Raw genomic sequence first — 144,179 nt, 5'->3', positions numbered from 1 at the left:
TGAATCTACACTTGCAAGCTGTTGATTCATACAATATTGAGGTTTAATTAATCATTCAATGAGGGTATCCGCGATTGACAAATCCGCCAGATGGCAATACGTAGACGCGAGGTCCAAATGCTGCATGATTGGTTATTTTTGACATGACATTGACAGAAATGTCAAAATCCACCAATCATGCAGCATTTGGACCTCCCGTCTACGTATTGCCATCTGGCGGATTTTTCAATTGCGAAAACCCTCATTGTGCAAGAATTAATAGAGTTTAGATATCTACCTACATGTTTCACAGTAATGAATTTCAGGTTTCAAAAGCTATTAGGGGCCGTCCATAAATTACGTCATCGATTTTTTCAGATTTTAGACCCCCCCCCCCCTACAATCATTCTATCGTCATTTCTTAATGACCCCCCCCCCCCCCTTCTCCCAAAATTGACGTCATTACCAGTTTGACAAAATTAAAACACTTTGTTATAGAATCACCTTTTTTTTTAATAGAGTGATTCGTAAGGAAGGTTTATATGTATAATACATGTAAGTACCACGGGCGAAGCCGGGGCGGGCAGCTAGTATTATATGTAATACTAGCGGCCTCCTGCGACTTCGTACGCATGGATCCCGTTTTACCCCCTTCATCTACTTTACGCGGTTTAGATTTTTTCATACAAATGTTTTTTCCCGCTAACTCCCGTTCCCGAGGGAATTTAACAATATCCTGTTGTAACTAAGCTTTAAGTTTACTAAGGTACCTGCATGCCAAATTTCAAGCGTCTATCTTACGCGGTTTAGATTTTTTCATACAAATGTTTTTTCCCGCTAACTCCCTTTACCGTGGGAATTTTGCAATATCCTGTTGTAACTAAGCTTCAAGTTTACTAAGGTACCTGTATGCCAAATTTCAAGCGTCTATCTTAAGCGGTTTAGATTTTTCATACAAAATGATTTTCCCGTTAATTCCCGTTCCCGTGGGAATTCCTAAGTATACTATAACCTGCCCAGGAGTATGAAGAATAATTGTACCAAGTTTCGTTAAAATCCGTCGAGTAGTTTTTGTTTCTATAAGGAACATACCCCCCCCCCCTAATTTAGAATGACGTAATATATGGACGGCCCCTAGTAACTCTATTTACATGTAGTTGCGGTTTTGGCTCCAGCTCCGATTCAAATAACCAGAGTTATTGACGCTCTATTGATGACATTCAGTCTCTATTTCAGTATCGTTCGTTCGTTCGTTTCAGCCAAATGACGTCCACTGCTGGTATATTTTGATTAAATAAATAAACATTTATCCAAAATCTAGTATTTCTACTACATAGGCTATACTACATACTACTACATAGGTACATGAAAACAGATAGACTAGGTATCGCCCATATTCACAAACGATGCTTGCTTAAGTGAAGCAGCAAACCGAACGCACAGCGTTGAATAGAGCTCTGTGATTGGTTTCGAGTGTGTCACCCTTTGTGTCCACGAGCATTGTGAGACCTAATATTAATATTTGTGAATACGGGCGTAAATATGTTGCCAATAATGAAAGCCTGTGCGAAGTCTGGGCGGGTCAGTTAGGCTCTAAATATGTCGTCGAGCCAAACGTGTACAAGTATTACGAATTTAATCTCGCAGAAATGTGTTGTGGTACGAATAGCAGCCGTACGCTGTACGTCGTCCGTGACGCCCGGGAAAAATTTAAACCAATCTGGCGCAATCCGCACATGCATTCTTTATTAAAAATGTGAACACGCGTGTCTTGCGCGGAATAAAATAAATAAAAGGGATAAGGCATTGCGAAATTGACTTTTTAAGACTGTATTATTGTATTGTTTGAAATATGCATGAAATCCTAATTTCCAGCAGTACCGACGTCTTTGTTCTGTCGATACTTCCCAAAATATTATCTACAAGTTCGTGTGATCATGATTCTTTTAAAAAAATTGTCCTGTAAAAAAGTTTTTGCTATGGATCATTATTGGATTCAAATTATTTACATAATTTACATCGTATAATTTTACATTCATTTTGAACTTTAACACAGGGGTTCGAGGAAAATTCCATTCGGAGAGCAACTTTGAAATAAACTTGAATTATACAAGAAGAAGTGGATAGGTGTGGAATCGAAACAATGTATGCTTATTGCAAACTCGGGGGAATGCGCACCCGTTTCGCTCTTTATTGGTTGTATTACAAAGTAATAAGGTGCATGTAAGCAAACAACTTGTGTGTATACAGACAGACATAGCCTGTCAAGTAGTTGACACGTTCTTGGCAGTATATTGCAAGGCGGATGACGATGCTGCGAACTATCCCAAACAAGCGCAAGCGAAAGTGTCAACACAATATATGTATGTTACGGTTTATATTGGGAGACGTTTGGTGTAGATATCTGAAACATACACATTGGAGAAAGCTACTAGCAGATGAGAGCCTTTGCCATAGGGCCTAAAGTTAAAGAAAAGCTTGCAATTTAAAGTTAGGTTAAAATAGTTTTATACATAAATCTAATTAAATTAAAATAAGATTCTAAATTATTGAAGTACCTACCTACAAGGTTTATTTATATTTTCTGAAAAATTCTAAGGATTTTCAAATTATGTTTCAGAAATATAATTACAAAAGTACTGTTTTTCAAGCATGAAGCAAGCAAGAATTAATAAAAAACTCTAACAGTGTTGGGGCAAACTCAAACTTTTCACTAATCCCAACTAATCCCAACTAATATTATAAATGCGAAAGTAACTCTGTCTGTCTGTCTGTCTGTCTGTCTGTCTGTTACGCTTTCCCGCTTAAACCTCGCAACCGATTTGGATGAAATTTGGCATAGAGATAGTTTGAGTCCCGGGAAAGAACATAGGATAGTTTTTATCCCGGTTTTTGAAATAGTGACGCGCGCGATAAAGTTTTTCTGTGACAGACAAAATTCCACGCGGGCGAAGCCGCGGGCGGAAAGCTAGTCATTAATAAAATCCACGATATCGGTTCTCGGACGAACAGTTCATATCCTGAGGTATTGCACCCGAAGCAATTGGTATTTCATTGAACGGATAATACTTGTAACTGCAATATGAGTATTGGAGTAGAACAGTCACAGAGCAATAGCACGTTGCAGCGGGAAGTTTTCCAATCTAACTTCATGGTACATCAGGAATTGCTCGCTTCTTACGTGCGCTCTAAATGTGATTTTCGGTTCGCTATCTATGTCCTTAGGGTGGGCACAGACTTCGGGAGCCAACGCCTGCGAACCACATTCCTTAAAGCGTAAGGTAGACTACCTACGTTCATATTCGTGGCGAGGCATGTGCTACGCACTTGCGATACTCCGTACTCGTATGTCGCCAATGTCTTTACAAGCAAAGCACCTCAGAGTGAGCAGAGCGTACGAAGCTTGTAGACGTAGGGGCGGGCATTGTGTAGACATACATGGATGACAGATATTGGCTCCGTGCACGATTACAGCGCCAACTAGCGTCCACAACTTTGTGGGCTCTGTCACATTGACATTTAGGTCGTATATTTGTGAAAAAATATCGAAATGAAAAAATAATAAATATTTTCGACTAATAAATTGTTGTGATATCACGATTTGGGTGGAAAAAAGGTTTTGAAATCATTTTGGTCATTCAAATCAAATGAGGTAAGTCCTAAAAGTGTGTTTAATTTTGATTGTGTCAGGGTTTGTTTACTTCATTTATAGTTGTAGTTTTACAGTAAAACAAAAAGAAAAAGCTACTTTAACGGTTTCATTATATAACAGTAAATATAATTAAATGTTCCTGTATCGCTAGTAATAAATTAAATATCGTTTTCAGATCGAAATGAGTATTGTTTTGAAGACCGGGTTTGTGAGTGTTACAATATCAAATTCCAACCACAAACCGTATTTAAAGGAAAGTTGTTGGTATTGGCTGGACAAGTCCGAGATGTAGAAGAATTAGGAACAAAACAAGGGCAGAGTTCAATAATTCACGCTCTCATCATAAGGCAAACATCTGTGCACAACAACTACTGTGACTCATTTTTGTACTACCACGTTGTATAGTCTAGTTATTTCCAAATTGTAAACGGCTATTAAACCAGCCCTATCGAAATACAGTCCACTCTTTTATTTTAGTTCCCAGTAGGACCCTTTTCATGCGATTAATTAATGATATTAAAATGTATTATGTAGAATCGCTTTGCCATTGACAGATACATCTGATGACAGAGCTTACATTATTTCTACTTTTGACCACCATGAGCGCTGCGATAGATTATGTTACCCCCACCTAGTACTTCGCACCCAGCGAATAGACATACATAGCTGGCAGAGGCAAAGGTTTTACCACGTGCACATCAATCGGCGGCATTTATAGTGGTACAATACAATATGCCAACGTGTGTTTGCAAAGTCTGTATCTGCCTTTACATGAGCGTAGCACTGCAGCGAAGCGCTAGTTCATTTCGTAGCACTGAAAGTGTTTTTGGGCGTGATTTCGGTAATGAATACAACTTTCCCCGTAAACACCTTTTCGACTCTTTGAATGGCGGCGTCGCTGCCTAAAAGCCGTCCATATAATCTCAACGGTAAAAGGTGACTAGCAACTACTGTCACGCAGCGAGATTAAGGGATGGCGTTATTCAGTATGTCAGGCCAAAGCGAAATGTTCTGTATAAATAATCCGGAATAAAGCCTTCACACAAAATGGGCTACACGAGTGGGAGGAAGGAGAGATTTATCCTCTTGAATCTAATCTTGCGGATGGCGAAGAGAGCAGTTTCTACAAAAAAATCGTCTTAATTCTCCCGCTACAGTAGGTACATGGAAAAATTCCCTTCAGTCCTGAGGGAACTCATTTGGTTGAAATGAAGGGACGGTGACGCTTAAAGGGTCGTTCGAATAATAAACGATACATCTTTTAATCTTTGTTTCCATAATACAGACATATTGTCCGACTTCTGAAAGGGGCGGAAGAGGAACGGTCATTGTCTGGATACCTCATACATATACAGTGGTTTGGGATGTGACATCTATTTGTGTTAGTGGTGGCCGACTTGCTTTATTAATGTTTATAGCATGATCAAGCATCTTTATAACCTTTCACTTGGACAAATCATCTGGAGTGAATCGTCGTCTTGTCTTTTCTTCTAAGAATTTTCAGTCCAATTTTGCCATGTCACATGCCTATGATGACTTATAAAGTTCAATGTCCGGCTTGTGACCTTATTTGTTACACCACAAAAGTAATAGAAGTCAGAGAAGAACTCAATTTTGTAATGAAAACAGTTTGATTATCAAACTCAGTTAAATTTTATGTGTAGGACTGAAAATGGTTAGTGCTTGGCACGAATAACAATAGGGGTATAAGCCCAAAAATTAGATGTTATCTAAAGGATACTTGTAGAGATTGTTAAAGTTTGGGCCAATAATTAGAAATACTCCCGCGGATTAAGGTCCAATGAACGGATTTTTCCGTTTTTCTCAAGAGCTAATTAAGGAAGTTTCGGTATAAAAACGTTCCTTCTCGAAAATGCCTACACCTTTTGTTAAATTTACAGTGTTTTTTGCTCAATGTTAGACTTGGGTGCCCCAGGATAATACATAGGGCTTTTTTGAATGTAGGCAGACATTATATTATTAGGAAAGTTCTATCTTTTGTTTATCTATAAAGTATTTAACCGAATTGATTTTACAAGCTTTATATTGACTTCACTTGTTAGTATGTGTGGGACAAATCTTGCAACTGAATTTAAGACCAGTTCTCCTCAACCGATTAAGCTGAAATTTGGTATACTTATGTAAGTACGATGACAATGTAATGTTATGGTACCATTGAGCTGATCTGATGATGGAGTCAGGAGGTGGCTATAGGAACTCCTTAACGAAAAGGCGGAATCGCATCGAATTTGGGTTCGTTGGATTTGTCGTTTTGAGCACTTTAGTGCTAGATAATGTCCAGGGTCCTGATGATGGATGCGGAAGGTGGCCATAGGAACTCCTAAACGAAACGGTGGAAACTCATCGAGTTTGGGTTCGTTGGATTTGTCTTTTCGAGCAGTTTAGTGCTAGATGATGACCAGGGCCCAGAGATTGAGATACAACTAAAAAGTGTAAAATAAAATTATAATAAAAAAAAAACTTTTTTAAAAACAAGCCTTATTCTGAAATGCCGTTGTACTAAAACGAAAATCGACGGCATTTCAGAATAAAGCTTGTTTTTAAAAAAGATTTTTTTTTATTATATTTTTTTTAAATTTTTTAAGAATAGGTATGTCGATTGAGATATTTGGACACTCTTGGAGAAATTAATTCAAACAAACTTCTTGATTCAAGAGATTATCTTTTACAAAAACATCTTTAACGTGGACCAAAAAAATTTAAGCGAAGCGCTGCACGCAGGCCGCTACCAATCGATCAACAATGAAAGCATTGGGGGAGGCCTATGTTCAGCAGTGGACGTCCGAACGAAAAAACTTTATTTCAGCAATTCATATTTTTCAGGAGCTTAGACGTTATAAGTAGGATCCAAAACTATTTTGATTATAATTTTCAATGGAAACCCTCTATTGACCATATGGTCAATAGGAGGAACCATATATCAAAACGGTAAGGCTCAAATACCAATAGTGACTTGTAACTCAACACCAGGTACGATTGCGGTAAAATACCTGCCTTGTCCTGCATAAAAAAAAAAACTTCACAATTTGTATCCAAAACAAACCAATACAAATAAGAAAATGTTTTCACATGAACAGGCATCTTTTCACAATGACATTTGAAAGCCGGGATAAAGGATAAATAGGAAAGTGTTGTTAGATCCTTGTTGCACATCTGCCTGTCGTTCCCTGTTTGACGTTGACAGGTCGCAGACGCAGGGCCGACCCGTGTCCGTTTAAAAAATAAAGTTATTACAAAAATCCTTTTTCCGTATAGACGAAAAGGATACCTCTGTGCAGGTGATGGAGTGTGTTCTCGGCCATGATTGAATAGTTTTTGGTGAAACCTGTTGGGTAATGTTACTTAAAGATATTGTGGCTTTTAAAAGTACTTACTCACGCATATTTGATGATATAGATAGTGGAAAATAAATGATAGAAATTCTTCATGTAATGTACGTACAAGTATTCTAAACTCAAATATTAAAGAATGTACAGTGTAAATAGGCAAGGGTATAAATTACTTATTCGCACAGTGACTTACCGTTAGTTAGCTATAAGCCCTTTCTTGTAAATTGGGTATATTTTCTTCCTTTACGTATAAGATTTTCAAACCCGACTGTGCACATCTTGCAACGTATTTCAAGTTATTTACATTTTTAACCTCAATCTTGCTCTCGGTAAGTAACTTATTTGTTCACGAACTCCGTTGTGTGAACGGCCACTCTCATCCTTTACCTTTGTGATCTAGTTTCCTAAGTTAAGCCCGATTCTTATGGTGGGGTGATAGAGTTTAGAATCGAGTTGCAGGCAGCTGTTCCACAGACAGTACCTTAGTCGATTCAGCGTCGAGAGTCAGACTTATTTGGTCACGTAAGTCGGTCCGAACTCGCTCTTCGCGTAGTTTCTAATCTGCTATCAAACTAACTTTTTTATTACTTGGTAACAAGTAAACAACGCAGCGGGAAAATTTGTTCCCCGTACGTGGGTGGAAGGAGGTTATGCTGGATATTCAATTGACTTCACTATCTATTTTAGATTAAATCATGTTTCATATACTGAATTGGTTCTGCCCATCTCTGAAACGGTAAGTTATAACAGCAGATCCGTTGATATAAATAAATGTACACACACAGAAGCAGCATTAGCAGCCTACTACGCCTACGCCTATTCTCAATTAAAGTATGGAATTATACTCTGGGGAAACAGTACAGATTTCATTGACCTCTTTATCATGCAAAAAAAATGCATCAGAATAATAGCTCAAATAGACAATACGCAATCATGTAAACCCTACTTCATTAAATACAACCTACTTACCTTACCATCGATATATATTTATGATACATGTATATTTACTTACTAGCTGTGCCCGCGACTTCGTCCGCGTGGACTAATGACTTTGGGTAGGCACTTTTAATAATTTAGTCTAATTATTTTACAAAGGCCTATGTTCAGCAGTGGACGTCCTATGGCTGAAATGATGATGATGATGATGATTTTACAAATAGCTTTTGCCCGCGACTTCGTCCGTGTAGAAGTCGAAAAAGTTCTCATAGGATTTTTAAATGGTTTTTAACGTTATTATCTAAATGTTTGAATACTATTTGATCGTTTAAACACAGTAATGATTCAATTACATAAAATTTTAATGATACTTTTCACGGCTTCGCTCTCATGAATGTTAACGACCGTCAAAAGCACGTCGATAGATGGCGGTCACTAATTTAGACTTTGATTTGCTCGTTTAAACACAGTGAATTATTCAATTACATAAAATATNAAGTGTGCGTTACGATAATTGGAATTACAAAACTTGTACTCAAAATCGTGATAACGTGAAAAACAATATCGATTGTCTATGTTATTAACTACTGTTCCTTTTCGTTTCCTAATTTGTTAAGAATGTATGGTATAATATTTTGCCATAGTTTTTTTATAGGCTTGAAATTTATTGAAATCCAATTTAGTAACCCTGTGGTACAAATTATCGAACCGGTTGGCTAAATTGGACCGAAGCTCTGAACTCGTACTTTGTTGATTTGTGCTAAATATACAACAATCATGTTAATTAATACTTATGAAATAGTAAGTTGAATAATGTATCTTTTATTATATACCATGGACATTAGCAAAAACAAAAGAAAACTATGTGTAATATGGGATTGAAAAAAACTGGTCCAAATTAGCGGACTCTCCCTTATTTGACGGTTATTGATACGTCTAATTAATGCTAGTCAATTTACTCGTTAGTACATAGACGTAGGATTTCCTGTGAGTTCTAGAGTAATTCTATATAATACGTACCTACACGTATAATGCTCATAAATACGTTTAAACATTCAGTTAAATATAAATAACTGTGGGTTAAATCTAATGAATCAATTCGTAATGCATTTGAGAAGGCAAAAGTTGGCTTAAATGGTTTTGAATATTGTCAGTAATTTCTTGATTGAAGATTTGATTTTAAACACAGCGAAAAGTTGCCTCATTTTCGTTTATTTGCTATGATCAATTTAAATCAACAATCATTTACTCAGCCGATTTTGAGTAGGTATGTATTTCAAAAGTATGACTAGACATTATGATGATCTTATTGAACTCAGACCTTTAAACGTTTGGTTTTTTCTTAACAATGTCGAAATATTTGCAAATAAATGTCCCACACAAGATTGTCAAGTGCTTTTACGTACCCACATAATGTGTCTGTGGCGCAAAGCACAATTATCTGCGCCACAAAATCAATGTGTACTTAAGTGAGAACAAATAAGTAGGTACACGAAATATTTTGATAATGGGACCATAGTCTTCTAGAATAGAATAAAATATATCTATTTGTCTCAAATCAGGTTACAATTATTATAATAGCACAGTGTACAATACGAGTAAGTAGTGGTATGAAACAAAATGGTCTATGACGTAGTGATTGCAAGAGACGTACAAACCCTGCCATAGCCAAATATTAGGCCAATCAAAATGGCATCATAGCGTTGTCTACCTACTTCAAGTTATTTCCCTATTTGGCTGTTAGTTCAATGGGGTTTACGGTATTTCTTATGATCGCTGCATAAACGCACAATGAGCACTTATCTTTATATGGAATGTCGGCACCTTTGTGAATTTTCGCATTCTTATGCGAGTAGAAGTTATTATGTAGTTACTAAAATTGCACATCACCAATAATTCTTACTTAGTCTAATTGCGTAGAGGCTGTATGTATGATTCACTATAATTTTAATATAAATTACGGATAATATATTACTCGACTAACAAGATTATTTCTAAATAAGTCTTTTAAATAAAGACTTTTTTAAAATAGAATCATGTTTACTTTTTAACAAGTGATCGCCTACAACTTCGTTTATGTAAAGCTATCTTCTTTACAGAAATATTCTCCTGAAATACAGTTTTCACTAGTTTAGGAGTCAAGGCTTTAATATATCAGTGTATTTTAAATTTGCATTATTGTAGATGTTTCTATTTCTATGTTTTCACTTACTGAACAACATCGATTTCTAATTTTAACTTTGTAATTGTTTAGAGAGGCCTATTGTTCAGCAATAGACGTCTTTGTTACTGAAATGATGATGATGATGAATAATCGAATGTTTTTTTTTGTTGAGGTTGCGCTACGATAGGGACCTAGAGCTACCAGGAGGTTACTTTACCAAGTCGCAAAGGTGGTCAATTTTCAAGTGAAAAACTACGATTAAAATCGCTTTAAAACTTGTAAGCCAGCAACACCATGTAGGTAAATATTGTGCCAATATACTGAACGGCGAATTATTCAATATGTCGGTTTTAACGACTTTCTGTAGTTAATTTATCGATTCGATGCCTAATCATAAAGGCTATTACATTGTAAGCGCGCGCGCACATCTACTGACTGATTCTATACAGAAGGGGTGTCTCACTAGAATGCCTATATCTTCTAAGAGCTGAGGTCCGTATGCTAACCATGAGTTTACGTTAGGTGTGCTCGCTAGCGAATACGTCAAAAAATGACATTAAGGCTGAGTTGCACCACCAAACTTTGACCGTAACTATAGCGATAACTGGTGATTTTTGTATGGAGTTTGACAGATTTTTGACGTTTGTTGCAGTCAAAGTAAGATGGTGCAACCCAGCCTAAATGTATGACATACTTTTAAGTATACTTTCGAAGAAATAAATCTTCATAGATTTGTTTGACGTACTCGCTTGCGAGCACACCTAACGTAAACTCATGGTAAGCACACAGAGCTGTATTGTCGACTTGATTCGAGCCATAGACATCTGAAATGACTCGGTAGCGAATTAGACTGCCTTAACGCGCTCCCCAAAAAATGAAATCTATCTCACTAGAATGCCTGTATCTTCTATAGCCGAGGTCTGAGCTCTATTGACAACTTGAGTCATAGACATCTGACATGACTGGACAGTGGATTAGAATAACTAGATGTTATTTTCGGTCAAGCTGTAGATCCTGGGGCTACACAGGAGTTGCAGCGGTGGGAACGAGAGGCGGGAAAAGTCCCGTTGCCTGTTTTATTCTAGGGGAATGCCTGTTTCTACAACACATCTAATAAATAGTGGTAATAGGTGCTATTTTACAACAGAAACGTGGAGGCTATGCGCTGTTGGCTGTACGTCGAGGCATCTCAGTGAGTCATGGCCCAGAAAGCCGGCGCACGCCCATAGAAAGCTTTTAATAGCGTGGCAATTTTCAAGGTGCAATGATGAGGGCGAAATTAGACACGATGCAGATTATAATTTTAACTTAGCTATGCGAAAGTTATTATAAGAAAAAGAAGTTTATATGCTCGTATGTTTATTAGAGATAGTTACAAATTCCGGTCACATTAAACGGCTGTAAATTCTTAATTGAATATGCTTCAAAAATTTTTCAAATTTCGCTTCAGAAAGTCGTTTGAAAATAAAGTTTCGACACTAAATTAAAAATAAACAAAATATATTACTCATAATTAAAATCACAAAAACGAATCGCCTTTTTACAGGCAACAAATCCGTGCTCGAAACGTCACAGGCCAAATTAAAACTAATTTATGTTGATTGAATTCATAATAGAAAACTATCAACACACAATTTCGACCGCTGCTCATAAAATATGGACGAACCAATGTCCAACGTTCGATTTGTGATTAATCGATAAGCACTTTAAACTCACTCACAACACGCAAATAATGTTTTAATTCGAAACACTCTTTCGAAACCCGATAAAAAGTTTAAAAGATACATCGAAACTCGAAGCAAATAATGCTGGCTGATAACGTTAGCACGAATATTGTCCGGAACATCAAATTTTTGTGCCAACTCCATGCTGCACTCGACCTTATTTTAGTCGCACTAAAGAACAAAATTCCATGCGGGAGAGATTCGTGTCAGTCCTTACTTTTTTGAAAAAGGAATCATTCGGTAAGGCTTTCCATTAGCGGGCACGCGCCGATGTCGACAAACAAATGACATTTAAAAAGAACTCGATTTGAATTTGTTTGAAATTGGAACGTCTCGGCGGCCAATATAAATGATGTCTAGACTCGGAACGATAACGCAAGGAGGTTCGTTGCATTTGTAAATGTTGGGGGCTCGGTGACTGAGCGCCGAGCGGGGATTAGGGCAAGAGTTATTGCAACAGGTGATAGGTATATTTTTCATGCGGGCAGTAAACAATGGAAGGGTTAAGTACTTAAAAATACCTAATGCATTAATTTATTCATTGAAAAACAAATGGTTAAAGGTACATTTTCCAAAATAACTTTAGGCACATACGAGTATAAACGTTTTAATAAAATGAATGCGGCTGTATTAAGCAATTATCAATTTAGACGGAAGTATTATTATTGAACATAAAAAAGTCTTCTTTGAAGAGGTAAATCGAAATGTGCTTTAACAAAGTAAAGGCAAACATTGAGTTTTTGTTTGTATTTCAAAGTCTTGTTATCATCTGCATTATTGGTAACCACAAACTAACTATGGATGGTTTGGTGCAAATCAAACATCATCATGGGATATAGGGTTGGCACAATGAAAACTATAACTGTAAGCAATTCTATTGTCGTACGATTTTCAGCTAGCAAAAATTTTTCATACTGTGAATGTTTATTTCAGCCGATTGACTATCTTTTTACATATTTATTCAGTAGACAGGCACTGTATCTTTACGAAGAATCAATATTAGATTTATGTGGTCAGAGTAGTGTTTTTTAAAGCAAGAAGCGGCTCTTTTCTGTAAAAGTTGAGATAACCCTTTGTAGTCCTGGATCACCTCACAAATATTTGATTCTTCCAGGATTAGAACTCGTCATCATTAATTTATAACTAGATATGAAATAGCAATCGATATAATCCTCAACGCATAGACTCAAAACTCCATAAGTTTATTTATTAGTCATGCCATCCCTATTCCCAGAGCAAAGCAGTTGAAGCGATTTGGCGCGGAAACGTTTGCGGTGGCGGAAGTCGCGTGCGCAGCCCGACGCCAATCGTAATCGAACTCGATTGACAATCGATTCGTGAGCTACGAATAAGTGGACGATCCGAGAGTCGTTTTGAAATGAAAATGTAGAACATTTAAAAGTTACGTTCTATTGGTTCTATTCTTCACCAACAAAGATTGATAAAATGGACATAGCAAAAAATGTGGCTAGCTGGAATAACAGTGTACTAACCGGCCATTATGTGGTAGAACCGACCATAATGTCGGCTGAACTGCACCTTGAATGAAAACCATGTAAAACCATCATGGTTAATCTAGTGCAGGACACCTTGCTTCATGAAACGACGTCATCAAGAAGATAGTAGGCAGCGAGTATAATAGGTTGGACGTACGTCCAGCAGTGGACGACCATTGGCTGAAATGATATTAATCGCAATACCATTCGATCCTTAGTAAGTGGCGGTACTAGTACGGACCGCTTTTCTCCCCAAATCTATATTGAGTTACCCTCCTCCCATAACGCCCTAAATATTATAATTTTTAATTTATGTGGTTTTTCTAAGTTTAATGATTGCCGACAGCTTTGGATCAATCTGAAAAAAATATAATCAATCACAAAAACACCAAAAATTATTTCGATTTTGAGATCAGAAATAAAAAAGTGTTCTCTGAATTTAACAATTCATTTTCCTAATAAACTTACTTACCTTTAAAACAGTCAGTCATATGCAGCAGTGGTAGGGTTAATACTGGGACGTGTAAAAGTGCTTTTTAAAGTCTATTTGCAGAAATAAATGTGTTTTATGAGCTACGTGGAGTTAGTATGACTTGCGAAAAGTAGCTGGTAAGCAAGGTAGGATAAAATGACGCGTATTGAGTAAGACCTCTGTCCAGCAGTGAACTACTCTGGACTAACAATGATGATGACAATTCTTCAATATTGAGAAGATCAGAATAAAAGAAGATATCACGATTCAGAATTGCTAAAATCGAGTAGCAGTGGGCGGGGTACATTGCTTGAAGAGATGATGGCCGTTGGGCAGAAAAGTTCTCGAGTGGCGACCACGGGCTGGAAGACGTAGTGTGAGCAGGCCTCCTACAAGGTGGACCGATGATCTGGTAATGGTTGCTGGAAGAACCTGGATGCGGGCAACGCAGGACTGGTCGTTATAGATATCCTTAGAAGAGGCTTTTGTCCAGCAGTGGACGTCATTTGGCTGAAACGAGCGAACGAATCAGGATTTGTCAACAACTAAATCTAGATATTCTATGTGCAACTTTTATGGATGGATGGGCATTACACCATAGTGTTGTAGGCAATATCAGAGCTAGCATTAAGTAACCGCAGGGTTCTGCCCGGCCGTCCGAGACAATTACAGCGTTTACCTGCTGGTTACACAAAACAAACAGATCTCATTCTAACGCCTTGATTGCTCGGGTTCAGTGTTTTGAGCTTTAAGTTTGAATCAAGAGCTTTAGGGCTTTATTTCACCGGGACACCATGGCGGTGCAACCAGTCGCCGGCTACCAACAAAATGTATACAGCTCTATAGAGAGTTACTCACCTGGTATCCGTTTGGTTGCGCAAAGCTGTATACATTTTTGTTGGTAGCGGCGACTGGTTGCGCCGCCATGGTGTCCCGGTGAAATATAGCCCTTAGAGACGTACCTATAGGTGACCTAAACTTTTGAACGCAGCTTTGCTTCGCGTGAATTTAGTCTGTTACAGAAAGATATTAGTCGCGCGGCTGTCCCTTAAAGAAAAACAGAGCAAAACCTATACTGTTTTTTCCTGGGTTTTAAACTATCTATAAGCCTAATTTAAATACCAGTAATTGGTTTAAGCTTAATGTTTGTATGGCCAGGGGTTTTAACTGTGTACGAGTATTACGTCCGAGATGCGAACGCAGAAACGTCGGGACGTTAGCTCTTAATAACTTAGTTTATAGATGTTTCATTTCAAATCCTGCATATTTTTATTTAATATACGAACCTTTTCGTTTAGGAATGAGTATTGTGTACAGTAAGAAGTATTTCCTATAATAAAAACAAAAGTCTAAAGCCCAAGTTTCTTTCACCGCTTCTCGACGCAGCCGAATATGTTGTCGCAAAGGTAATCTATACTTAGAACGCCATAAATGCTCTAAAAAGGGCGTGCATACTAAACGAAATTTGAATAAGCAACGCGCCTATTCTAAGCTCGTGACATAGTTCCAAAACTGGCGGCTAATTGCTGCGGTTTAGAGTTCAAATTGCCGTGTCGTTACCGCGATTGCCTGCGGTCGCACTCGTTAGCGGTGATCGTGGATCACAGTCATTATAAAGCCTCGGCTCTGATTATATTGTGACAGGAAGGTTTTGTAGACTCTAATTTTGGATTTCCACAATTATACGAAGTTATTTTTACACGGTGATTATTAGAATTTTAAAGCTCTCGTGATCTTTAGAGAAGCGAGTTAGATCTTTCGATCTTAGGTTACAATATCAGGGTGGGATACACCTATTAAAATTACCTTTATAATCGTTCCAAGTTTAACTAAACTCAAGGAAGACTTGAAAATCCGAAAGGAAAAGCTTCTGAAATAAGTAGGTACGGAAATCCATCGCTCTATGAGTCATACTCGTATCAGTCGCTCAAGTTGGTTTATAAAGTGTCACGCCGACTTGTTGTCTCAGTTATGCATACAATAGAAGATAAATTCTATCTTACGGCTTACGGTGTGCGCCAAGATATAATAATGATTGTCAATTTTAGACGATAAATGTATAGGTATATCGTCAAAAATCCATAAAATGCCTTGATTAAACGATATAATATCGCGCATCCCAGGCTAGCTGGTATTCCAACAAGGATATGGGAAGAAAACTCATTAAAAGCGATCCTGCGCCACAGCCTGCCTTTTCCAGCAGCTAATATTACAATAAACAGTGTAATTACTAGAAAAATAACTAAAAAACCGGGCGCGTACGAAAGATCGTAAAATATTTTCTCCGAGTACGAAATTTATAGGACAGAAAATTAATCTAATGATGACAAGACTAACTAACTTGATCTCGTCATTACAGTTAGTGAGGATATCAAGAAAAAATGCCGAGTATTAGTTATTGGCTAATACATCAAACTATTTCAGGCCAATAACGGAGAAAATCTATTTTTTTATTTGCTGCCACAACCACACAAATCACTAATCCGATTGCAGAAAAAAGGGGAATGTGCTAATTTAGATAATGCACTGTCCTGACAGTTAAGATGGGTTGCACCATCTTACTTAACTTCAACAAACGTTAATCTGTCAACTCCAGACAAACAACATCGGTTATGGTATATTTTTAAGAATGTAAACCCTTGAAAGGAGGCTGACATTGTGACTGAGTTTCTTGCGCTGCTTTTTCTCAGCACTGGCCCATTTATTATCCTGAAGCAGTGGTAAGGTTAATACTGAAACGTGTAAAAGTGCTTTTTAAAAGCCTACTTGCAAAAATAAACGACTTTTATGAGTTTTTTTTGTTATAATTACGGTTAAAGTAAGGTGGTGAAACTCAGCCTTAGTGTTAGTTTTTTGGATCCTAATAGGTTGAAGTGGATTTTTAGCAATAAGTTTGCACGAATTGTGATATTTCAGCTTTTTAGGTGCTTACTCTAACTGCTATTTGGTCTGCACAATTAGGTACTACATATTTATCTATACATAGATAATCAAACTAGAAATACCTACTTACTCAGTAGTTTGATATACGATAATTAACGAATAAAACTGAATTAGTACAAACACTGGTTTAAAACCAATAAATTTTACAATCTATATCCGGAAAAAAATCATAATTGCGAAATTTCGGGGAATGATTTAATCCCAATCACCAAATTGATAGTAACGTAAATGCGCCTATTACCGCCAGTTTAAGCTGACTTTGGATAAACGTTAGAAAATTAGATATGGGGCATTCCACGCGAAGCGGGCAGGTAAAAAAAGTCGACGTTTCCGATTTCAGTAATATTTGAGTATGTTCTACCTATACATATTAATGATACGTGTACCAAATATTTTTGTAATATAATGACTAGTTTAAGAGTTATGGGTCTTCGAAGTTTTCGACAACCGGTTGGCATGCAGTACTTCAAAGCTGATTATGGAGTCATAAAATTATATATTAAAATAATTAAACCACGGGATTTATTACTTCATTTACCGTGCTTTTTAACTGTATTTTTGGAAACGAAAAAAAAATTATTTTTTTCTAAAAAAATGCAAATTAATTTTTTTTCCTCGATTTTCACAAAGTTCGACCCTTTCGATTTTTTTAATTTTTTTTATTTAAATAGCTAATACTGTGTAGAACATTCATGCCAACTTTCAAAGTGGGCGTGGAAGTGGATTCGGAGCTAGACTGAAAATACTGCCGAAGGGTGTCGTCCAGCGCCGCGCCGTCGCGCTGCCGCGCCTGAAGCCCGCCGCCTGTGCGCGTTTAGTGAAACTGACAAGCAAATAAAATCACTTTTGACGGAATGTTTTGTAGACTTTTAATAACACCAAGACATTTTTAATACCTATTAAATACTAATATGCGTTATAAAATAAAGTAGTAGTAGTAAATAAAGTTGCGTTTTTCCGTATCGTGAAAAATAAATTACATTACTCGTAACTGTGAATATTTCCTAACAAAAATAGAATGAGCTGTTATTTTTATACCTTTCGAGTTACAAAAGGCGATTATGTGGGAGGCAGACGGTCGTCAGTGCTTTCATCCTATTCCTATGAAATTAAGTGGCTCATAATATTTTTTAGATATAATGAATAATTTCATTCTATCTAGTCTTTTGAAAGGTCGTAAATTATTGGTAATTAGAAGATATTGTGGACCGGATTAATAGATCCACCAGTTAATTTAGGTCAGGACTAATACCCAGAACCGAACCGAACCGGCCGTGCCGCCCGGCATGTGCGGATACGCCATAACTAGGCTTGTGTAGTACATGTACTATCTACTAATAGGAAGCAATTCCTTTAATTAAGTGAACGAGAACGAAGTATTCCGTCTTGGTCGTTCAAATCGGTCTTTTAGTTCACTTTAGTACAGCCGATCACTAATGATAGGTGTGAACGAGACGTGAAATTGGTGACAGCCGCGCGCGAGCTAGATGGATTCGGCTCTGTGAGTGTGTAGCGAGTATTTTTCAATATTGGACCATAAATGCATATGAATAAAGACTTTTTTCGTTCAATCTACCTAATAGAATCAGTGTACTAAAATGTGCTAGTTAATAGTACTAGAAGACCGAACTAGTTCATTTGACCGATTTTCGGAGTTCGGAGCGATCCTTTCAGTGTCCGAGTAAGAATAAGCCTGGCCATAACGTATTTTTTAGTATTTAATAGGTACTAAAAATGTATTGGTGTTATTAAAAATCTAAAAAACATTTCGTCAAAAGTGATTTTATTTGCTTGTCAGTTTCACTAAACGCGCACAGGCGGCGGGCTTCAGGCGCGGCAGCGCGACGCGCGGCCGCTGGACTCCACCCTTCGGCAGTATTTTCAGTCTAGCTCCGAATCCACTTCCACGCGCGTGAAAGAGGAACAAACATCCAGACATCCAGACAAAAAGGTTACAGTGAGCCAACCATAAAAGATAGACATATGCTGTAGCGGACTTTTTTGTAGAACTTTTAAAGGGGAAAATCCTATCATACATAATTTATGCGAAACTTTAACCGTTTACGCAGCGTCAGCTCTCAAAAGGAAAAAAATCACTGATTTGAAACATTCTTCATTGGTGCTCCGCTCCTAGTGGTCTTAGCGTGATGATATATAGCCTAAAGCCTTCAGGGATTAACGGACTATCCAACACAAAAAGAATTTTTCAAATTGGTCCAGTAGTTCCTGAGATTAGCGCGTTCAACCAAATAAACAAACTGTGATTAATAAATTGCGCCACTACAAACCGTACCAACAGATGGCGCTGTTACGATCTTACTATGGCAAACTCCACCGCGCATACAATCCTGCATCGCGGTGACGAAGTTTTTTACCCTGCCCAGTATATATAGACAAACCAAGATTGTGTAAATTAAATGTTCTAACTCCTTATGGTGGTTGAGCGTCATGTTCCACAACTTCAGCTTTATAATATTATATATAAATATATAATATATAATATATAAATATATAATATATAATATATTAGTATAATATTAGTAATTAGTAATATTAGTATAGATAAGAATATTAATAATTTTACAAAAATCAAGGACACGCATAATAGAAATACCAGACATATTAAGGATAAACTTTACTTACCTCAATCAAGAATTAAAATGTTAAATACCAGCCCCTACTACATGTCAGTGAAACTATACAACAAACTTCCTGAACACATAAAAACCGAACCTAACATTAAACGCTTTTCTAAAGCTCTGAGACAATATTTAATACCTAAATGTTTCTACTCAATTAACGAATATCTAACAACTGACCACCGAAAATCTCTCTAGATACTTTAATTTGTAATCTGCTTTATTTGTTATTTTTTAGCATCGAAGTACCTATACAATTATGTCACTTCTCATAATATTATGTATAATGAATGTATATAGCCACCTACTCTGTTGCAATACCTCCTAGGTCACTAAGTCTTAAGCCCATGTGTATGTAATTTCCACCATTACAAAAATTGTCACTTAGTACGCAATAAAGATTTGAATTTGAAATTTGAAAACTATCATTACCTGTTTTCTCGACCGTTATTATTCGTCTTAGAAAAATACAGTTGGCAAAATATTTTTTACTATATTTTCGTAACTTTGTACTTTCGTAACGGAATTTTTTAGTTGATGTAAGTAAAGATACGTCTAGCTAGAGGAGAGGTCAGCTAAAACTTAGGATTAATGATACCTATGTATATCCCCTTCTTTCAGATAAAATAAAAATCCTCTTAGTGTAGGTACACAATTCGATTAAACAAACCTTTTTTATTTGGTAGCTTAATTACGAAATCAAATCTTAAGTTTTTCTCGCAAGTAAGTATTACTCGAAGCGGTGGCAGCTAAAGCGGCTGACGAAAATAGATTTGGTTTTATGATTTAAACTCTGACCGTGTATACCTGACGTTTAACATTTTAATCGCGAGTCGCGCTTGGGGAGCTGCGAAATTGTGAATCGAATCACGATCCGGACGTGAGAAAGTAATCAAAATTTATATTCTTTTCTTCAATCCCAGTGACATTACAAGTTATTTTAATAAAAATTCAATTCCAATATCCATTCGTTGATATTTCATCAGGATTAAAGGCACATTTCAGTCTTTGAACGCTTTCGTTTTCTATGAATTGTGAATTTAGATACAAATGGAAAAACCATTTGCAAATATATTTTTAAGACGGCAAATTGAAATTGCTATCAGACGTCGAGTCGAACGCACTATTTAGATGACGAGATTAAAATGAATGTCTCAGAACTCAACCGAATGGCTCCCTTCTATTTATAAGTAAATATTTGATATTTGTACTCGTAATATATTTACGTTTGAAGCGTTTTAACTCTTATAACATGGGTTTTGCTATCTCTTATAAAACACTTAGGAAAATTAATCTGCGACGTGGTTTCACATTTAGTTTATAGGTTACATGTTTCGTAGGGTAAGTGCGTTAGTTTTCGTCCAATTATCGGAGTTGCCAACTTTGTGATGCGAAATGAATATCTTAAAATACCCTTACTCATATGTATCATATGTCATTTTAGTCCTTATATAGTCTACTTTACGTTAATATTATATGACAATAAGTAAATACCACGGGTTTTTTTATAAAAAATATTTTATGCAAAAGAGGCGATTTCACTAGTTTTCGTCCAAAAAAATCAGTTTTCGTTCTAGTGTACGCTAGTTTTCGACCACTGTGTAGAAAAAAGGGTGCAGTTGAATTATTAACTTAAAACCAATTCTACAATACAGTAACTATGGATTGTGGTATATCATTTGAAAGGTAATTTTGTTAGCTTTCAAATGATATCAAAAAGATTTAAATAAGTTTCTTACCTAAATTTAGGAAAATATTGCAATAGGTCGAAGGACAAATGGACGAAAACTAATCTACAGGAATAGCTAATTTTGGTTTTCGTCCACCCCAGTGCTTGCTCATGACGTCATGGACGAAAACACAACAACGTTTAAAGCTGTTTTTTGTTTTCGTCCACATCTTTTTAACGGTTTTTATGGGTTTATCACTGTTAAAAAGTGGACGTAAACTAAAATGTTTAATGTAATAGCAATAAAGATCATATTGGAAGTAAAAACATTGTATTTTGTAGGTCCATTGAAGTAAAATGATTATTAAAAATATTAACTAGGTGTCAGGGTTTCCGTCCACGTGGACGAAAACCAAAATCTTGCAAAATTGTTATGCTAGTATTAGTCCACTTAATTATCTAAGATTTCTATACAAAAACTTTAATAAACCCTTAAAATAGTGTTTATTATGCTAATAATTATACATACGTGCCAAAAACATTACGTAAAGTAGCTAAAACAGTAATTAAACATATCATGAAAGTTCCCTACCGGCACGTTTTTTTTCTAACTTGACGACGTTTTCCATTCACCTGTGTGCAGCAGCAACTTCCGTAGATTTTTTTGGAGTTATTACTTGTCAAATTACATTTTCATGCAGGCAGAACTGTTACTTAGATATTATAGATTGTAACAAGTCCAAACTTGCACGGAAAGGTTTGTATTCTAATTTTCCGTATTTGTTTGTCAAATGGACGAAAACAGGAGCTGGACGGAAAACCGGCGCAATTACCCTATATCATATCTAAGAAAATTAAGTGAGATAGATCTCGGTAATGACATTTCTGTCTACTTTAATTTTTACAATTTATCATACTACGAATGGGGCTTTATGACAAAGCTTTAAACTGATATAGGGATAAGCTTAACAAGTATTAATTACGCTACAAAATTCATATTTATTTAATTTTATTTATTTATTTAAATGCACAACCACAGAATACAATTAAATAAAATTGCAATGAGATTTTATAAATAAGTAGTTTTCTAGCAATCATCAATACTATTGCGTAACCCAATTATAATATTTTGTTTATTTCAAAACTTATTATGTAACTTGAATTACCAAATCGTGCCTTACAGAGCAGTGCAAGTCAAAGCACAGCAATGTCCCCTTAAATCATACAAACCCCCAGCAAACGCAATTCGGATAAACATTCTTATCCTGATAGCGAAACTTATTCCAATTGCGTTTTCATACGGTCGTATCTCCAAAATATTGTTATGGCCACTGTTTGATATGCAATCAGCCATGTTGTTCTCATGAATAAAATTATGGTGCTCGTTGAAATGCTCGGCTGGCCCGTCGCCGGACTGCTATGGCCCTGCGGGGTACACTTACTTTCATTTTAACTTCCCAACGATGTGAAAATATTCCTGGGCGCGTTTATATGGCCGGCCGGAGAATTGCGGTTCAAACTGGAAGCTGAATTTAGTTGTTCTAAATCATTAGCACTGCTCACCTGAATAATGTATCCGCAACTTTTGTATGAAATTTCACGCTCGGTGTATAATGTTAACGTGTTATATTTTGAGTTGTTTTACTTACTGAGCGAGCTGAGTTCAGAGGTTAAAGAGTTTGACTTTGAGAAATCAGTTTCAAGATCCTATGTTTTAATGACTCTTCCTTTTAACTTGACTAGCGGCCGCCCGCGACTTCGTACGCGTGGATCCCGTTTTACCCCCTTCATCTATCTTACGCGGTTTAGATTTTTTCATACAAATGTTTTTTCCCACTTACTCCCGTTCCCGTGGGAATTTTGCAATATCCTGTTGTAACTAAGCTTTAAGTTTACTAAAGTACCTGCATGCCAAATTTCAAGCGTCTAACTTAAGCGGTTTAGATTTTTCCTACAAAACGATTTTCCCGCTAATTCCCGATCCCGTGGGAATTCCTAACTATACTATAACCTGCCCAGGAGAATGAAGAATAATTGTACCAAGTTTCGTTAAAACATAATACTGATAAATCTCGTCTAAGTTTATATTTAAAAAAATGAACTTTCTAGTATTTTAACAACAGAGGACAAACAAAAGTTTTAATTAATCAAAATTTATTTATCAAAATCTTTCAAAATACCTTTAAACTCTCTCTTTAAAAGTAGGTATCCCACAGTTAGTTACTAATTTGATCTCGCTTCTTCAAAATAGTTTACTTTTTAGAAATCCTATTAGCGAAGTGTCCGGTTACGAAGAACTTTCTGGCATTTGACGTTTCCAAGCTTTTGCTTCTTCAAAGCTTTTGCTGACTGTCGAGGTCGACCTTAATAATCAGACGTGTATAATGGCAAACGTCTCCACAAAAAAGACCAGTGTCACATTAATATTTTATAGATCATTTCATCCACGAAGACGCGCCCCACCATTCTTCCGCTAATGTTTGAGTGTTATCGGTACACGCTAAATTATCCATGAGTGCACACGCACACTACAATAATGACGCACGGATTGCTCGAATCATACTCCCCGCACCCCGCGCTTCCTTTGACCGAAAATTGGTGGGGCGCGTCTTCGTGGATGAAACGTGCTAAAAAGCCAGTGTTGCTTTAAGGATTACGGAATTTGAAAGTAATTTTAAAAACAGACTGATCAGAGCTTTTACAATTAAGACTTGATTTATTTGGTTGCGTAAAGTATTCACATTCGTCAATTAGTATTATGTCATTTTAATTCACATCTATACTTATAATAAATCTGTAGAGAGGTCAATTCTGTACATGAAATATATTTTCAAAATAACTATCAGGGGGTGATTAGTGATCGATACTGATGCCAAAAATGCAATCAGTAAAATTTTTGTCTGTCTGTCTGTCTGTCTGTCTGTCTGTCTGTCTGTCTGTATGTTCCTTATAGAAACAAAAACTACTCGACGGATTTTAACGAAACTTGGCACAATTATTCTTCATACTCCTGGGCAGGTTATAGGATACTTAGGAATTCCCACGGGAATGGGAATTAGCGGGAAAATCGTTTTGTATGAAAAATCTGAACCGCTTAAGTTAGACGCTTGAAATTCGGCATGCAGGTACCTTAGTAAACTTAAAGCTTAGTTACAACAGGATATTGCAAAATTCCCACGGGAACGGGAGTTAGCGGGAAAAAACATTTGTATGAAAAATCTAAACCGCTTAAGTTAGACGCTTGAAATTTGGCATGCAGGTACCTTAGTAAACTTGAAGCTTAGTTACAACAGGATATTGCAAAATTCCCACGGGAACGGGAGTTAGCGGAAAAAGACTTTTGTATGAAAAAATCTAAACCGCGTAAGATAGATGAAGGGGGTAAAACGGGATCCACGCGTACGAAGTCGCGGGCGGCCGCTAGTTTAATCTATGAATATGCCACTAATGACTTTCAATGTGTTCAAAATTAATCATATGTTTGGGACTTGAATTTGGATCTACATTTTGGTAATACCAAGTAATGATACGAATTAAAATCCAAATATTTAGCTCCAAGATGCCCGGGCAAACAGCCGCTAGCTTATTAGCTAAAATCTCATTTCTAACTTTATAAGCTCGTTAGTACTTCTCCTCGCGTTGGAACTCAATTATCTTGTGATTGCTTCTGTGCAACGTTTATTGCATAAAAGTTAACTGTTATTATTTCCAGGGCAGTGATAAACAGATATAACTACGGCTGAGCCGCTGGGACTTATACGTATAATGGCGTCGTTATGTGAGCCAGTGAGCAACGCTCCGTTTTACAAAATAACGCTCATAACTCGATTCCATTTCAGAGATTCTTAAACCAATTAAAAGTCTCAAACTATACTCCATAAAGCAATCATAACAATCTTGAATACGTTTTAGATTCGAGTAACGATGAAATCTAAAGTTATTGTCAAATCTATTAGTTAATGTTAAAGGATGGGGGCTTGCGTGATCGAATCAGAAATGAGGAGATCCGAACCAAAGTAACTGACATAGCTCGCAGAATTGCTAAAATCAAGTGACAGTGGGCGGGGCACATAGCTCGTAGAGACGATGGCCGTTGGGGCAGAAAAGTTCTCGAGTGGCGACCACGGGCTAGAAGACGTAGCGTGGGTAGGCCTCTCACTAGGTGGACTGACGATCTGGTGAAGGTCGTGGGAGGTGCCTGGATGCGAGCGGCGTAGGACCGTCTTTGTGGAAATCCTTGGGGGAGGCCTTTGTCCAGCAGTGGACGTCTTTCGGCTGAAACGAACGAACAAACGAACAAACGAAAGAATAAACCAGGGCTGTATATTTATAAATGTAGGTAAATAAATAAATATAAATCTTCAATATGAAATTTTGTCGCCCCTACATTGGAATATTTGTTAGAGAGCTAATTTGATTCTCAGTAAATTATTAAATTGCCTAAAAATCTATTGTTTATTAATTATTTCTACCAATAAGTTTTTAGCTTGTAAAAATATGAGCACATTCAAGATTTTATTCCCAGGGGCACATTTAGCCGACGTCGTTAAGCCGTTCCAGTGAGCGTCGCATATTCAGTAGGGTAAACTACCCGGTTGTCGGCATATACAAAGGATAGGTTTTTTCTCTGTGGATCTTGGTACTTTTGGAAAATTCAGGGTCAACTCTGCTCATTATTGGACAGCAAGATAGTATAGATAGCCTAGCTGTACTTTTTACAGATTATTAATAATGTTAATGCAATATTATTTCATTTTTTTATTTTAGATCATCATTACTTCAACCATTAGCCATTATTCTGTTAGTAAATAACAGAAATTACTTTGAAGGTATCTCTTACGTTTTGGTATAGTTTAATAAATAGAAGGACCTAATACGGTGTTTTTACCCTGTTAGGTAAAAAATAACAAATTCGTTGGTACATTACACAGCACAGCTCTGTCGTTGAGCTCGCCTGTTATATTATTCAAAGTGTAATATAACGTTGTGGAGAAATTAAAACATTTCCACTTCATGCACTGTTATGACTGTACTTTGTTTAAATGAAACGGGGCAAATATCTCTAGAGAATTACTAGGAAAAAGCTTAATATCTGAACATTGGATGTAGAAGCCTTTAAAATACCCTTTTTGCACAAAAGTTTTCCATAGGCCCTAGCAATACCACAGCATTTAAATATACCATTCCAAAGATAAATTACATAATTTCTAGGAATAATTAAGACGGCTTAATCTCCCAGTTGAAGTACTGTCGATTTCCACTAATTACAATAAGTTTATATTCAGTATTCTATTGTACCTTCCCTTTGTAATAGGTACCTTAAGTTCTAGAAACGGTTTCAAGGAATCGATTCGTTTGTAGATAGGACAAAAGACTTCCAATTCAAAAGTATGTTTTCTTAAAGAATCTCACTTAGGAATTCAACACTAAATTTCGATTTTTATTTTTAAGAACCAACATTCTTAATTTTGGATCAACATTAAGTTAAGAAAATTGTTGTAATTTAAAAGGATTTTCCGAACATTTTGGGCTCCTACGATTGTGTAAGTACTGATCTCCGATAAATCCACGATTTCACATTCACTGTTCAAACACCGGTGAAGTTTACAGCTAAAAATTGGGGCAGCATACGAAACGGAAAATAAAGCTTTTAAAAAAAACGAGAATGATAAAAATAAGCAATAAACACGGCTAAATGTGCGCGTCGCTATTCGAATTTAACACTCCCTTTTTCAATTCGGCAAAATCGTGCCGTGAACGGGGAATTCGCATCGCACTATCTACATCCTAATTTATTGGCACACTTGAACGAGCAAGAGTTCGATTGGTACAATAAATTTCAAATTTCATTATTTGAAGAGGAAGTCGCGAGTTGCCAATTGCGATTCAGTTTCTGAGCACGTCGCCATACTATTGGCGTGGGTATTGGAGCCACCTGGGTTCATACTGGGAGCATCTAGCCGTGCTTGCTTTCGATAAACCGCGTGTGAAATATCTGCGGTGTTGGGCCGCATTTCCTTATGAATGATACATGCCGCGCGGCCGGCATCGTTTGCAGCGGGCCCACATACATCAGCTGCCTCCTTCATGATCGAAGGACACGCCACCTACTTCCCTCGCTTTCGGTGATATTTTAAAGATATACCCTTATATGTAAGTTTGTATCGTTATGTAAATTCAGTAGATATGTAATTGTAAGCCCACATTTTGGTTTTAGCGTAAAATGGAATGAAACATTTCTAGACCAGCTTACTCGTAGGTATTATTCCTAGAACGCACGGCACATATAATATTGTTCTTGCGTCTAAATGATTGGGATAGGTCTCATATAATTTGCTTGGTATCCTTCCGTTTGGCCAAATTACTTTTCGCCAAATTTCACTTCGCAAACAACTTATCGCCAAAGTTTCAAATCCCAAATGAACTTTTAGCAACTGTACTTTTCGCAACTAATTCATTTGGTCAAATTATCATTTGGCCAAATTTTACTTGGCAAATGTTTATATAGCAAATGTTTTATGTTGCCAAATATTATATCCCAAATAATTTGTTTGGTCAAATTGACATTTCACATACTTACCCACCGTTACCCACAAATCAAAGCATAAGGCACATGATCATGGTTTTCACAATAATTTTATGTAAAACATTGCATAAAATAGTATGGTTGCAAAAAGTAGGTATTGCAGAAAATAGTAGGTTAGGTCAGGTTAGAACAGTGACCCTTAATGCGCGAAGGCGAGCGAAGCGTGCCGCGGCAGCGGCCGCCGAGCGCTAGAATCACCTCTATTGTTATTGAATCATTTGGAAATTTCGATACAAAGAATGAAATAAGGAAATTAATGTAGAACAAATTTTATATTAACTCCCCACTAAACTAAATAACAACCACAAGCTAATTTGTATACCATTCTATGCACCAATCAAATTATTTTGTAAATAGTTTATCGTGAAATATTTTTGCCTAATGAAACATTTGGCAAACCATACTTTGCCCAACAATAATTTGCTAAACAATAATATGCCAAAAAAAACATTTGAACAAATGAGAATTTGCCAAATGAAAATTTGCGAAACGTTGTTTGCGATGTGATAATTTGGGAAACGTTTTTTGGCCAAACATTAGTAATCCAATTTGCTTATTAATTTCATAACTCATGTTATGAAACCGATGTTATTAAGCATTTGGAATGATAAACGTTTATTTAGAGGTGATGGTCAGGTTTCAAATTTCATCTTACTTCACTAAAAAGTATCTATCGTTAGTTTCATTTGCACTAAGTTATATACATTTAAACTACTAAACTAACATATAAACTTTTGAATTCAAATAAAGTTCAAGACCACGAATGTAAAAGGAGCAATGTAAAGGATGTGTAAACGTTGAAAAATATTTCCAGCCGAAACAGGCGCTTTACCGTACAAGTTTACAAAATACGGGTACTCGTATTTACTATGCACACATCCCAGCCCCATCATAGTTTTAACCAGCTCTCTCTGTATAGTTATTGCATAATTCGTAAACTTCTCGGCGAAATCTGACTTGCACCGTCACTTGTGTTCATATAACTTACAACTGTGTGAATATTCACCGCTCTGGCTTCGAAGTATAGGGGAGACCGAGGAGAGTTGTAACATGGACTTAGTGAGAGTTTACATCAAACATCTTCGCTAACGAACGCGTAAAAATGACATTAAATGTACGATGGCTTGTACAGTACATGAACAGCGTCCCTACTTCCCTAGCGGATACTTTCAATAACTAAATTCTTTATAAAATTTTTGACGCACTCGCTAGCGACGACGACATTCAATGCAAACTCGCACGAAGCACACAGAAGTGAGTTGTCACAAAGCCGATTTCTCTGCGCCTATGACAGTATGCAAGCTGACGTTTTAACGCAAATTGTGGAATGTCGAAAGAGCAACGGATTCGCGAAGCTGCTAAGTTGGATATACAGTCATAGGTTTAGAGAAATTTACTTTGTTACAACCCACTTCAGTTACAACTCTCCTCGGTCTCCCCTACCCGGCGTTATTGCTCTAGGAATGTTATATTAGCCATGCTCTGACTTATTTATACACTGTAATTAGGCCGGTCTTAGTTTGCCAAGTTTCTCTGTCGCTATAAAGAAAGGCAATATAAGTATTTCACAAGTAATGTAAAAACTTGGGAATACTGAGATAAAACATTCATTTTTTCTGGAAACTATGAAAATTTAACCTTCAGACTATAATTGAAATTATGTAAAGTTGTTTATGTGGTTTGTTTATTTAATAAAGCACACTAATTAAACGTAATATGTGGTGCTCCGGGCTTATGGAATTCCTTGGGGTTGGTAAATTAAATGTCCCCAAATTTCACATTGTTTCATTTTGCGAGACACATGGGTAACGAAACTGTCAGGGTGTAGATGGAATTTTTAAGGTCCTTAAAAGCTTTAAATTACGTCATACTCTAACTTCGAAATAATTACACTGTTTCATTAAAATTTAAATATTGAATATTGTTTAGGTAACAAACTAACGAGCATTTTAAAGTGTTATTTATTTAGTAGTTACATGTCATGAAAAACTTCTTAAATTTTGACGAGAAATGCACAAGAATTTATTCCAAAATACCTATTGGTTAAAACAGGTTCAACCCCATTCAATAAATTTTATCAGTGAGGAAGTGAAATGGGAGTGTGAAATAAACACTGCAAGGATCAGATTCCGCTATCCCACCTGAGTCATATGTTTTTAGATAAAAGTGTCTTCTTTGCTTTTGCATGTAAAGCAAAGGATCCGTTTTAAAGCCACGTACTGCATTCTCCTATCCGCATAGGTACTTAAATAATGTTAACTACAAGATTACTTACGAACTATACTTTGAAAAGATTTAGGTACCCACTTAGGAAAAGTATTTTTTGGACTGGCCAAAATACTACGCAACTCAAGGAAAAAAAACCTACCTAATTGACTGTTAAATAATAATTTATTATTACTTAAGTAAACCACCCAAAGTTTAGAATAACTGTAAAGGTACCTATAACCTCAACAATAACTAAAATATAACCACGCTCACCACAACATTATCTGGAACTAAAATGGAACAAGGCTATCAGAAAACCTCAGCACCTCATTGGAAGTTTGCAGATGGCATCGGAGGGTGCCAATACTGGAATAACTAACAATGATATTCACGAACACAATACCAGATAATTCTGTGTTGCACCAATGAAGGGAAAAGCAGTAGACTTGCTTATATGTTGTGCAAAAATGCAGTCACCGCTTTAGTGCCAATCGTTCTGCCCAGACTCGTTTCCTTGGGTATCATGGGTACTAATGGTTGCGTCAAAGTGAAAGCTTTAATATACTGAAAAGCGCATTCAATATACTTACAACAAAGTCAGGTTAGGTACATCCACTATACCTTAATGAAGAATGGCTGGACCGACTTTATTGATCTCTGGTTTCGTCTCCAATCGAAAAACGAGCGAAAAAAATTCTGCCTGTTTTCGACAATAAAGTCGCTCCTTTGAATAAAATTATATTCATCGCTTGGCGTTAAAAACTTCTCGGGATCACCTTTTTCAAAATAAAGAGGAACTTGAGAAGTTTAACCTAATTTTCGGGCAATGCGGGCAATTCTTTTTATGCGGGCTTTCTGCATCTTGCTATCTAGCATAGTCGGTAAAAAGGCGACGGCGGAGCGTGGTCGTGACCGTATCTCAAATTAAATCTAGCCGACAAATCTTCGCGGATGAGTCGCGGCCGCTACCATCGGGCCTAATGTCAAATTGTTCCGCCGGAATAAAAGAAAATAACTTGTTGGTGTTGTGCTGTTTAATTTCGGGTTATTTCCCAAGTTTCGTGCTTTTTGGTAGAGTATTTCTTTGGTTGGGACGAGTACTTGCTTGTTTTATCAGTGGCGAGACAGTACTATGTGGTGATAAAGCTAAGTATATGACTTGAAGAAAATGACGTAGAATCAAAATGAGTGAATTACTTTTTGTTATTAGGACGAATTAACATATTTATGGTCTCTATTTATAGATATAAAAAGGTTTGTAAGGTTGTAACATGGATAGAGTTATTTGTAAAACGATTGATATCTACGAGTTGGTGCAGGTCCTTAAACTCATATAATTGATCGCACTTCACAGACACATTTTTATTTAGGTACTTACTTAGTAAGTAGGTGCTGGCAATTCCACTGCCGTGTATTCCAATTCACCTCCACTGCAGAGCGCCAATATCCTCATAGTTGCGGTTCAGTGTGGCAGGGAACATTGAAATTCAATTTTAGTCTTCTCAGGAACGTTGCTTTACCTCATATTGATCTTACAAAACTATTTTTGATGATGATATAAAATATAGTAATTTCCCAGTCAGAATAATCGTGATTACGAACTAGGTATAAAAGAATGAAACTTTTTTTCAGTATCATTATACCTACGTTGTGCTGAGGATTGCAAATTAAAATCTTACTGCTATTTTATAAATCGTTTCATCCACGAAGACGCGCCCCACCAATTTTTGGTCGAGGGAAGCGCGGGGTGCGTGAAGTTTGATCCGAGCAATCCGAGCGTCATTATTGTAGTGTGCGTGTGCACTCATGAATCATTTTAGCGTGTACCTACCGACAATACTAAAATTACTTATATTTACGTCGCCGCGACGTATTATATCGTTTACAATATGTAGTTATTTAGCAATCACCCTACAAAAGTATTGGCTATTCAATTTGAAAGCAAGCTTGCTTGCCTCTATTAAAAAACTGTCACTTGTTTGTTTGCCTTCCGAACAAAATAATAACAAAAGTTGTTTGTGTCAGTAGTACGGGCGGCTCATCTCTGCAAACGCTCGGTCCACAATTTGTTCGTGCAGCCTTAAAAATCCACATTTTATTGCCCCTCTCAGTCCTACTTGAACTCTGCCTGCGATGGGCCCGCAGAAAACTCGAGAACTTCCCTGTTGTAGGAAAATTACGACCTTGAAGCCCTACAACGAAAATGGTGCCTTGGAATTGAATAATTCTAATATGCTTTTTGGTGTCTGGCCCTATTCTTACGTTCAGCAAAAAAATATGTTATTTAGGATATTGAAATGTGATAGTGCATTATACCAAAGTAAGTATTAAAGTATAACATGGTAAGTAACCTAGGTACTGCTTATTGTCGGAAACCAGATGTTTTCAGCCAATTTGTCCAATAATGGAGGTAGGTCATTTCATTCAGTAATTGGTATTTTTGAGGCTGTGTAGCGTCCTGTGGCCGTAAGACACTTTATAAACCGTTTGGTTTTGCGACCCATACAGCTGGCTCACAGCTACAACTACTAGTTACATTTTGGTCTATGTTCATTACTATAGTTGTCTGTCGTAGTAGTTGTAGGATATTCACAGAGAAAGACTTAGCAAAAGCAACGATACACTTGCCAACTGGAAGTGTCTGAAGACGCCATGCTAGTTTACCTCGGCTTTTTTAAACTTTCAGTTTGTAGTACTGTGCAGCCAGCATAGTGTATGTTTAATTAGATAGTTTGTACCTTGGAATAATCTAACCAGGCTTTAATTAGACGAGAACTCAGCTGCGGAATTCTAAAGGTAAGGTAGTTATGCTTAACATTGCTTCACTACGCAGGGTAGGTTGTGTTCTGGTTACAGCATTCCTATTTCTTTATTAAATGCCTAGCACTCTGCTATTATTTGACCAAGAATTCCAGTTTCAGTATTTCAGTAATTTATACTTATTTCTTCCGAAAAGTAAATTATTACAAGAGACATTTCAAATGAAGTAGTGACGATTTCGGGAATATTAAACGTGTTTCATAAAAAAAATATATTATTACCATAGAGTGTTACAATGTGCCATCTTAAAACAAAAGGCGAGTAACTATAAAATACCCTTTGTATTTTATACTCGCCTTTTGTTTTTTTTACACTAATGAATGAGTCCCTCTGAGTGCTTTAAAAACTTATGCAATTAGGAGTAAGAACGCCCGTTTGAATAAAGCACGCATAGTCGGAAAACAAACAATGTAACACGTGCCCAAAAGAAGTTTATCTGCAGAAGCCTCTGAAACTTGTATAACAACAACTGGCTCTATACAATTGGGATTTCAATATCAATCACAAAATGCCCTTTGATGCTTCAGAACCGTCGATTTTCCTGAAGCTATTTGGTTAAATTCCGAAGTGAACATAATATTTCGAATTCAGAGGTCCGGCCCAAGTGTCGGGTCCCTTCGCACCCGCGATTCCTTCCGCATGGTTATTCGGGCTTTGGCAAAAATGGACGAAATGCTTGAGAAGTATGCTCTACATATTACACACATTTCATTGAACTGGTCCGAATCGTGTGGCCTGCATTTTATTAAGCTCAAGTCGAACGTGCAAAATATGTATGCACGGATGACGGCATGTCGACCGAACACGTGCATTTTATGTAGTTATTACAACTACTACTATACTTATGTATGACTTTAACATAACGTATAGCATTTTAATGCAGGTATGAAGCACAGAACTTCATTCTTCACTATTAAACAATGTAAATAAACCAAGTAAAGGTAGGCACTTAACAAGCTAGAACAAAATTAAAATTTTAATTATGAAAAGTGTTTCATTAACGTCTACATTGCCGTGGTCGTAATATGTCTAGCCGTTATAAAAGTTAATAACAATTATCATTACTATGGCTCGAAATAGCCGACGTTATGACAAAAGAAAGTCGATTTACGCAATAGCTACATTACAGAAATTAAACATCGTAATTTTATTGTTCATATTTCAGCTATTAGGTGATTAGGTTAAAAGGTAGAAAAATCTTTTGAAAATTATACATTTTCCTGTTATATTTAAAAGCTCGGTTGTTTATAAGTCGGCCATTGGTCGGATCTACTCAGTCCGCCGACTACATTAAACTGATTGCAGCAATTAGTGAATGGTGTAATTCTCGTTTTTCAACCGGCTCTTGTGCCTCCCTTCGGGGAAATTACTTGAGCCCAGGTCGCGGCGACTTTGCCGGATTAAATAAAATTGAAGAAAACGAATGAAATTGTTTTGGATTTTCCGCCATGATCAGTTTAGTTCGGTATTCATCTCAGATTGCGGCCTTAATTATAGTGAGTGGATTGCTAATCGCATTTATGTGGATTGCGAGGAATTTGCGAAGACTGTATCGCTCGATGCGGTAATAGGATTGCTTTCATTATAACGTTTACCACTAAGCGTGCTCATTGAAGACAACAGTAAACGTTTTGCTTGGCAATATCATTATTGAACTGTTTCTATAAAAGTATTTTGATCTTATAGAAACTTACTTATTTCATTTTTTCTTTTCTTCAGATAAATTTCCAGAAAGTAATGTAAACAGTTCTTAGAACCAAAACGAACAGTTATTCGAAAAAATCCCAAATGTGTGAGACAACTTAATATCTTTACTAAGGTCAGAAGGCTCAAGTGACTTGATTTTAAGTTACGCATATGCTGCGTACTGCTCGCGTATACTTTGTAGTGACTTAGGTCAATTGTCTTACTCCAAAATATACATCGCCAGTACGCATACGGACTAATCATGTATGTATTGTAATAAATAAGTGCGTGATTACAATTTAGACGCGAGTAGTTGCATGCTAGTCATTTTGACTTATTGACCTCTATTTCTTTTACATATTAATTCATATCTGCGTGTTTACTTTAAACATTGAATCATCTTTCACCCCGTGTCATTGTTTTGATAAAGGATTTTTTGGTGTTTCTTATTCTGCCATAGAAAATACAGTGTGAGTCACGTTAAAGTGTACATATGAAAATAGATGAAACTAGACCTATTTTTATCGACAAAAAAGTGGTCAAAAATTTTTTGAGATTTTTTTTTAATTTTTTATAGATTTTTTTCCTTTCAAGTACTTATTGTAAAGAAAACGTAATAACTTTTAAACTAAGAGGTATATTCTGATAAAATAAAAACAGTAATAATGCTAAATAACAGACGATACTAAAAAAATACATAAAATACTCAGAAAATGCCAAAAAATAATAAAAAACGATACTTTTTGAAAAAAATCTGCTTAAAAATTCGTGTTTTTTTGGTTATTTGATAAATTTCTCCAAAAAATGCCCCTATAAAAGGTGGTTTTTATTACTTTGAATTATTCTCTATCGTATTACCTTTGTTAAAGCCAAAAATCGAATGTCTCTATCCCTATCACAAAATTTGCTATGATCGTTTGAACTAAGCCTCTCCGGGCGCGCCATTCAACGCTTCGCTAACAACGAAACTGAAAATGGCTCTAGATTTGTAATTTTGATAAAGACAAGTTAGATTTCAAGTAAAAACAAAAGATTTCGAAGTAAAATAAGCATTTTAGTTAAAATTAAAATTGTCCCTACCTGTAGAGGAGAATAATGTTGTGGTAGGCCTTTGTTCAAACTATCATAGCAAATGTTGTGATAGGGATAGAGACATGCAATTTTTGGTTTTACAAAGGTAATACGATAGAGTATAATACAAAACAATAAAAACCACCTGCTATACGGGCATTTTTTGGAGAAATTTATCAAATAACCAAAAAAACACGAATTTTTAAGCAGATTTTTTTCAAAAAGTATAATTTTTTATTATTTGTTGGCAATTTTTGTGTATTTTATGTATTTTTTTAGTATCGCCTGTTATTTAGCATTATCACTGTTTTTATTTTATCAGGATATACCGCTTAGTTTAAAAGTTATTACGTTTTCTTTACAATACGTAATTGGAAGAAAAAAAATTGTATAAAAAATTAAAAAAAAATCTCAAAAAATTTTTGACCTCTTTTTTTGTCGATAAAAATAGGTCTAGTTTCATCTATTTTCATATGTACACTTTAACGTGACTCACACTGTATATTTGTTTTGGGGCTGATATTTCACCAATTCTCGTAGGTATGGAAATATGTCAAAATGATTTTGTTCTTAAAATAAAAGTTAATAAATAAAATAAATATCAGACATTTTACACTGCGCTTCTAGTCCCAAACTAAGCAAAGCTTGTACTATGGGTACTACACAACGGATATAATAAACATTACTTAAATAAAAATTTTTTTGTAAATACATACTTATTATGTACATAGAAAACACCCAGTCCAATACAAACAAATATATTCATGTACACCAATGTTTGTACTGTGCGGGAATCGAACCCGCTACCTCTGGAATAGTATGTCCGTTTCGAACCACTACACCAAACAGCCGACAATACAAACCTAGCATATAAAGTCTCGCATAATATTGTATTTAATGCACGTTGAACTTTCTTATCTCACTCTCTCTCATTTTAATTAAATTGTTATTTAATTTGAAATCTACATAATCAATTTAATTTCTAAAACCACTTACAATACAATAGTGTTAAAAATCTAGATTTATTATAGATTCAGTAAAATATATATCCATATTTTACTGAATTTCACTAAATCAATATCAACTAAACACACTCTAATCAAATGTACAGTGGTGTAGTAGAAACTAATCGAGTATAGTTTGGAAATGACTTTTTTTACTAAGCTCCTCCAAACTATACACGATCAGTACGCAAAATTCGTGTATAGTTTGGAGTCACAGATTTACAAACAGGCACTACAAAATATACACGAGCAGTTTCAGAACGGAAAGACGCGGCGTCCTCTGTCACCATTTTCATTCTGAATAGTTTACTTAAATACTTGCTACTACAGTTTAATTTTTAATTAGAAGTTTTCAGGTCAAGTTATCGGGGTATTTACAGTGGATAATAATAGAACAAACTTTTTAGGTTACATGTATGTCAACGCCACATAATGATAATTTATTGTCACGCGCGGCAGAAATCGACAGCACCATTATTTTCCAATCGGGAGTCTCTTTTGCTTCATAATCTATATATATAAAAGAAAGTCGTGTTAGTTACTTCGCTTATAACTCAAGAACGGCTGAACCGATTTAGCTGAAAATTGTCAGGGAGGTAGTTTAAAGCCAGGAGAAGGACATAGGATACTTTTTATCCCGTTCGAAATTAAAAAAAAGTCTGCTTATTTATTGCCATTAAGGCGGAACAAAGTTCGCCGGGTCAGCTAGTAAGGTTATAAATCACAACAAATATTTTTTTGATGACATCCAACGACGTTGTTTTACTATTTATTGTATGTTAGGTAATGTGACACCTTAATAAGGTTTAAAAGGTTTTGGTTGTGGGTTGTGGTCCAATTTGTTTGTTAAGGATAAATTTTAATAGGTGCTGTGTTATTTCAGGATTCAAAATTTTAGCCCTAATAAAGCCAGATTTTTCTCCATTTAGGTATTCATTTATTCAAGACTTATTACAAAGAAACTTTAATTAAAAAACGAAACTGAAGGAACGAAACTGTAGCACAAACATCCGACTATACCTTTTTATTCAGAACTTGTTCCTATTTCATCTTTTCTTAGATCAAAGTTGGTCGTTAAGGTAATAATGCAATGTTAATCAAAAACCATATCAAAGTAGTAACTATATCATTGCGATTTGGCACATTATCCGCACGGCCGTATGTTTCAAATTCTCAGTTTAGCAGTCCTCGGAAATAGGCACTATTCCAAAACGATATCACGTGAGCTCAAAGGCGACAGTAACGTGGTAAAATGATACATTTGCTGCGTGCTGTGTGCGGACAGCGTCGGCTTGTAGAGACGGCACATCAAGCGTAACACTGTTGCCTTTTCCGTAGTTGCTATATGAGCTATTTCGTAACAAACATGACGTATAGTTTGATATGCTCTCGACTGTACATACAGGGTGGGTCAAAAATGTTTGCAAATACAACGCTTGATTTCTCGAAAACAGTTCACGGTAGGGACGCGTGGGTGATGGCAAACTGTGCATAATTTCGAGAATTTTTAGTCACTCTGCAGCGCTGAAACAACTTCGTGTTTTTTGTGCCTTTTAAATACTAAAAACGCAAATTAATGTTTGTTTAATATTCGTTGTCAATCCCGTTTGCTTGAACTTCTAGACCCAAGCTTTGATTGAATAACATTTGAACACTCACTTACACGGTGCAATTCGCTGCCGCCGACATGCGTCGTACAGTTCCATAGAAATTATCGCTTTGGTAAATAAATACACAAAACACGCTGTTGTCCCGTGAAACACTCCACAGTGACTAAAATTCATGAAATTATGCGCAGTTTCCCATCATTCCCTAGTTCGAACCGTTTCCGAGAAATCAAGCGTTGCTATTTGCTTACATTTTAGCTCACCCTGTATATTATGAGCTGTTCCATAGTTTTGTGTTATGCGAGGGAAGCAATAAACAGACCGATTCATGCCTACAGCTCTACAGCTGTCAGATGTCATCGTCAACGAATTTTTCCCGTACCTATCCCAAACACTCAAGAGCCAGATTCCTGGGGCAAATTCGCTAGCAAACTTTGTTATTGGAGTGGGAAATGACGGGGCATCAATACTCGGCCCTTAGTGAATATTAACAGATTTGTCGAAATTAGTTTCATTGGAGTATCTACACGTATAGTGATTGTTCACGGGCTGAATAATTAATGTAAGTGCTCCATTAGATTGGGGATACTTAATGATTGTACTATTTTATTTTCAAATGGTGTGATGTCCTTATCTAGGTATTTTTTAAGATACTTGTTAGGTAGGTAGTTACATACTTAGCATTTTTTCTGCAATTTGTTAGTTAGATTTTTCTGCAAAATGTTATTTTAACTTTTTTGCTACTCAAATATGTTTTAATGAACTACGTAATCATTCAAATTCCCTGTCGAATTGATATTTAAGTAAATAAATCGCGGAAATATGTTCTCACCGTGTAAATGAAACAAACTTACACTATAAATAAGCCAACAAAAACCGACAACCCTTGATAGAGTGTGAACAGAACCTATAAACTCGCAGCCGTCAATATTTAAACTAATTCCCCCACAAGTTGGCTTGTTTTCATACTAATTTACATGTTACGTGCAACAGTGTCGAAAGTGGTGCAATCAAAACGCGAGCAAACACATACAGTCTCCTCCATAAATTACTGAATCGCTCATTGCTGCAGTAATTGCATACAAGCTCAGCCAGTGTAACGTAATATATGCGACGCGCTAGTATTATATTATGCTGGGACTATGTAAACACGAGGAGGAGTGTACTGAGTCATCATAAGACAATCTATTTTCATGTAATTTGAGGTATGATGTTTACGCGCTAAGTAATAAGTAACATAGCCATGCTTAATTTCCACACACGCTATGGTATATGCAGGTCGGTAACAGATTCTTATAGAGCGAATGAAAATAAGTAGGCCAGAATATTGTCAAGTCATCTAATCTAATGTACGAGTAGCTAACTAGTGATTTAATTTTGGGAGGAATCGTTAAAAGGTACATGAACCTAGGTTGATGCTGTTTTCAATATGATTTTGAGTGGAAAAAATATCATTTCCTGACACAATATAAATATTAAAATACAGGAATGGTAGTTAACTTATATTTTATCTTCACTAAACTATTGCCCTCACTATTAAACTACAAAGTATTCACAAAGCAGTTTTTCAGCAAGTGAAAGACCATGCGCCATGACCAAAGTGCTGGACGCAGGCCGCTACCAATCGATCAACGTGGAAAGCATTGGGGGAGGCCTATGTTCAGCAGTGGATGTCCTATGGCTGAAATGATGATGATGATGAAAGACCATAAGTTCTGGTCCAAGTTCAGGCTTTTTTCCTAGCTAAAGATGATGATAGAAAAACATAGTGATATGAGTCAGTCATCATGGATGGTAAGCACTGCGTTTCCTAAATACAAAGTAAACTATCTTTGTGATGTACCTAAGCAAAATAGACGTTGAAACCGATACACAATAACTGATATAACCGCATATCCTTTGTGCAGAAAGCATTTTCCGAGTAAACGGTCAGTTTGAACCGTGTTTTGGCAGTCTGGTAGGTACGAAGCTGTTATCGTGTTTCCGTAATGTTGAAAATTCGACATGTTTTGATTGAACCTTGAATTAACGCCCGTATTCAAACATTACTATGAGGTCTCACAGTGCGCGTGGACGCACAGGGTGACACACGAACCAATCACAGAGCTCTATCCAACGCTGTGCGTTCGAGTTGCTGCCTAACTTAAGCAAGCATCGTTTGTGAATACGGGCTTAAATTCATAACATTCTTAGGCCTGTCCCTCTAGTCTTTTAAGTTTTTAGTCACTTGAAGATAAGCAATCAGTTAAAATGTTCTTGCCTTTGGAATTAATCTTTCGAGTATTTAAGATCCGACTGACAGATATTGTATCATTTTGTATATAAATAAAGTGATCTTGACAAAATACATAGTTTCCGTGGTTCAAGGTACAGCGACTTGAGAAATTGGCGCTCCCATATCAAGTGTAACCTATGGTATTGTAAGAGCGGAGCGATATTTCTCGCTGGCCACAATAAACACGAAAATAAAAGTTAATAACGCTTACCTAGAGCAATAAAATATATTAATGCCAGTCCCTAGCAGGCTGCCACACTCGTATACACACACACACACATTGTAGTACAGTATTTACGACACCGAGCCTTTCTCGGCATTGTATCGCGCAACATTTATTTCAGTTAGGTGTGAGGGTATCTATACACGACCAAAAGGGTGTGATTTTGATTCATGACCGATAAAAAATCTCGCTTTTATTTTTTGTTTGTTAAAAATTTATGCGAAATCGTAAAAATAGGAACTCTAATAATATGAAAAACAGGAACTGCATTCGTGAGTTGACCGAGTACATATTCATTGTTTAATTTTCGATATGTATTGTAAGTTAACGATTTTAATTTAAAAACATCATGAAAAGTCATCGTGATACCTACTAGGAGGATTATTATTTAAGTTAAAATATAATTTTGATTGACTGTTGACTCCAAAATAAATTAGTTTAAAATTTAAGTAGGCGTAATTTGACATATCCAAGAACCTAACGTTATTTATAGCGTAATGAAAGTCGTTATTCATCAATTTAATTATAATTAGTAGCTATTTACGTACTTACTGTTAATGTAAACATTGCATGTGATGGTTAATTTGTGAGATTAATTAACTGAGTTACTTTCTAAACAGGCAAGGCGGAAGACTTTCCGCCGAACCATTTGCGTCAACTGCTAGCGGATGACCGTTGTAATTTGCGTCTTTTCCCCGGTGTTGCCAGTCAAACGTATACCCGAGATTAGGTTAGTATGCGATAAAATAAACATTTTACGACATTACACGGCCAAATTGCTACATAAAACGCAATTATCTCAAGAATAATACCGTCTCGGCCTCCGCAGTGAGCTGTTGGGCAGCTTTGTGACCACAGGGCTCCTTATTTCGTTACGCAGAAACACAAAAGGGTAAACCGGTTAAGTGCTTCAAGAATGTTACAAGCTGCTTGGGCTCGTGGGCGGATGCGACCTTTACTTTTAGTACCTACTTCAACCTAATTTTTGGATTGTGACATAAATGTAAACGTAAATAATTTATTATAAGATAGCTTACGGCTGTATCCTAATGTGGTTGGGCTTTGTTTTTATTTGAAGTTTCGTCGTAGATAAATAAGCCTTTTTTTGTGAAATCAGTTTTTTTATATTTCATCATTTCTGGATACCTTTATGAGTTAAAATGTCAACCTCAGGATCGTCTTTGAACTGAAACTTAATTACTCTTTTTATCATTTTCTTAAAAGGAATCCTAATATCATGGGGATTACTCTTTAAGATTTAATTTATTAATGAAAAGGGTTGACTTTTTCTTACGACTTACGACAGAGCTCCGTCCAGTGGCCTAATAAAAGAAGAATTAATAAAAACTCTGTCTGCAAAGCAAAAATGTTTCTGCTGAAATATGCAGTTCCAGATCAAAGTAATAAGGAAAATTGTCGCCTTTCTTCTTAAAATTTTCCTCAACTCAAAAGTATCTAACACAAATCGCTTCTTAACCGTAGAACACTTAAGTGTACAGTCAGAAGTATAAAATTTAAGGACTTAAGCATTGGGATTTCTTTGTGAAAAGTTTTTCAAGAAAAAAGGTTTGTATTTTGAAATAAACCTCGGGAAATTTTATGACTCGCATGATGACGGATTTGTTTGGTAACAAAAGGTATGATGGTGAGACATGAATGATATTTGAGAAGGCAATTTGTTCACATTTATTGTTCTTTTGATGGAATTGTTATTTCCTATATTTATGAAATGATTCAGTTCTTTTTAATGGAATAAAAAGAAAATGTGCAGCATGATGTACTTTCTTTAACTATGGCATGAAGTAGGTGTTTGAAAACTTTTGTTAAGAATTTTATGATCAGATCTGCGCTAAACGATTTCGTCAGCTCACTTAGCTCTCGTTTAAGGCGCATTAAACTCTTTACTATCCACTAAAACAGAGGAAAACCCTCGGGTTGCACTTAAAAATCGCATATCTCAAGCTTTTGTCCGTCTCAACAATAGGCAACTGAACCAGTTGGACGCTGGAAAAGAAACAATGGCATACAAATTTATAATGCAGTCTGGAAATGAATCACGTCATGCCTTGGTCCTCGGGGAGCTGCCTTGAATGAAAATGAACAACAATGCTGGTATAACATGGAGGCGAATGTAAAATATTTTTATATTGGATCCGTCACGGGATGAGGATCCGTCACATTGTATCCCGTTCAAGCCTTTCCGCTTCTTTGTTCATAATCTTGATTTATTCTGCTGTTGCTTGCGCGTTGTTAATGCGAGCTTTTTTACTCTTACAGACCATTTGTTGGAGTTATACCAGACTATTTGTTTAGATTTGATTTAATGTTTGTGAATCGTCTTTTAACTGTGAAAGATTTTACTGTTTGTTTATTTTTTGGTAGGTTTTTTCTCCAAACTGTACAGGAAATTATTATCATTCTTATATCTTGTTTGAACTAGGCTTACTGTTTTAATCTGAAGAGTTAATACTTTTTGATAACAACAATAATAAGAGATAAGATATAATACTCGTCTTTTTTTTTTGTTTTTGTATTTACGCATAAAAGGCAAAAAAAACCTTTTTACTACGAAAAACTAGTACGTTAGCTATTTTAATTCGTAAACAGACCAAGCTTAGCGATACAAATTCCACCTTAAATTTGGCAGTCCGAGGCCATTATTTCGCGGTGAACGTGTTAATTGGAACAAATAAAAGACGCGTCGACAGACAGAGCGTGAATACGTTAATTTTTGGGCCGACTGTACATTGGTGTGTTATTAATGCCGCGCCCATGAATAACGTACAGTCCGCGCAATGTTGCCAGCAAATGGGCCATATGTCAGGCTTAGTGGTGTAAACGCTCCAAATAATAACATGACGCTTTTGCATCGCGTTTTCGAAATTGCAAGTTATGTAATTGCACATCTATAAGTACGTTTTGTGTGTGCAATTTGCCTAATATTATGTTATGACATAGGCTAATGGCAAAATTAAGCTTCTCGATAAATATAGAGCTTTCATATTATGTACTCGTATAATGTAGAGAGCAATCACGGACCAATGTAATCAACGACCGTTTTATAAATTACATTTTGGAGAAAACTATTTTCTAATGTAAGAGTATGATCCTGTGTTTAAACATTAACAGAAGTGCCTGAATGTTTTCGACTTCTGACCATGTTCTGAATAGTCTTAACGTGGATATCATTTTAGCCATCACACTTCTGGAGTTCATTGTAGGTATGTGCCTAAGCATTTGCTTAATATTCTTCACATTTTTTCCCTGAAAGTAATAGCGTTGTTTGACACCACCCGCCATTATGTGTGAAATATTCCCGCGTGGCAACACTCGCAAGTTACAAGTGACAAATTTACAGCATAGCGTAGGATGTTCGTAATATGTGGGGCACGGTAACTGCTCTCGAGTACAAATATCTCGTTATGCCACGTTTGAGTGGCGCCGCGACCCGGCGAACAGCCTCCGCGCTGTAAACGTCTGTAGCGCATGACTTCGGTGATTTACTCCAATTTTATGTGTCGCCTCTCCCCCGGATTTATATTAAACTTATTTTATAGCACAACTTTACAACCCTGAAACATGTCACGACCCTTCGCCTTATCTCGTTCAGACACGCGTTTTACGGCAATTTAACAGTTATTCAGTTTCTATGAATTCTCGCGATATATTCATTTAAGCTCTTTTGACACACTCTTGAAGAAATGCGAGAGTGTTTTATGAAGATTTCACAGTTTGTGATGATAGGAGGTACGATTTTTGACAATAGGCTATTAACAGAATGATATACGTATATAAACCTAGTCACGTCTCACTCTAGTTGAGCCATCTCTAAGTTAGCCCTATAAATACTATAATACGAAAAAGTACGATCAAGTGGGGGCACACATTCATTGTAAAATCACACCTATTAAAACTGCATAAAATGCAACCATGTTTAGATTTTGTATGTATTTTCTCCTGCATATTATTATAGGTACCTACTCATATTTAAAATCTAAGGGAAAGCCGGCAATCTTTATAAAACCATTTTATGATGTTCCATATAGAATGTCCATTTTTATTTACAAAAAGCTCGCCTTATTTTATTGTCATCGCGTCAGTTAAATTCTCCATCATAAAGTCCACGCGCATGGCATTGACTACGCTTTGCTCGTAGCGTCGTAGCGTCGTAGCACCGTAGTAAATTCACTACTACGGATAATTATTATTACTTCTACGAAGTTCTTTTGGCGTTCGGGACTGGTGCTTATTAAGCATTACATGGAAAATATAATTAAAATAAAATCCCTTTTCTATGTACTGAATAACGTAAATAAGTACTCGTATCTTTGAAAACATTTTGTATTAATTATTCTGTAGCTAGGATAAAATCTTTCTTTTGTTCATAAAACTGATTATGGGTACATTTATTTTCGAAGTAGTCGTTCCAGTTAAAAAAATGTTTTATGTGAGTACAAAGAAATTTACGTACGAATGACATTCCTCACATAGTTTTGTGTAATATCGCAAACATCTTGACACATGTCTGTAACCAGCATTAAAATTAAAGGACAATGTTTTATATCTTCATACAGGAATCGAGACACACCTCATAGTTTTCTAATAAACATTAAATAATTTAAACAAATAACTTAAAACCTCTATTCCATAACCAGTCGACCATAGCCATGCTTTCATTCCGTTTCGGGTGACGTGTTCGGTGCTAAGAATACGCTTATTCAAAGAAAGAGGACAAACGCGAACAAGAGAGCCGAGAGGATCACGGGCGGAATCATTTTGCTTTACAACAATAGTAGGTTCCCGACATTTTATTATTGTTTGTTCTGGCCATTGTGCGAAAGTAATCAAGTGGAAAAAGCAAGGAGTTGTTGCTGCCGTTGACAGCGGGGCACTCGACTGTCGCAATAATTATTAATCCACAATTCCGCATCGTACAGGAAACGTGTCAATGCTCTTTCGTTATTAGTACTCTGTTTAAAATGAAAAAGAAGGTTTATAGGATCATTTCTTTAGTCATCTTTCTATCGATATTTGTATTAGGAACACGTGTAAATATCGACGCTGAAATGAATATTGAAAACTGGAGCTATAAAAAGCACACAATACGGTGTGAGTCACGTTAAAGTGTACATATTATGAAAATAGATGAAACTAGACCTATTTTTATCGACAAAAAAGAGGTCAAAAAATTTTGAGTTTTTTTATTTTTTTTATAGAATTTTTTTTCTTGCAATTACTTATTGTAAAAAAAAACGTAATAACTTTTAAACTAAGCAGTATATCCTGATAAAATAAAAACAGTAAGAATGCTTAATAACAGGTGATACTAAAAATACATAAAATACACAAAAAAAGCCAACAAATAATAAAAAATCATACTTTTTGAAAAAAATCTGCTTATAAATTCGTGTTTTTTTGGTTATTTGATAAAAATCTCCAAAAAATGCCCCTATAACAGGTGGTTTTTATTACTTTGTATTATTCTATATCGTATTATCTTTGTAAAACCAAAAATGGCATGTCTCTATCCCTATCACAACATTTGCTATGATCGTTTGAACAAATGCCTGCCACAACATTATTCTCCGCTACAGGTAGAGACAATTTTAATTTTAACTAAAATGCTTATTTTATTTCGAAATCTTTTGTTTTTATTTGAAATCTAACTTGTTTTTATCAAAATTACAAATCTAGAGCCATTTTCAGTTTAGCGAACAATCATTGCAAACGTTGTGATAGGGATAGAGACATGCGATTTTTGGTTTTACGAAAGTAATACCATAGAGAATAATACAAAGTAATAAAAACCACCGGTTATAGGGCCTTTTTTGGAGAAATTTATCAAATAACAAAAAAAAAACACGAATTAAAAGCAGATTTTTTTGAAAAAGTATCATTTTTTATTATTTTTTGGCCTTTTGTGTGTATTTTATGTATTTTTTTTTAGTATTGCCTGTTATTTAGCATTATTACTGTTTTTATTTTATCAGGATATTACCTATACACATAATGAAAAAAAATCTCAAAAAATTTTTGACCTCTTTTTTGTCGATATAATAGGTCTAGTTTAATCTATTTTCATATGTATACTTTAACGTGACTCACACTGTTTAAATTTTGCACACAACACTTTTTTGGCAACTTTCTGGTATCACCAAAGCGGAGAAGGGAGGATATATCTCCAGTCATCATTAAATAGCCAATCAGATTTAAGACCATGTAATGCATGCAATCTTAATAAAGTTAATAAGAAAATACTATGTCTCTATTTTCCTCATAAATTATATTCTTTGTCGACTAATAATTGTAATCATAGATAAATATCTACAGGAATTGTATCATAGATTATCACCATTAATTATACTGTAGGCAATTAATACGCCATACCGTTGCCCCCAATTTGAACGTACCAGTTTCATTTTAGTTAATTAATCCAATAGCCTATCCCTTTTAATTCTCCGGGGGTAGAAAGAGAAATATTGAAGTTAAATTAAGTTATGAGTGGCTGCACGAAACTGAGCCCAATATCTTTAACTTATTAGACTTCGTAATAACAAACCCGGCTCGTATTAAGCTTCAGCCAAACCAACGCGTGCAGATTGCGTCGGCGAGGCGATCACTACGCGTGCATAGGCCAATGACAGGGCGCGACTAATGATAGGACGCGCGACTACTGACAGGACGCGCAACTAATGATAGGACGCGCGACTAATGACAGGACGCGCTACTAATGACAGGACTTGCTACTAATGACAGGACGCGCTACTAATGATAGGACGTGCGACTAATGATAGGACGCGCGACTTATGACAGGTGGCGTTACTCATGACAGGACGCGCGACTAATGACAGGACGCGCGACTAATGACAGGACTTCCGACTAATGACAGGACGCGCTACTAATGACAGGACGCGCGACTAATGATAGTACGCGCGACTAATGACAGGACACGCAACTAATGACAGGACGCGCGACTAATGCCAGGACTTATGCACGCGCAGTGATCGCCATCGCCGACGCGATCTACTCGCGTTTGTTTGGCTGAAGCTTTAGCCGGTCGATTTTATCGGAAATTAAAACCGACAGCAATAATAAACGTTGCCGTGGAACCTACGTGACCAATACGTGTCGTCGCCGTATGTAGCTCACGTGCCGCGAGTTTGCTCGCGCCTAGCCGCGGTTTGAATTAAATTGAACCGTATTTATAGGCATCGAAGTTGGGGAGTTGCATTATAACAGTCATTGCATCGTGTCTGGGCTGTATTACATGAACTGATTTATAAAGTACTAGCTTTCCGCCCGCGGCTTCGCCCGCGTGGAATTTTGTCTGTCACAGAAAAACTTTATCGCGCACGTCACTGTTTCAAAAACTGGGATAAAAACTATCCTATGTCCTTTTTTGAGACTCAAACTATCTCTATACCAAATTTCATCCAAATCGGTTCAGTGGTTTAAGCGTGAAAGCGAGACAGACAGACAGACCGACAGACAGAGTTACTTTTGTATTTATAATATTAGTATAGATTAGAGGTATACTAGATATTTTCAATTTCAGATACTTACTTATCAACTAATTATTACCTTACTACTTTACAAAAACTAGTTATTTGATTTAATAAATCAAAAAATTATACTACACCAATTTCTGATCGATAAAATATCATCCACAATTTAAAGAAAAAGTACTAAGAGTATATAGAATTTACGTGACCAATACGTGTCGACGCCATATGTGGCTCACGTGCGGCGATTCGCAAATACTCGTAGGTACCTTCCACTCGGCTAGCCGTGGAACGAATCAATCCGGAGTTTATTTACTGAAAAATTGTATATTAATTATTAAGTATATTTACTTAATAATTTTGAAAACTTAATTTGTAACATTTTCGGTCACAGTAAGTGAAGTAAATAAACGAATTTGAATTTGAATACTACTGTCTAACATAATACCAATTTCGAGCAGAATCAAATGTATAGCTTTATGAACCAGCGGGTTTCTTATAACTGTATCTAAAAATCTAACCATATTGAGGATATACGTCATTGAAACCATTAGTCAACCTATGAAACCTCATTCATATTACCCGTTCAATAAATATCTTGGAAAATTGCAAGAGTAATAAACGTGGAAACTACGTGACCAATACGCGTCGCCGTATGTCGCTCACGTGCTGCGAGTTTGCTCGGCGTGGCTCGCGGTCGCTCGGTTGGCGCTATCGAATCAAGCCGAAGCGTATTTAAGCTTCAACCACACCAACGCGTGCAGATCGCCATCGCCGACGCGATTATGGCGCGAGCACAGGAAAATGACAGGTCGCGTGAACTGTCATGGGTCGCGCGACCTGTCATTGAAGCATTACAGTCATCGATATTGGACGGTAAGGGTATGTTGTTTCTATATTTTAAAATAAGCATTACAGTGCAGGAGATAATTGTGTAGGAATTTTACTGAACCAGAGATAGGCATTGAATCAACTGGTGGGCGTTTTTAAGTCGACGAAAGGTGATGATTTCGTCTTTCAAATCATAAAAAAGTTACATTGCTAATTTACATGAACATCGAGTTTAATATTAAAAGCGTGTTGGAATTTACATGTGTAAATTATCTAACCAAACCATCTGAAAGTTATCAACGAGCTTATACAATTTCTATGAAGATCCTTATTGGCTTTAACTGTAATCCCTAAATGGATGCAGGCGGTATTATTTTATGAATATTAAATGAAAATACGTTCGCGGCTGAAATATAAATCTTTATTGAAAAATAAATTATTCGCCGGGTCGTTATATTCAATTGAATTATAGATGAAAGGGCGGTCGGAGAACACACGGGTTGCTCTTGTCTCGAGAGTCTGCAAATATAACTTTCCGCAACTTGTTTGTCGAAGAAAGGGTCCCAATTGCACGAAGATATCGGTAATTTCGTAAAACTAAGTAACTTTGAGGTCTACATAATTAAAGGACATCGCAACGGCGTACGAGTCCATTCCCTTGGGAACTATGTAAAGTTTTAATTAAGCCCTTTTATCATACATCAGAGTGGACAGAGCGGACGCTCGGGTCGCGCGGGTTCCCCCAAATGAAAGGGTGCGATGACTATCGGCTGGCAACAGTTTCAATCACGTCAGAACTTAGCTCATTGGCTTACACATGCGACACACCCTTTGAAAACATTTTCATTCACGACCGTTATGTTTTCGTGTATCTTTGAATCTTATCACGGGGAAAACTGCTGAATAAGTAAAAGGACAGATTCTTAGTACCGGGTTCGTGCGGTAAAAGAGGTAAGATATTACTAAAGCTTTGCATATTTCTCGCGAATTAGAGAAAGAGAGTGTATGAAGGAAACATCAGTATAGTAAAATAGCGCTTTTCTTGGAAAACATTTATACTGTTAGACTAAATTTAAGTTGGAACAGTATTTTGTGTGGTTTAAACAAAGCCAAATTAATCAGTGAAGTTGTAATAACTTGAAAATGTTATGAATTTATAAGTAACTTTAGTAGGCTGAGAATTTAATAATTGATATTTTCAATATTTTCGGGCACCAATTTAACACTAGAAGTGCCGAAGATTACGACCCCCCTAAAAGCGCCGCTGGGACAATTTTGTCCCAGCATATATTTTGTAACATTTTTTAGTTTCAAGCCTGAACATTGTGGTTAAAACTATTTGTAGTATCCTTAAAAATGGTTTATCTATATCGTTAAATCAATATTATGTACTTATTTCTTTAAAAATATAAATGTATTCAATTTTAATTTTGAATTATTGAAAGACAGATATTTTTGGTTTCATATAAAAATTGTCACATATTACATGGTGTTATACTGTATTAAAATTATGAAATTACTACTTTAACTATTCATTATTATTTTTGAGGGAATAATAAATATCTTACAAATAATAGTGCACATTTTGCACAAAGTTTTTTTGTATGGTTTTTTTGTCTTCTGGTGTACTATGTGGTTAGGAATTTCTATGGGTATGGTTATTTTTCTGTTATCCGTACACACACTGTGAAGTTTTCTACCAGTTATAATGAAAAGTATACGTTTAATTAAAAAAAAATTATAAGTCACACATTTAAAAAAAATATCAAATCATACAATGTATGAACTGGCCCATGTCTAGAAGTCACCTTTCTACTAATATTATAAATGTAAAAGTTAATAAAGATTGATGAATTGAAGGATGGATGAACCAATGAACGGATAGGAAGGATGAATGGGTGGATATAAGCCTTGAACTTGAACTAAGTGAGTGTAGATTCATTGGTTAGATCGATTGATGTTTTTTCACTCTTTTACGCAAAAAATACTAAGCCGATCTTAATAAAACTTTGCAGTTTTATTGTTAATACTTCAGAATAACATAATATAGTCTATAATTTACAATAATATTCAGTTATTTGGTGAAATAACAACGATAAGTGTCAAGAAATTAGGTCTTTCTATGATAAACTTAATTTCTCACTAGGTGAAGTCACAGGCAAAAACTAGTACAATAAATTTACATTTCTGCATTGTGACGAGTCACCTAAACGTTCCTCACCTCTCTATTCTCGTAACTCCTCGAAACAAGGACTCTTCATCGAATTGTTGTTGCAAATACCAGGGTGGGACAAAAATGACCCAGTGGCGCTTCTAGGTAAAACCGATTTAAAAAAAAATTCTAGTAATGTTATATTATCAAAAACATTAAAAAATGATAATATGCAATAAATCAGGAAAAGTCAAAAAGTTTCATGGACTTTCGTTGAAAAATAAAAAAGTTAGAGACGATCAAACTCGCGAGTGGGACAAAAATGGGACGGCGGCCTTTCTAGTGTTAAAAGTTTCCCGTTTTGTTCGCACACAAAAGAGCAGAAATATTTTATTACTGAGGGTAAAGTACCAACACAATAAGCAATATCAAATTATGTTGTATGGAAAATAGTAGGTTTGTTGAATTTATCAGAAATTCATCCAGCGAAATCATGTTGACAGTGAGGTAGTACCATAATGGAAGTTGTATTACTTTCGCAATTCTTAATACAATTTTATTTAAGAAAAAACTAATAGTTTTTTAGCAAATCAAATTCCTAAACAATTATCCAGATTAGTAGGTACATAATACAGAAACATAAATCAACGCCAAGCAATTATTGGAAAAAATGTTTACAAATGCGCTCTTTAGGTAGAAATTCGCATCTCTCACTCTTTTGAGCTTTCAAGGGAAGCAAAAGGCGCTTTAATTCATTTCCTGTGAATAAATTGAATATAGATAAAAGATAAAGATGATTTAGCATCTACAAAGTTCATCTTTATGCCTAATGTATTCAGAAAGTAATGATTAATAGTAGATCTATTATTAAAGTTTAATCTTTTCAAAAGACCATTTTGGGTTATCAAAGAAAATTCATGATGATGACAACATTAGGCCTCCATAATCTATTTTGCAAGCGTGGGGAGTGTAGTGCAAAGCATCTTTATACCTATAGTAAATTAGAGAGGCTCGCACTTCTGCAATGGGAAGTAAATAATTAATTGATGAAATGATGATGATGAATTAACGGCCACGGTTTTGTATCACCAATCGGTTCTGTATGCTTATATGTATAAGAAAGCCTTTAAAGAAGGCCGGGTCTTATGTAACCAAACTCCTCAAATATTATATTTTTCAAAATTACTGAAGTGTTTTTTAGGCATTGGCAAAAGCTGGCGCCACACCGTACCTGCAGCTGCTTTCTTCTTAAAGCACTTCAAAACTGTAGTAAAGTACACCTACTATGGGTTGGAGTGTTGACTAAGTACTTACAAAGATTTCAACCCCGATTTCGCTTATATTAGATACTAAAACGAAATTTGGGTCAAAGGTCACTTTGTAGGGCCATTCATAAAACGTTAAGTTAATTTAGTTATCGATGGAAACATCGTTCGCTTACTTCAAAGAAGGATGGTCCTTTATTTCTTAGAATAACATAATTATTTTGTGAAAGTTGTTTTTCGGTAAGAAAGATGCAGCAATTTCGTTAACTTTCAGCTCTTATTAATGCCGATATAGTCTTTGTTATTAAAGAATACACCTCATATTGGCCTGATAAATAATCTGCATGTTAAATACGTGTGCTAGTGACATAATAGACTACAAGTAGGTACTTGTCTACAAATATTTTTCTATTGTTTGGAGGGCATGTCAAACTGTGCGCTATTGCGGCTACAGTTGTCACAAACACGACCGTATAAGTAGTTCCATTATTAACTATACCTATCTTATTTGTAAATGTCGCTCTTGGCATCAGTAGACGAATGTGGTCCTGGCGAATACGGTTAATAGCCATATTCAAGGTTGGCCTCTTGATCCGCTTACAAAACGAATTGGTTGCGAAATTGCTTTCTAAATTGGACTAGTTCGGCGGTAGACAATTTGGCAAGACATTTGTATTCTTGCGGAGAAAAATAGCATATACCTCGAACATCTGATAGCGGCTGTCGCGGCCGTCGGCGGCCTCCTCTTGGGCCCGGGCCAATCACTAGATCGAAATGAAATATTTCTTACCAATTTAGGGACTTAATGAAAAAAGACCTCCCCTTTTCTCATTTGGGACCGTCGTAGGTGGTATGAGCAGTTTTATTACCGTGTTCTGTTTGCTTTATCCTTAGGTTTCCTTTGTGAAATCTTAGAATAGAAATCTGACTTTAAAAGGCTCATCGAAATACGTTTCTTGTTTTGTGGATAGTATTGTATTGATCTCAATAGAGAATTGTACCATTGGAAATACCTCTTTATTTAATTTCAGTGTAATTACTATTAAAATAATTTATTGAACAAATAACTAAGAACAGAGACAGCTTAGCCCCAGATTCATTATATGGAAGACTTAAGAAGGAAACAAAAATCCTTGACGAATGAACTTAAGACAGGAAAATAAAATACTCGGAGGTCCTTTGTTATCCAAAAGTGATTTATGAAACAAAATGAAAAAACAAATCCGATTAGGTCACAACAATAAAATATGATTTTATACAAGAGCCTACGGCTTCTTGAAATGTTTTAATACAAAGGCACTTACCGCTTTGTTAACTTCGTATTAAATGGAAATAGAAATGTTTACTGTTTTCTTTCACTGTCTAGAAATTGGATGCCGCGGCAATTTGCTCCTCGTACTGTTTTTAAATGGGTATTTTATTGTCCGCTCTTTTATTTAAACTGAAATTACTCCTCATTCATTAGGAGGAGGACGCGGCGCACTCCATTTTTATTTCCCATTGTTGGTTTTCGAAATTAAGCCCCAGCAACAATTGCTTTGTTAATAAGGGCTTCGCGATTAATCTGCTTTATTTTTGCCCAAAACAGAACCTTATTGAACAGCGTTTTGAGTCTTCTTTATCATTTTAAATGTATTTACTGATTAAAAAGTAAAAGTAGATCAGAGCCTTCTTTTTGTTTTTTGGAAAGATTTTTTTCCCATTAGACTAATGGAGGACCGTTGAGTTTAGAAGAATTAAAACAACTATGTCCGCAACTTCGAGCCACGGCTACTTATCAACCAATAATTAAGAGGATAAAAAAGATAGGTACCTAGTTACATTATTTTCAAAATATAATTTAAATTTGTATCAGGAAATGAGAACATCGTCTTAAATTACCTTCGGGATGATGTCGTTTTATATTCAATAAGCACACGAAGGTAATCATGAATATCGCTTGGTTTACGGGGCATCATTTCCCCTTTGGCGAAATCTCAATTAATACGTAAAGGTGAACCGGAGAGCTTATCGGGCCCAGAGGATCGTTAACAAAGATTTTAAGGTGGCGACCTCGAATATTTAAAGTTGTTTACTCTTTCAGCGGCCTGTAATTTGTTAGGGGATCATATTTGAGCTCGTTTATATGAGAGCGTGAGCCATATTTGTTTGTTACTCTGCAACAATACAATGCTGCCATCTGTCAGGCTCAACTGGCGACATGCGACCGGGCGACATAAATTGCCCATCATTTATATTGATGAGTGACAGCGGGGCATTTTAATATGCTATAGGCATAGTACAACATTTCTGACTCTCGTGCGCCGATGAGAAATGCAGTGTGTCGCTTGATTAATAGATTTCGTCATCAGTATTTAAATCTATTTTTGCACGGCAACTGTTGCTTTTGAAGTGTTGTTAACGGTGACAAATTGGATCATTTTTCTTTATCATCCTCTAATTACTGATGTGTGTTGATTTATTTTCTGTAAGGAGGAATAGAAGCTGCGTTTGCACTTTTTCGTAGCTACGACGATGTGCTACGAAATGCTACGAGTGTCGTAGCGGCTTGCTTACGAAAACATAAGGTAATTAAAAAAATATTACAAAATAGGTATGTAACTTACTATGTTCAATTATAAGATAATATCGTCCTCGATGTATGATAATAACTGGCTCACTTTATAATGAACAACGGCACATCAAGGTAAACATAGTTGCAGCACGATGTAGTTACAATACCTGGTATATTTGCTACAAAAATATACTTACAATTTGATATAAATCATGTCTCTATTCATAGGTAGATACTTACAATTTTAATAAAGCATACAGGAGCGTCTGCTGCAGCATTAAGTAAACCATATTTAATTAAGCTAAAACAGAATTAATTAAAATTCTAGATTATGACTGAAGCAAGTGCTGCAAATCTAAATGTAACTGCTATGGAAATACAGCCGATGATGAAACTTTGCGAGCGTTCGAGACGAGAAGTTACATCAAACGAGTTACAGAAATTGGCGAAACTTGCCTAATCAAGTATTCGCATGATGAGAACATTGGCTGGTGTGCCGTGCGAGATGGATGCTATATTACACTAGGGTTGGGTTGCACCATCTTAATTTAACTGAGACAAACGTCAAATATCTGTCAAACTCCATACAAAAAGCACTGGTTATCGTTATAGTTACGGTCAAAGTTAGGTGGTGCAACTCAGCATAAGTTATGCAATTACCGAACTAAATTGTATGTACTATCTACTCGTAGTACCTATAAGTGAGAGTAAAATCATGCATTGGTTAACGGGATTTTTGCATTTATAAAGCTATACGAGCATGCCTAATTGATTTGACATTAGAAGACGTGTTTTAAACATTATTTCGTAGATTTTGGATATGTATTAATCGTCAACCAAATATAATTAGGGTTATTCACAAACCTATCGTGAGATACCACCGATAAAAATACGTATAACATAGGTACACACACATACCATACGCAACTGAATTTTGCCTTTTATTCGTCGTGTTTATCACCTTTTTATCACTAAACAAGTAATAGGATATGTCATAACATTGGGAAAATAAACAAAAACCAAGCTGTGACATAAAACTATTGCAAAATACGGAGCAAGAGTTACGAGTTAACACTTCCTCTTTACATAAAAATGAATACAAACCGTCAGCAGGTCTCGAGAGAAATCACGTAAGTGTTGCGATTTTTCGGTATCAAGCGAAATTTACTCCGGTGTAATTGGTTTGTTGGCCGAATTTGCACATGACAGGTGACGCAGGCGGGGGAACTTTAAAAAGATTGCTCCGACTCCGGATCCCATTTTGTTTAAAGTCCTAACATCGCCACCTGATTTTCGACTCTAAAACGGGGCCTTTAAGACTGAAATTGAACAAGCATGTCTCTTTCCATTTTAGTTTGATTAACAAAGTAGCTTGATCCTTCGTAAATAAAAAGGATAGTTAATTAAACAGCTGCTTACCTCTTAAAACTGATTTTTAGGTTCATCCAAGATTTTTCACAGTTTTAATCCGGATATTGCTAAGATTAAAACGTTTTTTGACAACCGCTATTAAACTGGTTAGCAACGAGTTTTATAAATGATTGAAGAGAGATTTTTGTAAAAGTTAAAGGGTGGGAGTTACTAGGAGGGAATTACGGACTGTGACGTCATGCGCAACAAGTTCAAACCAAGGTTAAACTTAAATTTTATAATTCGTTAAGGGATCAACAATGTTTTTTTGTATCGTACTAAATCAATATAAATTTTGCTTTTATACAGTACACTGATAAAAATAAAAAGTCTAATCGGATATTCGGAAACTCATAAGTATGGTATGAGCAATTGAAGTCCTTCATAGAGATGTAGGACTAGATACTGTGGTGCCTGAGCGTCTATTAACACATTAGTCTGCCCGCAACATCTTGATACTATCATAGATCGCGGCTATGTAAATTAAATCAATGTCTATATAAAGGGCGATAAGCCACCTTTGATTGCAAGGCCCGACACGCCATTCTGCCATAAAGCTGCAACTACGGAACTCAAATTTCAACGCAACTTTATTTTTATCGGAGGAAGTCGTTAGGCGCTATCTGGACCACCTCGCACGTATTAACATACATAATTATAGGTAGTTTAACAATTGGCGCTACGCCAACTCGATCCAACTTGTGTTATACGACTATTAAAGTTTTTAGGTTTCCGTTACGTTGGTAGGGGAAACAATGTTCTTTCGCCTAAATCTCTACGATTCCGGCGAAAAAGTTTTGAGAGATAAAAATAGATTTATTTCTATTATCGGTATTTTGGTGTCTATTGTAAGATATTCATATAGTGGGTAGGTTTAAACTTTGCTAACTTTGTTATTAGGCATTGGTAAAAAAATTGGTCTAAAATTTTATACGCAAGTTCATTGTCTTCGCTAAACGCTATTATTATGTTTCCATGGCATTTTCGTTATGATTTTTATAAATTTTCAACGCTTTTGACTTAGAATCTACTATTTTTAAAACGATTAGGTAAAATTTAATGTTATTATACTTAGGTACCTACTTGCTCGTAGGTATACTTTATACTAGTATCAACCCGTATCACTGTTCCTGGAACCGAGGATTGTACTCGATGAGAATAGAATCTTGTCTCAAGAGGTCTTGATGTCTGTGGATATCTGCTTAAGAGCCACTTGGCTCTACTAGTGCCTTAAACAGATATAGCGTATGTTTCATTCAAATATGTTTGGATTATAGTAGCTACTCGTAGGTATAGTTTTCCATGGCTTATTTATCATATACTTTAAGAGCTTTTTACCTTTCAGAAGTTAGTTATTGGGGAATAGAAGGTTTTGATTTCTTTGCTAAGAATTACAATAATTAAGACATATTTTTAATAAAAGCCATATTTAAACAGGCAGTACCTAATCCTTTTTGTTTGAGGCACTGAAACTCGAAACAGACTATGATTTATACTTATTCAAGTTTTCTTTTTTTCTCCGAAAGTATACTCAACTCAGCCCAATATAAGTTTCAGGTAGACTCAGATTCAATCATATGTTTGCAAAAAAGTTCGGTAATTTCAATTTCGAAGTTGTTTGTATACTCGAACTCACTTCGATTTGATTGTTTTATTGACATTCTTACTTAGTGTTTACTGTGGAAGGCCCAGATATAATGAATTTTTTGAGAGAAAAGTCTACTTTTGAACAAAATATGTATTGATGATTCTTAAACGAGCGAAATAAGAGAAATAATCACTACACTATATTATGCAATAAGTTATTGAGTATTATCGTGAGGTGTTTACTTAGGTACACCAATATATCTTGAGCAAATAATAGGCTGTGTTTTCATCAAAACAGTAGATTGAGTAATTTTCTCATGTCTAGCTCAAGAAAAACTAAATCAAACTTCATACGACGTACTATTCGTTGTATGTCATCCAAAGAGCAACGAAGAATTAATTAAAGAAAATAATAAAAAAAATCTTGAATTAAATCTTGATAGGTACCCCCAACTAATTTAAGTTTGATAGGCAGTTCGTAAGTATTAAGCACAACTTTCTGAAACCAATTTTGGGCCAAATAATTAAGAAGGTAACCTCACTTTTTCGACGACTTGACCTTTGCAGGGCAAAACAAAGCGACTGTATATTTCTCTTTATTGTCAAGCGCAAGGGCCGTGTGGCTGACACTTCGATTTACTACCGACCCTTGGTTTGATAAAAGTCCTTTTACAGGTCCACCCATTATTTAATAGTCCAAACTGGCTTATATTGAAAAATATCTGACCTAGATAGTATGACTTTCTCACTTTCGTTGAGCTGCAATAGTGGAATGTATACTGGCCACTTGCCCTTACTTTGGATGGATAAAAAAGATAGGTAAGCAACAAACTTTGATGTGAAATAGATATTTTATTTATTCTTCTTAGCATCTTTCCTATATCTCTTGACAAATAAACGCACCTGAAGTAATTTTTATGAATTATTTTATTTCAGTACTTAAAATGTCTTTAAAAATGCACGTTTATCTATATCCTAAGCTGCCTTTTAAAATTAAATGTTTTCTAAATCTATGGTTGACTGGCAGAATCCCTTCAGGCTAGTTATATTCAAGTGCATTAGATTGAATAAAAATACCGTTTCACGAACATGAAAGTTGACGTGCTCTTCATTATTTGGGGTACACTTTTTTCCCCAGGGCAATGAACAGAAGGTTTTACTCTAATATTTTCCCTAAATGAGATTATAAGCCAAAAAAGAATGTATTGTGGCATGCCAGTATAACAATAGCTTTATTTTTGCTTTCAACTAAACCACATCTGATTCCAAGAAAATTATTTCTGTTTAGCTACAGCGAATAAGATTCTCCAAATTTTTTGAAGGATTTCAACCGCCTCTGTGGTCTAGTGGTAAGACCACCTGCTTCAGACGCAGAGGTCCCGGGTTCGATTCCCAGTGGGGGCAGATTTTTCTGTTCGGTTTGGTTGGTGGTAGGGCTTGTTGTAAGTCCGCCTGGCCTAGCTACCACCATCTTACCTAAGTCTGTCGCCATAACAACAATGTTAACAACATTATTGTGTTCCGGCAGTTAGAGGTAAGATAGCCAGTTCCTCCGTGGTTGAGGATTCCGGGTGAAGCTCGCTTCCACCTTCGGCCTGATCGTCACTTACCATCAGGTGAGATACAGGCCAAGAGCTTCCTCGTTGTGGATAAAAAAAAAAAAAAAAAAAGATTTTCTCATTCAGTTCAATGTTGTGAAATAAAAGCCAAGCAAACACAAAAATGGCTATGTTTATAAGATTAATCTTTTAAATTGGGTCAAGAGTGAGTCGGACTCTCTCGCCTAGGGTTTTTTGTCCTCGCTAATTTAATTTCATCCACTCTCACACTCTCCAATATTCATTATTCTGGTTTCCTTAAGTAAAGACTTCAAAAATAGGTGCACAAAATGTTTTGTTAAAGATTTTTAATTTAGGAAATCATTATTCGGTTTTCAGAGATATTATAACATAGGCTTAGACGAATAGAAAGAAAGAAAGAAAAATTATTTATTTGACTTAAATTTAATAGTAAGTATTTACACGTTTTATTATCTAAATAAAATAACTGACACCTATATTATAAGAACCTTGGACCTGAACCCTAATTTTATGACGTACGAGTAGTTCTTAAGAAGCTGATTTCACATTTTATAAATAACATGTTCACTCCAAAATGAAATATTCGCGAGTGATTCACCTCAGCAATTGCCTGCGCTATTATTCGTACAGTGGCGTGGCTTTAGCAAAATACGGCATCTGTACCGCATAACGAGATAGAAAGAGAGAGAGATCTCACGAGATAAATAAAAGGATGGCCCGATTGCACCGTTACCCGAGTCGATTCGGAGAAAGAGAATTGATGCTAAATGTCCCTTTTTGTAACGTAACAAAGAGCCTGAAAAATAGCACGTCTGAGGGAAAGAGGGAAAGTAAATTCAGCAATTTATTGCTAAGGCCGGGTCCTATATTTGTTGCAAATGAAGACGGCAGAGGTGACGACATTCGGGTATCGCGCCCGAATGACCGTTCTGGGACGACCCGCCTCGTGGTTCCGTGGTTCTTCAGTTTTATTCTCATTGGCCGTGTGCGCGTCTATGTTTGGATATTGTGTGATATGTTCACAAATTTGGATATAGTGTGGAATTTTTCAGGTCTTATTTATTTCTTTGTTAAAAAGTATGGCACAAAGATCGTACAATTGACAATTAAATGACTAAATACCTTCCAGCATTCTTTATAATAAATTGAACATTGTAGTAATGTAGGTACAGTCAATAGCGTGTTTAAAGGTTAGGACAAATGCTGCTCTTTTGGGCACTTTTAAGACGACGGCTAGTTGTTAAACCCGACGTTATATTTGTTTACCATCCCTAAAAAAAGCGTTAATGTCTGTAAAAGCTTTAATAAACTCGCCAAAATAGAGACAATTTAGATCCAAAAGTCGTAAAAATATGTATTTCGTGTAGTCATGCTGAAAGTTTCAACAGTTTATGGTACGATAAACAAAGCCAACACACATTTGAGGGCAGTAAAATAAATTTTAATACGGCTTTGGTGACCATACAATCGTAACAAAACTGAAATAAATTTTTAGATAGGTGCGTTTATATAAACATTAATTTGAATTTCAAATAGGTAAAAACGGTGTTCAGCATTAACCAAGGTTCATGAATAATATTAATTTTTATAGCACTACTGGGAAATTTACAGAAAAATGGAGGACTCACAAAATTATTTCGGAGTTTTTACGTTTAGATTAGTTTGTCTTTTACTTTATGGAATTATATTAGCAGTCTCAAATTGTAGCAGAATGAAGAATTACAATGTTCAGTGTTCACTAGACTATAATAATTTATAAAGACAGTATAGCCTGACCAGGAACATAAAAACCCTGGCATAGAGGCGCGTCAATTGCATTTGATAGTGCAACACTGAGTACAGTCGTACCTGTGTTAAATTAATAGGATAACTTTATGTATTAGGATTCAGGATTACGGGCTAATTTGATATTTTCATGAATTAACGAAAAAATATTATTATAGGTAACCTGGTTTAAATAAATTAAATGAAAACATCAATCGAGCTAGTAGGATTTATTTTATTATTCATCAATAATCAAATTCATAACTTGAATATTCAACTGCAATGTCTGCTCATGAACGCTTCAAACTCGGTACTTCTTTCCCAATTCCATAAAATTCAACACTTAGAAAGTGACAAAAAACTTTAAAATAGGTAGTTGAAACAAACCACAGCTAATTTTCATAGTGGACTGTACTATACGATAAACATGTCAGTCAATTTGACACCCTTGTCGGAAAAATTATTCAATGAAAATATTGTCCGAACCCTTAGTATTTCTCTTCGACAAATACTTTAACACATTGTGAACCACTTTTCTTTCACGACTATGAAAAGATTTTAGCAATTTAATTCACAAAATCAATTGCGCACATTTAAAATAAAGTTTGTTTACACTTTGACAGCAATAGACTGACATGCAAGGTGACATGACAATGAAGTTTTCAGTTACTGTTGCCATTAAAAGAAATTAGTACCATTAGTTTCCCGCAACATGGCGAGGGTTTTTATGTTCCTGGTCAGGCTATAAAAGTGGTTTTGAAGTAATTTTAGAGGGCTATTAATATCGTTAAATTAGCTTCAAACTTGGGGCATAATACAAGATTAGCTTTTAATAAATTAACAAATGAAATTAAGCTTACAAATTCTAGATTTTTCTTTTGTCACAGATATGACTAATAATTTTCTATCACTAGATGTTATACTTGTAATTCTTTTAGAGAAAAATTAAAGGCTGAATTACCTTTAAGCCGTTCGGAAATCACTATTGTATAAGAATTTCTCATAATAATATAATGTTTTATATGTGACATCAAGATAAAACTATGGCATCTAATGCAGTTTCAATAAGTTTTATTATGCAGCAACAAAGTAAAGTCTGTCCTAGAGACTATACAAACCTGAAGTTTCTTTTCTAAAGCTAATTTAAGTTTACTGAACCTAATGACAGTATTGTTCTGGAGTAGGAGCAGTGTATGTACTAACGGAGAGTTTAGTATGCGCCTCGCGTTGTCTCCCATACATGCGGTCGAGTTTAGAGCTTGCATTGTACGATTTTCTTGCAATTTTCGTGAAGCTATCTTTTTTTCGTGTAGTTACCTAGCCTTTTAAAAGTGGTTTACTTGATTAGGAAAGACATGGACAAAGAAATAAATTTGTACCTACATCTTTGGACCTTTTGTGACGAGGAATTTGAATTGAATGTGATTTGCGAAAAACTTAAAGGCTATTGCGACACAAGCTATGCTTAGTTCTACCAGAAGCAAAAGTTATAAGAATACTCTGACATTGAGATTTGATTGGCAATAAACATGTTAATATCATTTATTATTATTTTAGCTTCAAAATGCATGATTAATAAATAAGAGTCCTATAAGGAAATAGCGTCATGTTTTTAACACTTCCTAATTTCTAAGTGAGTAGAAACTTGTAGTAGTACCTATAGATCTACATTGAATGAAAAAATGTGTGACTTACCACAGTTACCACCTACCCCGTTTTTCAATATGCTTCACCATGTTGATCTCCGAGCCCTGTTTGTTATTGCACTTGGTATGCGGGCCGCGGTCGCATGCATTCTCCAATGAATGCGGGCGGGTCGTGCGCGTATAATGCTTGCTTCCTTCATTGCCCTCGCCTTGTCGTCGTCAGGGGCAAGGATCCATGCACACAACACCAGGTGCGATTGCGGTCAAATACCTGCCTTGGATAGCATAAAAAAAAAAAAAAAAAAAAACTTGCAATCGGAACGCGCTGTGTACGGGAGGATATCGCAATCTATATAATATCGCGTACTTTTTCAAAAAGGCTTCACCACCACTCGTACTATGTTGATTTTGGAGTCCTGTTTGTTATTCCACTTGGTATGGTATATAATGATTGCTTCCTTCATTGCCCTCGTCTTGTGCACTCGTCGGCAAGTCAAGAGAACAGATGTAAGTACTGAAAAAAAGAATTTAACTTTAGGTGCCGTGGATATGTGTAGAGAGCTACTCGTATGTACGATTTAATCTATCTTGCACAGTTTGTGTAAAAGCTGAGATCAGAAGTAATTTGGTAGGTAGGTACGTAAAGATCATATTGATAAAATATTATAGTGAGTAACAGGCAGTTTTTGGTAGCGAGGCGTGTGATGATGCCTTTCAATATCATTATTTTAGTCTTTATTGTAGAAGGGAGATTACCTTATCTAATTTACCAGAGCCTACGCATAATGCTAGCCAGACGAGTATTTAACAGAACGAACTGTCCTTCAAAGTTGTGGACATACTTGTAAATAATAAAACTACCGGTTGGCGGGTCCGTAAAGTTCTATCGTGGCAGGTGATACAAGAGCACGGCCGTAGTATATACCTACCTACACGTACCAGACCGTAGTATACACCCACCTACACGTGCCAGCTCGTAGGTAGTTCACAATGCACGGTGCACTGATGCACTTCTCGTGTATCGGGTGGATGCCCGTTTGAAGGACGCACTCGGTCCGAACCAAATTAAACTTTTAGCCCCTTGAGCTATGGCGGGGCAGGGGTAAAAAGATGCTTTAGTATTTATTTATACATAGGTTAGGTACCTGTTTGTTATAAAATTGGGTAAGTATTTACACGCGCGTTGAATGTAACTTAAAGTGACGTTAAGTAGTCACTCTAAACTACTATTCAAAGCGTGTGTAACTTTTTATTAGTAACGGGATAAGTATTCATTCATGACTGTCTATGGTTGAAAGAAGATGTACAGAATACAAAGTGAAAATATGAACTTTACAAGCGTAAATTAAGTAATAATCATGTATGTCTTATTATTTTTATTCTACCTGTATCGTAATATAAGCTGTAGGTATGTTTTCCTAATAAAGAAAATAAATAAATGTCTACTGTATGTACTTAATAAAGTATAAAAACAGCCATTTAATTTCATTTTATCAAAGAGTAATATATTAAATTCTATTTTATTTCGGTGTTTCTGAATTTGAATTTTACTTGAGTTTGAGCAATGATCGTCAGATAACAGTATGAGCAGTCTACTTCAAAAGTAAATAAATTAAATGAAGCATAAATGACTTTTCAAAGTGCTCACTGATACGATGATTTCATTTGACATTAAACAAGCCAATTAAGTATAAATGTCGATTAAAATGATTGTTCCTACTCGTTCAGTAGTTATCATTTTGTAAATCTTCAGTGGTTCCATTGTTGAATGTGAATTTGATTACATAAAGTAGCGGTATTTTACCGCAAACGTAATGCGAATCTGATAACATTGCACTAATGAAACTGTATGGTGGAAAGATTGAATTTGAAAAACATTTTATAACATAAATAAACTCCATAAATAAATATACTTAGTTACAACACCAGATATAGTGTGCTATGTATTGGCTACACTTGTCTGATTGTTTAAGTAAGTGTCAACGTTATGAAAAGACCAGACGATCACGTGATTCAAAAGTGCCTTTCCTTGGCACAAAAAAGGGGAAGAGGAAAACCTCAAACTACTTCAATGACGAATATTCAAAAGGTCATGACCTTTAAGTATTGCTCTACGAACAAGACGTTCAAGATCATTATACAGTAGAATCCCGATTATCCGGATCAATTAAAACCAGGGGTGGTCCGGATAATTGAAAATCCGGATAATCGATTTCAAAGTAAAATCAAACAATAATTAACTTTTTACAACAGAAAGAATTTAAAAAAATCAAAATCAAAAGTATTTATTCAGTTTAGACCAGTAGAAGAAGAAGAAGTGTCAACACACATTTACTGGTTAATTATTATGACGTATCTATGACGTACATTACACTATTCTACTAAAACTTAAAAGACATTCTCGATTTTAACCCTAATGTTCTAAAACCTCCCATGTCACTGCATGGGAGGTACGAATTGGAAATCAATGAACCGTCGAATCCAGTTTAATATGAAAAGCTATTCATCTCTCGCACTCAGCTGAATAGCTTGCTTGCCGTTATTGACAAGTGCGTGCCCGACTATGGCGGCGGGAACTTTGCTCGATACAGGTTTTTGTTTGAGTTGTGACTTTATGCAAGAAATGGCTGCAGAGATGTCAAGTTTATGCTCACATATAGCTCATATAACATTCTCACGCATTCTTAAAAACAAATTAATTATACAAAACTATTTTTAAAATATTCTCACCATTTAAAAAAAACCTGCCTTGCAAGTTGCAACTTTTACCGCTCGGCTACCTAAAATAAATGCACGAACAAAATACGACACCAAAATACCACAGGGACTCAGCCTGAAAGTTTAAATAGCTAAAATATGGTATCTTTTTTATAAGAACTCAAATACATAGATAATATCTGTGAATCTAGGCATGTCAAGCACAATCATATGCTTTTATATCTTCTTCAGCTCTTCTACAGGTTAGCACGAACTGGAAATAAATGAACCGTCGAATTCCGTTTAATATGAAAACCTATTCAATTCATCCCTCGCACTCCGCTGAACGGTACTAAGAGCTAGTATTAGTTGCCGTTACTTACTGTGCGTGCTGCGACTATGTCGGAAACTTTCCTCGTTATAGGTTTTTGTTTGAGTTGTTCGAGTGTGAGAGACGCTGGCGAAAAGCGCAGGGATATGAAGTGCTTATAACATGCACTTGCTAATTAACGCTGTGAGATTAGTGGCGGTGAGTTTAAAAGTAGGAGTTAACAGGTTAAAATGAGAGTTTAGTTTGTTAGTAACCCACAGATTACCTCAAAATTGTGCTGATGCAAAAAGTTATTGGAGCTTTTTGTAATTTTTAGGAATTTAAGATTACTTTTGTTTATTTATCTTGAAAGTTACGTGAGGATATTGACTGTGTAAAAATACTGCACGGAAAAATACAGTAAACAATCCAAAGGCTGAAAACGAGACACTAATTAAAAGTTTACAAGTTTCATCATCGTATTTGACTCGAGAATTTTTCTCCGCGTAAAACTTGGGGAAGAAAAATAAAAATAATATGTCCCTGCTTTGTATATGAGCTTCATTTCTTACGTGGTACAAGGGGCTTATTACGTACTGAAGCTGCCTTATTATTCCACCTTGTTCCTTGTTCGTTCCCCATTCGTTTTATATATTGTTCCTTGAGGATATTTAAATACGCATATGCCATTGCATTTAAATTCTTATGAAAATAAATACGGGGTATTTAGGTAAGGGGAGTGTAAGTCAAATCCTCCATGCCTCTGATAAATTAAAGAGGGTTGTCCTTTTGCAGTAGAGTCGACTAAATGATCTGATTATGATGTATGGAATGTATACAGTATGACATTTAAATCGTTGGTATCCTTTTAAACTAAGACTACATGGGATTTGTCTCATATTCAGGGAATGTAATATGTCTTAGTTTAAAAGGATGCCAAGATTTAAATGACAACGTGTATAATATTAAATAGGTACCTACACAATTTTGTTATTTATAAAATTAGAGTTCATTCTAGTCATAATAATTTGAAACATAGTTCTTACCTATGTTCAATGTGCAATGTACATTGTGACTTCTTACGTTTGAATGTATTATTCAAATTTGAAACGGCAATCCTTCAGGTGCTAAAGGCCAAACTTGACAGCACGCTTATCCTTTTGATGTTATTATTATTTCACTTGGAAACGACGTCTGAATACTTTATTATTCCCCCATTCCCTTTGAGACATATTCATGATTTTGAAAATAATTAGCAACAAAAACGTAATGGTGGATGGCCGCCCCTTTTGCGGCGGTAATCGCCATAATTAAATGTCATATTATTCTGTCAAGGCGCCCCTTGACGCCGTCACGCGTTTGATACTCAAGGCGAACACTGAGGCAATTAGCCGCCTATAATTATAATGTTAATTACAGACAGTGCTGTTACTCATCTTGCTATTCAGACCGTTTTGTTGTTACGTAAACATTATTCGTCGTCTCGAGCTGGTAGGGATGGATGGTTTCCTTTATTATCGATAAAATTTAATTAGCTCACTACTAGTGTAAAATGTTACAAATAACTTCAAAACTTCTATTTGTTTCAAATAACTTCTGTGTTTCAGCCTCGCATAAAATGAAAATGGTCAATTTCAGTGTTAGCAATTTACAAAAATAAAGCTGAGTTGCACCATCGTACACTTTAACTTTAACAATCGTTGTTAAATATCTGTCAAACTCCATATTAGTATCAAATTAATCATTAAATGAAATTACATTCTGTATTGCAACAGCGATAACATCATTATAAACTGTAACGAGATTCATGAACTAAAATAACAAGCTCGAGAATACGCGTTTGTTCATTTTACATTTGAAAATCTAGGTACAGTTAATTTTAAAAATAATTGCAAGATAACATTGGTGTCGTCGTTTCAGCCGAAAGACGTCCACTGCTGGACAAAGGCCTCCCCCAAGGATTTCCACAAAGACCGGTCCTGCGCCGCTTGCATCATTGGTGTACAGATTTATTATAATGATACTAAAACTAATAATGTTGACAGTATTAATAATATTGAATCAAAACAATTAAGTCGATTTGAATATCGATGTTTTCGATTAGATGTTCGATATCAGTACTCGATTGGTTCGCTGCAATGCTCTATGAAAACCCCAATTAACGACTGCGAGTAGTATAACAGTGTAACTATTTACTTTGTTATAAGTAGACGCGAAATTTGCCACGGATGGATTATTGGGGATCAACAGTGAGAACTAACGAAGACATTTGAGTGCTCTAATTAGCGTTAAACGTCAACATTATAATGAATACAAAGCATTTATTAACGTAATTATGAGGTGTGTGGAAACGATAAACGGATTTGTGCTATTATTAGCTACTTTAATTTCAGAAAGCAGGTAATGGGTTATAAATATGTTTTAAGATTAAAGATGCGGCGAGGCGTAATGCGTGGCGCTGTGCTGGTCATTTCAAGATACTAGGGCTGAATTTCAGTGCTTTAGTTTTCCGTTTAGGTGCACCCACAAAATTAAATAACTAAATCATACCGCTAGTGGTTGCGTGAACTTTTGCTGTAGATATCATTAGACAAATATGTAGAACGTAGAAACTCGTATCAGGAAAAACGTAAATTGAGAGAGATTTCTCGAAAAATCAAACAATGAAAATAGCAGTGCCTCTAATCTTTTAAGGTTTTATTTTCGTCATCGTCGTTTCAGGCAAATAATAAATAATAATTTATTTCAGATATTAAAAATGCTTAAGTACCTACATTAAGGAGAAAATATTTAAAAGCCAAAAAACAGCCTAGTTCATAAAAATAAAACCTATTAAATTTTACACATGCAGCCGAACCCACTGCGTGATAAATGAACCGTCTACTCGACCAGCTACAACGCGCAGAATGTCGTTGGAGCTCCCACGCACACGGCCCAGCATAGAGGCTGCCCTTTTCCGAAGGATGGCATGGAAGCCATTAGTATGTGCTTCGACAAACATGCCTTCTTCGGCAAAAATGACGTCCACTGCTAAACAAAGGCCTTCCGCAACGACCAACGACCAGTGCTGTGCTGCCAGCATCCAGGCACTTTCCACAACCCTTAAATCCGGTCGTTAGAAATTAAGGTCATATTTTAAAAGCAGTTAATAATGTCGTTATGAATGGACATCGCATTTAATCTACTCACATTTGCCTAGAAACTTAATACTAATTACTAGTTAAGTACCCTTTTTCTGAGGCTGTATAGCTTATGACGTCGAGACACATAATACGGTCCGAGAATAGAGTGATCGAGGGCTGGGAGTGCCATTCTATATTGGATTAGGATCAACGCGCTTGGGTGCGACCACAGTATAGATTATAGTAAGTAAAGAAAGCATGCAAAGCACTCAAAATATACTTTCACGCAATATCCCTACGGAATGATTCAGTTTTTCAAATACGTACCGAAAGACAAATTTAAGCATCAGAATGATCAATTTTATAATATACTCCTTAAACATGCGGCTACTAAAACATAATGTTATTAAGATTTTAAAATGATTAAGGGATTGAAACTTAATATTATTGTAAATGGATTGGCTCCATAGTTCTGACGACAGCACGTTAGTTTTGTTTATGCTCTTGAAAACTTAATAATGCCAAAATCTTCATATCGGGTTACTCATTTCAATACCTACCTACACATCAAAAGTAATTGTTTGAGACAACATTTATTTTTATTTATAAGATCCAAAATTCATCAAAGAATCCATTTTAGGCTTGATTGTGCAAATATGAAAAAGAAAACTAACAGAGTTTATAAAAAATAACAAATGCCGTTAATATATGGCCCTAAGTTGAGTTACTGCTCATTTTTAATTTTGACTGTATCATGGTGCGGTACTACGGGGGCGCTCTACCTATCGATTAGCCAAACAAACACTATGTGCGACATCATAAAACCACGTCTATATTACGTGATATCTACGATACGCACCGCGCTAGTGGAAAACTTTTTTATTCTGACGTCGCATTTCTGACATTTTATGAATTCTTTTGTTTTTTGCGTTGCGGTGCGTGTTTTTTTTCTTTTGTTTCGTGGTTTTTGTTTTTCTGAATTAGAGGACAGCGGCCAGTTCTATTTACAAAGTAAATTGTTTCAATAAAATGGCCGCCTGATTTAGGTAAATACTATTTGTTTCGAATGAAAAATAGTTATTATTTTAAGATTTTATGATAGTTTAATGCCCGTTTTCATCATCAATCCCAAATTTTTAAGTGACCCCTATGATAACAAATAATATGAATTTTATATTCATATGGGTCACTTAAAAATTAGGGAATGATCGTAAAAACGGGCATAAATAATTTTTTCATTAAAATTTAAACATTTATTACCAGTATGATTTGTCTTTAATGTGAGATAACTTAATGTACATGCACAGCGTGTGGCTTGGACTGAAATATCGATGCTGGTTTATTGGCCACAATAAACCTGTCCGCAATAATAGATGGCACCCGAAAGAGCATCGCCAGCGGTCAGCAGTAAAGCAGGCTTAGAAACCGTATAACAAAGAAAACATTGCGGTTTGTCGTTTCAAATTCTACTACGCATGGCGTATTATTTTCAAAACTTTTTAAGTCCTACATATTCTTAATTCTAATTAATTAGATGTACTTATCAAATATTTAATACAGCATTAAAATAAAATAATAAACAAAGTTAATGTTAAATAAAATGTAGAAGCACATTTTATTTTTTCCTACTAAAGTTCCTTGGAAACCAACTTGACAGGAGCAATGCACAATGCAAGCGCCGTATTTAGAACGTGTCTGACTGATGATGGTTTAAAAATAATGAAATAAAAGTATCATTAGTAGTTAACTAATTTTTTCAGCTTTAAATAATAAAACTTGACTTTACTAAAATATCAACATCACCAAAAAACTGTGCCGTAAGTTTCAAGCACAATGGCCGCTTTGACATACACATAAATATGACGTAAACCTTTTTCAGTTGCAGTAAAAAACCGAAAAAACTTGACCTGAGCACGGACAGTGGTTTAAAACTGCAAAAATGCATGCAAGGTTACACAAAATTTTAACTCTACGTGGGCACAATGCGTCGAGGTTTCGTCCGGTTTGGATAAAACAAGCGCCAAATGCTTAACAAAAATCCTGACAATTTTAAACTCAATATTATTATAACTTCTTTGTAAATAAGGGTGATTACGCATTGAATTCGATCAACATTAATAGCATAAGTTTTTAATATACGTCATCGCTGGCGAGTGCGTTAATAAAAACTATGATGATTTTAATTCTTGAGAGTAACCTATAGTACTAGGGGCGCTATACTTCTGTAATGTCAAGTATTTTTTTACGCAGTTGCCAGCGAGCACATTAGGTAATAATATAAACGCATGATAAGCTTAAGCATACTGAATCTGAGAAGTGTTGATCCGAGTAGCGTTGTGATATTTGTTTGACCAACTAGATACGCACTGCTTGCACATCTTGATTCTTGAATAACTTAATTTAAAGTAAAATGTAGGTACCTATGTGTTTCTACCTATTTTGAGGGTAAACATTTCATCTCAATCCTGAAAGCGGCCGATTTGTCTCCCAGCTTTAATAAGTAAGTGCATATTGTATTACTTGATTTATGCTGCAACGTTAATCTCGCGGTAACTCGGCGGAGGACGTGGTGCATTGTAAATCACGCGCAGCCTTGTCGCGAAGCAACTTAAAATCTCGCACCTGCAACGTCACTGAAACACAATGTAAGGGTGAGCGTACATTTGGATAGGTTTGTCACGATCACGAACGGACTACGATCAACTCGGTGGTAACCAGCCGTAAATGTTTTGTAGTAAATGCTCGCAACTCTAACTAAAGTATATGGATAAGGAGGTATCAAAATATTGTCGAAGCTGATTAAACAGGTGATTTTTAAAGTGACAGAACTTCGTACCCGTAACTGAGCTACGTGTGCGACGAAATTATACCAGTGGTCGATAATTTTTTTGGAAGCGTTGTCACAAATGCAAAATATGTTGCCTAAAATTAAAACTGCATTTCACTAGCCTCTCGTAGGAACAGTATTTGTATTATTTTCGATTGAGTACAAAATGATGTTAAAACTAGAACAAAACAAATAGGAAAGTACCGCTTGTCATCCAATAAGAATTTTCATCAAAGTCTGACGATTACCATGAACATTCTTACATAGGCAATAGTAATAACACAAAGTACTTACGCAAAATGCTAGGGATTATTTATTACGGTTTGTATCGAGTACATTCGCGGCGCTCTCACTAATGAGAACGCACCCTAATGCGTCATGATGTATTGCGTCATTTATTAGACGCGCGACGCCTTGTAATCGTAGACTAGTTGATGATGTACGGTCAGGTGTAAGGGAACACCTCCAGGTATGGTCAACGTCATATTTACATTTAATAACAACCCTTATGTTTTCAGAAATAATTGTAGACTGGTTAATTTATACGGTCAGATGTAAGGGAATACCTCCAGGTATGGTCAGCGTCATATTTACATGACAACCCTTATGTTTTCAGGTATAATCGTAGACTAGTTAATGATCTACGGTCAGGTGTTTTCAGGAACTAGATCTAAAAAAAAATGTCTAATGTCTACTTTGGACGCTAACGGTACCCTTATAATACGTATCAAAAAGTATGAGCAGACAAGTTAGATTTAAGCATATAAGTAGGTACAATATTTATCACAAAATTCAAATTACTAACATCAACGTTGGTTAAGTCCCTGCATAAGTAGTTATATGCTATGTTTTGTTTAGTTTGTCAACAACTATTTTCTTTGTTGCCAAAATAGATACAACTGTAATTAAAGGTGAACTTAGTTATTAGTTTAGTATGTAATCGCTTTAGCCTACCTAGACAGAAAAGGTGTTACACTACACAGAGAGATGGTACAAAGTTACAATAATTCGCATAAATCACTCCACTTCAAAGCGTTCAAAACTGAAACTAGCTTAATTAAATTAGTTTTAATCAATGCGCAGGTAACTTGACGGAATAATAGCACTAAAATTCAATTTGAGCAATTCACATCCTCGGATGCATGCAAAATTGTTAATGCAGTACCATTTAATTAAAGTTGTGCAGCAGAACAATGAAGAAGACCGGAAACTTTTAATCAATAAATATGCTCTTCGTTAGTGTTGCGACAGGTGTTGCCTATCTATAGTCAAATATCGATAGAATTTAACTAATCAGTCGATAGAGAGCAGATAATTTAAGCAAACAAAAAGAAATCAATCCTTAAACAGTAGTAAATATTGATAAAGTTTTGTAGTATAAATTATTGCTAGGTAGTAAAACATAATTTGACTACCTTAAAATGGCGATAAAATTCACGACATTGATTGTATTACAGTCCTATCAACTTAAGCTGAGAATTGCATTTGTGTGAGTGATCGCCAAAAGTACCGTTAGTAAAACACATACAAATAAAATTAATGTTTTATTAAAAGGAAGTCTATAAAACACTTGCTACCAATTGGGCCGATGTAACGACACTTGACACATCCTTTTAAATAAATAAATAAATAAAAACAGGTCCTCGCTCAGCATATGCCAAGGCACGAAGTACCTCGACGCTGATATTCTGCGAGCACCGTTTATAGAGAGGGCGTCCAGCCAGCCTTATAAAATACAACAAAAAGACAAACTTTATAAAATTACAAAATAAAAACAGACTAAAAACTTTTCGTTCACACCTTTAAAATACGTATTCAATTTGCATAAAATTTCTTTCACTTGGCTGCTTAATGGATTTCGTACAGGAAATTCACTTACAGTAGGAGCCATTTCACTAATATTGAACCTTTGTACACAGTCTAGTGGCCAGTAAAGCAGCGGACAGCTCCAAACGAGGAATGCTAAGGGGCTTGATGGGTGCTACTCTACTTTTTGAAGTGAGCAAATAAACTTTGATTGACCCTGAATTATCGATTGAACGTATGTATATACATACTCCGTACGCTCGTTCTGAAGCGTCTGAAAAGACGTGAACTTCGTGCGTCACGGAGTTGTTTGTGAGTATCCAACGAGGTATTTTTAATTGATTAAGAAAGGGCAGTGTATTTGCAAAGGCTAACCATGATTTTTTTATTTCATGACAAACTTCCTCGTCCCATGTGCATTGTTTTATCCATAAACTTTGCATGATAATTTTAGCTTCAACGACACATGGACCTACAAGGCCTAAAGGGTCAAATATCTGACTAATAACTGAAAGTATGTGCCGTTTAGTTACTTTACTATTTAAATTAATATCAATAGAGAAAGACAAAAAATCTGTACTACAAATCCAATTTAATCCAAGTGTTTTAGAATTTGAATTTAAATCAATATCTGATAAATTTAATACTTCAGTTAATTCAGGGGAGGAAGGTGAAATTTGGTCAAGTATTTTTTGACTATTTGATTTGAATTTTCTAAGATGAAATTTGGCACTTTCTAACGTGGCTATGACGCCTTTGCAAATTCTTACCGTGTCCTCTATAGAAGATGAGCCTCCTAAATAGTCGTCGACGTAGAAGTCTCGCTTAATAGCCTGTTTCACGTCCTCGTCCTGAGCACTCGATGCTAAACTAACCAAACACTTGGTGGCTAAATAAGGGGCACATGCAGTACCAAAGCTAACTGTGTTAAGAGTGTAGGTTTTTAAGGGCTCCTTAACATCGGTGCGAAAAATTATTTGTTGAAGGGGACGTTGGGAAGGATCGAGTTCAATAGCCCTGTACATTTTCTCGATGTCGCCAGTTACGACATATTTATGCTGCCGAAAGCGAATAAGAATGGAAAAAAGATCTTCTTGTACAGTGGGACCAACCATTAAGATGCTATTAAGCGACAAACCGGAAGTAGTGGCGGCTGAAGCGTCGAAGACCGTTCGGAGCTTCGTGGTAGTGCTCGCCTCGCGAAGTACACCGTGATGCGGTAAAAAATATTGTTGACTCTGTTGAAGACAGCTAGCTGAAGGCTCCCTATTTTCAGTCATGTGATTCAAGCGCTCATATTCGAGCATAAAATCTAAGTACATGCCTTTAAATACGGGATCTCTACTGAACCTACGTTCTAAGGATAGAAAACGGCACTTTGCCTGTTGAAACGAATCGCCCAAGACTGAAGGGTCTTCCTTCAGCGGCATAGTCACAACGAAGCGACCGTCATCCTTGCGTTTGGTGTTTAAGAGGAAGCTTTTCTCACAGGCACGCTCTTCAGGGGATAAGGAGTGCTTGGCTGCTACAGTGTCTAATTCCCAGAAACGAGTTAAGTCTGGATTGGTTTGCTCGTTTAAAAAATTGCAAACGGGCGAAGGAGAAGAGTGTTTAAGACGGGCCACACGCCCAGACACTAACCAACCCAGTTTCGTTTCATATAACTTGGGTTGATCTTTACCCAAGTCAATATGATTATTGCCCAGAACGGACCAAAAGACTTCTGCCCCTACTAATATGTCTATGACAGATGGTATATTAAAGGTGGGGTCAGCAAGTTGAATTCCTTTGGGAATAGGAATGCTTTCTAAGTCTATGAAGGAAGACGGTAAACATTTGGTGATGTCAGGTAATATAAGACAATCTACAGTAAATTTAAAGTCGTCATGATTTGACATTATAGTAAGGCTGCAAGACTGTGTACACTGAGAAATATTTTTATTAATACCTGTCACCATGGAGTACGCATCGCGGCGCGACAGACCCAGCTTACCGCACAACGACTGCGTCACAATGTTCGCGGTACTTCCGTTGTCGAGCAGGAGGCGCGCGGAGTGCGCGGCGCCGCTGCCGTCCAACACCCGCACGATCGCTGTGGATAGTAATACATGCGCAGGAGTAGTAAACTGTGTAAGACCATTCGAATCATTAGCAAAATGATTTACATTGACTGGAATGGCGGTTATAGGAGTAGGTTCTGGCTCATGTAGATGCAAAAGTGTGTTGTGTCTCTTTTTACAGTACCGACAAGGGACTAGAGTGCATTTAATTTCATAATGACCAGGACGCAGACAATTAAGACACACTTTTGTCTCTTTGGCCTTTTTAATTCTCTCCTCAACTGAAAGGGACCTGAATGTTTCACAGTTAAATAAATAATGACTTTCATTGCAAAGAGAACATTTAAAAGACTTCTGATTATAATTATTTTGATTTGATTTTATGTTTTGATTATTATTTGATTTATTATTATTAGGATAAGTGCTATTTTTATTATTGTTTGTATTTTGTGTTAGAAAATAAGTATTTTGTTTGTATGAATTATTATTATGCATGTTACCTTTTTCTTGTATGGTCTCCAATAAGTCTGCTCTATTACTGAGAAATTGAATAAATATCTTTAAAGACGGAGAATCAGATAATGTGTTTCTATGCTCTTCCCAAACTCTGTAGGTAACACTATCTAACTTTTCAGAGATCATATGAATGACCAAAGTGTCCCAGTGCTGAGTGGGTTGATCCAAAGAAGCTAAGGCACGCAAGTTTTTATTAGTTACGTCTATAAGATGGCGAATAGATGTGAAAGATTCTTTTTGCATGCGTTCAATATTAAATAATGCTTGAACGTGGTTGTTCACTAACAATCGTTTATTATCGTATCTATTGCATAGCAACTTCCAAGCAGCTTCATAATTATCTGCTTTAAAATCTAAATTATCAATAATGAGCAAAGCGCTGCCTTTAAGAGAAGCGTGAAGATAATGTAATTTATTTATGTTATCCATATCTTGTCTAGAGTGTATTAAAGAAATAAAGGTGTCTCTAAACTTAAGCCAGTGCTNTTAACACGTTGAGTGCGAAACCAGGTCTATAGACCTTGTGTACGTCTCGCTTACCGTGCGGCTAAGAAAATTATAGTCTTCCTTGTCGTGCGAAAGGCATAACTTCAATTGGGTCCGGTGTAGGAAAGTGATGAATATATATCTATGATGTATTCTTAAAATAGAATGTAATGATGTACCTACCTTAATACCAGGTTTTTAGACCTGGTACCGCACGGAAGTAATAAAATGTCTTCACAATGCGAAACCAGGTCGAAGCACCTTGTACCCTGCGCACCTGGTACCGCACCCCACGCTAGCTTCGTGCAGCCAGTGTTGCCTCGCATTCGTAAGAAACGCACATGTTGACATGGCGTCAAGAGAAACAAACAAAACTGCAAATTGATTATAATTTAATTTGCTACACGATTTATTGCTAATTTAAGTAATGTTTTTCGTGACAAACATTTGAAGTTGTAACTAAACGTTATTAAATAATAAAATATGTTTTCTTTAAAATAGCTTATTTTACTATTCATGCACGTATGTCTTATTTGTAAAATATTTAGACTAAATTATTAAAACATCTTTGTTTGTTACTTTTTTTTAATTTTTATTAAAACTTAATTTAAACTATCGATATTTGTATTTCACATCTCTAAAATACCCACCAGACTTCCCTACTTCAGTGCGGCACAGGGTGCATAAGCCTTGTATTTTGAATATAGCTATAATTTTTATACTAAACAAGTTATTCACGAACGCCTTCAGGTGTATGTCAATAAATGCATTATTATTAATATTCAAAGAAAAAAAAACACAACATCTATTAACATGAAGCCAAAAATAAAATTAATATATCTTAAATATTACAAGGTCTTTAAGCCTTGTGCCGCCACAACGTAAGTTTTAATACCAGGTTTTCTGACCTTGTACCGAAGGAATGGAAAGTATTAGAAAGTTACTGCCGCAGCAAAGGTGTTAATGGATTTCGTACAGGAAATTCACTTACAGTAGGAGCCATTTCACTAATATTTGGAACACAATTACATAAAATTACACGTACCTATCTGCTACCAGTACCGGGGGTGAAGTGAAGTATGTGAGCGACAAGGAAGCGGTGCGTGGCGGACGCGCCGCGCTTCAGGCCGCTTGCTATAATAAACCACGCGCGGGACGCGCCGCGCTTCAAGCCGATTGCCACTCTAAACTATCGGTGTGCACTCACACAAATGCAATTCTCAGCTTAAGTTGAGAGGACTGTATAACGTTACCAAAAGGGCTAGGATGCGTGCCGTGATATACTTTATCGACGTCAAAATGTATTGGAAAAATCGATAAAATGGCATGATAACCGCTTATCGCGGCGCGCATTCTAGGCCTACAGATATTGATGATTTCAATGTTATCGTTACTAAGTATGCCTAATTGCCTATTGATAGGAAATGTTTATCGATAAAACTAGAAACGATTCTATCTATTACTTTCCAACACTACTTCTCGCTTCAACTCGATAAGTACAGTTTTTAGTTAAAATATAATCTGCATTTCTCATCCGCATTCATTAGTTACGATATGAATCAAGGGAAATATGGATGCCATTATTGTTTGTTAATTAATCGGGAGATCAAAGCTTTATTTATTCCTCGATCGGCCCATAGCCAATTTAAATGTAATTTACCCACGGGTTATGAATCTAGATTAAGATAAACCATAAAAAGAGGTTAACTGGATATGCCATAAATTGATATAGGTACGAGTACATAAAGTAGGTACTACTAAATAAGTGTCCTTTCAGAATCTCCAACTTTCTGATATGAATTGGTTTGACTATTCATTAAATGACATATAGACTTTTACAATGATTCAAAGAGTGGTCTTTCATCAGTAAATTGGCTCAATTTGATATTTGAACCAATCACATACCTATTTAAGTTTATTATTGAGTAAAAATACCTTCATTAAAGCCTTTTTTTGCTAAAAGTTTAAAATACAGTAACTATATTGGCTTTTCTTCTACTTTTATGAATATCAAAAGCTTATTATCAGCTTCAGTGAATTCTTTGTAAAATATTAACGGGGCAATCAGAAACAATATCCATTAGTAGTGACGCTCGCATGAGCGTATAATAGATGCTAAGCATTCCATTCTAATGAAATTATGATCTTTAGATTTTATATCATAATATTAGAAATAAATCTGCTAAAATACATCTTACGGCATCGTTATAAGGTTCGATGTTGAATCCACATGCACTGCGAATTTTTTTACAGGCTTTGTTGACCGTCCCCTCGTGTGTTTATGTAACTCAGCATTAATACCGCTTGAGGTACAGCCCAGTAAAACTAGTAAGCCCACTTCGCAAGAACGAAAGCAAGTCACAATAATATGTCTTAGGTAGGGTTTCTGACTTCTCGACCTATTTTTTTTCTCGAGTTTCGGGAATTCTCGAGGCGAAAGTCTCGAGTTTTCTCGGGTCTCGAGTCTTTAAATTAAAACTGTTGAAATAGGTTGAAATTTAATAAAAACACAGGTTTTTTAATCTAATATACCTACTTTAATGCACAACAATCAATATTAGAATTTAGTACCACTTATTTTGGTAAGAAAACAAACAAAAAACGAAATCTTCTTTCATAATTAATATTAACTAATAATTATAACTTAGTAATTAACTAAAGGAACAAAAGTCATAAACTAGCGTGTACTATAAGGATAACTAACAATAAAAATCTGGAGCTACAATTGAATCACTTGTTTTCCAAAGGACACAAGTCCAAATAGCAAAATTACGATAAATAGTTTTTTTTATAAACAAAAAAGCACTTTAATATTTTTTAAATTTCTTTAGGACAACGACTTGAATAAACTTTACGAGAAGGCACGAGTACCTAACCTAACAGACAGTTAGCAAAATTTTCGGTCTTTAAATCAGTCAGAGTTAAACATACATAATGAATAGGTAGGTAAACATTATTACTTAGTTTCGATTGAGATCATTAATTGCAAATCAAATCAGTTAAAAAAGGAAGACTAGGCCAGTCTAAAAGCAACGTTAACCTATTAAATAATTAAAAACTTACTTTTGTCTAAGAAAACAGGCTTTCAAGACTATTAAAGCTTCAAAATCGAAACTCGAGAATTCTCGAGCTCCGGTCATTTTTTTCTCGTCTCGAGTGAAGCCAAATTTCTCGAGTTTTCTCGAGTTCGAGAAGGCTCGAGCAGAAACCCTAGTCTTAGGCCCAGAACAGACGGTGAAACGCAACTGCAACGAAACTGCAAATGCTAGTTACTTTTGAGTTGCATCTAAGTTTCTGCCATAGCGTCTGTTGAGAGACCACACATGACGCGACCAGTTTGAAACTTTCAGTTTCAGTTTAATTAATCAGAAACATCAGAAAGTTGGAGTTTCGTTGCACTTGCGTTTCACCGTCTGTTCTGAGCCTTAGTTTCACTTTCAAACATTCTTAAAGTATCTCTGAAAGTTAGCCTGAAGAAGAAATGAGATACAGCAAGCTTACGGCCGATCATTATTTCAGCCACATTAGACATAGGCCATTGGCCATGTTCAGCAATGCCAATGATTTCAGTCAGGCCAATAATTTCCATATTTGTCGGTTGGCATCGGTTCACATTCAGCGTCTCCCTGAAACCTTTATGAGGTTATCTGTCCAACTTTGGGTGTGGGCGTCCCATGTTGCGCTTCCCAGTTGCTGCTGCCCTATCGGCAGTCAGTTCTGCATGCTATGTGTCCTGCCAATTGCCACTTCAGCTTGCTTATCAGTCGGGCTATCTTGCTATTACTGATTCGCCAATTTAAATGGGCTGTTTGTTACCTTTAAACTGCCGCTGGGGTGGCAGCATTGTTAGCGCGGCTAAGGTCGCGTCATGATTACAGTTTTGTAATAATCTCCCTGCTCGGATTAACCAGTTGTGGTATCTCACGATATTTATATTTTTAATTTCACGCCTCCCCGCGCATGAGGATTGTCTAAATTGTAATATTTTGGTAGCGCGCCAAACTTGTAGACAACGGCGGGCTTTCATAAGCGCTGTGTATTAATCCCATTATATTTTCGGAATTACGGTCTGGATATATTGAAAGCTGATATAAATTGAATTTGCATAATACCTATTAATATTTTCAGTTGTAATAAATCAAAGTAATCTTCTTTATTGGACGGAAACACATTTAGCATGAGCATTGACATTTCGTCTCAAAAAAGTGGGTGTTGCTTCAGAAGCAGGTAATGTTATGGGGCCTGATTTGTATTATTAATAATAATTATTATGTAAAACAAAAATGGCTAGTACACCTCATGTCTCCTAATATGTATAATTTACTATGTAGTAACAACATGCTAAATCGGAAAAAGTGTGGTTTTAGTGAACGTTGAAACTCCTTTTTTTTCCGACAGCAAAATTCCATTAGGTATACCAACGATCGAGGCTAGCCCAAATCCTACAAAAATTTACCTACTTTACACACCGAACACCGCAGTATCAACGGACGGCACATCAAGGTAAGCATAGAGCACCTTATGTGGTTGCAATAAGTTCGATTTTGCAACAGAACTGTATAGTCTGATTTTTTTTTATTAAATACAGGATGTCCCAAAAGTGAAATTGAGTCACACTGACACTGGAGCTGTGCCTAAGATGCATCGAACAAGCTTAATGTGTCTATAATTTTAGTTATAAATGTCCATGGAACAGTTTGATGAGTTTTGAAATAATGTGACTGATATTAATTATCTTTAAAAACGGACTTAATAGACTTTGTCAAAGCATCTTAAGCTCATCTACCTCTGTAGGCCTAGGATGCGCGATAAGCGGTTATCGCGCCATTTTATCGATTATACGCACACACATTTTGACGTCTAAAATTATCGTCATCAAGAGTATAGTTATCACGGCGCGCATCCAACCCGGCTATTTTGGGACACCCTGTATAATATTTCCTCTGTACTAACCTGAAACGAACTTAATTTAATAAAACATCTTTGAGTAGACAAATTGCTTTAAACTTGAGCTGTAAATCAACTCGCTCGGAAACAATAACGCGATAGTGAAATTAGCAGCCCCAGTTAAATTTCAGATTTACCTTGTTTCAATGGGATTGTGTTCTTAATCTTTCTGTCCGTAAGCGCTTTGTGGACTGAACTGAAAAGGATTCTTTCAGCACAATGTAATGCAGAAGCTTTATCTGTCTCTGCCGGAATCAACAATGGTGGTCATTTTGTTCTTAGGATTGTTATTAAATTAAGAAACTGGAAATTATGAAGACTTTTGTTGGATCAATTTATTTGTTACCTACTTCTTTCTTTTTCATCGTGTGGGTTGTAAGTAAGCGAAATGGTGTCATATTTAAATGATTTCGTCTTTTTGGTACATTACTCACGGTCCTATTTTTGTCATTATTGAGTTACAAAGTTGTAATAAGGATAAAAGTTCTATAAAAATGATTGTTTTCCTTATCAACCCGGTAGAGGTAGGCAAATTAACTTGTTGAAACCAGGCAACAATATAGCTTCTCAAAACAAAAAGAAAGCAACTTTATGTTTGTATATAGGGTCCTTCTAAATCAGCTACGTTCCGTTTAATGGGAGCATGTATACGTCACACTGAATACGTTCCCAAAGTTTGAGCCAAAAATTCAGGCTAGTTTCCGAGATAATTAAGGAAACAACTTCATTTCTTATCAACCCAATACAACACCCTGTTCAGCTGATTCACTACTACACTGACAAAAATCCGCACGCACACGAGCTTACGTAATGGCCGCCATTGCGCTTGTGCTGCCGTTGGGCCACTGGCCGCGAACACAAGAGTGCCGCCTGACGACGGACCGGACGCCACACAAGCTATTCTAGGGCTACTACTAGTTATTTAAGGAATTAAATTAAGCAGAAAATTAAAGTTTATTTATTTTTGGTAACATAAAAAAATCTTAAGAGCCCTTTCAGGATCATGGATTTTACTTACTTAATTTATTGTTTATTACAGATCAAAATGAAAAAAAGGAAGTCAAAAACGAAGAACATCAGATCGATGGCGACCAGAACTAAATACACACACGTCAGCTACCTCACTACGGTAAGTTATACTAGCGGCCGCCCGCGACTTTGTACGCGTGGATCCCGTTTTACTCCCTTAGGGGTAGAGTTTCGTAAAATTCTTTCTTAGCGGGTGCCTACGTCATAACATCTACCTGCATGCCAAATTTCAGCACGATCCGTCCAGTGGTTTGGGCTGTGCGTTGATAGATCACTATGTCAGTCAGTCAGTCACCTTTGAGTTATACAGGGTGTCCCGTAATTCAACGTCAAGCCGGAACTCGGTGTTGTGGCAAGTTATGCTGGTTATCAGTAAATATGAAAAAAAAACTAAGATGTGGCATTTTGTCAAAATAATAGGCATTTAAAAAAAATCAAAAAATTCTACTCCCGGTGACGGTCTTTTTACTCGTGTTGCCACAAATCTTCACTTTTTCCAAATTTTCTTTTGTTACGTAACCCTGAATAATGCTTCTCTAAATTGTTATCAAATTTACAAAACCAGCTGCTCCAGCTTGGATGAAAAAAATACATTATTCCCAAAAAAAATTTCAAAATAAAAATTTTGCCTAGTGAAAACTGACTGTACTGAAAAAAAATTGTACTACGCGAGTGTGGCAAGTGACGTCAATTTGGCGCATTTAGTAAGGATTCCAAAATGGTATAACACTTGGTAATTTCTTGCTGTAATTGTCGACAATTTTTGTTTTTATTTACCTTAGCTAAAATTATTTTATTGACAGTTGCCAGAAGACAGCCCGTACTGTGCAACGTGCGACATGCGCTTCTTAACCACCGAAGCGCTTCGGAAGCATGTATCCGTGTCTCCTTGCCACGGGCACCCGGCCGAGGAGCCGTTCAAGCCCGGCAAGCGAGCAAGACTTGACGAAAACGATGCTGAAAGTACGAAGAAGAAAAGCGTCACGTGTGAGCAGGTCAGTAGCAGGAGCCTTCGATGTCTAGTTAAAGCCCGGTCTGTGAGCAATACTCAATACTCAATATTTTATTGCATCCATTATGTACCTACTTAAAATTAGAACATTATGGGCACCGCAATTAGGAGAGAGGAGGACCACCCCAGATCAACCGAAAGATGTATCAGAAGTTAGAATTTGTAAGTTAGCACGTAGAATTTTGTCCAATGACCCCAAGCTACCCATCCTTATCGCTCGCGCGTAATTATATTGCTGTCGCGACTGTGCGACGGGCGCCCGCAGTGAGTGTGCGAGCGCGACAGCAACATAATTACGCGCGAGCGATAAGGATGGGTAGCTAAAGATTATAATTTATTGGTCGTATCGAGCAGTCTGGAACGCATTCTCTCAGCGGTCGCAGGATTTTTATACTTAAGTACAGATGGCCCGCGTCCCCTTTAAAGGTCTTTGCGCCTCCTCTGGGAGGCGCGCCCGCCTCTTTGAGAACCAATGGTCTAAAGCAGTGGTTCTTAACCTTTAATTTACGAGGGGACATTTTACCAAATTTCTGTCTTGTCAGGGACCACTTATTTTTTTTCAAATCCCTATGAAAGGGGAAGTCTATAAAANGATGGTATCGTGAGTCCGTTTTACTGTGATTAACATAAGATAATAAGGATAGACAACGATATGAGAGTAGGCCTGCAACATTAAAGTGATAGCTCGCCCAATCAGTCGATCAGCTAATCGGCTATCAGCTGTGACGACTGCTGTGAGTTGTTATGACGTGAGTGTAAACAACAAAAAAGTGTGCAGTGGTAGTGAGCGTTGTGTGTGTTGTGTCTCGTGTTCCTGTGCAGAATGAATACACTACAGCTTTGTTGTGTGAGTAAAAAATACAGCATGTTCCATTATGTAAGACGAAATGAATTTTTATTTTTGTTAGAAAATGTAACTTTGTAAAATCATTATAAAACACATACTCAAATTTGGTGAACTTGTTCAGTGTACCGTATAGATGCCCCCATTAAAAGGAATGTAGCTAGTTTAGAAGGACCCTGTAGACATAATAGACTTTAAACTTTCGATACTTTTCTGGATGCTAGATGGATTAAGATATGGCAATAAAATAGAATAGCTTTCGTGTACAAATTCTTGTTACCTATACTAAGGCTGGGTTGCACCATCTTACTTTAGCTTTGACAAACGTCAAAATTCTCTCAAAATCCATATAAAAAGCACTGGTTATCGTCATAGTTACCGTTATAGTAAGGCTAGTAGCCACATTTGTCCCATACGGGAGTCAAATCCACACTAATACACGAACCACTGGACTATTCATTCCTACAAATTAATGACCGTATAAAAGAAATAACTTACTTCGAGGATAAGAAACGAACAACAAGTATCAAATAAGGTACGAGCCTATTGTTTCAAAAAGTCTTGAACTAATTCGCCCGGTCGTTGTCGTCGAAGTAATATCACAGACTACGTAAAGGCATTTAGCGAAACGAAACTACGCAGAAAAATAGTGGTCGTAAAAGTATAGTATCCAAGTTGTGCACGTGTTTCAATTCGGCTAAGATCACTTCGAACATTGCCTGCTAGCGATTGTTAAGAGACTTACTTGAGCTAACAGTGAGATTTAGGCTAAATGTACTTATCACTAGACAGACTAAATAAATAAATAAATAAATAAATAAATAAATAAATAAATAAATATCCTTGGACATTTTACACTATGCTTCTAGTCCCAAACTAAGCAAAGCTTGTACTATGGGTACTAGACAACGGATGTAAACATACTTATATACTTTTTTTTTGTAAATACATACATATTATACATAGACACCCAGACCCGTCACAGAAATTAAAATTCATAATTTCAATTTCTGCACGGCCGGGAATCGAACCCGGGGCATCTCGGCATAGTAGTCCGTTTCCGAACCACTACACCAAACGGCCGACTAAAATAAATAACTAAAATGTTGTTCTCCGAGTTTGTGAGTGTTAGGTACACCAACTCATTCTAAATATTATAGTCACTTTAGTACAGTCAAACAAAATTATTGAAATACCTAACATTTAAGATCTTTTTTTTTTAAATAGACCTTAATCAATTATGTCAGAATATAATTACAAAACAATAAAATAGCAAATGAAGTATGGCGATAAAAATAATAGTAAACTGCATGTTAAAAAGATCCCTACATATAAAATTTCGCAGATTTTTGAAATTTCCAATTAATATAACATACATTGGAGGCGCTGGTTAGCTCATATCAGCCCCTTAACGAAACCATCGTTTACGAAACCCTTGCCTTAATTTTAGCATTGTTACTTAGTGTTCGTAAATAATAAAGTTTCAAATTTCCGCACGCTTGTTTATGAAAGCCCACCAATTCATTACTTTATTTGTTTAATAAAGCTCGAACGAGCACCGCCTGTACGGTGGGATATAAATTACCTTTAATTTAGGTGAACGATCCAGAAAATATGATGATGTTAAGTTTTCATCAGCCGTAATGAAACGGCTGGGCCCGTGTTTATCTAAGCGCCTACTCGGTATTTATTTTTGTTTGCAATAATTAACGCGGAAGTCGTAAAAATGGATGGATGTTTGTTGTTCATTCACGAATAAAATTGCTGGAGGAATATATTAAGTAAACTGTTGTATACCTACCTATACATCAAAATAGCATGGCGGATAGGATAATGTGATTTTTAACACTACTTTTTATCGAATTTATCGCAAAGAAGCATGTTCATTATTATAATTCAACATAGGTTCGTTCGTTCGTTCGTTTCAGCCGAAAGACGTCCACTGCTGGACAAAGGCCTCCCCCAAGGATTTCCATGAAGACCGATCCTGCGCCGCTCGCATCCAGGCACCTCCCGCGACCTTCACCAGATCGTCAGTTCACCTAGTGGGAGGCCTGCCCACGCTACGTCTTCCGGCTCGTGGTCGCCACTCAAGAACTTTCCTACCCCAGCATAGGTACTAAACTTTATTCACTATCAGAAAGCTTAGTTATAAAGAATATGATAAAATATGTATAAATAATGCAACGTGACACTGCACCGGTCACAGCGATGCAATCTATATGGTAAACACTGTTTTTTCTAAAGTTTGTTAATGGTGCGTGACAAAACAGATTGACAATGTGGATGATGATACAATCCGGAAAGTCCCGGAATAAACGAAAAAGTGGTCACAGTATTAGAACATGTTGATTGGCCCATTTAACAGTGTCGAGCTCAATGATCGATAGCAAACATTATTTTCTCCACGTCCAGTAGCTCAACTAAAATTTGTCAGTCTAAAAGGTAGTCCTTTTGGACTAACACAATTAACAAAAGCCCATGTACCACTAGACAGTCACGTACCTACCCACATAATTGTGCTACAGTTGTGGAAAGGTATGTAAATACTTGGAGTATCCATCCAATTATTGTTTGTTAACTATTATTATTATCGTGAAAGTTTGTGAAGGTTACTCCTTCATGGAAACTAACTGGACGGCTTTTGAAGGTCCTTTAAAGGTCTTTTGAAGTCCCAATCAAATCATTCATTATTTTCAGTTCATTATGTTTCAGTCGTTACCTATTCTTCCATATTGGATTCTGTTTTTATTGGGTAGTCAATAAGCGTATTTTCTGTTTCAAATGTAGAGTCAGGCTACTATCAAAATAATATCAGTCAAATATATTACGGTTTTGGTTGCCGTTTTGTTATAAATAGCTTTAAGGCTAAGGTACACGTACCTAAGTGTAACATAACTATAAAGTAGATTATGTATTACACGTGTATCAGAAGTCTATAAGAATAACGCGACAAAACTTAATGTCTTGGATGCCAATCTCGACGGAGTCGTTCCGGCTCCCTTTATTTTAAGTCATATTTCTCAGTGCGGGAGCTACAAAACATAATGATCCGAATGTATCTCTGTCGCGAAACTGTACCTTTGGGAACCGCGAGTAATAAAAATTCCGGTACGCGCGTTACTGTGCTTTCGAGAAAGTAATCCGCGAAGAAATACCGCCTCAACCTACAATTTCCACATTTGTAACTGGGAAATCTCCATTTCTCTTTGACTACCAGTCGTTCCAAAACCGTCGGGTCCCCAGTGTGTCGTGGTGCGGCGACACTCATAAAAATTCGCAGCGCCGAAGTTCGGATCGACGTGGCACATTGGAACCTGGCTGTGGCATTATAATTTTAAGCCGCACGAAGGCAGTTTTGTTACATATTGTAGCAGTTTTTGCGCAATGGAGATAATAAATTTGGCGAGCGTGAATGTGACCACATTAAAGAGGCGCGCTACAAAAACGGCTCGTTGCAAGTTACATGAAGTATTTTAATTGTTTTTTTAAACTCCAACGTGGAACGGTAAATATTTTAGGCTGTTTTAAAAAATATTTTGTAAAAATGGCTGAAGCACCATTTACAAAAAGTTATAGGTACTTACGAGTATGCTCTTGGGAGCTAGTGGTTTTATGATTTTTTTCTAAGAAAAGTATGCAGTTTGTGTTTATTTTAACTACGTGGATGAAATTTTTGAAAATTTTGGAATGTTTTAAAAATTCTGAAAGAAAATTCAGTGATCTTTTTTCCTTAATTCCTTCTATAAAGTTTTTGCAAATGCGTTAACTGCCAACACATAGCTTCATTTCTCGTGAAGTGCGCATCAAACTTGAACTCTTGAAACATTTCTGGTAGCAAGAAGAAATAGCCACGTCACCTTCATTATCGGCGATCGTAAACCGCTATCGATTGTTCTGCTCGTTAACAGCTCCCCACTATATCAATATCATTCCGTAACAATCTTTATTTATGAGCTTAATTCTGCCGTAAATCTTGGATGATGTCTCCAGCGAGCCCTGGCTTACTTCTCATTAATAAATAAGCGGGCGGGGACCCGCTCCAAACCTCGGTAGTTACCTTTATAATGACTTTTAGAGATAGTAAAATTGAGACTCACCCTGCTTACTTACATTTTGATGAATTTTACTAAGGCGATGTTCAAAATTATAAGGTAAACTACACATTACTACAAATACTTGAATGGAATGGAAAAAAATGGAATTACCGCAGGCAGAAACTGAGGTACTATTTCAATATTTTAGAACTAGCGGCCGTCCGCGACTTCTTACGCGTGGATCCCGTTTTACCCCCTTCATCTATCTTACGCGGTTTAGATTTCTTCATACAAATGTTTTTTTCCCGCTAACTCCCGTTCCCGTGGGAATTTTGCAATATCCTGTGGTATCTAAGCTTTAAGTTTACTAAGGACCTCTCTACAGATTTATTATAAGTATACAGGGTGGCCAAAACAGTGAGGTCTAAAAGAAAAATTTAGATTCCTTACATCAAGGTGTACCTAAATCACCCCCATGTATATAATACGATTGTGCTTAGTTTAGGAGATAGAGTTAATTTTGTGATATTTAAAAATTTTATGACCTAGTAGGCTTTAAACATTTTTATCTTTTTTTTGGGTTGACTTTTTTTTGGGTTTTCTTTTTTTTGGGTTGAGATTTCTTTTTTTCGACAGATTTGTTATTAATTGCAGATGTTTGAAAAAAATAATCACCTTCCTATCTTTGATTCAAGATACAAAAGTTTTGCTAGAAACATTAAAATTATGCTTTTATCAGAACACTATCAAATTTTCAACTTAAAAGTTTAAGTAAAAGAAAGAACTTCCATAGGTCCAAAACCATTTTAAAAACTGCGCCGTTTCCTGTACTTTCATAATAATACAAAAGAACATGTACTTAATGGGCCACTATTTCCTGTAATCGGTCCACTAAAGTTGTAAGTCGGAGATTCCGTTACATGTTTTCGACTTTCTTAGAGTTAATTAATATTGGGAATCCTCTAAGTTTACATTACGTAGAACAGAATTAGAGCAGTAACTGGACAGAACATGTTATTATTCTCAACGAGGAAGTTCTTGCCCTTCATCACACCTGGTGGAAACTGATGATTAGGCTGAAGGTGGAAGGGAACTTCAACTACAGAAGAACTATGGCTTCCTACCTCCCAATACCGGAATACAGTAATGCTATTAACATTATTGTTATAGTGACAGACTTAGGAAAATAGAGTTGCTAACCAGGCAGACTTAAATCAAACCCTACCACCAACCAAACCGAGCAGAAAATTTCACCTCCACTGGGAATCAAACCCGGGACCTCTGAAGCTTACCTCTTACCACTTGAAGACAGAGGCAGTTGTTACATTTTACTATTATACTGTTTTGGCCACCCTGTAGATTGTTTGTTCAAACATAGTAACTTATTAGGAGCTCGAGACCTCGTACCTATAAATAGCCTATATCGACAGTGAAAAAATAAGCAGGTAAGTCTAGAAAAAAATATTCATCAGTTTATTACCAGATTAAGGAAAGTGGGGGAGTGGAAGATAATAATAGAAAATTGGTTGCGGATTATTTTACTAAAAAAGTACTAAAGACATTGTTAAATATTCAAATATAAAGTAGAAAAAGTTATTTACTACAACTGAAAAATCGGTGTTTATCCTCAGACAGATACCTAGTATTGTATTTTCTGTATTTCTTTATAAGGTCAAATATCTTCGTCGAAATGGAGTAAAACGGTAATTGACTGATGTCACTGACAGTTACTAAATTGATGTCAGATTTAAGCAAAAAAATATCTAGGGACCTCACAGGTTTAACCTCTTTTTGACAATGTAGTTACGAATAATATGATACACAATTTCAGAAAAGTAACGAATTTCTTCGTCCCACAAAAACATCTAATTCTAGGAAAGTTGCTATTAAAAGCTGATCTCATTATTTGGAAATAAGGGAAAGTTTCATAGTTGTATCTAAATAACAGTAATAGGAATTTTTTATTTATTTTATTTTTCTTTATTCAGAACACGACAGCTCTTTGTAACATTAATACAAACGGTATTTTTTATAGTTCTTACAGCCAATAATAGATTCTAAATATTATTTGTACATCTTATCATTTATTTATAGAAAATAATTATAACGATGGCTTTGTTTTTTTTACTAAGGAAAATGTTCATTAGTGACGTAATCAAATTTGGAAAAATAAAGTACTTTTCACCGGTCGTTGGGCCAGAAAGACCTTGGAGTGGAGACCCCGTAATGACACCTGCGGCAGAGGAAGACCGCCTAAAAGATGGACAGATGACATTCGGCAACAAGCTGGAATAAACTGGATGCAAGTGGCCGGGTTAGAAGTTAATGTAATCTTGAAGTAGGTCTATGTTCGAAGACAAACCCAAAGGTTGATTACGCAGCGCTTTTAATTATTTACTTAATAAAGTTAGAAACAAATCAAATACTCATTCAAGTAAAAAGTAATCTACATAATGTGACTGATGGCATAATCTTTTTGATTCTACCCAGATCTAATGGGTTCGCAGAAACCGAACAAAAGCTTTTTTTTATCAAGCAATAAAGCGTTTCGTTATAAATATCGTGCAAAAAACACAATAAACATTAATAAACATTCGGAATTACATAAAAGAAATGAAAATATGTAGAGAAACAGAATAAAATTTAAGATATTTATTAATTTTGAGTGGATGTAATATAAAGACGTAACTTCGCAGCTTCGCCGTAATTCGATTCGATAAATTCGCATACATACACAATCTCGTATTGAAATCGAACATTAAGTACTTTGTCTACTGGCACAGGTTACTTGCGATAAACAGAGAAAATAAACAGAGCAATTGTCAAATTGTCATGGATTGGATTCTAAAGTTCCTTCGTTTATTTTATGAACTATTCGCTCCCAGATTTCTGCAAACTAGAAAATATTTGTCTGTTTGTTATCGCACCATCTCATATTCTTATGATGACCGACTTTTTACAGCGCATGTACGGCGATAGCTATCGGAAGAGCTGTAAACCGAGCTTGACTACCTGCATCGAGCCAAATACAGCTCGACTTTCATTTGGCAGATCTTTTACTTTGTTAGTCTTGGTGCATAAACAGAGCTAGATAGGGGTAAAATCAACCTTATAATAAGGTGTTAAAGCGTTCATGAACACGTTACGGCACGTGATGTTTTGCTACAATTAGTTATAGATTACGTCGATCATAGCGCAAATTGAAGTGCGCACGTTATTACGAGCACCTACGCACCTAATGCTATAATACGACGCACTGCATGATTTCACGCCCTTATTGGAACTCCGTGCGTGCATAAACATGACTCTGCTACATGACTTTAAGGATCATTATGTAACATTCCAAAACATAGTCGGGTTAGTTATACTATTTATAACTCAAGAACGGCTAAAGATATTTTGATGGAGGTAGCCGACACCCTGGATTAACAATAAGTAGGCTACCCAAAAAGGAAACTCAGCATGATCTGACACTAACAAAATTACCCATTAGTGTCTATTAGCTGAAAGTTTACACGACATTTTATTACATTGCCTGGCGGTACGAAGTTCGCTGGGTCAGCCTGAGTAGTAAGAAATTGCTTCAAGTTTAAAGTAAGATGATAAGAAATTAAAGATCAAGATTCTCAGATGTGGCAATGTTGGCACAAAAACCTGCTTTGGAATGAGCTCTCAAGATATCGGCGCACCAGAAATATCAGCTATTTGTTACGATACTTCATATTCGATTGCGACTTCAGCGCTTCATACTAGCGCTATCGATGCTCTAGGTACCTCCGCTACCAAATATTGCCCGACTTTATTTGTCTGAACTAAAATCCCACTCCACAATGTTTGAGTCAAAAGTTTAACTTGCTGTTGGTGTGTGGTTGTTTCGCAAATTGTGAAAATTTCTGTATAAATAGTACAGCAGTAATTTTTAATCATACAAACTTTAATCGATCATAACCTAATTCGATTTAAAATATTACATGAAGGTTCTAAGGACAAATAGTTTTGATAAACAATTTCGATAAGTGTCGTTTTCCTTTAATTATCTTTGGTAATAAACTACCAGACTGAAAAAAGGTCTGTTGATAATTTAGCATAATTTACAGCCTGGGTTCAAGTTACTTTTTCCAATTTTTTGCCAGATTTTTCAGATAGATATTACCAATTTTTTACACTGTCTGTCTTGAATACTTTCTGAGGTCTATATGATTATCCACTTGTACTATAACAGTCTCACCTTTATTTACGATATTATTTATCCTCATTTATTTAACAGCATAGCATTACATACCTTTTGTTACTATGTTTGGTTCCATCAATCACATTTTACGGCCTGGAAATGCAGCATAGGTGGCATAGGCTTATAAATAAGCCAGTTGTCACAATGTCATCGTTACATTATGCAGGTACCAACAGAAAGTTGTTTTGTCCAGCAATTTGGTATGCAATGTCGCGGGTGCACCAGCGAGCCTATTGCAGCATTAATGTTCTGTGGTTTGGATTCGCTCCACGTAGAGAGGTCCCCATAAAAGTGGTCTGCACTGGCCCGCTCAAATTGTTTTCGACCCACAAACTGGCACGGTACAGTTAACACGGCAAATAGAAACTTCATTTATTTTGTAGTCCAGGTTAGGTTTGGCGCGGGTGCTGTCTAATGGTGTGAAAAGTTCATGTGTGTCACGAGTGATGTGATGTTCATTTTAGATTTGCAATCGTCAGGTACATTAACAGCAGTGTTACGGGAACGTTATGAGACTTTTTAATATTTTATTCTAAACTAGCGGCCGCCCGCGACTTCGTACGCGTGGATTCCGTTTTACTCCTTAGGGGTGGAGTTTGGTAAAATCCTTTCTTAGCGAATGGCTACGTCATAACATCTACCTGCTTGCCAAATTTCAGCCCGATCCGTCCAGTGGTTTGGGCTGTGCGTTGATAGATCACTATGTCAGTCAGTCAGTCAGTCACCTTTGAGTTCATTTATTATTTTATGTACTAACGAATACACTATAACTACCTAATGGTATATAAAATAAACAAACTAAGATCCTCAGGTGGAAAATGCCTACGTAAAACATCGAGCAAACATATCACATCCGTGGGTTATTAATATTGTGATGGTATTTGATAGGTCAGAGTAAATACTGGCCGAGTTATGTGGATGAAAAGGATCGTTTACGCTACCCCGTGTAACAGTATTAAAAAAATTATGCCTGATTTAATTTCGACAGAAATAAAAATTCATATTTTATTTTATCACGCCGCCTTGCTGTTAAAATATTCAAATATTATTCTGACGGAACACTTGAGCTTTAGCTTCCAGCCGACATTTCAAAATGGAAATAGACTCTCGTGTCTGCTAGGGGAATCGTATTCGACATTTGACGCAAAATGATGATGCAAATTTCGTGAAAATGCCAAATATTATGCGCGATTACGTATCAATGATGGTTGGGTGGGTTTCGGATATTCCCGATCTGTTTGAGTTTTATGGCCTCTAAAAATGATTTCCATAATGTTTATTATGCTGCGTGATGGTAACGGGGCTCGCAGGTACCGATGGTATAAAGATGAAACACCTTTTTTATTGGCCATAGTCACACAGTAAATTCGACTACGTGTACAATTTGAGATTTCCTTCACACTGCCTACGTGTGTAGATGTTACAGGTACAGTTAGATAACTATGAGTGTAAGCTGTGAGAATAGAAAATATGTTCCAATCCAACCTGCTTGCAACTGAATTTTTAAATAAAATATAAGTTAAAACAAAATCTTGTATTTCAGTCGTTGAATTCATTCTACTTTCTATTCTTTTGTCAAAGAATCCCTTAATGTACATAAATACCCTAATACAGCTAAGGACTGGAATTCGCTGCCTGCTGTTGTCTTTCCTCAACACTATAATCCGGGCCTTTTCAAGGCGAGAGTTTATAGGCACTTACAGGGCAGATATTTACCATCCTAGACTGCATCTCACTTAACATCAGGTGCGATTGCGGTCAAATACCTGCCTTGTCTTGCATAAAAAAAGAAATATTTATCATGTGAGTAATTTGCACAATACGAACAACTATAGAGTAAACAAAATATTTTGAAAGCCAAGTGGATTTGATTTATTAAACCTGAATCATTTGAAAAAAAAAAAGTAAATTGTGGTAACCAAGGCTTCGAAATGAGCTTTCCAACAACCCACAGATAATGTAAAAATAGCACACCCTGTATTATTATACCAGTCAATAGTGCCGCTTTTGATCAAATTCTGCGAAGTAATGACATTATGACTACTTTAACCAATCATATTCTGTGATGAAGAGCAAAACCTTTTAAGGCTAAAAACATACGGGTCGAATTGAGAACCTCCTCCTTTTTTTGAAGTCGGTTGAAAATACACGATTGTAACGGCAGAGGCCTCGCAAAAAGTAGGATCCTAATAATGTGCAGACAGCCTTAATGTTTTTGTTCATAATACAGTTTTACGAAGAATTTCGTTTTTCCATTTCAGCTAAGCAAATATTTTAATGTAACATCCGGCCTATGAAAATATAGCCTTCCTACTTACTGGAAGAGCTCATATGGTCCGCTCTGTTTATTCAATATAATGAGGAAAAGGAAAATCGTGTAATGGCAAATTGTGTTTTGATGTCCAGTTAGGCAAACACCGTTTCCCTAATAATTATTGTTACATTGGTTTACTAGCTTTGGCCCGCGAATTTGCCCAATAGATATCAGTTTCGAAAAGGTCAATGGCAATAACACTTTGTTTTAATTTAAATTGGAATTTGCATTACACTCATAATGGGAAATTTAATATTGTATACAATAATGTGGAGTAAATCATAATGAACTTTGAAACAGAGACTACTAATTGCCCATTTTAGGTTATTTTAGTAAATTACTTTTGTTTATATTCGATTTTGACACCAAATGTATGGTAGGAATAAAACTGAAAGCGTTATCTATACCTACTTCATAATAAATCTGTAGAGAGATCAATTCTGTACACGAAATATATTTTCAAAATAACTATCGGGGGTGATTAGTGATCGATACTGATGCCAAAAATGCAATCAGTAAAATGTTTGTTTGTCTGTCTGTCTGTCTGTCTGTCCGTCTGTATTTTTCTTATAGAAACAAAAACTACTCGACGGATTTTAACGAAACTTGGTACAATTATTCTTCGTACTCCTGGGCAGGTTATATATTATATAGTATACTTAGGAATTCCCACGGGAACGTGAATTAGCGGGAAATCCTTTTGTATGAAAATCTCTTTTGTATGAAAATCTAAACCGCTTAAGTTAGACGCTTGATATTTCGCATGCAGGTATCTTAGTAAATTTAAAGCTTAGTTACAACAGGATATTGCAAAATTCCCACGGGAACGGCAATTAGCGGAAAAATCCTTTTGTATAATTTGGCATGCAGGTATCTTAGTAAACTTAAAGCTTAGTTATATTGCAAAATTCCCACGGGAACGGGAGCTAGCGGGAAAAAACATTTGTATGAAAAAAACTAAACCGCGTAAGATAGATGAAGGGGGTAAAACGGGATCCACGCGTACGAAGTCGCGGGCGGCCGCTATTAAATAAATCTATTTTTACAACATTTCCCTTGAAGAGATTGTTTTTCTATATTTTCTCCTGTTATTGTGTTCACCAAAGCAGCGTCTACGTAAGTTATCAACTTTAAACTGCTCTATGAACACGGCATCATAAAATATTACTATATTGTTATTCTCGTCTAGAAACTATGCCTTTCCCAGGATTTATTGTTGCTGTCTCTTTTCAATCGTAAGTAACAAATGGCGCATGGAAAACTTTTCCACAACACCGTCTTGTTTGTGACGCGTTCTTTGGTGAGAGGAACGAGGTGAGTTGGTACATTGAATGGAAAACATGTAGGTAACTGAAACATAGTTATATCAATTGTTTCCCAAGACAAAAGTAGGGTAAATGATTAAAGTACCAAGGTATAATATACCTATAAGATTGGCACAATCAATCCTTTTTCTTTTAGCATCTACAGAAAAAATAATTCTGTATAGGACAAATCTTTCAGATTTCAAATCAAAATCAGTATTTGATTTCACCCAGTATTTTTTCGTGCCAGTGTAAAAAACAAAAGACGGCCAGAGAGACCAGTGAAAATACGCACTCATACTTCAATCAATTGTCAAATTGAAAAAATATGGCTGCATTCTATCAGACAAAGATTTGATCATTATTTCTAAGCCACGTATTGTTTTCTATTTGTTTTGTATACGCTACAAACGACAATCGTCCAACTAAAAGTGCTCAAGAAATATTATAATGAGGTTCTTCGTTTTAAGAAGTCGCGAGTCGACGCTCCGAGCGCACTCGAGTCTCGGCCATCACTGCATGGCTGCTCTCGAGGACTACTTATCATTACTTACTGAGGAAACATGAGCTATTTCGCCATGAGAAATAAAAATATATTTATTTTAAAAAATAGAACGTGGAATAAAATGACGATCAGATCAGATTATAGGTAAATCGTAATCTGCACATTGTATTGTAATTAAATTTATAAATGGCTAAATGACAAAATAAACACTCGTACTAAGGCCAAGGTTAAGCTCGTCATCATACATTGTAAAGGTTCAATTATGGGTCAATGTTCAGCGACCATTATTCGGTTTTAAATTGGACTCTATTTATTGCCATACTACACCGATTAGTACTAATATCGAAGCATTGTTGTCTTCTCTAAAACACCTATGAAATAAAACATATATCTATTAAATTTAACTTAGCACACATGGACCTATAAAAAAAGTCGGACGGATTCTCATCAACAAAATACTGTGACGTTAGGATACACCAGCTTGCCTGTACGTACAGGCCGGCACGCACACATTCACACCCTGATACACCACTTCGAGTGCAAACTTCACACAGTTGACACATTTAAGCAGCGAAAAAACAACACGAATACGACATGTCTTGTGTGATGAAATTGTGTAAAAACCGTTCTGTTCGAACAAACAAAAATTAAGGAATCACATTTCACAGGCAAAATAATAATCCAATCACTTATTTCCCGACATTAAAATATTGAAATTAATTGAAATCAAACGTCATTCACTCGAAAAAATAATACGTCAAAGACCAGTGTTCTCAGTTATTTACGTGGGAAAATTACCCGAAATATGGGAAATTAATAATAATTTTAGGACTTTTTAGTTATTTATTACGCATACTATGGAAATAAAATAATTTATCATAATAATTGTGTTTTAATGGGATATATTTTCATAGGCAAATTTGATCCTTCCCAAAAATGTGGAACTGCAAAATTCAAATTTTCTTACATTGATTTCAAGTCAGTGTCAGGTTGTATGTTAAAAAAAATCTATCAGAGATAATAATAATATATTGATGATGCATAAGATCATGATTATAATGTACACAAGATTCGTAATTTGTAACTGCGTGAATCATTTTTGATCAACATTATGTACATAACTACATACCCTGACACACTGACTTGCAAACAATGTAAGAAAATTTGAACATTGAAAATTTCGCGCCTACCTCAACGCATTCACCTTTCATCCTTTTAAAATGGCACGGAATAATTCTGTCTACATTTCCAAGTAACATCTGCCGATCTATGTTTTTCTTAAAATAAATGGGAAAAATGTTTTGGCTAACATGGCATCCCTAAATTCACTCACACAATAGACAAACGCCAAAATTTTGCGTCACAGTTTTGTTGTAGCGCGAGTTCCGTCCGCCTTTTTTTATAGGTCCATGCTTAGCACAGTACCATTTTGATTAATTTTTTGCGATACTGTTTTAAACAAAAGTAAAGATCAATCTTATATTGACTAAAAACTAAAACGGTCTACCTATACTCATTATCGTCACTGGAAATAAGTTAGTCCTTCACATTACACCCCATGAAAGCGTCAAAGATCTTTCGTTTCTTTTACGGTCCTCCAATATATGCCTGGGTGACGCCATGAGTTCTTGACTGTACCTACCTGCATGGCTGAGCTCTCGAGGGTTACTCAAGTCTCGAAGGGAAGCAGTAAAGGGAACTATTTCATATGGGCACAGTGACTTGGTAGTGTTAGAAAAAAGGACCAGTGAACTCAAAAGGTGTTCTTAGATTTTTATGACTACAAGGATGAACTAGCTACCTTCGTTCGTTTGTTTCAGCCAAATAACATTCACTACTGGGCAAATGGCTCCTCCAAGAAATTCCACCACGATTGGTCCTGCGCTGCCCGCATCCAGATACTTCCCGCAACCTGACATGATCGTCGGTCTACCTAATGGGAGACCTGCCCATACTACATCTTCCAGCCCGTGGTTGCCATTCATCAACATTTCTGCCCTAACTACTTAATTCTATTACATTTACAAATAGATAATCAATACTCAATTCTTTAATGCATTAGTGCTTACTGCACTTAATGTACCTGAATTTCATACCCTTATTAACTCAAGGTTGAGTGCCCTAACTTGTTCATATACTCGAGATAGTTCCGTAACGAGGTTCTTAGTATTTGCCTATCACAGCGTGAAACTGCACTGGAGAGCTGTCTATGTAATGTGTATGATGTAGGACATTCTATATTCATACATTACGTGTACTATATGACGTCTTACCTGTTTCTATGAACATTTATTAATTACCGTTCTTCAAAATATGCAAAGGAGTTCCTGGGTCTAAAGTCGCATAAACTAGGTTTCCATAAAGTCGCATAAATCTATTGTATTGTTACGTAAATGGGGATGTAGTTAATGCAATTAAAATCTCTAATCACAATCGAATGTTTACTCGTACTGCCAACGGGCATCGGGATTGGTTCACCATGGGGTCATTATTGAAAGATCCTGTGCTTGGATATTTCTCGGAATAAAATCCTAAACCATCATTTGTACTATTATAATAATTACGAAGGTACTAGCGGAATGCAGACAAACTTGTATAGTCAGTAGTTTTATGTAAACGTTTATTATATCTGTAACCACAACTTGCCCCTCCAAATCTCACGGGTTTGACTCGTTCTGGGTCAAGAAGAAGTTGCCCGCGTAAGCAATGCCCAGTCCATTCTGCGCTGCAAACTGCTCGGCAGAAAATTTGCCACGATTCTTGAATTCTCTGTGAAAATAATTAAGTTATTGAGTCTTATCTAAACAATTAGAAACTCTAAGACCATAAGCAGGATACTAAACTATTAAAGAATAAAGATACATTAACTTATTTTAAATAGACTAATTGAGTGGACTTTGGACAGGTCAATACTATTAGGTATATTTCATTTTTTATATAAAATCTAATAAAATAACATTTATTTGTACCAATCTGTTTAACTTTTATCAATGACGTACGTGAGCGCACGGTTCTTTCTTTGTCATCAGAGTATTTCATTACATTAGACTTATATTTTATTGCAAAGTTTCTTAGTTTAACGTGAAGTCGTCTGAACATACCTTGGTCCATTAAAGCATATCCTCGAAGGCTGTTCATACACCAAGAAGACGTATCTGTGCAGGCCAGTCTTAGGTGGTGGGCCGGGGGGCAGGTAGTCAAAGACGGTCTCCCCAGCAGCCAGGTTTGCTCCGGGGATATTGATGACCAGCCAATGCAACCATTCCCGGTCCTCTGGAGCTATTCGCGAAGGAGCGTCGGGATCTAGAATATTGATATACAGGGTGATTTTGTAATCAGTATCCAATTTTTTTGCAAGTAGTCAAAGATGGTCTCCCCAGCAGCCAGGTTTGCCCCGGGGATGTTGATGACCAGCCAATGTAACCATTCCCGGTCCTCTGGAGCTATTCGCGAGGGAGCGTCGGGATCTAGAATAATGATATATTTAGGCTGAGTTGCAACATCTTACTTTGACTGTAACTACTATAACGATAACCGGTGTTTTTTTTATGGAGTTTGACAGCTTTTTGACGTATGTTAAAGTTACAGTAAGATGGTTTTGATGAGTGCTACTGACAACGCCACTCTTGTGGCGGAGTTTTGGGCTGACACTGTGTAGGTTTGTTGTCGACACGAAAAGAAGAAGTAAGATGGTGTAAGTCAGCCTTAGGGTATCGAACATAAAGCGACGATAGCCGAATGGTGAAGGTGTTGGTTTGGCCGACTCGTGATCCGAGGAACGCGGGTTCGATCCCCGTCGCCACTCGACTATTGTGGTGAACCCACTCGAAATACAAGCATATTATTTAGCTTACCGTGAAGGGTTAACAGGATTATCAATTTTCTGTCAGTAGACGTCGCGTTGTTCATTTTGTTTAAAGCTAAGACCCATAACACTCCGCGCGACCTGTCATTGGCCTATGATCGCGCCGGCGATGGCGATCTGCACTCGTTGGTGTGATTGAAGCTTTACTTTTAATCTGAATGGTCTCATTTTATGTTTTTTTTTTCAATATTTCGTTCTAATATGCCACTGCATACCTGCTACGATGAGGGTGTAGTAGCGATAAGGGTTAGCCCTCCACATCACAGTTGGGGCTTCCTTCAGCTGCGACGGGCAGGCTGTGTTTCCAAACATGAGGCGGAAGCCAGTAGGGTAACATACCTGAAATAAATAACAATTGAGAGCCAAAGAAAAAATAACGCCCGTATTCACAAACATTATTATGAGGTCTCATAGTGCACGTGAACACACAGGGTGACATACGAACTAATCACGGAGCTCTATTTAACGCTGTGTGTTCGATTTGCTGCTTCACTTAAACGTGACTGACAATCAAAGTAATCTTGTTTTTTACAAAGTTTTCTTCCATTGCTATACATATTTTACATGATTCACTTATAAGTTTATATTTTTTTAAATTAATGATAAAAAATGCACTTTTTAAGAAAATAACCGGTTGGTAGCAGCTTGCATCCAGCATCTTCCTGCTACCTTTATGAGGTCGTCGGTCCACATTGTGGATGGATGTCCTACGCTGCGCTTTCCGGTACGTGGGTTTACCTGTCATTATGGAAACCATTGGGGGTCGCCTATATTCAGCAGTCGACGTCCTGTGGCTGAAATGATGATGATGATGAAAGAAAATGACTGTAAAAGAATTTCACTTTCTACAAGTGTAACTGGATGAGAAAATAAAATAATAAGTATTATTCCGTTTTTATTTTAATAGTTCTGAAGTAATTGATTAGTATTCGATAGATCGTTGTACAAAATATTATGAATTCTTATAATAATATTTTGATTGGAGAAAGAATTTGACATCATAAAAACTTATGGAATCTTGCTTATCTTCAAATTTTTTTTTCGAAATGCCTACAAGTAGGTAAGTATTAATTAATCTGTGAATATCACTCAAATGGATGGCAGGCTCATGTCTAAACAATGGTCATCCTTCTTTGTTTCTTTCTTTCTTTTCAGCCAAATGACGTCCACTGCTGGACAAAGGCCTCCTCCAAGGTTTTCCACAATCAACGGTCCTGCGCTGCCTGCATCCAGGCTCTTCCCGCGACCTTTACCAGATCGTCAGTCCACCTAGTAGGAGGCCTGCCCACGCTACGTCTTCCAGCCCGTGGTCGCCACTCGAGAACTTTCCTGCCCCAACGGCCATCGTCTCTACGAGCTATGTGCCCCGCCCACTGCCACTTGATTTTAGCAATTCTGCGAGCTATGTCGGTTACTATGGTTCTCCTGCGGATCTCCTCATTTCTGATTCGATCACGCAGGGAAACTCCGAGCATAGCCCATCGATCGTCGAATCCAACTCGGATGGGCAGCGTTCGGGAAGCTTCGCCATATACTCACGTCCGAAATACCGCAGTGTCTTAAGTCGAAAGTATTTGACCAATGCGTGTTGCCAGTGATGGTATACGGATCTGAGACGTGGTCGCTTACTATGGGCCTCATAAGAAGGCTCAAGGTCACCCAAAGGGCGATGGGTCATCCTTATCAAAATAAAATAATTTGTCAATAGGAATTTAAATTAACGTTTCTTTCTTTTTCTTACAATAAATTCCAATTGGTTACATTTGTATATTGTTTTTGGTTAAAACTGTAAAAATTACATTCACCAAAAGATAAACACCTTTTGATTCTTTAAGTAAATTCTTTGGTAAGATTAACCAAAATTAGTGTCGGTATAAATTCTAAAGTATTTTACTAATGCCTAAATGTAAAAAAATCTATAATAAACTTAGGGATTTCTGTTTTTTCTCTTCACAAAAAAATGGTATGTTTTCTTCGAATGTTTACTTACTTCCAGCATACTTCTGGGCGGGCAGCTCAATAAATCGGGCACTACCTCGTGAACCTCAAACGCTTGCTGTACAGTATACCGCTGCCCCAAGCATACCCCAACTAGTAAAGCGACCACTTGGATGACAAGTCCGAACTCTCCCATAGCTGTGTTCACCACGACTGGTTCCTATCGACTAGTGACACACACTGAGTGAACCAGTATTTTACTAGTTGTAACGCTGTAACAATGTTTGTAAACTTCGTGGTTAAGTTGATAGATATTTTTAGTTTTAGTGTATTGTTATTACTTAATATTTAAATAAATGAAGTAAAATCTGTCGGAAATATTAATTACGAAAATATTTTTAAAAATAATTCCACAAAGTGACATTTTACGTATTGTATGTTTAAGTTATTGCGTAAGTTGGGAAAATTGAATATTTTTGTAATAATAATACAAAACATTTGATAAAAACTGATGGGAGTTTTTGTACAACTCATTTAGTCGTAACTTAAATATTATTTTTACGGAATCATAGCGGTATGCCAAGGTTTCCACATTTCTAGACTTTTTTCCTAAATATTTACTTTTAAAACTGGTCAGCACACGTGTATTTAATTCAACATTCAAAGAAAATTTATGTAATTGTCTTTAATTTTCAGTAGCTCCCGAAATCAAAGCTTCAAATATTTTTCTCGGAATAAGTTTCCAAACTATCGCGAAGTCCACATAAAATTCAATACAAAACTTTACCCGGTCACGTTTCAAGTTTGACATAAATTAATTTGAAACATCCAAGTAGTGGGGTTATTATAGCCTCATGACCACATCTAACAGTAAGCCTTTGAAGTATTAAACTCAAACTTTAATATAACTTGAACAATGCGACCGTCCATGCCTCCGCAACAATGGCAAAGTTTTCGTTCTAAGGCTCCGTTTTATATCAGCCCTGAGTCCTGATTTGTGCTGAGAAAATGATCTATCGATAATTTAATTTATTGATTTTGAAGAAAATTTACTTAGCGAAACGTGCGAAATAATCTAACGCATTTTATAGCCGTTGCCAAAATCAGTGTTCGTTGTTGCGTCACTAAATTTCAGTTAAGTTCTTTTGCTAAGGCTGAGTTGCACCACCTAACTTTGACCGTAACTATGACGATACTTAACCGGTGTTTTTTGTATGGAGTTTGACAGATTTTTGACGTTTGTCAAAGTTAAAGTAAGATGGTGCAACCCAGCCTTAGTATATAAATTAAGTACCTACCGATTGTTTATGGTTGTTATTTGTTTTCTGTGCCAAGAATGATACGAAACACATAATGCCCCATAAATAATAAAATTCGGTATAAACGCTCCAATGTAGCTATCACTAACAGTTATTTAGAGATTATAAACTGCAGCAGCAGCTGGTATTGTTAGCATAAGCCTTGTACGTAAACTACAGCTGGAGCAGAATAAAAAACTATGAAGAGTACCAATTAAGTCTCTACTGTTGTATTAACAAAGTAACGGAATTTGAGAGCACGGATTTTCTTCTCGGTAATTTCTTAAATACCTTTTGGCTAACTTTTTATTAAAATTATTGAACTAAAACAAGCTAAAGATATCGGACCTTAAGTCGATTTCGTGAAAATTATTTAATAAGACTACTGTTGATTTGTCGATGGTCAAAGTATCGATAGGTTCCCCACATTATTCCTGACCCTTTTGTTGCCCGCTACGTGCTGGGTTACAAACCCTCTCAGTTATTATGACAATGTGACACTAATTTTAGAAGGGCGCCAGTCACTCCCCTAGATTTTGCTGGATTTCTCGATGTAACTATGCTAAATTTCCAGTGAGTAAATTCGCTTTGTCACAATTAGCATTGTTTGTATACCAAATACGTTTACTAAGCCATTTTAAGTTTATCTTCTGGGTTAGGAGTTAACATAGTTTTAACATTTGAATAGAGTCATATTGTAGTAAATTCCGTAGTCTATGAATAGTCAAAGTACAATATTTTTCTGGGTTAGGAGTTAACATAGTTTCAACATTTGAATAGAGTCATATTGTAGTAAATTCCGTAGTCTATGAATAGTCAAAGTACAATATTTTCCTTTGGACCTCTAGAGAATTACGCATATTGAGATTAAATTCCTGTGATTTGAGTCAAGTCCCTTTTACTTATTGTGTATCCAAATATGATAAATTGTTATTATTAGATGCGTAATAAATAACTTCCGGGATTGGCTAAACACAATATTAATTCCAAAGTAATAAGCTCAGGCACATTCCCATTATACATAAAGCTTTGTATCTTTCTAATAGTACTATTTATCTCATACTCGTATAAAAACTAAATAAAGTTTATTTGTAACTTATTTTCCTACGGAGGTGTACGTAGTGCTCTATTCCGGCTTCAAACCAACTATTACTGCGCTGTGCTCAAACTTAGCCCAGATTAGTATGATCCAGCGCTATTGTTGGCTGCTGGGCGAGATTACGGCTGCACTCGAGTCACGTACGTACCAGCGGAATTTGTCTATTTGTGTCATCTCATCATAAAGCTCATTGGGAAAACTTAATGATTGTAACTAACTAGTGCCTTAATCTAGCTTAGTTTTAAAAAAGCTGTAGATATTACCATTTAACAATCTTGAACGAATAACATATGTAAAGAAATGCTGTCCAAGTCATTAAACATAGAAATTCTGGTGACTAGACAAATAGTGTCATTGTAGTTTTGCAATACCTACTAATACTGAGGACGTGAACAACAGTTAGGCTTTTTATTTTATTTAGAAAAAAGAAAATATTTGAATTCCTTCATACTCGTGAGCTGACTTGTTAAACTGTAAGAAAGAAAAGACAATGACATTTTCAATTCAAATATCAATTTAAAAGTAATTTTTATCTAGTTGTCATCCCTATTAATCTTAACTTTGGCACACTCTTTTTGGGACATTCTGTAAAGCTATTTTTCTAGAAAATACTTTTATCATAATGATTTCTAAGACCACTAGAGAAAACTAGCTTGTTTATTGCAAAAGAGGTATATTTAGCACAGCTTGATTGCGCCGGAGCACTTTGATTGTGCTGAGCACGAGGGATTCCTGGCTGGTTCAGATTGCTAGAAATACATTATCGCGCATCCCTGGAGAGCTGTTTATCTATCCGCGATGAAAATAGGAATTTTCTAAGCCAATACATTAATAACATCAGGTCGGTTAGTGCTGAGATTATTAAACCACTTGTGGTAATAAACACCTATAAAATTTTCATTTGATGTGAATGTGATATGTGTGTTTAATCGTGTCTATGTTAAAACACTACTTATTAAAAAAAATAGCTATTGCTAATTGAAAAAGTGGCTGACAAAGGCGACTGAATTTCTTTTGCCACTTCTTCTCAACACCAGCCCAAATGTTGTCCCGTAGTGGGACGTGGTACTGAATAAATATTTGTGTGTAAATTCGACTTTACTTTTTTGATTATTTATACAAAATGTTCTTCCTATTCTACAACCAAATTTCCAAAGATTTATCCTTCAAAGAACAAACCTGCGCACGAAATAAGTATTTTTGCGTGGTCATGCCACGCTCACTTAATTCTCACTTTGGGGGCTCTAGTTACTTTATGTGGAATCATCTACTACCTACTTGTATCTACATCATTAAGGCTGAGTTGCACCACCTAACTTTGACCGTAACTATGACGATAACCGGTGTATTTTGTATGGAGTTTGACAGATTTTTGACGTTTGTCAAAGTTAAAGTAAGATGGTGCAACCCACCCTAAGTATTAAGTAAAATAAATCAAGTACCTAGATGTAGCATTGTAATGTAAAACGAACCGGATGATAGTTTTCGTGCATGATCACTAAATAATATATTTTTAATAGTGTAGTTTTTTATCCAAATATTTTTTACGTTCGCGATTATATCTTTTTATTTTGAGGAAAATGTATTATGTTTTAATAGTACAAATTAAATGTCGCAATCTGGAATTTATAATGTTGTAATACTTATGTCATATTTTGCAACAACAGTTTATATTTGATAATGTTGGTTATGTATTTAATCAGGAGCCATTAGAATCAGATTTTTAACACACTAGCGAAAAAAAAGTTTCAATATCAATTTCCATTTCACAATTTTAATTTCATAATTTGTGTCCTAATTACCGCAAAGAGCGTGTGCGTAGCACAAATCGTGATTTACATTCGTAATTAAAATAAAACCATTTCATTAACTATTTCACAACGAGTTTGTGATAAATGCCGTATCTAATGAATGCGTGTATCACAAGAAGTTTTACAACACCATTAAAACACCAGATTCCATTAATTTTAAAATTGTATAAAATCATGTCTACAATAATGGTTGTTTTTGTAGAGCGACATTTTATATTACTTAACTCTCTGCCGATGTTGTTTATTGCATCAACCAACCGTCGGCATTTTAAAACCTCGCTGACCCCCTTAAACTCGAAAAGTAGTAACAAGTATAATAAACTATAGGTGATGGCGTATTATGGATCCATGAAAAATCTTTTTATTATTTTTTCTATGCGATCAATGGGTTTATTGTCTACAGTCAAGCTGTAACAAAATTTAAAGAAGATTGACTGAGCTGGAATTTTGTATAGAAAATGAATCTTGATGAATGGAGTTAAAAACAATATCGAATATCTTGTTATAAACAAAAAGTTGTGGGCGCGGGTTTTCTTTCACCATGATGTTGGAAGAATTCAATAACCTCCATTATCCTTGTTTTCTTTTATTTTTATGAGCAAGGCTTATTGAATTATGTATTCTTAATTTTTTTCTTCTTCCCTTTTATGGGTTGTGACAGTTAGGTGTCAGATAAAACCAATAACGGACATTTTTAAAGCACGAATATTCAGTGTCATAGCAGCTCGTAAAAGCTAATGAAAATTTGTATTGACAAAGCTGCTCAACCGTTTTTAGATCCGAAACTCGAAGTTTAATTTCGCAAATTATCACAAAAAGCGCCCTAAAGATGTCATTTATAGGGTCGATTAATTGCCCATTCGACAGAAGTGGGAAGTGGGAACCTTGTCGCAGCCGAAGTGGGAACCTCGTGGCAGCCGAGCGCACGACTCCTTAAACTTGCCCTAATTAGTCGCGAGCAAACAGCCAGAGAACAATACCGCTGGAACTGACGTTAATAAAGGCGTTGGGAATACTTTCTGCTTTGGAGAGATATCATATACCAACGCTATCTTCTCATAAACAAAGATGACTTCTAGGCGAAAGTGTTTGCACTTAAATTTGCAAGAAAATCCACACATAAAAACACACAGTTAATAATTATGACTCTATTATCAATATTGTGAACAATTGTGTTATGAGAAATTATTTTTTAGTTTTTTGACGGCTTTGACAATAAAATAGATTCTAGATTAATATAGGGCTAATATGGCACTACATGTAGGTACGTATGTATGTACACAAATGGTAAAGCTAATATCAAATACAGCTTAATTACCCGATATTGAATTCATCAATCACGTAACTTCACATCATAGGCATAATGTCAAGAAGGAATAAGGCTCGGTAGTGATATTGTCACAATACAACTTAATAATCAAAGTATTGTTTTCAAATATCTGTAGATGTTCCTCTGAAGACCATTAAACTTGAAAAAAGTCGTATCTAGTTACGCAAGTCTTTTTAACATCGCATTTCCTATCCTGGAGCAAGCAAATAAATCGCCTTGAAACAAATACCTTCGTGCTCCAAATGGATAAAGTGCACAAGACTTTAAACGGTGGCAATAATAAATAAATTGCCAGTGAAGTATTGCTGTGATACCATCACGCGATCCGGAACTTTTCGGCGGAATAAATCACATAGTATTTCGAGATGTTTCGAATGCAGGATTCACACAATTGATCCGCATCAAAGCTTCCCTTGATATATTTTTAAGTAGGGCTTCAGTGACTTTAGTTCTGCGGGGAATATTCTCGATTCTCGCCGCTCGCGAAGTGGAAACCAATATCGGGCTGGGATTGAGAAACTTCTATATGACTGCTGTTTATTAAATTTATGGTAGCGAGTAACAATTCAATTCCATATGTATGAACGCGCTCGCCTTTTATTAAACGTAACGTTAGTGTGCAGGACTGTTTATTATCCGGCTAGAAAACTGTACGGAACTGTCGGAGCCAGATAACTGTGACTGGAGTGAATGAGCGGAGTGGGCTGTACGGATGCGGTGAAACGGAGAGCGGTAGACTGTAGACTGTAGAAGCTCCGCTGACGGTGTGTCTCCAATCGCTGCACTACTATACTATAATCGGTGGTGGATCGTTGCCACGTCTTCGTACCTCGTGGCTTCTATACTATGTGTGGTGTGACGCTATAAACGGTAGACACGGTGCGGTCGATGTCACACGCTGTAGGAGTCCGGTCAATACGGTATCCGAAGTCGCTATGCTATAACGGTGTCCGAGGTCTATGCTGTAGTCGTTCTTCTATTCACTATCTTCACTATGCGCTCTTGAGACTGTCTTGAGACTATTCTCTTCGGTTGATTTCAGAAGACTATGCTTGGTGCGGCCCGGCAGCCGGTTTATATACCCATAAAATCCCGCCTATTTTCTAGAAACATACGCGGTCCGCCCGTATTCGGGAATACGCAAGTACTTACTCGAACTCGCGGGAATCGTAAACAAACTATAAGGCGTCCGGATATGAGCCTTATTTCGTAGATGGTAAGGGCGGTTATTGCGGGCGCGCGTACTATCGCTGTCCTTTGCGCGCTCGCGCTGTCTCTTTCTTTGCAAGTACTTGCTGAGCGCCGATGATTTATTACATATCTATAGTTGCGTATACGTATTTACTGCGGTTTCTTTGATCTTTTTTAGGGTTCCGCTCGGCCGATTAGTAGTCGTCCTGCACATACTCCCGCCNTGTGCAGGACTGTTTATTATCCGGCTAGAAAACTGTACGGAACTGTCGGAGCCAGATAACTGTGACTGGAGTGAATGAGCGGAGTGGGCTGTACGGATGCGGTGAAACGGAGAGCGGTAGACTGTAGACTGTAGAAGCTCCGCTGACGGTGTGTCTCCAATCGCTGCACTACTATACTATAATCGGTGGTGGATCGTTGCCACGTCTTCGTACCTCGTGGCTTCTATACTATGTGTGGTGTGACGCTATAAACGGTAGACACGGTGCGGTCGATGTCACACGCTGTAGGAGTCCGGTCAATACGGTATCCGAAGTCGCTATGCTATAACGGTGTCCGAGGTCTATGCTGTAGTCGTTCTTCTATTCACTATCTTCACTATGCGCTCTTGAGACTGTCTTGAGACTATTCTCTTCGGTTGATTTCAGAAGACTATGCTTGGTGCGGCCCGGCAGCCGGTTTATATACCCATAAAATCCCGCCTATTTTCTAGAAACATACGCGGTCCGCCCGTATTCGGGAATACGCAAGTACTTACTCGAACTCGCGGGAATCGTAAACAAACTATAAGGCGTCCGGATATGAGCCTTATTTCGTAGATGGTAAGGGCGGTTATTGCGGGCGCGCGTACTATCGCTGTCCTTTGCGCGCTCGCGCTGTCTCTTTCTTTGCAAGTACTTGCTGAGCGCCGATGATTTATTACATATCTATAGTTGCGTATACGTATTTACTGCGGTTTCTTTGATCTTTTTTAGGGTTCCGCTCGGCCGATTAGTAGTCGTCCTGCACAGTTAGTTCTATTATACTCCTTTCAATGGAGGTTTTAATTCAATAGCTATTTCAGTTATGGAGAATTTGTAACGAGTTTTGAGTTGATCGCTTTTATGGCTGGAGTCACAGCTAACAATAGGAGTAGGTATATAAATGTGATTTAACTAACCATCACCTCTTTTGGTTTATTGGAAAAATAAGTGTTAATATAATACCTATATCGCTAAATCTGTGTTTTTGAGGTAGGTACATTTTTGTAACATTGCCAATATTATTGATGTCTATAGACTGATAATAATGTCTGACCTCACATCATAGAAGAAAATCCCTGATGATCTGAGTGTCTGACTGGCAGACTGTATTAGCATTATAATTTAATTTTGTAATCATGCGAACCAATATCGGCTCCGATGTACTTGATGCCTAAATGCTGAGATTAGAAGTCGAATGCTTTAAATTTCGGTTTCCAGAATAAATACTGCTTGAACTATAGGTAAATAAAATGTTTGTGCTAACCCAACCTGTTTACTGAATTTGCTAATTTTTCCCAGTCTTCCTGTCACAGTAAGTTTATTTTCTTTAAGCTACAAAGGCATCCTGTAACTGCAGATTAATAGACTTTCCCTTGGTAATACGATCGGGAAGTTACGCGAGCAGGCCGACTCAAGGAAAACATTATTTGTATTTTTAAGGAAGGTAACCCGTTAATGCTGTTTTCTTTTGTTTTTCTAATCTTAAACTTTATAAAGACAGTATTTATTACGCAAACTTGAGAAGTAAAACAAATAATACTTATATTTTTGTAGATGGCACCTTAGTATGCTTTCTATACCTATTTAAAAACATTCCAGATAGGAATACTACTAAGTTCAGTACCTATATTTCCCGTGGCACCAGCTAAACTAAATTGTTTTGTTACTTGACTAAAAGGTATTTAATCTTTAGAGACGTCTTCTTAGAATAAATATCAAAGTTAGCAGAAGCCAGATAAACAAATTATGAACTTTTAAGGATCGCAGATGTGATCGTGCTCTTCTGGGAATTTTTGTGTTTTGTCAAATTACGTTTGCGCATGACAATGGAGGCATACAGGTTGAATTAATTTATTTTTTGATGTCACAAGTTTAGGTTGAGACGATGTCTTTTCAAGGTGCGCCCTGGAGCAACTTGGCTTCATTAAAATATGTTTAAATTTGACATATGGTGCCTGTAATGAGACCCTGTCATGCAAAGCATGGAACTTGATCTTTTAAAGGCAAACATTAGGCGGTGTTTGTCCACAAAACTTCATACGAATAGAACGACGTACCAGAAGTCTACATCTATACTTGTCAATACTTGTTTTTTTTTAGAAAGAAAGAAAGAAAATAATTTTATTTTGACAACCACAGATTCAGGCAATAAAGACATTACATAAAAAAAAAAACTAAGTTGCCAAAAAAGGTCACCCACTCAGTAATATCTTGACAGTGTGACTGCCAAGACACTGATTTTCAGTGGGTGCCTTTTTGCAGCGCTATTTATCAAAAACAGAAAAAAGAGTAAAAAAATAATAATAAAAATCATAAATTATTAATTTATTTTCTAGAATTTATTTATTTAATTTATATTCTAGAGAAAATTCGAGAAAATTTTAAATTTTTAAATTTAAAATTAAATAATAACAAGATGAATAATTATTTTTATTAAAACATAAGTAACAATATTAATAATACATACATAGACATGTCAAAAACAAAAACCATTTCTACTGCACGGCCATAAAAGTCGAGGCAGAGACAGAAGAGAAAAAAAAACACATTAAAAAAAAAAGTATCACTTGTCAAGTTGACTTGACATTTGCCACGTCCACCAGCCACGTAACAAAAATAAAATTAACAATCGGTTTCTAATAAGTAATCTGTGATCGGTTTTAGCAATAATGTACGTAGTTATTAACTTAACTTTTATAAAATTGTGATTAAATTCCATTGAGTAGAAATTATAATATTGTGGTTAAAATAAATAAAAATGTCAATCAGGTGCCGAAAATTGATGAACATGATAGGTGTTTGGATGTTTCTAACCTTGACGAATAATCCCGCGTGTCTAATTAAACAATTACCCACATAAATAACATATTTTAAGTTTATGGTCCAATAAGGTTATCGATATTTAATTTATCTGTCGTACAGTGTAGTCTTAGCCTAAATTTTCTAACATAATATTTCGTACAGTTGAACATTAATAGGGTTTCCGCTCGAGCTTTCTCGAACTCGAGAAAATTCGAGAAAATTGGCTTCATTCGAGACGAGAAAAAAATTACCGGAGCTCGAGAATTCTCGAGTTTCGATTTTGAAGCTTTAATATTCTTGAAAGCCGTTCTTTTTAGACAAAAGTAAGTTTTTTATTATTTAATAGGTCAACGTTGCTTTTAGACTGGCCTAGTCTTTCCTTTTTTAACTGATTTGATTTGCAAGTCATGATCTCAATCGAAACTAAGTACATAATAATGTTCACCAACGAGTATGCTATATTTATTATGTATGTTTAATCTGACTGAAAAATTTGTTAAGTAGACAGTTACCTTACCTAACAGACGTTAGGTTAGGTACTCGTGCCTCCTCGTCAAGTTAATTCAAGTTTTTTTTGTTCATAAAAAAAAATATTTACTTATTTAAGGACAGCTAACAAGACATACACAATTAACTGGAAAAAACATTGAAAACAATACGTGTTTATAGTGTAGCCTTAATTAAAAGCTGCCACGACATGTGCATAGATTGCGTGGAAGCGTGGTATCGACTAGTCTAGTCTAAAAAAAATTGAAAATTTATTTATTTATTTATCGTAATTATTTTGCTATTTGGACTTGTGTTCTTTAGAAAACAAGGGATTCAATTGTAGCTCCAGATTTTTATTGTTATTTATCCTTAAAGTGCACGCGACTTTATGACTTTTGTTATGATTATTAGTAAATATTAATTATGAAAGAAGATTTTATTTTTTGTTTATTTCCTTACCAAAATAAGTGGTACTAAATTCTAATATTGATTGCTGTGCATAAAAGTAGGTTTAATAGATTAAAAAAAACTGTGTTTTTATTAAATTTCAACTGATTTGAGCAGTTTTCATTTAAAGACTCGAGACCCGAGAAAACTCGAGACTTTGGCCTCGAGAATTCTCGAAACTCGAGAAAAAAAAATAGGTCGAGAAATCAGAAACCCTAAACATTAACAAACTTTAACAATAAGTACGAGTTACTTACTTACCTACCTACTTATTATTGATCAATTTAAGGAAGAAAACTGCTACATCCATAATAACAAAGTTCTTATCGGGGCATCCATCCGTGTGTATGGCGCTCCTGTTGATAACGTTGGAGCTCTTCTGTTTTAGGTGATACTTTATCTTCTGCAAAAGTTTCGTCGGCCAACGAGATTAAATGCAAAGTTTAAATTAGTGATTCTAGGAGTCCGGATAAGATTTTTGATTTAAGAATCGCTGCTTGAGAAATCAAAGGTGAAAGTTGAGATTGCAAAAAGGTACGCAAACTCTACAAACATTTTGTGTATCCAAACACTGGCGTACAACGTAAACAAATTATTTAATAGACTTTGGGTAATTACAAAATTGTATACAGGGCGATTTTGTAATCAATATAATTTTTTTTAATAAGCTCTATAGAACAATTTAACAATACAACTTTATCTTCATAATTTTTAATCGCGGTATTTTTCGCGAAAAAAAAATATTTAATAATCGAATTCGCGGGTGCCCATATCTTAATTTTTAAAGGTTGAGGCTTATTTTCGCATATACTTATGTCTATTAAGCTTTGTAGTTAACTGTGTGTACGTATTTTTCTATGAACGAAGCAAATTACCTACGTGAGCTAATTTTGAAACCGCGCGCAGTGGATAAAAAATTATTAAATGTGAAAAAAAAAGTTTTCTTAATGTAAACTGATTAAGTTACTGATTCTGAGTCGCTCCTAAAAGTTTGGTACTGATTGCAAAATCATCCTGTAGAATCATATTATGAAAATCATTATTTTTTTGCAAAATGTTACTAGTATTTTTGAAGTTTCTTATAATTCTAATTCTTAACGTGGTATGAAACAATAAAGCATCGCTGTTTAAATCGAACACCCTATATAAAGCGTCCAACAGTTACAATCTAAAATAGAGTTAGCAATAACATTAGGTATCACATGAACTTCACCTATCGACGGCAGAATATCTGTTTCCACAAATATTAACGTAAATTTTCCGAATATTCCTGTGCTGTATAAATTATGCAGATTTTATTGCCGGCTCTGTAGCGTCACCGAATCGAATACACCTCTGAATCTATTATGAGCACGTGGCAGACATTTTCGATGCCCGTTTACATTAATAAGGAATATTTTTGTGCTGCAGAGCAATGCTAAATTTTAATGTCGAGGCAAGCAATAGCTGGAGTAATATTTATTTATAGAATAAATGTAAAAATTAACACAGCCTGTATAAATAAGGGTTTAAATATGAAACATACAAAATAAAACTACGTACACTATTAATATGAATAAACGGTAAGTCATAGTATATTATGGTAACTTTTTAGTTTTTTTTTTAAATAACATGAAGGATATTACGCAACTTGGTTACTTCTTCGAAAAAGTACATACTAATTTTAATTAACGTATTTCAGTTGGACTAAACATAATATAGGTAATTACGAAGTCAAGCTTATTATGTAATATTACTTCAGGCGTATCAAAATTCCAACCATTGATTGATTGGAATTACATACAAATACACCGCCAGGTATTAATTATCGAAGAAATTTTAATGGGTGCTTGTATTGATTTTCTCCTTAGCAACATAGGATGTAAACATTGTTTTTTTTTTTTACTTTAAATAAGTCCCTAAAATTATTATCCCTTATATTATGTTGGTGGTTTTTACTTATTATTTCAAGGAGCGTAATTACTTACAAGTTTGTCCATTCAAATTTAAAGTATTTTGGCATAACAGAAAGGTTCTATTATGTATTTTGGGGATCCCCAAATTGTGCAATATCCCGTTTAGTCACAGTCGTTACTCGGCGCCAAAAGTGTGAATAATCAAATCAATTGCACGAACAGGAAATACTGATGTAAAAAATATGCTCCCGTAGGGTATATTTTATACGGAAATCTATGGGCGGGTTTCGTTTTTCGGCTATAAAAGTAAGGCGCGCGCATTTATTTAGTTTTAAAATAAAGGTTCCGAATGATTAAGTTTATTCAAACTACGTAAATAGTGTTACAATAAAATAGACTAGGCTTTACTTAGGTACTTGTTTGACGCTTCCTTTTTAATGATGATTAAAATAGCTTCGATTGTATCATTGTGTTAACGTTTATTTCTGACTACTTATTATTAGTGCTATTAAAGATAATGTGGGACAAAAAAATCTATGTCCCTGGGTTTTTTTTCTAAGTACAAAAATGTAAGTTTGTTAACTTTTGAACCAATCAACTCGAAGTTGTTCCGTTTTGTTGCGTTGTTTTTTACGTAAACAACATCGTAAAATGGTCTTGATATACAATAATTACGGCCGATTCAAATTACAAAGTTGGGCGCCCCGATGTTCTGGGCAAACATGAAGAAACTCTGCCCGCCACCCTAATTAGTTAAGTTTATGAATTTGTTACCTATTTGGTATGCTAAGTGCCTATTTAGTGTAAGTTGATGCAAACGATTATTTTTCTTATTCCAAATTTTAAATATTTCAAGTTCGATTTTTTCAAGTTGTTTATTTAAAATTTAGTTTGAGAAGCGACTCTTATCGCTAAGACATTTTCATTACGATTTCCAACTTTTTTGTAACTTTCGAATATAAACAGTTTATTATTTTTTGGTTGGTTACCAATTTTAATGTTTTTTCTTTCTTAATTATTGTGATTCATACAATCTTAATAAGAATACGAGTAGGTACCTAAGTCGGTAAAAAACGATACCTTTGAGTAAAACCTCCGTTATTAGTTTTTCGCGCGATTCCGAACAAAATGCTAACTGCGCGATTCTAAAAGCGTCAAATATTCGCGGCAGCACATAAACGTACCCGCAACTTGGCAACCGACGGTTACGATTTTTCGCAACCGTTCGGGAACGGTTCATAAAATTACCTATCGACGTGTTACCGCATATGTAACGCGTATGATGAATTATAGTCGTGGTTACACCGAATACATATTTAGTAGATGTTCGGCCGACATTCTAAGCGCGTTCCGATTTGGCAAATGACAGACAAATTGGTGGGTGCGAACGTGACGTACGGCGACATACGTACATTATTGCCGAACTAACTTTCCCTGCGACGTCACTCGAGTGGAATTTAGCAGAGGTGACAGCAAATCTGACTGGGTAAGTATACATTTTTGTGGCAATAACTTTATAACACACGCATACCTACGCGCTACAATTTTTAGCAATAAATGTAGTCCCTACACATTGAAGTAATATTACTACGTATAGAACAGACATCGCGAACAAAATATGTGCAGTGCGGGGTGCGGGGCGGGAATTTGACGGACAGCTGTCAGTCAAATTCATGACTATCAAGTTTCATAATTTATGGCGATAAAATCTGTACCAGAAAATGTCGTACTTCATTGATAGGATTGCACGAATAGTGACGTTCCTGCGGTCGCCTCATCATAGACATTGTGAAACGATTGTGAAAATAAACAAATCGGCTAAATTGTGTTAAATTTTCATGGTGCTCAATAGCAAAAAGGTTCAGCTACTTACATTATTTTCTTTTATTATATTGTGCGTTTCCTGTAATGTAATCTAAGCTCCCCTCCCTTAGACTAAAATTAGCCCTCCTAGACAAGTGACAAAACGTAGCAGTTGAAACATTCGAAATCACTTCGCTCTGCCGTTTTTTGGTGTTAGTTACTTCACTCTGTGATGCGATTTTAAAATTACAACTGGCGATTCCGAATTCACAACTGAGGGGACTGAGGCTAATCGTGTTACTTGTGCTACAAGTGCGTATGGGCTTCATACTGATGCTTAAGCCATTAATTATTTTTTTTCCCGATTAAAATCTAATGTAATCGATAATCGCCTTGAGAATCGTTAACTGGTATTTTCTAATTCGATAAAAAAATTACCCATCTCTAGTTTAAAACTGTCATCCAACAGCGCACGAAATATTATGAGTTATAGATAATGATACCATTACAGAGGCGACACTTCGTTTACGTTTAGTTTCTGCCTATTGAATTGGATACTGTAAGGAAACATCGTCATCATCATTTTAGCTACTGGACGTCCACTGCTGAACAAAGGCCTCCTCTAATGATTTCCACATCGCCCAGTTGATAGTGGCCTGCACCCAGCGTCTTCCTGCTATCTTCAGTCAGTCCATCTTGAGATTTTAGAAAAATTCCCACTCGTCACGGTAGGAACAAAGCTAGGGATGACCCACGCCTTCACTCCAGAACCAATAAAATAACTGAAAGTCAGAAACTTTCAGTTATTTTATTGTCTCTATTGTTAACTATCTCAGTGGTTGAGTACACGTATAATAGCTGTGAGGTAGAAGTTACGGGACTATTCCCACCTCTCCTTTTCACCGCTGCATCTCCTGTGTAGCTAGCACCTAGACTAGTTGATTTAAAGCCAAGGTATATCAGTTTTTAGGTAATGACTTAGTGCATCTAAAAATGTAAAACTTTCTAGTTTTTTGTAACATTGAAAAATCTAAAAAGAAGCATCATTTTTTTTACCAAGTGTTTCTAAGAAATTTAAATGGAAGCTTTTGATGACAACGTATTGCTTACTTTTTCAGCTGTCGAACGAATCACTTTTATTTTATTTTATTTTATTTGTTTAACAATGTTTCAACAGCATTAAATTGTACATAAATGTGCAGGAAGATACAACTTGAACATAAGCCAATTAAAGAAACACATTCTATGAAACATATTATATTAAACATATTATATTATATTTTATATTTAAATGTTTTATACTCATAGGTCCTGTACATCGGTAGATTTGGTAAATAAATGAAACCATCCGCATTCAGAAACTAAAAAAATTAAAATAGCTGTAATTTTTTAATACTGGATTTGTCGATTAAATTGATCATATTACTGCGCCCTAACGGGTCGGACACTGGTGACCAGACACACTGTACAATTATTATAATTTTAGCCTATCTCGTGAGCTAGGTGTCAATAATTAGGGTGATTTACTAACTAACCAGTCGCATACGAACAACAGCAGTGAGATTCAAACAAGTTTGATCCATGATGCCGCACGACTATTGTGTGAGCCCACCCGTAACCCAAGCTTATTTAGCTTAACACAAGGGGCTGGACGGGACTATTAGTAATTTGTGCAATACAAAGTGCTTATAATCTTTAAAAAAATCTTTTTATTGCTGTATTTAACCTTCCTTTCGTATACTAATTTATGCGTCAGTGTCAATTCTGCGATGTTTATTCTTTGAAATTTTCGTAAAATGGCTGCCGCCTTGTAATTAACAAATTAAAATTAAATTAGTGTTTTAAAGTGCATAAATGTACAACTTAATGGTAAAAAGTCATTCCTTGATTTTTACTTAAGAGTTATTTGAACAGTATTTTCGTCTATAGGATGGCATATTTCAAAAAACAAAACTGCACTCAAGCGTGTTGTCACAGCAACCGCTGAGCACATACTAATTGAATTTCGGTCCGTGGACCTATTTACGTGCCAGAAACAGTCTAGTTGACATGTCTTCTCTAGTACGTAGTACATTATAACTCAATGTCCCTACATCATATCGCTCGTTATTCGAGAACTGTCACGTCACGGGTATAAATTTATGAAAAAATATCTAGGGGCCTGTAGCTCTATTTGCTGATTAGATCTTTAAGGAGGTTCAAAGTAGGTACTTATATTTTCATCTAAACTTTAAAATTAGTCTATCAGGTTTCTCTGGTAGATTAGGATACCGCTAATTAGCAACAATATTTACCAATAGATTGAAAAAAAAAAAAAAATAACTGGCCGGAGCACAAAAAAGATGAGACATGTTTGAATAATAATTAGATTTTTTTTTATGTAAATTAAAAAGGCATTGATAATAAAACAAGCTCGTTACAGAATTGCTCCAGCCATCCATCAAGTCTACAGCTTTAAGCAAAAATAACGCTTTATTGTTTAAAAATGCGTTTCAAAATAGTTTCATATAGTTTTAGGTGGCATGAGATTCATATTGTACGGAACCCTTTGTGTTGTCAATCATTCTGTCTATAACAGTCGGTATTGGACACATGGCGCTCACAAAATCAGAAGTTCGGATTTGCTGTACGTTTCATTTTTAGGAACAGTTGCAAACAATAAAACGTTATACGATACAGGTGATTTCGTATGGCTTGATGGGCCTAAATCTTGTTAGCTTGACGGCTTTATAGGTTTCGAAATTACAAATTTAGTACATTATGTGAATATTATTTGCAATAATTATTTTCAAAACATAATTCAAGTATAAGACTGAGTTGCACCATCTTCCTTTAACTTTGATAAACGTCAATAATCTGTCAAACTCCATAAAAAAGCACCGGTTATTGTTATTGTTACGGTTAAAGTTAGGTGGTGCAACTCAGCCTTAGGAAAGCATACATGCAAAAATTGAGAGTCAAGAGAGGGAAAAGAAACAAAAGAGTAACGATATTTTAGTCGTCGGGCAAAAGAAATGCATTTTCTTGGTGGCCAGTGTCGTTCAGCCAAGGAGTCCGAGAGCAACAGATATTTCATAGATTTCAATACATTTTCAACTATATTTTTATTATAATAGGTTATGTTCGTTTTGCCCTTGGAAATGGGCCATTGTGACTCTGGTGATGGTTTAAAAATGAAGTTGTCTGTTCATTATGTTCCTACTACTGGTAGGTACTGTACCTAATAATTAAAAAACCGGCCAAGTGCGAGTCGGGCTCGCGCACAAAGGGTTCCGTAGCAGCAAATATAATAAACTTATTATGTCAATTTATACACCTGGTGAATGGAGCCTAAACTCTCCCGATATTTTGCCTTGTACTTTTATGTATGAATATTAATTTTATATATGTATTTATAAATATTCCGAGCTAAAGAGGTGGCAAAAGCAATGGCAAACAAACCACAATCAATAGTATTCGGTTGTCGCTGAACACTTGGAAACTGAATACATGACTCCGATAGATACGGAAACAAGGCTTTTACATATATTTTTTGCGATTTTCCTAGAACACCAACAAGACTATCGTACACACGCAGTATTCCATTAATGTAATAAATACAACTCCAGTGCCCCACTAATCCCACGTCACCGTCATAAATTACTTGAAGGTGCGTCTCATTTTTAGGTACAGGTTCAATCAGTTCAGGGTGTTGAAATAATTCTAGCTCACGCGGTCTAAATGATGTGCACCGAAGTAACTTTTCATGAAATGCGCGAACCACATCATCTTCGATATAGTTATTATAATTCAGAATGTAGGAAAACGTATTATCTAAAGTATCCATTGTTAGATGATATACAATAAGCTTTAGAAATTTTAAAAACCTGCTACGAAACACTAAAATTTGCACCAAAAACAAAGGAATTTATATTATTGGGGGATTTATTAGTACGTGACCGGTTTAATAGCACCTATTAAACCAGTATACCTACTTACTTATTTTTTATAATAGGTACAATTCAATATTAAAAAGTCTCAACGCCAAATTCGACTTGCGAAAGAAGTAAATGGGAACGATGAAATTCTCTTAGCGCGCACAAGTGACAACGACGTCTGCCCTCACGTGTCTGCCCGTTCGGGTCGACGCGGTTAGCTATCTTATCCCCGCTCCCGCGCGAGACCACGCCCCGCAACTCACGCGCTGCAGCGCAGCGAGCGACCGATCTTCTTGAATCGATGTAATAATAATCTATAGGATTAACGCGTTTTAAAAATATTGGTTCGATGGATATGTTTAACCTATTATTACTCAACAATCACATTTGTAATATTAAACTTTATCAAATGCACAATGTATTTAAGGTACATTACTGGATAAGGATTAATGGCGTATTGCTTGAATAAGCTAATATTTCTCGTAAAAAGTACCTACATTATAAAGATTTTATATCATCGCGGATTTTAAAAGGTGTACAATACTGTAGTATATTTTTTGATCTATCTTATAAGGTTCAGCCATCGTTTTCAGTGTAAGCACAATAACTTAACCAAAATTACAGTTAAATCAACCTATCTCAAAAACTATAAGAGATACTTTGATCAAACCAAAAATCGTTGAAAGAGTTAATTAGCATGCATCACCTCTATTTTTTTTAGAATTTTATACCCCGTAGTTATAAAAATAGAGGGGGGGGGACATACTTTTTACGACTTTGAGAGCTGATATCTCAAAAACCGTTCACTTTAAGAAAAATGTTTTTTAGAAAACTTTATATCATTTTAAAAGACCTTTCCATTGATACCCCACACGGGTATGTACATCGAAAAAAAATTTTCATCCCTCAGTTACATGTATGGGGGGCCCCACCCCCAATTCTTTTTTTTACTATTTAGTGTCATAATTTTGTAGCGGTTCATACAACACATATTCCCATCAAATTTCATCACTGTAGTACTTATAGTTTCCGAGTAAATCGGCTGTGACAGACGGACAGACGGACAGACGGACAGACGGACAGACGGACAGACGGACAGACGGACAGACGGACAGACGGACATGACGAAACTATAAGGGTTCCGTTTTTGCCATTTTGGCTACGGAACCCTAAAAGCACTCACGTGTGATATAAAATGCACATGGCCCTAAAAATGTGAAATAAAACTCACTTTACGAGGAAATGTATTGTGTTGATATACCTATGAAGTTGTGTATGTAAATGTTCATACAGCAAAAACTGAATGGATCCCATTGGAATATTTTTATGTTAGATACAACGACAGCAAATGAAACTATTGAAGATGTTCGTTGCAAAATAAAACCTATTCCATACTACCTACGGCACCAGTTTTTAGATAGTTGTGCTACCGGTCGTATACATGAGAGAGAACGCCAGGCATCAATATTCCGCGTTGTTTATAAAATCGGTTTAGTTGGAATAAATTACTGGATTTTTTGTATAAAGGAAAATATGACATGGGTAGCGTATACTTTGTAGTTTTGTAACAATTTTTTTTCCAATAGCGTATACAATTGTGTTATTGACTTACCCCCTTACTAATAAAACTTACACGCTCGTTGAACAGTGTTTTAAAGTGACGTTTAGTATGGAAATGTCATTTTAAAACAGTGCTCACCAATTGTGTAACTTTTTATTAGTAAGGGGGAATATATTTTGGGTTCCTGGTATTACTTTGCTGGATGGAAATTACCAGCGATTCCTCGTAGTTCAATCCAGTCCACGTGGAGCTTAGTTTCTTAGAACCAGAGCAAATCTCTCCGAAACTATGTTAACCCTTTATAGGACGGCCCATACAAAGTGGCCAATAAACTGGACAGTCACTTTACGGCCGATAATTCAATGATTTTTGTAACAATGTCGAACCTTATGATCATAAACGATAGCCAATAAAGCACGCTGGCCTAGAAACGAGCCAGCGCTCAAGGACGTCGCACGCAATCGAAAATTCGCGCTATTTTTTAAGGTGGCCTGTCAACTGGCCACTGTGCACACCCGTACTAGTATTTGCTGCCATTGCAAGCACACGATACATATTTCCGAGTGTAGTTCAATGTAAAAACATTTCTACGTAAAGAAGATGAGTAAAATAATAATGTTATAGTATATACTTTATCATCACGTGAAAATATAGTCGAAAACCGTAAAATAAACATGTTATTTTTGCAATTAAAAACAGACTAGTGTGTTGAAAAAGCCTTGTGTAGAAATTACACATTAGGGTGGAGCACGGTTGTATGGGAAAAAAAAAAATTTTAATTTCGAAGTTCTAATAGGGGGGGATTTGTGCCTTATATGAAAGTATAAATAACTGTAATTTTTTATCCCATTTAATGAATATCTTCTGCCTCCGCAGTGACTTCAAAATTTTAAAATTTTATTTAAAGTTGAAAGTCGTCTAAGGTGAAATATTGCGCTCTATTTATTAGTAAGAAGGTATTAAATGGCAGATAATTTATAGATTAGATATTTACTAAGGTAATATAACAAGAAATACATACAAGAATTAGATAAATTACTTTAATTATTATGCTTGAAAATCCTTTTTTGATCAAAATTTAGGCATCACGTTTCGCGATTCCAACTTGACTTTTATTGCACCTTATTAGTGACTTTCTGGATGCAGTGAGAAATAGAATCTTTGATCGTAATCTTCACAGGTCCCTCAACAGCTTGAGTGAGGTAGAGAAGCCTTAAAACAAAGGTTTGCTCTCACCACCAGATTTGACAATGTGCTGAATTTCTTAGTCAAATAAATATCTCAAAAGCGGCTGTTTGGTTAAGTAAATTAAATAAATATATAAAAAATAACATAATAAGCCCAAATATACGGGTTCGGTAGTTATACCCCGTTATTATAACTGTTTAGGTATTTTTTCATACAAAATTATGTATATTTGTGGATAATGTATAAGATAATCCTGGGTTTATGGAGTTTTCATTCACGTTTTTTTATTTTATAACATAATATTGTCTCTAAATTATTATATAATGTTTACTTTAGTTGACAAAACTTTCAATTTTGCTTTTTTCATGTTATTTTTGGCTCAAAAGAAGAAATACAATCATTTTATTTGATACTTTGTTGAATATTATGTTTTTAGCCTAATTAAAGATTGATAACTAAATACGCAATTATTTTATTTAGTTTAATATGTAATTTACATAAAAATAACCGGTTTTTTTTATAAGTGTCCAGTTTACTGGCCAGTGTTTTCACATGAATATTGGTGATTTTAGTGATGCAGAACGGTCAGTGGTCAGTATACTGACCATTAGTTTTTTTGTATTTTCTCGTAAAATATCTAGTTTCTGATAATTTTATTAATATATGTTGTTATAAATAATGCTATAGAATATATATCCACTTAGAAATATAGCGAATTCAAAAAAAAGTTAGGGTGTGCGTTAAAGGGTTAACACAAGTATTGCAAGATTAAGAAGTTTATCTGTGAGTGTTTTCGAGAAAATTTGCCGCATCATTAGGCGTTTCCGAACACCGTACATAATGTGTTTGAGGAGGTCCTCAAACACATTATGTACTTAGGTAAGTGTTATTGGAATTTACTAGCTGCTGGCCATGACTGTGTTCACTTGAATTTTTTTTTATCCACAACGAGGAAGTTCTTGGCCTGTATCTCACCTGATGGTAAGTGATGATCAGGCCGAAAGTGGAAGCGAGCTTCATAACTTAACTTAATACATAATTTAACTTACATAAAATTTTTAATAGGCTTCATGATAAAGTATCTGTCTCAGTTTATCACCGAAAGCATATGTTGAAGATCACATAAGAATTCCAAAAAATTAGACTGGTGAAATAAATCCCTTTTGTGTAGCTCATTAGGGTATCATTTACCACATACATCATACAATTAACTGGACACTACGTAACATGTTTATCAGCTGGGAAATAGATAGGGCGAGAGCAAACTTCTCCATTTAGTTTGCCAAGTCTGTGGCAGTCCACATAATAGTCCATAGTATACTGACCACAGACAAAGTGACCTCTTTCATGGCTTTTGTTCTCTATAATGTATGTGATACGTGCTAGTGTTTCTAACGTTAAAGAACAAGCCTTCTTTGATTTATGAGTATTTATTTATGTTAATGGAGTACCAATTTAGTGCAGATTTAACCTTGACAATTTTTCATACAAGAGCCAGATAAAATAGCAAGTCAATGCCTTCATTGACATGCTATTCCAGTCCATTGTTAATTTGATCCTACAATAATATTATAAATGCGAAAGTTTGGATGTCTGGATGTCTGGATGTTTGTTACTCCTTCACGCAAAAACTACTGAACGGATTTTGATGAAACTTTACAGTGTTATTGTTTATAACCCAGAATAACACATAAGCTATAATTTATGACGATCTGTGACAAACTAAATTTCACGCGGTTCACCCGCGGGCAAATATAGAATAAGGACTTTTTTTTAGAATTTTATTTGGTTGATTAGCGATTCTCTGCTTTGGAACAAAACTGCTCGAGCACCTAGTCCATAGTCCGTGGTGTTAAACTATGTAAAGTACTTATGAATCATATTAATGATTCGACTGACTTCCAATTTTCTTGCTTGTTCCATTTTTACGTATTTTTTAAGGCTGGGTTGCACCATTTTACTTTAACTTTGACAAACGTCAAAAATCTGTGAAAGTCCATTTAAAAAGCACCGGTTATTGTTATTGTTACGGTTAAAATAAGGTAACTCAGCCTAAGAAACAACAGTTTTCCAGGATTTTCATTGCAGTTTTTTTAATTATTTGAAGTCAATCGAAGAGAAAGAACATTCGTATATTGTCTTAGCATCTAGGTTTTTTTACTAATATAATTATACATATTATATTCCTCGTAAATAAACATTTCTACATCGAAATACAATAAAACCTATTTGTCTAAACAAGAACTTACCAAAGTTAAGCGGGAACTTTGAGCAATTTGACGTAATTAATAGAACTTGGAAGGATTTCTGACCTAATTGTCGATAAAATAGATCTACTTTAGCTGAAGGTATTTTGTTAGTAAGTCTTGTTGGTTCCATGAATGTTTAAACTACTATATAATTTAAACATGAATGATTTACAATAATTAATTTTTATCCTATACAAAATCAGTCATCAGTCAGCATTTTAAAAAAACCTAGAAGAGGCTACCCTTTAAAAATTTGTGAATCATAAAATTTAACCTACAATTTGAGAGCACAACTTTTTAACAACACTTGATTTTTTTATAAATATATACAAATTAAGTAGTACAGTAAGAAGTAAAAAACGGGACTATTCCCACCTCTCGTTCCCACCACTGCAACTCCTGTGTAGCCAGGATCTACAGCTTGACCGCCACAAAAACCCAACCAATGAAGGTCAAGTTTGTCCCGGGGGAAAGTTAAACTGTCATTGGACCCGCAACGAAATTAATCAGAAGAACATAGGAGGAGTTCGAAATTAAGGTTCGACTTCCCTCCATTGCAAAGCGGATGACAGGTGACAAACAAAGGTTTAAAACCTTTAAGAAAAAGATTATGCACCACGGACAATAAATTAAATTAAGGGGGCCTATCTTATGAGCAATTAGCAACTACCTGCCAATAATATTTTTCACAAAATCGCTTAAAAGCACGGAAATTTTTCCTTGTCGCGACAAGATCGGTGTAATAAATTGCGGAAACAGATGTATGTTGTATTGAATTAAGCATTATATCACGTTCATGTTTCCAAAGATCACACTCCCACAAGATATGATGGGCAGACTGCTCATGACTGACATCATCAGTGGAACACTCGCAAAAAGGAGACGGAACTAGTTTGAATTCGTGAAGTTTATGTTTAAAGTTGCCATGTCCCGTGAGGAACTGCGACGAGCAATGGTCGATTTCTAACCATCGCCTAGTTAGACGTTCGCGTACATTCGGGAAGAATTTATATAAGTGACGTCCTTTGACTGACGTATCCCATCTTTTTTGCCATTCATTAAGTAAATCTTCTTCAACGACTTCTCGGGAATCAAATAATCGACTTATTTTAGAACGATCGCGGCTATTTAAGAAATCGGAGGTTATACAGTAAGAAGTAAGTCAACGACGTATAATCTTCTTGTTTAAACTCGTAATGATTATGAAGTGTTAAAACATTACACTAATTAAATCAATTTGAAGTTGGCCACGCAACTGAACAGCAAACAAAATAAAAAAAACATACACAAAAACCTTTTTAAATCCGTAAATCACCCAAGCCATTTGCGGTGACCAAAATGGCGTGTACAATCAATCAAAAACAATTTTCTGGCGTTGCTAATTCTGGACCCACCGCAGCGTCGGTTTGCCGAGATTTTTGCCAGATTGTAATTATTTTGAGTGGTGCCAGCCAGATGCGACGGGCAACAAGGAACAACCTACTTTGAGTTTCCAGCGTACAGTAAATAGCTCTGTGACTTTGATAAATCCATCAAGCAAATTGGGACGCCATCCTAGTTATTATGTTAGGCCATGTGCTTAGAACATTGTTCAGGCTTATACTTTGACTAACTGACGCAATCAACTTTTTTCTTAGTTTCGTAATATCGTCAGAAGCAAAATCTCATTAATTTAAGTAAGTATAGAAAATGCCTTGAATCTGAAACACATAAGCTATGTGGAACTCAATAAGTAACTATTGAGATTGTAGGAAACTCTAAAAGGTAAATTTTATAATGTTATTCAGCTAAATCTATAACCATTGATATGAATAAATTCTCATTATCAACCGTGTAAATCCATAAAACCCAGAAAAGTTTCGTGCATAGGCCTGCCTTTTTACCCGACTGCGCCAGAAGGAGGGTTATGTTTTTAGTTAATTTTTATGCAGTTGGGTCTTTTTTAAACTAATTTTAACCGATTTCATTTACACTAATAAGATCGAAAACCTGTCTATTAATTTCTCAATGGCACAAAAGAGTTATTATTTGTTACTCATCATTATTATTTTCATTCATATAATGCTATAAACAAGATACAAAGTTGTTTACGAATCTAGTTACCGCGCCATCGGTCCAGCGAGCACGATTCGTCGCGGCATATTCTCGAAAACTAATCTTTTACGTCATTAGTAGTCAGAAAGTTATGGGACTGGAAAATACATAATTTGTGTTCTGCTTGTTATTTAATTACTGGGGGTAGAGACGTGAAGGTTAACGAATGACGATCGTTGAATAACGATATATATTTTTGGCTTCTGTTTTATATAATGGTAAGTAATGTTTGAGAGACAACATATCTAACGGGTTAACACATTTTCAGGTATTTAAATTGTTCACATAATAGGTATAAAACGGAAATAAAAAAATAAACTAAAGTATCTTAAAAAGCAGTTAATTGTGTTGGCAAGTATGAAAAATCATGTATTGTGTGTAGGAAAATTAAAATTCTTAGCTCAGAATCACAGCACGCTTATGCAGACGAAGCTACAAACGCTAGCTTTAACATAAAAACAAGGAAAAAACTTAAAACGCTATGCAAATGACCAAAGAAACATTGCGAATAATGAACGACTTGAACCCTATGTTAATCCATTCTTTAATAAGTAGGTACAATGTTACATCGACCCACCTATTCAGAGCAAAGCAATTTTCTTAACGAAGCTATAGCCACATCACAATAGGTGTGGACAACAGAAGGTTTTTTCTAACCGACTTAAAAAAAGGAGGAGGTTCTCAAATTCGTCTGTATGTTTAAAAAAAAAGTAGTTAAAAGTCTTTTAAATATTAAAATTAAAATACACTTAATTATTCCTAGAACAATTATTAAGCAGACATCGATTAATCTAGTCCTGAAAATAAGTACAATAGTTTTACAATGTAGACTGCCAAAATAGAATTGGATTTTTAGAATAAAATAGTGATCAAAACTACTTATGTTATTTGACAAGTGCAGTCAACAACTATTGTAATAACGGTTTTAATATTTTTACTTAAATAAGATTTGGCAGTCGGAACGAACCAAAGTTTTGGATAAAGTCCAGGTTAAATGTCCAGTGGGATTACTGGGCCATCCTAATGTGTGCTACGAATATACATACAGATTTCTAACATGGCTGCTGTGCTCCTATTAAGGGAGCCAGAAGCACGTAACGTTCAATATACGAATATCGCCCTTCTGTAATGACTATTGGTATTGGACAACGAAATTTTCCCTAATATCATTATTTACACGATAACATTTGGAATACTATCGAACGTGAATGGAATCTTTTAAATTAAATTACGTACATTCATGCACGTAGCATGATAATTATTTCAATTTACCTTTAGTTATGTAAAGAGAATAAAAGCTAGCTCTATTTTAAAGTGCTTGTAGTGTAGATGAGTTGATTTTATAAAAAATGGAAATTGATATTTGCATGATATTTACGAGTTATTCAAATAGTAATCTACATGAGTGTTTTAAAAAAAAACTCATCAAAACTGTCTGATTGAAGTTTTAAACTGTACATCAAATTTATAGCCCCCGATTCAGTTTTTATAATGAAACTTCTGGGAATAGTTCATAAGCACCCTATTCATTATGATTTATCGGTCTTCAAAGGCTTAAAAAGCAGCTTTCGTTCTCAGTGATTTATTACGAGTATAACCGCCTTAAGTATTTGTAGAATGAAACATAAAGGTGCCTATTGAAAGTCTAAGCGATCAATATCTGCCAAAGCGAAAAAAATTCAATTAAACGCCCTGGGAAATTCTTTCATTGGCTAAACGGAAGGCGTGAGAATTGAAAATTATATGAAAAGATTTTTTATTATCGAACAAAGTGGTGTTTCGTTAATGGAAATTCTTTCGGTTATTGATTGTGAGGGACAATGGGTGCGGAGTTGTATAGAGCTTGATACGCGAGCGCTTTAATATTTCGCTTATAAAGGCTCTAATGTTGTTGATAACAATGTAATAATATCTTGGTTTTCATCAAATGACTAAAAATGATTGCATCAGCAATTTGTAGCGCTTTATATTTGAGGTGCTTTTTGATAACAAAAATAAAAACGAAATATGTGTTTATGCCGTATCTATGTACCTTGCCTACTTATTACGAGACAAAAACAATAATTATTATTTCATATACCACTTTTTGTTACTGCTATTCTACGAAACAGTTCGTCTGTTTGAGGAATTTAAACCATTTTTCAATGTGACAGTGCCGTTAAAGAAATTCAATTTGAATGTTAGTTTTTGAAGTGTTACGTCAACACAAGCTAACCGAACGCATGGAACCAACTAAAAAATAAATACCGCACGTAACGCCAGAGTAAGGAAAACTAACAATTCAAACCAATACCAATAATATGCAGCAGAAATGAACGAATAAAAGTATTACATAAAAAAACGAAATGTGTTCTTGAAAACTGTTAAAACTGACAATTATTTCTTTGTCAGATTTAACAGTTATTGCTTATACTTCTGACATTTAAAAAGAAATATGTCAAAATATTGTAATTAAAACTTTACTCGATGAGTTTTACCTGGAATGTTTGATTTTGTTTCTGGGTATACTCGTAATAATAGAGCTCCGGAAACTTTTCACAAAATTAAATGATTCCTAGAATAAGCTTCAAAAACGGTAATAAATAACGGTTTAAAATTATAAATTATTTTACTTTTACATTTACTTTATTTTACAATTTTAATAAGTATGTGCTGAAATCAAAAATCATTCGGTTTACTAACTTTAACAAGTGATCACAATTCCATACAAACTCAAAGAGGAACAGCACTTTAGCAGATCATAAAAATGATCTCAAAATGACTGGTTAGTACCAGGGTATTATCTGTGGACAACGACACATCCAGAAACAGTGTGTGGCATCTTATGTAGTTGCAATAGATGTCATTTTGCAACAGAAATGCGTAGTTTTATGTGCTATCGATCAATGGAAGCCTCGAATGCGGCTGCGTCCACGCGTTGTTTTGTTTGTCCTACGTTAATTGGATTAGCGTACAAATGTTAGGATAGTGTAGATTTAACTAGATTTTCAGTTCAATTTTTTTTAATTTGTTGTGTTATCCCAAATAAAAACAACAATTTTACTTATCTTAAACTTAAAAAAAATTACAACATTTAAAGTAAACATAGAAACTTAATATTATTATGTGCAGATAGAGTAACTCTCGAATTAATCATTTAAAATAGTACTTACATATTATAATACGGCACATAGCTCGTAGAGCTGATGGCCGCTGGGGGAGGAAAGTCCTTGAGTGGCGACCATGAGCCAGAAGACGTAGCGTGGGCAGGCCTCCCACTAACTAGGCGGACCGACGATCTGGTGAGGGTCGCGGGAGCTGCCTGGATGCGAGATTATGGAAATCCTTGGGGGAGGCCTTGTCCAGCAGTGGACGTCTTTCGGCTGAAACGAACGAACAGTATTACGGATAGTATCGATATTTAACCTGAAGAACGATTCATTATTAAATAAATTACCTTAAATGCGTTTAGACAGATTTTAAGAAACGTGCGTGTGCTCATAGGAAATTAAGTTACACATAAACCTGAACTAATCAACCGCCAATGTCAACAGCCCGCACTCGTCACAGCTATAAATCATTGTAGTGAGCGCAAACTTAAGTAAAATAAACATAGTCCAAACTAATTAGTGTTGAAATTCACGTGGGACCCAACAGGGTAATATGGCCGAAGCACAGTTTGATGTTGCTCTCGCAAAATTAGGGAAGTTTAGGGCAAGTCGCCCCCGCCGTAACAAGTTAATTTAAACTGGCCGAGTAATTTGTAGAACCGTGACACTAATTCAATTAGCTAGGTATGCAAACAACGCATGGGCGACGGTGCAGGTTAAAACGAATTTGGACATAGAAATCGGGAATTTGTCACTTTGAGTGAATGTTGTACTGTGAGAAGGAAATGTCTCTACTTTAGACTAAATTTTCACTGCAAATTAAAATATGATGTCTCATTTTAGGAGTCCCTTTGAATCAATATGTTGCAAATTACTGGGCTCTATTGTGGTATTAATATGGTAACAATAAACAAGAAAATTCAAAGATACTCAATTTGTTAATAACTGAACAACTTAATAACTGACTACATTAAGTTGCTGTGTAATTAATTTAATAGCCATTGTTTCAATATTTTGAATTTATTGTTGGGTTCTTCTTTGTTACTTATCGAACTAAAGGTACCGACCATTAACGTTAAGACAAAACATAGGTACATGTAGCCTCTACCCCAAAACATTTAGGTAGTAGGTAACTAATTTTTGTCCGCGGCTTAAAGCTCGTGGATTTAAGTTTGTCACAGAGACGTTATCGTGCGCGAGTCTCATTTTCAAAACTGGAATATAAATTATGTTTTCTCTGTATATCAAAGTGACATATTTCGATACTAAAGTTATTGGTTTATATGAAGAAGAAACGAATAAACAGAGTTACTTTCGCATTAATAATACTAAAAAGGATAGGCGGTTAAAAAACAGCAACATCTCCGGATTGGTTGCGACGCTGCGACACGACGGGCGAGGATTACTGGCTTACCTTACTGCACACCGCTCCCGGTCATCTGTGCTGAACTCGTTAACTTAAGGAAATTGATTTTATAATTTTTAGATTTTTAAATACTGTAAGATAAAGAACCTTTGGTAGGAATTAGAGGGCTTTGTTGTCTGTGAGAGGTATATACCTCGAAACGCACCCATTTTGACGCGCACCTGAGCCATTCCTCAAAGCGCATCTAGTTTTTTACTCAGATAAATAAAAAGTAGGTACCAGGGCAACATTTATAAAATAGATGCGCTTCGAGGAAAAGTTTAGATGTTAAATCGTAATAATAAATCTGATATCATGAAATAACGCTGCAACCAGTATTCTACTATCGCCGATCAGGTACCTACATCGTAGCTTGTGCTGTTCTGCAATAAGTATTAAGATCTAATGTAGGTAATTATGTATACCGTATTCAGCAAATACATTTTCATTTCGTTTCTATTTTCACAGATAACACTTTCATTACTGTCGAGTCTTTTCGTATTTGACTCTGTAAAAATTATAACAAGTAACATTAAAACAAAAGACTTCTAGCAATTGTTTTTTTTATCAAGCACCATGATTGCTCTGGCGCTTAAAACGACTAAACGTCTTAATAATTGGCTCTCACTGATGCTAATCAGCAGGAATTTTCCTCTTTGAGTCGTTCAAAAATATATTAAGGGGCCACGACCACAGAGGTGCAACCAAAAGGGACAGCGTCCCAGTAAATGTGTTGAAGGACGGAGTATTCGGCACAACCGGGATTAAGGGCTTAGCGCACCCACTGGTCACCTCGGATATCCTCTTCAGGGGAATCGAATTAATTCAAAGTTTTACATATTTAAATACTACTATTAGAATTGCTTTATTACGCTAGTTAAGGTTGTATTGGTATTTTAATTTGATTAGATCTGCTGATATTTTTGTAATCTTGTGGAATACTAAATCATCGTAATACAAGTAAGAGACTAATCAATCAAAGTAATCTAGTTTAATATGATATATATTTCTACATGTTTTGGGTTTTTCCAACTGGGACTTAAATTGGAACACTATTTACATGGTTTATAATGCCGGATTATACTGATCGGTGGAAAATAATAACAAATTTTATTTTAAAAGACAAAAGAAACTCTAGTATGTGAAAAAGTAACTCACTACATCGTAGAGCATGCTAGTACCACTTACAACAAGCATACAATGTAGCACAAAACACAATTGTGAAATTAATATAGAGGTAAAAGCAATTTCAAAGTTATGGAATAAGACGTAGTGCCGAGAATAAAGGCAGACCGTGCCGTTCATATAGTGTAAATGGCACCACATACATTTTTAAAAGAGAACTTTGTTTCGTAGGAGCTCGACAGTTCAAACCGGGTCACGACTCGGCACATGTAGGGTGAAGGAAGTGTGTAACATTGAATAAGTAATAAAAAACAAACATCAATAATATTTACAAAACGTGACATGTTTGTGCCAAAGTTTGCGGTGAGATCTTCAAAGGTAAAGTTGATACCATTCACAGAATTAATCACCTCTTTCGTTTGTAACATTGCGAGTATACATATTCGTTTCTGATACATTTTAGTTTATTACCTGAAAACATGTTCACAGAATTCAATATTTCTGATATTTTTACTTTATATCTAGAGACTTAAATAAAGATTTAAGACGATTTTTTTTCAAATCTATTTTCTTTCAGTTCATTTATCAATTCAAGGACCTTTAAACACTTACAAGAAATATTAATAATAAAAACATTGAACAATATTATAACGGAACATAATTCTAACCAAATGAAGTTTGTTATAAATCATTTTTGATGCTTCATTTGAGCATAAAACTTGAGTCCATCAGTAGCAAAAACTCTTAACTCTATCTAGAGATATCGATGAAAGCCGCATCCTTCCAAAATGATTTGCTTAATTAACCTTAACTGAAATGATATTTCCTCTCAGATAAGACAAGGAATGAAATTGGATCGTATCTCTATAATACTGTGTGGTACAATATTCATTTCAATGATCGGCTTCTCACCGCTCGGATCAATGGCCTACGATATAATTCAATTTGCTTTATCCCTTACCGAGAAAATGGCAGTGTATTTTCGCCGATAACTAAATTAATAATTTCGGATGACGCTATTATTTTGACAAGATTCGGTTACTCCACCCCACTTCACCTTCTATTTAGACGCAATACCTAAAGGGTTCGATTAATTTTAAAATCGTTAGTTAACTGGCCAAATTTTGGGGAAATTAGCAATTGAAACTTTGAATTTGAAACGTTTAAAGATAAATTATGTTAGGAAGGAGACACAAAACAAATACTAGTGATTGTTCGTCTAAGTAAATGATTAGCGAGCCTGTTGCTGTCTTTGAAAGGAGCCCCATTTTCCCAATTATTTTAAAGGTCAAACTTGAAACAAGGTCGAATTTAAACTTAGTTGTGAATTGAGGAGGAGCGGTACTCCCGTGCTTGTTATTTTAATTTAGTTAAATCTTATTATAGTCTCATAATGTTCCTGGCAATTTTAACCCGATTGTAAAACTGAATGTGCTCTAATTTTTTGAGGTATATTCCCTTCATATTTTCTTGTTATTATAATATTTTTAAATAAAATAAAACTACGAACTAAAACAGTCATCCTTACTGCTTATTAACGAAGTCAATTAATAACTTATATGAAGTCCAAATCAAGCTCCAATTCCCAATTCCAATTTTCCAAAATTCATATCCCATCTATTTGTAATACAAGACAGTAATTACTCTCCAGTTCCACGGATTCCACGAATCCATATATTCCCGGTTCTCAGGTGTACCGACCAATACATCAACAAAGACGTTGAAGACTATATGTATATGTATATGCAGTGTAATTGTAGAAAGTCATGCATAGCAGACGAGCTGGCTTAGAGTTTGCAGGCTTATCACAGCTTAACACCTGTGTTTCAGTAATCCTGCTACGTGAACGTTAATATGAATTTGATGAATATTGAATAGAAGTACGATTTCCTACGTACTAGGTAAAATTCCGTCAGACTTAGCGGCGATTTTTTACCTACTTCAAGAAAGCGGACGGTTCTTAATACGATTATATCTAGTTATATTTTTTGTATGTTTGTTACCACAGAAAACCCTAATTCGAAATCCGATTTAAAAAAAACTTTTTTGTTTGATAGGAATTCAGATGATATACTTTTCCAGGTTGATTCCATTTATTAAAGCTTAGTCTAGCTTAGTATTTAAAATTACATGAAAAAATAGGTCTTTCAGATTGATTCAGGCAAACAAAATTGCGGATTTTTCTTTTCTGTGACTTTTCAGTGTAAATTCTTTGAATACAAAATTTAAAGCCGCTATGTTTAGTCCTGACTATACATTGTCTACCCGCGTCCTTTTCTGCGACTTTTCGGTGTAAGTTTTTGGAATAAAAATTTAAAGCGTGAATGTTTATGTTGCTCCTGAATCTACATTGTCCAGCGTCCTTATAAAATGTTTGGAATAAACAAGGCAGTGGCAGTGACCGAAGAGCGGCTGCAAGCGACTGTAAGTGCTTGGTTGCGGACTTGTGGCTCAGATGCTGCGACTCAAGAGCCCAGTTTGCAGAGATACCATATAAAATGCAAAATTTCGCTCGCTTTTGAGAGCGCTGAATGAAATATTCAGCTGCATGTATTTATTTATTTATTCTGAATAGAAACCAAATATCTTGTAAATGATATAATATGTAAAAACTACCAACATACTTACCACCTATACGAGTGCCTAAAAATGTATCTCATTTTCTACTTGTAGATTTAAATGAAGATTATCTGTTCATTCCTAAAATAATGCTGATAATCTTTAATCTCTAATGGGTCCGTGCCCGAGTCCCCCAGTGTTCGACGCACCCGTGGTCGACGCCCCCGATTTAAATTAATTTAATATCATATTTTTTTCGTTATAATAAAACTTTTAAAAAAATAACTTTTATATTTTGTAGTTAGTTAAATGTAGGGAGAGTAGAGTTATTAGAGTTATTATAGACTGGTTATTTAATTGATATTATACGTGTTTGGCGGAAGGGTAGACAAACTTCGTGGGTTTATAGATAGTCGCGGGCACAACTAGTTTGTTTATAAACATTTTTGTGCCTGACTGTACATTTAGTTAAAAATTGCTTCAAATCAAATTTCACTGACCGGGGGCGTTGACCACGGGTGCGTCGAACACTGGGGGACTCGGCCACGGACCCTCTCTAATAGCTTGGATTAATCTAATAATGTTCCAAAATAAACACTCTGTCATAATAATAATGCCGCGATATTTCTCCAAGAGACCGATTATAGAAAATACTCACCCTATATTGGCACACAGACCAAATATGATGGCGCACGGAGTCCCTCCATAGTAATATAGGATTTATACAGATAATCTTATTTTACTCATACCAAAGACGCGGAATCATTCAATAAAAATTGTGGAGGCGAGAGGACGTGCACGGTTACCCAATCCTATACAAATATTTGGAATACCGACCGAGCCATCGCGAAATTTGATATATTACGCTCGGAGAGATAAGACAGTATATTGATATTGCCAACGCCAAATTACCCCTTTTGCGAATTTCTATGAATAATATCACCGCGTATTAGCTATTAATGGCGATTATTGCATGACAGGTCCAGTTGATGCGATTAAGTTGTCAGCATCTATTAAAGATATTCAAAGAACACCTAGTACCTATTTATGTACAAATTGTACTTTTTTGTTTAGAAGTGATATTGTAAGACTGTTTTTGTGCTAATAGAAAATAAATAAATAAATGAATCTAATAATTAAATTCAGAAAAAGTAAAAATAAAATAAGTGAAAATCCCAGTTAGGTGATTAAAATGGTTCAATAGATTGAATTACATCGATGTGTGTATTTATTGAATACACACATTATGTGAGCTCACAAAATAAAAAAGTTAGATATGATTTAGGGACTTAGTTAAAACATTTTTTGTTTTCTTCTAAAAATAAATCGTTATTGGAATCTCTAAAAATAGATGCTAAACAAACTGCTAGTAATTCATGTGATTTAGATTTAGCACAAATAGTTCTGTGAAGCCGTAACGATGGTGACATTATCCTATCTGTGTCTACATCATTTAACAGTAGAGCTATTTCATAGCGCCAACCTCACCTCACTCGAGCATAACTTATTTCGGATTATCCCTTATACGGGTGTCAATAAAGGAAAATATAATACAGGGTGACTTTGCAATCAGTATCCATTTAATTAATAAGCTCTATACATAGAACAATTTAACAATACAACTGTATGTACGTATTTTTCTATGAACGAAGCAAATAATCCACGTGTGCCAATTTTGAAACCGCGCGATGCGGATAAAATTAATTAAATAAGATTTTTTTTGTTTTCTTTACGTAAATCGATAAAGTTGATTTTGAGTCGCTCCTAAAAATTTGGATACTGATAACAAAATCACCCTGTATAACGTTACCTAAATCACGGCTTGTGGCAAATCAAGCGGTAGTTTCGCGAAACCTCACGGTGAAATGGCGACATATTTCAAAGGGAATTCGTTCAGAATAGGTAGAGTAGGTATTCACTCACGTACATTTCTCAGGAGCTGCAGCAATAACGTAGATGTCACTATGATTTGTGAACGCACTTGATCATGCCATACTAATTTCGGAGGTGAGGTACCTACATTCGTCGTGACGATATAAGATTGTGAGATATCGTATAAAATATATCTAGCGAACAAACACTAGCTTTTGCTCGCGACTTTGTTCGCGAGAATTTAAAAAAATGTTTAATTTCCAAAAATGGTGTAAGCCTATGTTATTTTAATTACTATTATCCTGCTTTCGCCTCCGAGATTTATTTAACCATGTAGTACCCCTGTACGACAACCCAATCCGCACACAATATTCAGCGTAGTAGTATTAAAAAACAAAAGAGCGGGCAACCCCACCCCTACCACGCTGTGGGCTCGGTGTCCGAGCGGTCTCATTCCTTTGTGCGCACGCGCAACGACCGCACGCAGTATAAGAAAAATGCTTAAGTGACGTCACCAGGACGTTTTTACCGACAAAAAACGTAATTATTTTAAGTTGTGCAGTGTAGTGACGAGAATTAGACCCAACAAAAGGTTGGTTGTAACAACTATTTTGTGCAAGTGCTCGTACATTTTTATTATAAGCGTTGTGACACGACGCGTAACTTTGACCCATTTTTAGCTCCAAGTTAACGCGCGATGTTAACCAGTAGCCATTTTTTTGCTCCGAGGTAATGCGAGATGTTACCCAGTAGCCATTCTTTTGCTCCGAGGTAATGCGAGATGTTACCCAGTAGCCATTTTTTTCTCCGAGGTAATGCGAGATGTTACCCAGTAGCCATTTTCTGCTCTAGCGAGTTAATACGAGATATTAACCAGCAACCACTTTATATTCGGTCATTTTTGCGGGTCATTTTTTAACCAGTAGCGTTAATACGAGATATTAACCAGCAGCCACTTTATGTTCGGTTATTTTTTAACCAGTAGCCGTTTTTTGCTCTAGCGAGTAAAAACGAGATATTAACTACCGAGATAGCCAGGTATTGTAATATTATTCACTTTTACGAGTTAAGTATCTTCTTTTCGGCCATTTTAAAAAGCCGTAAAAACAGAACATAATGAGCTCATACAGAAAAATGTTGCGTTTGTACGAAACTACCCACATTAAGAGCTTGCCTTCTTGGCCTTACACCTTATGAACCATCAACCGTCTTGGAGCCTGATGACCCGGCGCCGCGGACGCACTCGCCCCAGTCGAGCCTCCGCCTGCTTTTATAACGACCGATGACCCTGTGGCCATACACATTGTTCAATGCTACAAAGGGTAACTGAATAATTTTGTTGTTTTGTATTTTTATACATTACACCAATCGATATTGGTCTAAATACAAAGGCTAGTAAGAAAGAAATAAGTATCAGATCAAAATTCAAAGTGCATTTATGTAGATTCATTACTTGCTATTATAAGGTCAGAATAAAAGATCCTAAATAAACCTTAGGCCGGTTTGTTGACCGAACCGAGTCGAAGTGGAAATAAATGCCTACTTTATATATGAAGTATGACAATATGTCGTTTTTTCTATGCAACGACTCATATTAACTGACATTGTGATTTTGAGTACTTATCAGTCTCACATTTTTTTTGTTGGAAACTTACAAAGATCTTTCTACATTTCCGGTCGGTCGACCAATTACATCGACGGTCGACAACTATAACTCATTATAATCCTCTAAAACGGGAAAAGAGGTATTTATTTGATATGACAACTAATCCAGGCTGCTGCACTGAATATATAATTAAGCTTTAGCCGTTCGCATAACTGTGTGAATCGAGGCTTTATACAGAGGCCGTACCGACAAGCTACGCCCTGCTGTATGGTATGATGGGCTAAGACCTATCACCCGCCCGCGGCGCAACCACGCCGCCTTCCACAAGCGCAGGCGCCTTTATTTACGCCGCAGCGCCGCGCCGCCGCCGCCGCATGCCCAGCGCTGCCAGCGCAACGCGGGAAGCGCCATTAAAGACCGACCAGAACACCAAGGTAACCCGCGTCCCTAGACGACGCGCCATCTATGTACAGGTATGTGCTGGCCGCTTAAAATATTTTTATTTTAAATGCAATGTACATATTATCCGGTTACAGAATTTATTGTACCGAGATACCTATTCGATTCCCGAATCGAACCCAGATGATTTTTTTCATAATCATCATAACCATGCGAGTAAACATAATTAATTATACAAACAAATAATTATACACGTCGGCGCAGAGACGTTGATATTAAGAATATTCTTAATCGCATCCGTCAACACGAGTACATTCTGAGATTACCCACTTGTTAAAAAAAAAAAAAAAATGTTCCTAGATGGTGGACTTAGATAGCGTTTATATAAGATGCTAAACAAAGTTTATGTGGTTTAAGCACTTCAAAAGGGATGATATTTTAACCGCAATTAAACTTTTAACAAAAGATTCATTTATGGTTTAAAGAAACTTATTACTAATATAATATGTTTATTACATAAACACGATAGCCACTGAAAAGCAAATAGAATTATGGTCTTATTTTAACGGATGCTTGTTTTGTATCTGAACAAACAGGCAACATTTTTGTTTGTCTCTTTGCGGCCTTTCTTTAGCCCTGATATTTTTACAAAGTTTATTTTTTTATTCATGACGTCTCACCAGCTTGTATCTATAAATAATAGATAAAATCTAAGAGCTTCCTTAAACTGTATCGGTATCGGTACTTAAGATGACGTCATTTTTTTCTTGTATTGGAAAAACATTATTATGTAGGTTTGTACCTACTAATCAATGTATGATTAATGCTAATAATACTATTGATAGTCTTACAAAGTAAGGCTTCATCATCATTATTATTATTTATTTAAAAAAAAAAAAAAAAAAGGTCAGTTTTAACTCCATGTACTGTTTTACAATTGGTTCGTATAAACTATTTATGTATAACGTTAGAATTCTCATAAGAAGAGATGCGACATCATGAAATACATTGAATCATTTCTTATCTTGCTAAATCTTTTAGACAAGCAAAGTATCTTATTATGCGTTAAAGCGATAATAACTATGCCTTTATAAATATAACACAATAATAATTACATTGTAATCAATGTAATAGAAAATTATTGACGCATCAAAAAATAAATCGGGCCGCTTGTAATAACAACCGGACTAGTGGACTTTGGTCAGTCAAAGAACGAATCAACCACATAAAATAAACTATGTATTATGTAGGTACCTACCAGTACTACCACTACTTGTAACCTTTAGTTTAGATTAAGGACATTTTTTAATAATACCAAAAAATAATGCGATTTTATTTTACGAATTGATAACGCTGCCACAAACTCATAATAATGAATGAGTCTTTCTTCCCTTTCTATGAAGTATAAATTGAGAATTAGTATTTTGTTATTTTTTCTTAGCATGATTATAAAAATTCAATCATCACAGTCATAATACTGAAGCTGACTGAATCAAGGTGTCTGAATAAAGACACGGAGTAGGAACTTGGTTTAATATTGTCTCAGAAAATGTTAGACGCTTTGGTTTCTGTACATGACATAAACCTATTTTTTGTTTCTTGAACTTTGTTTGATATTTAGTCATAATTCATATTTTATCGTCTGGCGTAGAGATTTCTACACGATTAACATGAATTAATTCCAATTAATTCGCCTTAGAATGGCGACCCTTTTTTTTTTAGACGTTAATACGTTTTTTCACTAAAAAATAAATAAATAAAAAAAAAAAATAATAATAATAATAAAAAAAAAAAAAAAAATAGAATGCTGGGGCAACAGGTACATCAGTAGTACCATATTGCCCATTTAAGCTTACCTTTCCTTTGCAGTAAGTTTTGTATTTGGCAGTCGTGGATCAAACAAAACGTACCAGACTCCGCTATACACTCCGCAAATAATAAATAAATATCCTTCCTTCGACATTTTACACTACGCTCCTAGTCCCAAACACTGAGCAAAGCTATGGGTCCTAGACAACGGATATAAACATACTTAAATACCGTTTTTATATACATAAGTACATATTATACATAGTAACACCTAGACCCATCACAGAAATTAAAATGTATCAATTCAATTTCTGCCCGGCCGGGGATCGAACCCGGGACCTCTCGGCATAGTAGTCCGTTTTGAAACCACTACACTAAATGACTGACAAATAAATATTTTTACAATGCTCAATTACATCATTGTACCTACCTTACTCTATTTTCTTAGCATATTCTAAAGTCGGGTGCATCCTATAATAACATTAAATAACCACCGCTTAGCAATATCGTTAGTGAAATCATATAATTTATTGAAATATATAATTATTTAAATAAATAATATAATTTATAGGTCAGGTTTCAAGAATCAAAAGATTGCTATTAAAAGGTGCTATTAAATAGAAACCAAACTTTTTCCTCGCAACAGTGTTACTTGGAATCCAAATTAATACTGTTTTGGAATACTGGTCAAACTGTATCCAAATAAATTAATAAGTTTTAATTAACCACATTATTTATTTATTAATTAAAATGCAAGTGAGCTTATGTTTTACAACAATCAGAGTGTTAGCTTTGCAGTCACTGTGATCGATTCGGTGTTAACCACTACCGTCGTCAAGCTCAGTTCTGAGATGAAACTGGATAAATATAGGAAAGGAGTGTCGACACGAGGGTGTTCGGCCCACACAGCACGCGACACGCGGCAGTATTGCCTGCGGTTTGCGCCGCTGTCAACGTTGATTCAATTAGCCAGTGTGCTGGATAGACAGGATGCTCTGTCAACTGTCTTGGCAACTTTTTACAATCAGTAGTCGTACTTAACAGTTAATAGAAGTACAAATAAATGTATATAATAATACTCTATAATGAACAAAATCTTGTTGAGACCGTGATACTTGTTATTGTTATGAATAAGTGATGCAATACGATTATAATACAAAAATATTGCTTTATTATGTATTTAGTACATTGACATTTACTCTCTTAACCATTTAACATGGACATTGATCCATGCTCTAAACATCTACATGGTAAAATAAATCTCGGAGGCGAAAGCAGGATAATTGAATGATCAAACGAACTTACCAAGTGAAGTTCGATCTAAATTATCCTGTTTTCGCCGAAGAGATTTAAGGTCCCTCCCAACCCGAAGATTTCTATATCTTCTTCCCTGGAGGTAAACGTCAATGTCATCTCTTCTCTAAATATAATGAGACCGCTCGGACACCGAGCCCACAGCGTGGTAGGGGTGGGGTTGCCCGCTCTTTTGTTTTTTAATACTACTACGCTGAATATTGTGTGCGGATTGGGTTGTCGTACAGGGGTACTACATGGTTAAATAAATCTCTTCGGCGAAAACAGGATAATTTAGATCGAACTTCACTTGGTAAGTTCGTTTGATCATTCAATTATGATGCAATGCAATTATCTTTATTATCAATTCAGTTTGATAAAACAACACAACCGACGATGCTTACTTAAGTAAAGCAGAAAATCGAACGCACATCGTTGATAGCTCTGTGATTGGTTCGTGTGTCACCCTGTGCGTCCTCGCGCACTGTGAGACCTCATAGTAATGTTTGTGAATACGGGCTTTAGTCTTTTGGTAAAAACTCTTTCCAAAAGGAATATAAAACTTTCCAGTAGGGGTTTTTACGTAACTTCAAATGAGATTGAATGTAATCCTGTACAATCCGACTCATGCAAAAATAAACATAATAGTATTTTATTATTCCATCTGTATGTCGGTAAGTTACTTTATATCACGTAGCCTAAATACGTGTAGAAAGAAAAAATATTCTTATTTACCTACCTACACGGTAATACTATCTATACAGTATTCCAACTCGGCCATTTTTTGAAATAAATGTCAACAGCCCCGCAGTACGTCACGGTATGACAACATGCGATAGGGCTGCCCACCTGCAGACCCTATTTTCATTACATCTGCCTACTTAGAATGTTTATCTAGTTTTGTGAATGTATTTTGTGATTGTAATTTTTTATTTTATTTTGACAATCAAAATAACTT

At 35.8% G+C, this 144,179-nt stretch overlaps 3 protein-coding genes across 3 annotated transcripts; 1 reads left to right on the top strand and 2 right to left on the bottom strand.

The window, feature by feature from the left end:
* Nucleotides 1-71,462: 71,462 nt before the first annotated feature.
* Nucleotides 71,463-80,463, bottom strand: LOC114356574 (uncharacterized). The gene is made up of 4 exons (XM_028309788.1): nucleotides 80,436-80,463; nucleotides 75,506-75,649; nucleotides 74,328-75,421; nucleotides 71,463-71,546 (listed from the first exon to the last, which is right to left on the bottom strand). Exons 1-4 carry the CDS (start codon nucleotides 80,461-80,463, stop codon nucleotides 71,463-71,465), a joined length of 1,350 nt encoding a protein of 449 aa, XP_028165589.1.
* Nucleotides 80,464-82,586: 2,123 nt separating this feature from the next.
* On the top strand, nucleotides 82,587-98,758 carry LOC114356567 (uncharacterized). Its single transcript, XM_028309780.1, has 3 exons — nucleotides 82,587-82,695; nucleotides 83,399-83,590; nucleotides 98,663-98,758. Exons 1-3 carry the CDS (start codon nucleotides 82,612-82,614, stop codon nucleotides 98,756-98,758), a joined length of 372 nt encoding a protein of 123 aa, XP_028165581.1. The 5' UTR covers nucleotides 82,587-82,611.
* A 678-nt stretch (nucleotides 98,759-99,436) lies between these two features.
* Nucleotides 99,437-102,717, bottom strand: LOC114356589 (protein D2-like). Its single transcript, XM_028309819.1, has 4 exons — nucleotides 102,698-102,717; nucleotides 100,923-101,046; nucleotides 99,944-100,145; nucleotides 99,437-99,611 (listed from the first exon to the last, which is right to left on the bottom strand). Exons 1-4 carry the CDS (start codon nucleotides 102,704-102,706, stop codon nucleotides 99,500-99,502), a joined length of 447 nt encoding a protein of 148 aa, XP_028165620.1. The 5' UTR covers nucleotides 102,707-102,717; the 3' UTR covers nucleotides 99,437-99,499.
* Nucleotides 102,718-144,179: the final 41,462 nt, after the last annotated feature.

The sequence above is a fragment of the Ostrinia furnacalis genome, unplaced genomic scaffold, assembly GCF_004193835.3.
Source record: "Ostrinia furnacalis isolate ACB-3 unplaced genomic scaffold, ASM419383v2 OfSCF2833, whole genome shotgun sequence".
Lineage (NCBI taxonomy): Eukaryota > Metazoa > Arthropoda > Insecta > Lepidoptera > Crambidae > Ostrinia > Ostrinia furnacalis.
This window is presented reverse-complemented; position numbering and strand designations above follow the sequence as displayed.

What these genes read in the sequence shown, in the direction of transcription:
- LOC114356574 (XM_028309788.1), bottom strand. Translation starts at nt 80,463, where the DNA reads ATGCTGCCACCCCAGCGGCAGTTTAAAG. An exon ending in ACCCCAGCGGCAGTTTAAAG is followed by an intron (nt 75,650 to 80,435) that starts GTAACAAACAGC and finishes TACTATCCACAG; the next exon opens with CGATCGTGCGGGTGTTGGAC. An exon ending in TGCGTACTCCATGGTGACAG is followed by an intron (nt 75,422 to 75,505) that starts GTATTAATAAAA and finishes AATTTACTGTAG; the next exon opens with ATTGTCTTATATTACCTGAC.
- LOC114356567 (XM_028309780.1), top strand. Translation starts at nt 82,612, where the DNA reads ATGAAAAAAAGGAAGTCAAAAACGAAGAACATCAGATCGATGGCGACC. An exon ending in ACGTCAGCTACCTCACTACG is followed by an intron (nt 82,696 to 83,398) that starts GTAAGTTATACT and finishes TTTTATTGACAG; the next exon opens with TTGCCAGAAGACAGCCCGTA. An exon ending in AAAGCGTCACGTGTGAGCAG is followed by an intron (nt 83,591 to 98,662) that starts GTCAGTAGCAGG and finishes CGTTTGTTTCAG; the next exon opens with CCAAATAACATTCACTACTG.
- LOC114356589 (XM_028309819.1), bottom strand. An exon ending in CTACACCCTCATCGTAGCAG is followed by an intron (nt 100,146 to 100,922) that starts GTATGCAGTGGC and finishes TCAATATTCTAG; the next exon opens with ATCCCGACGCTCCTTCGCGA. An exon ending in ATATGCTTTAATGGACCAAG is followed by an intron (nt 99,612 to 99,943) that starts GTATGTTCAGAC and finishes TTATTTTCACAG; the next exon opens with AGAATTCAAGAATCGTGGCA.